The sequence below is a fragment of the Camelina sativa genome, chromosome 11 (assembly GCF_030686135.1).
Source record: "Camelina sativa cultivar CO46 ecotype springtype chromosome 11, ASM3068613v1".
Classification (NCBI taxonomy): domain Eukaryota; kingdom Viridiplantae; phylum Streptophyta; class Magnoliopsida; order Brassicales; family Brassicaceae; genus Camelina; species Camelina sativa.
The window spans coordinates 43,650,945-43,772,840 of NC_141890.1; the positions used below are offsets into that span (position 1 = coordinate 43,650,945).

The window sequence follows — 121,896 nt, forward strand, 5'->3', positions numbered from 1 at the left end:
CCACTAGATTCAACTTTTGTATCCGCAGTACACCCCATAGACCGCAGCCTTGTAAACCATCCCTTCTTGAAACTCGTGACTAACCCTGCGATACTCCCCTGCTTCTCTGTTTCCTTCACCTGGCAATACCTGGAGTTAGAACATGATGCCATTGAAGAGCTTTGTCTCCTCGTTACATCACATCCACCCACATTTTTGTCTACTCTCAAAGACAATTCCTCGGAAACTTCAACACTTGAACCAGACGAAGAAACTTCACTAGAAGAACTGCTAAAAACTCCAGATCTCCTCTCCTCAGCTTCAACAGAATTCTCTTGAGCTCCATGAAAGCAAGACTCCTCATTAGCTACAGAGACAGACTCCTTGGATTGAACACGATCTTGTTCAACTCCCATCCACTCCAAGAACTTCCTCCGCCTCTCCACCACACTTCCAGGTGAATCATTCCATACATCAAAACCAAAACCAGTTGGATTTGATGCCATCATCATCATCTCATCGTTGGCATCGAAGAATTGCAAATCTTCCTCTTGAGACAAGTAATCCATTATTATTATTATTCCTTGAGGGTAATTCAATCCATAAACACACACAGCTTAAAGAAGAATGCTTTCTTTCTTTTCTCTCAAAAGAGGAACTTCCCCAACTGCCAGTTTTGCTTCCAAACAAGCAACCTACAAGGCAAACTATATATAAAAGTTTAGAAAATAATATTAAAAATTAAAAAAAATCGTAAGAAGTTTACAAATGAAGCAATCACAGAGTTCGAGACAAAACGAGTTCACAAAATAAACAAAAAGAGTTGAACATCAATCTCAACCCAAAAACGCATTGAATCTAGTCTTTTATCTTCTCAGAGGCATTTCAACAAACAACTTATGTGGTCGATCAATGTGTAAGCAAACGAAACCAAAAAAAAAAAGGGTTTCATCTAAGCAGCACACAGAGAAGCTGAATTAAGCATAGCAAAGTGAGAGATCTCATTTTTAGATCCTAAGCAAACAAAAATGCGTGAGCACGAGCATCATCAAATTCATTAAAGTAATGAAATTTATAATAAAAGATTAAAAAATTGCATACTTGGGTTTGTTCGTCTTCACAAGGTTTCTTCGAAATTGGAACAAACACATCCCAAAGAAGTAGCAGCAGCAAGCAGTGGTAACAGAGAGTGTCTCAATTAACCAAAACCAGATTAAAGAAAAAAAGTAAAAGAGACAACTTTAATTATTAAAAAAAAAGAAGGATCAAAGGTTTTTTTTTTTTTAAAAAAATTGAAACCCGTGAAGAAGAAAGAGACAATAGAAGAGAAGAAGAAGAAGAAGAAGAATGGATTTGTGTTGTCCGGAGAGGGAAGAGATGATGAATTGTGAGAGTTTTCGTTTTAGGAGACGAATCTTTTCTTTTTTGTGTATAGCCGTTTGATATGCCTTATTTAACCTCTCTGTCTTTATTACTAGTTCTATACTTGAGTTCTTACATAATAACTATTCTATTTTGAAAAAATAATATAAAGTAACATGTTTTTATTATTTTATTTTTTAGTGTACATTAAAATTTAAATACTATATAGTATGAATTTTAAATAAAGTAAATTAATTAAATTTTTTTTTGATAATTGTATATTTATTGCAATTAAGTCATATTTATTTTACATGTCATATGTCATATATTTTTGTAGTTTTAATCATATTTCAAAATTATTGTGATATATATTTTCATAAAATTTATTTTGTGGTGTTAGTTATGTATATTTTCGTTGAGGTATTGTGGAAGAGAACGAGCGAAATGGAAGAGAATAAGAGAATGTGAAAATGAGAAAGTAAAAAAATGCCAATGTGAGAGAATGAAAGAATGCTTATTTATATGATAAGAATTGATGAAAATTAATGTGAAAATGAGAAAGTAAAAGAATGTCAATATAAGATAATGAGTTAATGCTTATTTATATAATAAGAATTGATAGAAGTTATATTTAGAGTTACTAGGTTACAATAATAATTTTTTGTGTTTGAATAAAATTGAATGGTGAAATATGATTAATGATTAATTTATTTTATTTTCAGTTATAATTTTATTTTAATGTGTGAGTTAAATGTATTGTGTTAAATGAGTTTTAAATATTGTTTAAAGCAATTAAACAATTAAAAAGTAAATAAAAAAAATAAAAAAGTTAGAAAATATTAATTGAAACTCAACCAATAAAGAGATACCAAAATCTTACTTTTACTATTATGTATATGATTACAACTTTTTTTTCTATGTTCTTTTTCCTCTTAATCCATAAATTTATTCGGGTAATTCATCTATTAATTAACTGGCACGACCCTATATATATTCCTTGTAATAATAATAAATCGTTGTAAGTAGTAATCTCTCCCCGTGCTCTGTCTTTTAGTAATAATCAATTCCTAATTAGCATTTGTTCCATTGAGGAGGAGATTTAGTTACCGGTGGGTACTAAACTAACTTAGCAAAAGGACCTGTCGAGGGGGATATATTACTCATCATCATTGAACTAGATTCTTAATTACACATCAATCAAATCTCTTTTCATCTGATTAGTTTACTACTACTACTTTCAATAATTATATTCGTTATGCGTAGACATCTCTCTTTTTTTTTTTTTTTTTTACAATAATAATATTTTGTGGTACATGCTTTGTTGGAGCCCACATATCTGCATGATGACTACGCGGCATGTTCCCCATTCGCTTTGCCTCTCTCTCTCTTTTGATCGTATTGATTCTAAAAAAACTCCTTATTATGATCTCTCAATTATATCTGTCATATTAACAACTTAATATCCAGTTGTTTGATACCTTAATTATTCGTCTTATTAGTAGTATTAAATTATGTAGTTCTTATTACTACTCTGTGATTGTTTTGGCAGCACACAGGGAATATTTGTTACTACTATACTCTTTAAGTTGATCATCATGTATAGAGATTTAGATTAAAATAATTGAATTTTCAAGTTTGGATAAATCGGTAATGGTAACGATTTGGAGAAATGACTTACAATAGAATTATATACTAAATTAAAAGAGTGATGAGACTTAATGATGTAATCATCTAACTAGACCATCTAATATAAATAACTAAACCGGCAAGATTAAATCGAGTTGTACTATATATATGACCTTTTAATAATATATTAATTACTAGTACTAATTACAGGCCCGTCATGGCTGAGCTAAGTCTGTCTTCCTGTTGAAGCAAATTCAACAAGTAGAAATTAACAAATCAATAATTAATTTAAATAATGGAATGATGAAAAATACTGCCTTTAGAGTTTGCAAAGGCAGATTACCTGGATTCATGCAGGCTTGTATTGTAAAGAGAATATCTGTTGTCCCATTTACATCCCAATTTTTTTTTGTAATTTTTTATTTGAACTTTCTTAATATTTGTTTACTTATATCGGTTAAACAAAAGATCTTCAAGTATATTTCTTGATAGTAATGATATTATTATACATGCATCACTATATCATACTATAATACATACTATGGGCAAGTTGGTTTTCTCCTCCTACTATTTTTTTCATCTTCATCCGAGAGGACCGAGAGCCGAGACCCATTTAAGGAATTATATTAGACATATCTAAAACCTTTTTTTTATATATATACAAGCACATTATTTTTTTTAATATAGGTAGGAATATGCACTTTGAATATATATCATAAATAATTCTATCTCCATCAATACCATGAGATTGACTTGGTTATATGTAAGCTTTGAATAAGAACAACGGATATAGCAGTCAACACTGTTGTTCATGTACCATTTTTTTTCATTCACAAGTTTGTCTCTAGTAACACAAATAACACAATTCAAATATTTGGATCGTTTAAGAGGTGTTATTAAACGAAGAAACATGTTGGCTTATTGACAGCCATCAAAATTTTGTTCTAGAGTATCTAGAACAAGTCTAAATCAGTAAATCTTATCTCCTTGTGAGAGATATTAACAAATAGTTTTATGTCCAAGTAAAAAAGAATTGTTTGTGTCGAAGTAAAAAGGAACTGTTATTAATTCATCAGCATGTGTAGTATCTATAATGTGCTGATGTGGCTTGCCAACTAGGGAAGCTATCAAATACAACAGTTTAAAGCGCACGACCACCCATCTTATATTATATATTATTGTTTTAGGATTACTATAGTATATACAATACGTATGAATATATGTTATTATATTTGCATATTGGTATATCGAGTTAAAGAATAATCTTTCAAAAAATGATACGGTTCATGGAATGGCCACTTCATTGCTTTGGTTGTTGAAACGTTGATATTCTTCCTTCATGTTCGTCAAACTCAACCAGATTCTCCTAACCTTACCAGCTTCATTATTATCTCATTATACAGTCCTGTCACTTTTCTTATTCATTTTAAATTTTGTTTGTTTCTTTAGAACAACAAAATTAAGTTTAAGATCGCTCTTGGCTTATGATTTATCAACGTGAATAAATCACAAAGATATCATAGAGTTGTTTCATTGAAGTTTCCATTTGTATTCATACTAATTGTTACGTTTTGTGTTGGTAATAACTTTAGAGGTTGAAAATGACTAAACACATGCATGTTAGTCTAGCACCAACTTTATATAGCTAAATCATTAGTACCACATGATAAGAAACAACTTATTAATGCTTTATGATCTTCTTATTATTCTTATGGTGCAATGAGTAAAAATGTAAACATTAAAACATCTCAAGTAGTAAAAGGGTGATTAACCTTAATTCTTTAGATGAACGTTAACCTCGATCTGTCACATGCATGTGTCTACTTTCATACCAATAAAACAAAAAACATACTCAAATTTATTTTATTTAAACAGATATTTCCATCTGTGTATTCATCAATTCGTAATATAGATTGAAGGAATAGTAATGGACCTAAAATATAGAAGGAAGAATTAATAATGCTGCGATTTAATATTAATCAAGATAATGAAATTATATATATACATGCTTTGGAGTGGCCTTTAAAAAACGAAATGACTAGTAAAGGGGTGATTCACCTTAATTCACTCTGCCGACAATATAAACAAAACTGATAAAACAGTAATGTATGTAATGCTTAATAATCCCGCCACCGTATATCAGAATAATGATAGTTAGTTCATTAAGTATATGGAATATTCTTGTACGTAGACTGAAAAAAAAAAGAATATATAAAACATTGTCTTGGGATAAAGTAAACTAACGGATTATCTTACTAGGTTATAGTATAGTATTTAACATTAATAAAGACATTTAAATTATCAAAAATTTGCATGTCATGTTAAAATGCGACCCTTATCCGGAAGATTGGTTAATCTGTTAATACAGCTATACATATCCATTGTATAATCAAAGCTTCAATGTATATGAATCAGCTGTATATTTGAATAACGTGTACATGAGTACATCTGCATAATTAGTGTATACTTTTACAAACTAAAAGAGCAAATTACGTAGGCGCATTCTTTGTGTTGTCTTTTCCCGACGTGGTTATAAAACTACCGACGTGTTCACTTGCGATATTGGACTCATAAAACTAGCACCTTAGCTTCTATTGTACGGACTCTGACAATATATTTTGGACCCACTGTATCATATAATGGACCGTAGTATCTAGTAGCCATTCGTGAATAAAGATTGAAGATCTTATGATATGAATTTTATACATACGCGTATATGGGTGTCGGTGTACGTGAAAATAGTCAAAGTTGACTTCGGAGTTTGGGAGAATAAACATGGAGCTTCACTAGTCTCTACGTTGATGATAGTTATTTGCGACGCATCAGATTATGATATATGTAATATTAGTAGTAGTTGGTAAACTTTAAACTTTGGAAGTCAAAGAGGGTAAACCATAGATACGCCGGTTTCTTAATAAGGTATGATCTTGTATAGATGATAGTTATACCAAACAAACACATCATTTTCGTTCTGTAATATATATATATATATATATATATATATCGTTTTGGATTCTTGTTTTCATTATTAAATGTCGCTTTACATAGATTTTCTAAAACCTATTTTATATATATTAGTTTACTGTAGTAATTAAAATTAATGAAAGTCTTAGTATTTGATAAATATAGAGTTATTATACTATTAATATAATGATAGTTATAATGAAACGCTTAATTGAATGAAGGATATTAATAACAGTAGCTTTTTAAAAAGGATTCAATAAAACTTAACATTACAATGACTAAAGTAAAATAACAATAATAACAGAAAATAAAAATACCAGATCAAAAAAATAAGTTGAATGAATACGTTAACAATTTTGTAAAGGATTAATGTAAAATCGGCGAGTGGGTCAGAAGATAAGGCTATTCCCTTTCTGATGGAACGTCCCAAAGTTCAAGACGCATCATGTGATTGTGCTGTGTGTACCTTATACGCGCATGTATGATTAGGTGCGGTCGTTATACTATAACTAGATTACTAACTAGTAATTGTGCTGTGTGGCTATTATGGGCGTGTAAATTACAGGTTAACTCATGTAGCTAGCACGTGATTTGTGATTTGTGATTTGGGATGCGGACTCTAGAGATATATCTAACTCATGTAGCTATCACGTACATGTGACATAAATTTAACCGTGTAAACCTAAAACTGGAGATGATTTTTAGAATGGATCAAACCAAAACTTAAAATAAGTCAAGTAACATCAATAAAACTAAAAATAAATCACATAACAGCAATAAAAATATATAATAAATCAAAACGGTTTACAAGACCAAAATAAACTAAATTAAAATCCGAGTATAATATTGCATAATCACAAATAAATATAAGTTGCAAAATAAAAATTCACATAATGAAAATTCGCATAGTAAAATAAGTATATATATTCACTTATTCACACAATAAACCTTTTTATTATATTTTTTAGACAGAAACATAAATCATGCATTTTGGTAACATTATGCAAGTTCTTTTAATTGGTCAAATTCTTTCACAATCGCACTAAAACAGCCATTTCTTTTTTTTTTTGAATAAAATATAAAATTTATTCGAAAAAAGCGTTTTTACATCAAGTGCAGCGGTTTGTAATATGCGTTTAGCAAATCAATTGTTTAAAGTAAAGTAAAGGAGTAAAAATAGTGAAATCCTCTCAGTGAGTAGCAAACCAAATCTCCAAACACTCTGCATAGCTCCTATCACCTTGATTCCCAATAGATAAAATCATGTTGTGTACATCCTTGTCTAGCCGTCGAAATAGGTGAGATGGAGAAGTAGCAAGGTCCCCATGACGCCTTCCATTACGTTCTTTCCACAACGAGTACACAAGTAGCTGAAACGTATATCGGAGGAGGAAAAGAAGATGCTTACCGAGAGATGTATCAGTGAGTAGGTTATGCACAATAGCCCAATCAGAGGAGAACTGACCAGCGAGGAGCTTAGAAGTAAGACCAGACCAAACTTTATTAGAGTAGGGACACGAGAAAAATAAGTGATCTCTAGTTTCTAGAGGCGCTAGACAAAAGACACAAGAGGAGGAAGTTGTAATAGTCCAGCTCTGCATTCTATCCCCTGTTGTTAGCCGATTTTTTGTTGCAAGCCAGGATATAAACGAAAACTTGGGCGTGGCATAGGTGAACCAGATACCTCTATACCAGTCCTGTTTTGGTTTGTAATCCCGTAAAGTGTTCCAAACATCCTTTGTGGAGAAATCTGGCTTGTATTTATTTCCCTGTCGTTTCCAAAGAACCACATCCTCTGTTTCTGCAAGCCCCCTACGTCGAATACCCTCAAGGCAGTCTTCGATTTGGATGAGATAAGTAGCGCGGTGTCGTCGTCGACGATGAGACGAAAGCACCTGAGCCAGAGTGTCATGAAGACCAACACCCATATCAATGCAGCCTATGTGTTCCGTGATAGCAATAAGTGTACCTAGGGGAGACCAATTATCATGCCAAAAAGAAATACTTTGGCCATTGCAGACTTCGTACTTAACGAAACTTGAGGCTAGTTGTCGATACTTTAACAGTTTCCTCCACATCCAAGAGCCTAAAGCCGATGACTCACTGATCGACCAAAAAGAGTTCTTGCAAAGCAAGTATGTACGTAGCCATGACACCCACAAAGATTTGGAGGACAAGAGTCGCCAAATAAGTTTTAAGCAACTGACCTTGTTTGCCACTTTTAAAGATCGGAGCCCCAATCCACCTTCCTCCTTTGGGAGACAAACAATAGACCAAGAGACCTTGGCCTTTTTTGCATTTAGAACCGGACCAGACCAGAGAAACGCACAACACAAGTTGTCTATTTCCTTGATAGAGGCGCTAGGGAGGCGGTAAGCGGACATCCAAAAGTTAGTAAGACCTTGAATGACTGAACTAATCAATTGTAACCTTCCTGCAAATGAAAGGTGACGAGTGGTCCAGCTAGCAAATTTGCTTCGTATACGTTCGATGAGAGGCGTATAGTCAATAGCCGTCATTCTCTTAGTTAACAGAGGTAAACCAAGATAACGCACTGGTAAAGATCCAGCTTCAAATGGAAACGAGTTAAAGGATGGCCTCCTGCTCAGTATCACTTACCCCTGCCATGTATAAGGTCGACTTTTCCATGCTAATTTTGAGACCGGATATCTCTGCAAACTGATCAAAAATTTGTAGAATACCCTCGATAGAGCTTTTAGTACCATCAGTAAAGACGAGTAAATCCTCTGCAAAACATAGATGAGTCAACCAAATATTTTTGCAATGGGGATGATAGCCTATTTGTCTCTCTATTGCCGCCTTGTCAAGCATCTGAGACAGTACCTGCAAACAAATGACAAAGAGGTAGGGAGAGAGGGAGCAGCCTTGTCGTAGCCCTCACTCACTTCGAAATAGACCCGAGAGTTCTCCATTAATTTGGACAGAAAAGGATTTCGTTGTAACACACAATTCAATCCAGCGAATAAAGCGAGCTGGGAAGTTCAATGCCGATAGGGTTTTAAGCAAAAAAGGCCACTGGAAAAAATCGAATGCCTTCGATATGTCAATCTTTATTGCACTCCGGGAAGACAGCTTGGCATTGTGATAATCCTTCACAATTTCAGAGGCGAGGAGAACATTTTCCATCAAAAGACGCCCCTTAACAAAAGCGGACTGGTTCGGTGATATGAAATCCGGGAGGAGCCTTTTTAACCTATTAGCAATGAGTTTTGAAATAACCTTGTATAAGACGTTGCAACATGAGATAGGGCGATATTCCTTCATTTCTTTAACCCCAGTCTTTTTTGGGATCAGAGCAAGAATTGTTGTATTGATACCCTTGGGGATGAAACCATACTGAAAAAAGGATTGAACTAAGACAATGAAATCCTTACTAATTATCGACCAAGCTTCTTTTAGAAACTCAACTGTGTAGCCATCTGGTCCGGGACTTTTGTCACTAGGCATTGAGAACAAAATCGCTTTTATCTCATCTATAGAGACATCCCGTTGTAACTCCGCACTCACTGCATCAGAGCACCGATAATGCAGTAGTTGTTGAAGTGCCTCTACAGATATTCCCTGATACCGAGCCGTCTTATAAGTTAAAAACTCCTGGAAAAATCGAACGGACTCGAGTTTAATATCATCATGAGAAGTAGCAACAGAACCGTCAGGGCGTGTTACCTCTCTGATAGTGTTGCGTATTTCTCTAGCCTTAGCGGCTCTGTGAAAAACTTTATTGTTGCCATCTCCGACACAAACAACCATCGATTGTAGGCAGCAAATTCTGCTTTGATGGCTTGACCTGTTGGATTGGTAACAGTCTCCAATTGACATTGACAAAGGGTTGCATAAGCTTCCTTTGTTTTCCTTATCAAGTCACCAAGTTTGCGTTTGCTCAGTGATTTGATACACGGCTTTAGGGCTTTTAGCTTCTTAGAAAATCGATACATAGCCAAGGTAGAATGATGTAGAGCCTCTGTACCATCCCAAAACTCTTTTATCTGAGGCAAAAAATCCGGATCCTGAGTCAGAGCATTAGTAAACTTAAATGGTTTCTGCACACGCGGTTTATCAGCTCCAATTGTTATTCGACAGTGCAAGTGATCAGAGCATCCGTCAGCCTCAAACACACCATATGATTGTTGGTACTCCGGTATCCAGGAATCATTAACAAGAACTCTGTCCAACTTTTTACAAATCAGTGCATCATCCTCCCGTTTATTGCACCAAGTGAACAACGGCCCATGAGCCTGCATATCACTTAAACTACAATATTGCACTGCTGCCTGAAAATCTTTCATTCCCACAGGTATCGTCGATTTCACCGCATATGAGGAGTGCTCAGTTCCCTGCAGAATCTCATTAAAATCTCCGTATATCAACCATGGATTAGTCCTGATCAGAGGCAAATCCTAATTGCTACATAGATCCTCCCACAAGTGTTTCCTTTCCTCCACTAAATTAGAAGCATAGACAAAAGAGACAAAAAAACTTTTGTTCATTCCCTCCATTAGAAAAGAACATGTAATCATTTTTGCACTCGTATAACATGGTGTAAGCCGCACCTGTGGACTCCACACTACCCAAATCCGACCAAATCGATGAGAATCATAGTTAGCAAGATAAGACCACCCTGGGAAGGTAGATACTACTATGCGTTCTGCTTTCTTCTCCTTCACCCTCGTTTCAAGGATACGCCCAAACTTCATATTTTCATGTAAAATCCAATCACGAACTACGGAATGTTTTGACATTTTGTTGAATCCTCGAACATTCCGAAAGAAGCTCGACATAAAATTAGAGTTGGGGGGATGTGTACCCTGATCCCGAGAGACCTGAGCAGCGGGTGTTGAAAAAAACTTATGAGTAACCTTTGATTTCCGAGGCAGGTACTTGTCCGTTTTCTTGTCATCCTTCTCCAAGGCATCAACCAGAGTCTCCGTAGCAGGCGCTGCAGCTACTTCAGACCCGTCCTCAATCTCATCTGGATCACTCTCACCAGTTCCACTCAAAATAGAGTAGGAGTTTGAGAGCATATAAACCTCACTAAATTTCAAAGAATCCCTCGTTTGCTTTGGACTAGTGCCTGATTTATGCACCGTTTTTTGAGGAGTGATCCAAACACCCTCGTCACCCTCCTCTGATGCATTCTCAGTAGTTTTCTCCACAGGGAGTGGCTCTTTAACGTTACTCTGTTCGGCAACTGCAGTAATAGCCACCCCTGGAGCTATGGGAGTAGAGACAGTGTCAGCAACACCCGTAGTCTCTGGAAGTTGCTCCACTGGTAGTTGCTGTGGAGTCAAATCCTCTTGAGCAGGAGCACTAGCAGCAAGACAAGCCTTAGTTAGATGTCCCCACTTTTTACAATTACCACACTGCGGAGGCAACCATGGGTAAGAGTATTTAACTACCACATCCAACTTCCCTTCTTCTTCACCTAAAAGATGATACTCTGTCGGTAAAGGTTTGGTTAAATCAGTCTCGACCATGATCTGCGCTTAATCAAAACGAAAACAAGCCTCAGTTTTTGGGTGTAGCCGTATTGATTTCCCCACAGCACTGGATAAAAACTCCAAACCCTTGTCCGTAAATAGAGTTGGTGAAACATGTTTAAGAACTACCCATAGTGGAATAGACTTCATCGCCGATTGGGTGTCCTCTGCAAAAGGCGTCCATTTAGAAACGATCATTGGGATACCCACAATGTTCCACATACCTCTATTAAGAACCCGAGATGTAGTGCCTTCGTGTCGAACACGAAACTTAACCGTAGATTCGTTGACAGAGAAAACATCGATAAGGGATGACTTATCTCCTAGCCTCCAAATCTTATTCACTATCATGTGGATTTTACCAACATGTGGTGCTGGTGAGTGGAGAAAATTTCCAATGAGAAAATCCTCCCACAAAGACTTAGCACTTTCGAAAACTCCTCGAGGTACCACGACCCGCTGTTGACCTTCTACCTCCGAGATAACAAACGGTTGTTTCGTAAACATGTGCTGTTGGGCAACCTTCACCCACAGTTTGTTTCCAACACCAAGTTGTATTCGAAGGGGAAACCCTAGCCTCTGACCGTGATTGACCTAACATAGCAGAACTTTTGTCTAAACCCTCCATAACATCATCCTTTCGCAAAGATCCAACAGGAGAAGAGATCAGCTCTTCTTCCTGCACAATTCCGGTACCAAAACCTGGCGGAGAGGCCACCAACATCCGCTGCCGTGGGAAGGAAACAAAAACCCTAATCATCTTCAAAATCGCCCTATACTAACGTGGCAGAAATAATAATCTTATCTTTTACTATTTTTCTAAAACAGCCATTTCGCTATTATGCCTCTTACAAGATATTTTTATTTTATGGTTCTAAATTTGGATATCTGTCTAACTTGAAAACTAGTGCCTTAAACGGATACAAAAATACAAAAAAACCTATCATATATAAGTTAGTGACCTCATAAAGTCACATCAACAGTGTTTCTGGGTCTGCGACCACCAATTATATATGTGTAGTATATCAGCTCTTATATATTACTTTATATACGTATATGTCTAATATATACAATATTATATAGGTATCGTTATTTGTTAAATTGTAGGTTATAGGATTGAAAGAACGATAATATTGATTCTGTATTCCGTTAAAAACCCCGGACAAATTCTTTTTAACAATTCAATTTATAATAAGTAAAATATGATTGTCTTTCTTGTTTTGTTTATCTATTTTAAGATGTTTATAATGAGATGTTTGGTCGAATGGCCAACTAGCTTTAGAACAAATAGAAACCCAAATATGAACCAATCAGAAATGAATAAAAGGATAGTTGCTTCCCAATTCTTGTAACGTTGAACAGAGAATGAGCCACGTAGTTAATTATAAAATTTGGTCGACGACATCGGAGAGTCTCCTTCGACCTTTATTTATTTTTTGTTATTTAGTGAGATTATTGTAATGGACGATTTAGTGGCATACTGAATGATGTCATCATAGTAATTTAGGTTATACTTGAGGGGTTTACTAGGTGGGATACTGATGATTCCGAGGGTACTGTTGCTTTGAGTAGATGTATGACAATCTCGTACTACTATATAATCTTATCATTCACCAAAATCAAGGTCACTTTTTCTTTATAATATAATTCATTATTCAAAGTCAATATGAATACTAGCAATGAACAATGAGTTATTGACCGTGTTATAAGTTATAACTCTCAAATTCCACAACAACCTGGTGTTATAGTTTGACCCGTCTACCTCGAGTTGATTAGCGTTTTTAAACAGATGAGTCGCAATTTATTTCGAGCTTAGTTAACGTTTCCATAAATCCTGACTGTTGATCTAACTTAGAGACTGATCAGTGTGACAAATTAATTCCGACGACATGCATATCCGATCCTAACTGTTAGTAGGGTTGGATATTTTTTTTTTTGGTAATGAGTAGGGTTGGATGATACATGGTTTTGGATCTGAGTAAGTAAAGTTCGTCAGAATACAAATCTTGCGTTAATTATTTCGGTCTGGGGTTAAACTGTGTATCATTTAAAATAGTAACTTTGTATAAACTATATTAAGTCATTGGTACTGATTGAAACTCAAACTCAAACAATATATGAGTATTTCTTTTGCCTGTTGGAATGGATGGAGCAATCCAACCCGAATTAACCGCATTCGTTAGTGCATGTCAGTGAGCAACAGTATATTGTAGAATCCATTGTATACGATGGAAGTTAGGTTCAAACTGAAAATGTTTAGACATGCATCAATCAAAATACTAAGAGAGTGGGACAAGAAGTTGATGGAAGTTAGGTTTAAATTCAAAACGACTCAAAATCCAAGACAACTGGACAAATAAACTCAAGACAGCTGTTAAAATTAATGAAATTAAATGTAGAAAAGAAGCCAACCTGCTACGGTTTGGTCCATGCATGCATATGAGCAGTGAAAAAGGGTACGCGGAAGGACCACGTACGGGATGTTACGGACTTGCGATGGAAGTAGGTTTCTAATTAGAACATATACCTCGACTTAAGAACTCAAGACAGATCTATTTTGTACTTTGGTCTTTGGAATTTGTGCCTTCCCTTTTTTGTGATTCTTCTCGAACCAACCAGCATGCCTACTTTAAGACTTATTCTAATTAGTTTGCACGAACATAAACGATTATTTTGCATTGAGCTTTTTATGTAATAAGAACAAAGAATTGGTACAGATAAAATTTTCGTTCGAACTTACACGACCACTCAATATATCTAGTGTAGAAGGATTCATAATATTGAATAAACTATCCAAGCTAGAGATGGATGATATACAAGAATCGTCGTCAATGACAAATAGCCATCAAATGATTAATTTCACCTGTAAAGCGACAAAAACATTACTCTACAAAATACTTCTAAAAATTGAATTAAAAGATTGGATATAATTTGGTCGACAGATAGATATGAGACGAACAAAAGAAGATTTCATCTGGAGAGGATTTGACAATTATGATGAAAGAAACATTCTGTACTAGATATACTCTTAAACCATCTAATCTCTTGATTTTTTTTTAAATTGAGACATTGGCAAAAACAAAACAAAAAAGAAGTAAATGTTAACAAACATTCTTTATGATCTTGCTTTTTTTTTTATATATATATATATAAGAATTTTCTCAGAAGAAAAAATGACAAAAAAAAAAGAAAAGTAAAAGGAAAGAGAGAAGTGGTCACATCTCTTATGGGCTGTAACATTGGTCCTTATAATTAAAACGCATTTGGGGTATTAGTGAATTAATGAGAGGAAAAGAGTTATTGCAGCCTGCGGAAAGGACCACCCCACTGGTCACCGTGTGGGCACGATTAAGTTGTGGCCTTTCATCTCAACATCATCACACTACTCTATTATGTATTATCGCAACAACTGTCTTGTCTTTGATCATCTCTGTACGTCCCACTAAATAATATGTGGGACTACATCAGTTTTTACCGTACGAAAATATCATAACAAAGCTACAACAACAAAATAAAGTAAAAAAAAAAAAAAAGAGTCAATGTGTGTACTTTGGTTGGTTAACTTTGTGTATGTGGGTTTTGGGGATAACATATTTTAGAATCTATTTGATATTTAAAAAAAAATACAAAAGAAATGAGAACTTCGTTTGATTATAGATTGTTGTGCATGTGCTTATCAATCATTAAATTTACGAATAAGAATAATAGAGTTTTGATTTTAGTATTTGGTTCAAATTTGATGATAATCACAAATATCTTAGGAAATTTATAGACGGGCCAAATTGATAAACTACATGCAAGGCCTATATTTGGATATAAGGTCCAATTAAAATCCAAAAACAAACGATTTATTCTTGTATTATCCACTAGGAATTTTTGTCTTTTATTGCTATCAAGTGTTTATGCACTTAACTTTTGTGAAATTTATGCACTAAAGCTACATACACAACTCGTCCACGACATCTTGACTGATTGGTTTTGACCAAAAAATCTGACTGATTGGTAGATTGGGGTTTATAGTACTGTAGAGATTTTAAAAATTTATCTAAAAGTTTTAACAAATCAAAGCTTTAGGCAAAATAAAGTTTGATTGGTTCAACTTAAGGACTCTAGATAAAGCATATTTTTCGTTAATTTGTTCCAAAATGATATTTTTCTACTTCATTTTTTAATATCGTCTAGATAATAGGAGATTGTTAGCAAATTCATCACGGCTTTTACGCATACAAATGAGATTAATGGATAGATTCAATAACGAGAATCTTTACTGAATCTTAATCTTTACCATTAACCCTATAAAATAAAAGATTCCACAAAACTCCTAATCACATTTTCCACAAAACTCCTAATCACATACGCAAAGCAAAAACAAACACCTCTCGGATCTTTTCTATGACCGAGATTGTACAAGACACGACCAGAGTCATGGAGATAGAAGGAGATGTGGTGGAGGAGGATGACCTTGACCGTTGCGTGGTGGAGGAGGTTGAGCTAACCGTTCCCAAAACCGATGATCCAACGTTACCGGTTCTCACTTTTAGAATGTGGACTCTAGGTCTTGGTGCGTGTATCATACTCTCGTTCGTAAACCAGTTCTTCTGGTACAGGCAGATGCCATTGACCATTACAGGAATCTCGGCTCAGATCGCGGTGGTGCCTCTTGGTCACCTGATGGCTAAAGTGCTTCCAACAAGGATGTTCTTGGAAGGATCAAAGTGGGAGTTTAGCATGAATCCAGGTCCTTTTAATGTGAAGGAACACGTTTTGATCACAATCTTCGCTAATTCGGGAGCTGGAACGGTTTATGCGACACATATACTTAGTGCAATCAAGCTTTATTATAAGAGATCTCTTCCGTTTCTACCGGCTTTTCTCCTTATGATCACTACGCAGGTGGATTAACTTTTCTGTGCCCTAATTGATATATAAGCATAAAATGATCTGTTTGAAATTGGTATGTTTGTTTTTTTTTTAATTTTTTTTAATTTAATTCGCTTTAGCTTATATAGAACCTAGACGATAGAGTGATTGATAAATTATAAATAGATAGATAGAGATTTGCATTAACCATAAGTCCATAACTCTTAAATTACTAAACTCAACTTTTGTCTTATGTAAAGGATAGTTATTGGCTTTGGTTTTAAGTTTTGGGTTGATTGGTTAGACTAAAACGTGATTACTTGTATTGTTTTGAGACTATTTTTTGGACATTTCTTACAAAAATAAAATGTTTACTTTTGGTGTACTTTTTTCTTTTTTAACCCACTGAATCTCCTTGTAGTTTCTCCGATTTGGGTGGGCTGGTCTATTCCGTAAACACCTTGTTGAGCCTGGTGAAATGTGGTGGCCAAGCAATCTAGTTCAAGTGTCTCTCTTCAAGTAATACTCTTTATATTACATTCATATAAAATCTATATAATTAGTCTTCAGCTACTTAATTGGCTCACTAATCATTGCAGTGCCTTGTATGAGAAGGAAAAGAAGAGAAAGGGATGCATGACTCGAATCCAGTTCTTCCTCATTGTCCTTGTGACCAGTTTTGCATACTACATTCTCCCCGGTTATTTATTCACAATGATAACTTCCATCTCATGGGTCTGTTGGCTTAGTCCCAAATCGGTTTTAGTCCACCAACTCGGTTCAGGTGAACAAGGTCTGGGTGTTGGCGCAATTGGTATTGATTGGGCTACAATTAGTTCTTACTTGGGTAGCCCACTCGCGAGTCCCTTATTCGCTACCATCAATGTAGCCATCGGTTTTGCGGGGATCATGTATGTCGCCACCCCGATTTGCTATTGGCTAAATATATACAAGGCCAAAACATATCCCATCTTCTCAAGTGGGCTTTTCATGGGAAATGGCTCTTCCTATGATGTTTTAAGCATCATTGATAATAAGTTTCATCTCGACCGCGAAATCTATGCAAAGACTGGTTCTATTCATATGAGCACTTTCTTTGCAGTCACATATGGGCTAGGGTTTGCTACTTTGTCCGCAACTATTGTCCATGTTTTAATTTTCAACGGAAGGTAACGTGTAACTCAATCAGTTCCTTATAACTACATTTTACTTCTTCTTTCTTTATCTAAACTAAATGTCTGAGACTAGTCTTGATCGAAGTTATCTAACTAATTTCCTTCTATTTTTACAGGGATTTATGGAAACAAACAAGAGGTGCTTTTCAAAGGAACAAGAAAATGGATTTACACACGAGAATCATGAAGAAAAACTATAGGGAAGTTCCCATGTGGTGGTTTTATGTGATCCTCGTACTTAACATTGCGCTCATTATGTTCATCTCTTTCTACTACAATGCAACCGTGCAGCTACCTTGGTGGGGAGTGTTGCTAGCTTGTGCCATTGCCGTCTTCTTCACTCCTCTTATTGGTGTTATCGTAGCCACCACTAATCAGGTACTTACTTAAAACTACATGAAAGTAAAGAAGCAAATTAGAGTTTAAAAATTATTCTTTTCAATTGTGTAAGAAGCATAACTATATAAAACAAAATCATGAAAATAATTTACACATGCCTCTAAAAAAACTGAAAAAAAAAAATGTAAACAAACTTAAAAAAAGGAGTTTTATTATTATTTATTTTTTGTCATAAGAGTTTTATTATTTTTTAGTACTTTCTTTTACAAATCATATTCCATTCATATATGCCTTGTTCATTATCATTGACTAGTTAGAGGCACAGCTCTTTATTTTATTTTTTTAGGTAAGTGACAAGTTTATTTTAACAAGGCTTCTAACGCTTTAGGCACCGGGTTTGAACGTCATTACGGAATATGTAATCGGGTATATTTATCCAGAACGTCCGGTTGCGAACATGTGCTTCAAAGTGTATGGATACATCAGCATGACTCAGGCTCTAACATTCATCCAAGATTTCAAACTCGGTCTCTACATGAAGATCCCTCCTAGAAGCATGTTCATGGCACAGGTTATTGCATCTTTGACCATCGTTAATTATTTGTTAAATCACAACCTAAATCATATACTAACACAATATTTTTCAGGTGGTTGGGACGCTTGTGGCAGTGATAGTGTACACAGGAACTGCTTGGTGGTTAATGGTAGACATTCCTCATCTATGTGACAAATCTTTGCTTCCTCCAGATAGCGAATGGACCTGTCCGATGGACCGTGTCTTCTTCGATGCTTATGTGATTTGGGGACTTGTGGGACCACGTAGAATGTTCGGTGACTTAGGGGAATACTCAGCCATAAATTGGTTCTTCCTCGTAGGTGCAATTTGTCCTTTCTTTGTCTGGCTAGCGACCAAAGCGTTTCCAGCTCACAAATGGATCTCGAAGATCCATTTTCCAGTCATTTTAGGAGCAACCTCCATGATGCCACCCGCGATGGCGGTTAACTTCACGAGTTGGTGTATTGTGGCATTTGTGTTTGGGCACTTTTTGTTTAAGTACAAGAGAGAGTGGTGGAAAAAGTATAACTACGTTCTTTCAGGCGGTTTAGACGCGGGAACTGCTTTTATGACAATACTGATATTCCTATCGCTTGGACGCAAAGGAATTGGATTGTTATGGTGGGGAAACGCTGATGATAGCACAAACTGTAGCCTCGCCTCTTGTCCTACCGCTAAAGGCGTAATGATGCATGGATGTCCTGTTTTCTGACCTTGTCACTTCAAATACAAACCCCTTTGATTAGATTTTCTTTCGGAACTAGCTTTTTTTTTTTTTTTTTTTTTTAATAATTGTTTTGTACATAACTCTACAACAGCTCGAGTATTGGATATCCTTAGAATCTTTATATGTAAATAAAAAAAAATTATATGATGGCAATTCATTGTTATATATAGCCTCTATTGATGATATTTTTAATTCTGCATGAAAATGTATCAACCTTTAGAAACCTTTATCAAGATTTATATCATTAGTAGAAAACATTATCGTGAGAAAAATGATTTTAAGTGAAATATATTGAACGAAGAGTTAGGACGAGTAAGTGTAACTTTCTATTTTTTTTTTAAATGTAATTAGAAAAATTTCTTAAGAAATATTTTGAGTATATGTCAATGTCGGATATTAAAAATGAAATTATTCAGATTTATCATAAGACGAAATATGTGTAAAAGAACAAAAGTTTAATAGTGAATTAAGAGGATATATAGAAAAATTTATTGAGTTGAAAAACATGAACATTCAGTAGACTCAACTATTTATAAAACATATAACTATTAGAAAGAAAAGTTTGTGACAAAAAAGTGAACGAAATGTTGTGAATACACACACACTAGAGATATGTGCAACTCTGAGATTTTTCTTTATTATTTAATATATGCATTTGTGCACTACTAGAGATCCTTAGTAAGTTTGTTTCCATTAGTCTCACAAAATTTGCATTCTTTGGATATATTATATATATAGACTCTCGCATATGGTGTCAAAATAATAAATATACCCTCAGTGATGTATAATACTCCATCCGTTTCATAATATTAGAGAAGTATTTTTGTTTCACAATATAGGATGTTTCCAACTTTCTATGCAACTTTTAGATTAAATTTATATTTTATATTATGCATAATTGTTTATGATTGATTAAACTTTTTAAAAGTAACTATTTCTTAATATGCATGTTTTCACTAAAACATCCTATATTTTGAAACGGAAGGAGTAAATGAAAAGGAGGAAGTTATTCATATCGTTCGAAAAATATGATTGTTGCTTATGTACCTTAAAAAGAGTTATTTTGGTGTATGTTGCATGGAATTTTTTTTTAAGATAAGTTTCCTCTTTTTTCAAAACGTTTTAGAAATGGAAACACGATGGAAACTCTTTTTTGAAAACACGACAAAAACTTTTTTTTAGCATAGAAACTTGATATATATATATATACATAATACATATAAATATATAACATTATTAGTGTTTTAATTTAACTATTTAATATTTATGTTTTGAATTTGTGTTGTTTCAAATATTCCTTTTGATATAGGTTGCATGTTTGGTGTTTTATTATGTACATACATATAACCATATATATATATATATATACATACGTTTCCAAAACGTTTCTATTTCATAATTTTAGGAAAAAATCATTTCTTGTTTTCGAAACGTTTCGCTTCCACATATCAATTTTGTTTCATGCAACCTAGGTTTTGCTTCTCTGAACTTTCACTTCCGACCATTATTATTAAATTTAAATATATTGATGATACGATAGTTAGAATTTAAATTTTAGTTAGAAGTTAACCTTAAGAAATCGTTCTCAAATTCGTCTCATGGACGAAGACTCAATCCAATAGAAAGTTCAAACTCATGGACGAAGACTTTCTCTCTCTAATAATTTTCTCTCTCTAAAATCTCTCCCTAAATTTTTTCTTTTCCCCCCGACATCGGCCTCAGCTAGTGGTCGAAAATTTCTCATGGCCCCCCAAGAAAAGGAGGAAGGCTCTCTGAGGGGTCATTCTTGGCTCCTCCAAGTTCGCCAGGATCAATGCTCTTGCCCTAGTTGGCAAAGTCAAGCCAGCCCCTCCGCCGGTCTCCGGTGACTGCACTGTTGCTGCAGATCCGCTCCCTGCACTCTAGGAGCCCCTTTTGGACTGCTCAACTTATACCTCAGCAAATCCTGAAGTAGATCTGATGCTCGATGTCGTCTCGGGTTCTGTGCCTTGCGCAGATCTGGTTTCCAATTTTGAGTATCCTCCTCTCATCGTCGCAGGTTCATCCTCCAGTGAAGTTTCTACAGGAGATCCTGTGACTGCCGACCCTTACCACACCACCGACGTAGGTCCATCCTCCGTTAATGACAAGATTACCTCTTCCACACCGCTCAAGTACTCCACGGTTGCACGTGACCCTTCCTGCTTGGAGGAAATTGGTACTCCAACACAATATGTATCTGGAGTTCCATTTGTGATCATCCCAGATGAGAATATCCAGGCTGCGAAGATTGAGTTCAAAGACTTTATCTTTGCTCAGTTTCATGGACCTCCCCAGCAATGGGCAGAGTAATTGGAGTTGTCAATGCGATTTGGGCCAAGTCAGGTCCGCGTATCTTTGTTCACCGAATTGGTGATGAAATTTTTCTTCTGAAGGTAACCAATAGCCGGGTCAAGGACACGATTCTTAGCAGGAACATGTGGAGCATTGCTGGTCATCCAATCTTTGTAGCACCATGGTCACCTGACTTTAATCCCGATGCGCCTCCTATTTCGTCTGCTATTGTGATGGTTGAACTCAGAGGGGTGCCATATCTGCTCTTCAACAGGGAAAGCCTTGGAAGGCTTGCAACTACTGTAGGTAAACTTGTTGCTTTAGCTCCTAAGACAGCTCGAAAGGAGAATTTTGAAGTGGCAAAAATTCTGGTCCGAGTTAACCTGCTCAAGGACTTACCCACCCGTATTGTCTCTGGTTTTAGTGATGGGAGAGAGATTGATATTTCCGTATCCTATCCCTGGCTGCCAGCGAAGTGTGATGTTTGTAATTAGTTTGGTCATAACTCGAAAGAGTGTAGACGTAGCCTGAATTCTCTGACGGGAAGAAAGATTCCCAGACGATCCACCATACGTAGAGGACGACCCTCTCGCCGTGATAGATTATCAAGGAAGGAATCTCGCTCGCGAGTTGATAGGTCTAGGACAGTTGCGCATTCTGTAGACACTACCTCACCTACCACAAATATTCGAGTACCTACCTGCATGCTGACTTGGATCTGACTTCCTCTCCAACTACCCTAGTAGCATGTTCACAACGGCCACTGGTTAACGGGGAGATGGCAGGAGTGGCGGTAAAGGAAGTGGAAGAGGTTTTACAGCAGTCCCAACCTGTTGGAATGACTGAAACAAAGCAGGCTCTGCATCAGGCTGATTCGGTTTCAGTCCTTAAGGACCTGGAGTCGACTACGCAGCAGCTCTCATGAGACATAGTGGTTTCATTGGCATCTAGTAGTACCACTACTGGAAACCAGTTGGAGGAGGATCCGTTTATTCTGGTGTCACGCCGAAAGAGTGGCCGCAAGGCCACATTATCACACTAACTACCCATTATCATGTATTTTGTATGAAACATTAGAGGGCTGAATAGCAGTTCTAAACAGAATTCGACCAAGGATTTGATTAATATCCGCAAGCCTTTTTTTGGAGCTATTTTGGAGAATTGCAAGTGTCATTCCCGCAGGATGGAAGTTCTTTGGAAACTTTGATCAAGACAACTACGCAAGGATTATGGTGGTTTAGGATCCATGTATCTCAATGGTGATCTAGAAATCGTCGGCTCAAATGATAACCTGTGGAGTCTTCCTGCCTGCAAATAATGTGAGTCTCACAGTTTCTTTTGTCTATGGGTTTAACCAAATAGAATAGAGACGATCGCTCTAGGAGGAGTTGACTCTTATCAATAGTACTACACCTGTGGCATCCCACCCGTGGGCTGTGCTAGGAGATTTTAATCAGATCATGCGCGAGTCACACCATCCAGACTACATGATACGTGAAGTTGACTCTAGTGGTGTGGAGGAGATGAATTTGGTTCTCCAAGATACGAAGTTATTCGAAGCTCAGGTAAAGGGGCTGCTCTTTTCTTGGTGGAACAGCAGTGATAGTGCTACTATCTCGAAAAGGATTGATCACGCTCTTATCAATCAACATTGGGCCACTGCCTACCCATATTCTTATGCTGAGTTTATGGATCCCAAGCAATCTGATCACACGCCAATTTGATTTCATGTTCCTGTTTTCAACCGGCACACTGTCAGGCCTTTTCAGTTTTTTCACCATGTGGTGGATCACCCTGATTATGCTATGATGGTAAGTCAGTCTTGGGTTTGCTCATCTGTGAAAGCGCTAAAACCAGTTCTCCGAAAGCTAAATAAAGCGCATTTCAGTGGGATCTCACAACGCGTCAAAGCGGAGGAACAAAAACTTGATATCCTTCAGAGAGCCATCCTCACCAATCCTTCTGAAAAGTTGGCTAGAGAGGAGCGACTTGTGCGAGAGAAATGGAAGTTTCTGAGCAATGCGGAGGAGAAGTTCATCCGACAAAAATCACAGATAAAATGGGCTCACCTTGGGGACAGAAACACAACATTCTTACACAAAATGGTCATAGCGAGAACCAACAAGAACCATATCCATTTTCTTCAGGACCAAAGTGGAAGAAGAATCAACGAAAGTGCAGAGCTCAAAGAACATGCCGCAGGTTTTTTTGAGGAAATCCTTGGCTCAACAGATTTGCCACACTCTCCTTGTTCTATCGAAGCCCTTGAGGACCTTCTTTCCTTTCGATGCTCAGAGGTGCACAAACTTAACCTAGTAAGAGATGTAACAGAGGAGGAGATCCGAGCCACTGTGTTTGCTCTACCGTCAGAAAAGTGTCCAAGACCGGATGGGTACTCCGTGGAGTTCTTTAGAGCTTCTTGGAGTGTCGTGGGAGCTAATGTGGTCGTTACTGTGCAAGAATTTTTCTGAAATGGCCGACTGCTTAAAGACTTTAACACCACGACGATTGCCCTTATTTCTAAGTTCCCTGAAGCTTGCAAGCTAGGAGACTACAGACTTATCAGTTGCTGTAATTTGGTTTACAAAGTCATCTCTAAGATCACTGCCAATCGCCTGAAGCCTATCCTCAAGGAATGTATTTCACCCAATCAAGCAACATTCCTCAAGGGCAGGTTACTAGGTGAAAATGTTCTACTTGCGTCAGAGCTCATCAAGAATTATCAGAAATCGTCTTGCCAAGAGAGCTTCATGCTGAAGGTGGATATCAAGAAAGCATTTGTACGATCTGTTGGGACTTTGTGTAAAGCTGTTGGCGGCTCAAGGGTTTCCTCCATTATTCTGTATATGGATCAAGGAATGCATCACATCACCTAGGTTCTCGGTTGCTATCAATTGAGAATTGGCAGGCTTTTTCAAAGGAAAGAAGGGTTTGAGGCAGGGCGACCGTCTTTCATCGTATTTATTCATCATGGTGATAGAGGTTTTGTCTAAACTGTTGGATTAAGCTGTTGTGGAGGGCAGACTAGAGGTGCATCCGAAATGTCACACACCAAGCATCACCCACTTGTTTTTTGCTGATGACCTCCTAGTCTTCTCAAACGGCTTAGGGGTTTCGCTGATTGGGATTGCAGAAGTCATTAATAGATTTAAAGAGATGACTGGACTGGATATGAACCCCGCCAAGTCAGAACTCTTTTTGGGTGGTTATTCAGACTCTGATGCAAACGATTTGAGTGTTCTGGCTGGTATTAAACTTAGAGCTTTTCCAACTAGGTACCTTTGTTTGTCCCTCAACCCCACAAGAATCTCAAATGCCACTCTAGAGCCATTAATTGAGAATTACAAGTAAGCTTCACTCATGGACTGCTAAGTTCCTATCCTTTGCTGGTAACGTCAGGTTGATCTTTGCGGTGATCTATGGAATGGTTAATTTCTGGAGCAGTGTATTTGTGTTACCAAAGTAATTTTATGCACGAGTGGATTCCCTATGCTCTGCTTTTTTTATGGAAAAATAAAACGAGTGCTTCTTCAGGAGCAAGAGTGGCATGGAAAGACATATGTGGGCCAAAAACCGAAGGAGGACTGGGCATCCGCTTACTAGAGGACTTCGAAATCGTTTTCAAACTCAAGCAAGTTTAGAATTTTTTCTCTAAGTCTGGTTCCTTGGTTCCCTGTGGGTGGCTTGGCTGCGAGAGAACGTTTTCAAGCAGAAGAACTTCTGGGAAACAAACATGTCAGGTCGTTTTACCAAGGCGATAAACAATATGCTGCAACTCAAACCAAATCTTCTAAATTTCATTAAGTGTGAAGTTGGGGATGGAACTACTGCTTCTTTCTGGTATGATAATTGGACTGACTTTGGACAGCTAATCACCTTCCTCGGGGTAGCGGGTCCTAGTCAACTTCGAGTCAGAAGAAGCGCAAAGGTTATTGAAGCTTCGAGGAATGGTGCCTGGAACCTCCAAGCAGCCCGATCAGTCAGTGGTCAGTCTCTTATGGTAGCGCTCACTGAATATCCTGTCTCTGAGGCAACTTGCGGCCCATACATTTTTCTATGGCGTAAAGCCTCAGGTAATTACTCTCATACCTTTTCCTCCAAGGAAACATGGGAGCAAGTTCGACATAGATCCCTTCTAGTCCCGTGGGCGGATATTGTTTGGTTCAAACAACATGTTCCTCGCTATTCTTTCATCGCCTGGTTGGCAATGCTTAACCGTCTACCTACTCGAGATAGGCTTCACAGGTGGGGAATGAATGTTCCTATTTCTTGCGTCTTATGCTCATCTGGGGTTGAGAGCCATGCCCAAATTTTCTTTGAGTGCCCCTTCGCCACCGACTTGTGGGGTTTTCTCGCTGCAAAGTTTATCCCAAACCCACCCTACAACCTTTCTGCAGCTGCATCGTGGATCGCCTCTCTAAACTCGCCTCTTCAAGCCAACACAACCGCCATTCTCAAGCTTCTCCTAACGTCTGTTCTCTATCACGTCTGGAAGAAGCGTAACTCCAGAATTTTCATTGACACCGCCTTCACCATCCACCAACTCCGGATTGCTATTGATCGCGTAATGCGGGATAGGCTTTTGTCCTTCATGGGCCCTTCCTTGCACTCTTCTCTCCTCCTTATCTACTTTTCTCATGTTTCTCATATGTCCTTTTGATGTAAATAGTCTTTCTGTCTAATGTTCCTGTAATAATGGGTAGCTTTTGTAATAGTAGGACCTTCTTGTACTTTTTATTGGAATGAAATCTTCACATTAAAAAAAAAAAAAATCGCGTAATGCAGGATAGGCTTTTGTCCTTCATGGGCCCTTCCTTGCACTCTTCTCTCCTCCTTATCTACTTCTCTCATGTTTCTCATGTGTCCTTTTGATGTAAATAATCTTTCTGTCTAATGTTCCTGTAATAATGGGTAGCTTTTGTAATAGTACGATATTCTTGTACTTTTTACTGGAATGAAATCTTCACATTAAAAAAAAAAAAAAAAAAAAACATACACCAAGGCTTTGAATGGAGACGGTGCGTCGGTGCTGTACGGTTACAATTATAAATTGACATAAGTCTTGAAAAGATAATACTACTTTTAATGATAATTCTTAATTAATTATAGTTAAAAATTATAACTATCAAATACAATAGTAGAAGTTGATATTGTCAGTATAAAATTTATAGAGAGCAGAGCATGACTTGATTCCTTGTGTAATGGGACATGTTCTTTTATTATTTACCACTCAACTACTATCACTTCACACTTTTCAGCCATGTTTTAAAAATCGTTAGGCGTTAATTGGGCGGTCTAGGTGGACCTAGCGATTAATCAATTAATCGGATATTACACAGAGATTAATCAAAAACTAGTTTTTTAAAAGTATTTTTAATACTTTTATAATTGATATTAATATTATATATTTTAGTGGTTATCTATTTTATTTACGTGAGGATTAACAGAGATTGGCACAGCAAAAATGGTCAATAATCACAGGTTCGACGCCTTTAAGTATGGTTTTTTTTACCTTTTTCGTCATTTTATTCGTGAAGGCAAAATAGTCATTTACTTATCATCTTCTCCACCACAAACTGCAACCCTAACTTATGCCCGTCGGTCATCGAATAACTTGTTTTTCATAGATTTCATCTCTAATTTAACTGTTTTTGATAACCAAATGTTAGATCTAATATCTATTATCCTATTTTGAGCAAAAACAATCGATTATTTTTCGTTTACCCGATTTTAACTCTGATTTGGGTAAAATCATGGCGGAACACCGTCACTGAACGATTAACCAGCGCTTAGGCGGTGTCTGTGGCCGCGATTTAAAACAGAGGTCTTCACTAATATTCCTTTTTCATTTATTTTAATTCAAAAAGTGTAAGCCCCTTAGTCCTATCATTGAAATTTTGTGTATTCTTATTGCAAACTGATTAAATCACACAATCTAAAGCATAGTTTTCTTCGCATATATTTATACCACCGCCTAAGCGCTGGTTAATGTGTTCATCTACTGATACTAGGTTTTTAGTGTCTATCCTAGCAGGTCTCAATTAGCCTTATATAAGGCTAATTGAGACATGCTAGGGATTTTGTGTACTCAATTAGTATCATTTGAATTGTAGTATTTAAAGTGTCAATCCAAATAGGATGATGCTAATCACTCAAGATGCAATCAAGCAGTCACAAGTCAAGCCAGATTAAAAATGAGTTTTTTACATATATATATAACAACCTAGAGTGGATAAGATACAATAACAATACGAGCAGCAGATGCAAGAAGCAAAAAATGCAATAACTGAAAAGAGCAGTAATAAGCAAGAACGTAAACTAGATAGCAAGAACAAGACAATCTCAAATATCAAATAACAATCAGAAAGTAGAGGTCCTAAGGATGTGGTAATTGATGTAGGCGGAGTCTCCAAGTCTACAAGGTGTTCAACATACCATAATCAAGCTATCTCTAGACAATGAACATAACAACTTAACTAATCTAATCTCTTGACAGAAGCTACTTAGATTCAACCACTTCCAAACCTAAATCTCTCTAGAGAAACATGATCAAGCAGACATTACAAACAAGTTCACTCACGTCAAAAAGCATCCTAATTAAACAACTAATCTCTTAGGCTAGGAACACAATTCTCTGGTGTTAGCTTAATCAAGCATCTCGTAGAACATCTTTTGGATGCTGAAATGCTTATGATCTAACCCCAACTTCCCAAAAAGAGGCAAGAGTAAAGAACATCTAAACCAGAAGGGAAACACTCAGATCTAAACTTAAACACCCTATATAGTAACATTCTGCACATAATCTATCTCATACTCAAGAACCCTAATTCACTACTCAGGAACAATCATCATCAAAAACCCAGAAAACCCAGAAAAAATAAAATCAAGCATTACTAGATAGATAAAGATGAGATAAATAACTTTATAGAAGAAATCAAACGTAAAAACTTAATAGATTAAAATATATGTTGATTACAAACTCAGAAACGTTTTTGGTGGCTACAGATAAATGCATGATTTTATACACTTTCTTCACAAAATAAAGTATTGGAAAGTATCACAAAAATAGAGAGATTGTTTGGATCATTTTACAAGATTTTAGAAAACTAATTAACAAAACTATACTTGCAATCCTTAAAAATCTTTCACTTATTCACTTTTCATGATTTTGTTAAAATTTTCAAAATTCTTTCTAAATTAGGGGTGTTATTGGATTCTAATTTATTTATAAAGAATTTTGAAAAATTTAACAAAATCATCATAAGAACATGTCCTTATAACCGTATTTGCAAACTCAGGCTCAGGGTTTGTTTACGCTAGTCATGTTATTAGTGCTCTTAAGCTTTATTACAAGAGAAGGCTTGATTTCTTAACTGCTTTGCTCGTTAGACCACCACTCAGGTAAAAAGTGATAGATTTTGATTGGTATTAAGTTTCTAGGTCTAGAGATTTGTGAACTGAGAGTTTTATTTATTTCCTGTTTCTTGTGCTGCAAGGTATTGGGATTTGGTTGGGCTGGTTTGTATAGGAAACATTTAGTTGAGCCTGGTGAGATGTGGTGGCCAAGCAATCTCGTTCAAGTGTCTCTCTTCAGGTAATGGTTCTTTTTAATGGTGCCCTACTGTTTTTGATTAAGCATTCTTAAAATATATATCTGATTTTCAACATACACAGGGCATTACACGAAAAAGAGAAGAAATCGAAATGGGGAATCAGTCGAAATCAGTTCTTCGTTATCACGCTCATCACTAGTTTCTCCTTTCATCTCCTACCTGGTTATCTCTTCACAGTCTTAATCGCTGTCTCTTGGTTATGTTGGATCAGCCCTAAATCGATTCTATTTTACAGTCGCTAGCCCTTTTTTTGCCTCTGCAAATATTCCCGTTGGGTTCTTTCTTGTGATGTATGTTATTACACCTCTCTGTTACTACCTAGATATCTACAACGCCAAAACCTTTCCAATCTACTCCGGTAAACTTTTTGTAACCAGTGGGAAGGAATACGATGTAAAAAGCATCATTGATGCCAATTTCCGCCTCGATCATAAGGCTTACGCTGAGACCGGACCAGTCCATATTAGCACTTTCTTTGCCGTGACCTATGGACTAGGTTTTACAACCTTGACTGCTAGTATTGTCCATGTCCTGCTTTTCAACGGCAAAGATCTCTGGACTCAAACCAGAGGAGCCTTAGGGAAAAATAAGAAAATGGATATACATACAAAGATCTTGGTTGTTTCTTTCAATAAATCTTGCAGTTATTGTCTTTATATGTATCTACTATGAAGCATAGATTTGTAGGAGGTGTTCTGTTGCTAAATGTCCCACTGCTAAAGGTGTTATAGTTCATGGTTGTCCTGTTTTCTAAACTAGGTGTTATCGTTCATGGTAAAATAGTTTTACCTAAATCTTCCCTCGGCCACTTTTCGCAAATGTTTGGAAGAAAATTTTCAATCAAGCATCTTTTTGTATCTTCTCTCTTGAAGGAGAGACCATCGGTTTAATTTCTATAGTTCATGCTTCTCTGTTTCTACTTCGTCTTCGAGCTTCTTGCACGGTGGTAAATGAAAACACTTCAATTTTTCTAGAAAATTAAATACCTCATTGATTTCCTCTTGTGTGACACATCAACGGTCTCACCATTGGAAGTAGTTTTTGCTACTCCCTACATGGCTTGTACCGTTTGTAAAGGTATTGAAAGTAGATCAGAAACTTCTTTCGTAGTTGTTTTCTTTAATTCTCCATTGAAACTCCTCTTCAACAACGGATTGTAAACCACCCATCTTTCGTCATTTGTCATTTCTTTTCTCTTAGTGATGATTTTGTGGGGTCTCCAATTTTTCTGTTTTTATAATAAAAACCACAAATTAATTCAAGACTTACCACCTAAAATCAATGTTTTAGAAATAGCTAGGCGCTAATCGGACAGTCGGAGTGGGCCTAGCGCCTAGCAAGAAAGTTGAAGATTAAACGGAGATTAATCGAAGACTAGTTTTAGGGTTATTTTTTTAAATTAATAATATAATAAAAATATATTGTAATATATATATATATATATATGTATAATTCTATTTATGTTAAAAGAAGATATCAGATAAAATAGAAAACTATAGTATTGTCTTTCAAATTATGGTGAACACATAAAAACGTAATTTTAAAAGAAAATTTTATGATTTTCATTAAAAGTTATACATTTAGTTATTGTAAAACATCATAAACTTTTAATATAAATATCTAAATAACAAAACTATATGTGTGTTTTATATTTAGTTCTAAAAATAATCGGTATGCACAAAATTAGGCGGAAAATAAGCGGATTAGACGGATTATAATCAAATTAGACAGACATAATCAGATAATCAATGCTAGGTGAAGATTAGTCATTAATCAAGGCGGAGAGGATGGGTGTAGCGATTTTGCGGGACGTAATCGGTGCTAGGCGGAGATTTTTAAAACAGGGGCTAAAATAGTTTATACATACAGTAACACAACTAATTAAGAATTAATCAGATAATACCGTAAAATGATAGTGATGAAACATATGCATGTTAGAATGAATGTGGAAAATGGATACATTATAAATGTAGAGATGACCCATGCATGTCCTTCTCTCTTCCTTACTACGTGTGTGTGTTTATCACAATTATCTTATTTTCTAACAAAGAATATTAATTATCACAATTAAAATTGATAATTGCAATTAACTAATAAGACAAGAATCGAACAATCTCGGAAAACAGCATCACGGGCTTTGCCAACAGTCGCCGGAAAACAGCATCACGGGCTACGAAAGCTAATGCTTACTCGTGCTTTATTGATGGATCATGGATATCTCCCTCTGAATGTACAGGAATAGGTTGGACTCTTTACAATACTAATCATCAGATTATTCTTCAAGGGAAGGCATCCACTAATCCAATAAACACACCTCTTGAAGTAGAGGCTGAGGCATTAAGATCAGCAATATACCATGTTCAGAGGCTTGGATACACTGATGTGGTGTTCTGCGGAGATACATCTATCTATCTTATATGAAAAGTTCCTACGTTTCTTCCATTCTGAGCAGAAGGATCAATGTGAACATTCTACTCTTGCGACTCACCTGCAGGACATTAGGAATATTGGTAGATCCGTAGATCTTATGATAATATTTCTTTTGCAAAGATACCCCGCACTGTAAACTCTACTGCTGACAAATTAGCTAAGGATACTAGAATAAGAAAATTAAATTATGTAATACGTTAAAGTTTTATGTAATAAAAATTAAAAACTTTTTTCCAAAAAAAAAGAAACACACAATAAAAGTTTGAATACAACACTTTTTAGCTTTAGGAATTTTGATGGCGATTGAAAAGGCGATTTCTCCTTTTCGCTCGAGACGGTTACCGGTGAAGTGGCTGGCTTTCACACCACTTTCCCGACGGTTATCTCCACGTTGAAGATCCCACTTTGATGTGATGTTCTTTGTGCGGTTATAGGATTCCCCCCCCCCCCCCCCCCCCCCCTTATTTAAACCCAGTTTTGAAGATGGTTTCTCCATATCCACGATTTCAGCAATTGCTCTCGTATTACTATTTCCTTTCCGATTCTACAACAGCCTGTTTAAAATGGCTGATAACCTCCGACGGGCAGTTCATGATCTCAACCTTGGTGCTGATGAAGCCCCAATTGCTCTCCCAGAAGATGAGGTGGCCCAAGCCGAGGCGGAGGATCGCTTCATGATCATTGGGCGTCCGGTAATGCCTCGTCGCCAGAACCTTCGATCCATTGTTGCCTCTATGCCCCGAATTTGGGGACAATCTGGGATGGTTCATGGAAGACTCATCCCCGAAAATCAATTCCAATTCCTCTTCCCCTCTGAAGAGTCATTGGAGACAGTGATGCGGCGTGGTCCATGGGCCTTCAATGACCGTATGCTGATACTTCAGCGCTGGAATCCGCTTCAAAATCCGTCTCTTATCAATTTCATCCCGTTTTGGATCCAAATCAGAGGCATTCCCTCAACCGCAATGTTATTGTGGGACGTGCTCTTGGTAATCTACTTGAATTTGACTATGATGCGGAGGTTGCGGCTCGTGTGGAATTTGTCCGTGTTCAAGTCAACTGGAACATTACTGATCCTCTTCGCTTCCAACGTAATGTCCAATTCCAAGAGGGAATTAACACACTCTTACGCTTTCGTTTTGAGCGGCTCCGTGGATTTTGTGAAGTCTGTGGACTCCTCACACATGACATTGGCGCTTGTCTAATCCAAAATGGCGGAGAAGAACAACCCTCAGATGAACCTGTTCTACCGCCTCCAGATAATCCAAATCCAGGCGTGGTGATAAGAGAAATTGATATTGAATAAGATGTGGCAAATGGCGAGGAAGATGGACAAGCAGATGCAAACGATGATGAAGCGGATGAACTATATGACATTGATCCTAATCATGATGCTTTGGTTGAAGAAGATCCAGAGGAAGCTGATCTCCATGAAGCTAATCTGCACTATGGCCTCTTCAGTGGTGATTACTTGACCATGTTCCTATTTATGAGAATGCAACAGGAGACATTCCAGGGAGAGCAGAGTATCGGAGATACTCTTTAAACATTCATCCACGCCCTGAAATAATGGACCAAGCGATGCAAGCACAAGAACAGATAGCTATGGAGAAAGGGAAAAGAAAGAGGGAAGACAATTTGGAGCACTCAAAGATAGGAACGAGTCCAAAGCTCTTGATCCGTGAAGTCGGTACAGCCAGAAAATCTGCTCAGAGCACCCAGTGTAGAGGCGCGGTGGGCCCTAAACCACCACAGCCTCCATGATTACAGCCTGCTGGAACTGTCAAGGTCTGTGCATAGACCTTACAGTTCGACGCCTTGAGGAAATACAAAGACAATATTTCCCGGACATGTTATACCTACTAGAAACAAAACAGCGTGATGACAAGATCAGTGAGGTTGCTAGTGATTTAGGCTTCCCTAACTTTGTTACAGTCCCACCACAAGGTATAAGTGGTGGAATTGCTATTTTCTGGAAAAAATCAGTCTCTGCTTCAGTTGTATTTGCTTCAGCTAATCTTGTAGATATGCAAGTTGTTTTTAATGGAAGTTCTTTCTACTTGTCGTTTGTTTACGGTCATCCGGAACCAAGCCTCAGAAATAATTTATGGGAAAGGTTTGAGCGAATATCCACTTCTCGTCTTGAACCATGGTTGGCAATGGGTGATTTTAATGAGATTAAGGACAATGATGAGAAGAGAGGGGGTCCACGAAGACCAGAAAGAACTTTCATCGACTTTCGACGTATGTTGACTACCTGTGACTTTCATGATTTGAGACATATTGGCAACAAATTCTGATGGACTGGAAAACGGTATACACACACGGTTTGGTGCTGTTTAGACCGAGTAATGGCAAATTCGGAATGGTTAGCTCTTTTCCCTTCTGCACAGACTGAATTTCTACCGTTTGAAGGATCAGATCATTGACCTGCTGTGACTAACTTCTGCGATGAGGTTGAGCAACACATAAATGTTTTCAGATATGATAGCTGATTACTTCAAAAAGAGGGTTTTAAAGAAACTATTGTTGCTAGTTGGAATTCTGAAGACACAACAATGTCACTGTCAGATAGGATTCAGAGAAGCAGGAAGAAGATATCGGATTGGAAGAAAAGGAATTTTTTGAATGCTACGGTTCGCATTGGTATATTGAAGCGGGATTTGGATCATGCGTTAACCTATGGTAACTCTACTACTACTGAGGTAGATCATATCAGAGTTCAGTTGAACCAAGCATATAAAGATGAAGAACATTTTTGGAAGATGAAAAGCAGGAATACATGGATGATGTTAGGTGATCGAAACACAAGATACTTCTATGCTCAAGCCAAACAAAGGCTTGCACGTAATCGGATCATTGTGATAGAAGATAACCAAGGAATAGTCTACCGAGGAGATAAGGAAATTGGCACTGTTGCTGAAAGTTACTTCAAAGATTTGTTTACGACAACAAGAGATTCAACTTTGGACTACACTTCTGTTTTTCGTGGTTTCCAGAGGAAAGTAACCAGTCAGATGAATGTTGAACTACAATGTCCAGTGACAGAAGACGAAATCAAGAATGCAGTCTTTGATATTGGTCCATAGAGAGCACTGGTCCAGATGGCTTAACAGGAGCCTTTTACCAACAGTTCTGGGAAGACATTAAAGCTCCAATCATCAAGGAAATTGAAAATTTCTTCATCACAGGTAATATGCCATCGAGAATGAATCACACCAATTTGTGTTTCATCCCGAAAGTTGAAGTTCCAACTACAATGTAAGCTACAAGATCATCTCCAAAATCCTAGTTGCAAGACTCAAGAAACATTTGTCTTCTATTGTTTCTGAATACCAAGCAGCCTTCATTCCTGGAAGGAATATAATGGACAACGTCATCATCGCACATGAAATGGTACATTCATTAAAGTAAAGGAAGCGATGGGATAATTCATATATGGCAGTGAAGACAGACATTTCAAAAGCTTATGACAGATTAGAATGGAGCTTCCTTGGAGACACAATGCAGTATTTAGGATTTGATTCAACTTGGATAAATTGGGTGATGCAGTGTGTCGAGTCAGTGAGCTACTCGGTTTTGATCAACAGTTCTCCAAAAGGTCAGATCTTACCAGAGAGGGGAATAAGACAGTGTGACCCTCTATCTCCATATCTCTTTATCTTATGTGCTGAGGTCCTAAGTCATCAACTATCATAAGCATATGAGGAAAACAAGCTCAAAGGGATGAAGATAAGCAATACTGGCCCATCTATTAACCATCTATTATTTGCTGATGATGCTCTGTTCTTTTGTCATGCACATCCAAAATCCTGCTCCACAATCATGAAGATTATAAAGGATTATGAAAGAGTATCAGGTCAGGCTGTCAATCTCTCAAAATCAGCTATCATTTTTGGCGCTCGAGTTTAACCTCATATCAAAACGAGACTACGAAGAATCCTAAATATTCATAATGACGGAGGTTGTGGTAAATATTTGGGTTTACCAGAACATATTGGGAGGAAAAATAAGGAGATCTTCCAATAGGTAATAGACAAGGTCAAACAACGAACTCAAGGATGGTCACATCGGTATCTATCAGAAGCAGGTAAAGAAATTCTCCTCAAAACAGTGGTAATGGCTCTGGCTCTCCCAGTCTATACAATGAATTGCTTTAAACTCCCTAAAGGCATTTGTGAAGAAATAAATCGTATTTTGGCAAACTATTGGTGGAGCAAAACACCAGGAAAATGGTCGATGCACTGGGTTTCTTGGGAAAGATTGGGTTTACCAAAGAAAGAAGGAGGATTGGGTTTTCGAGATTTAGAGAAGTTTAATGTGGCACTTCTTGGAAAACAGATATGGCGAATACTACAGGCTCCAACAAGTCTTCTTACACGTTTCCTCAAAGCAAGATATTATCCGACTGGTAACTGTTTTACAGCTGGATCTGGTAACCATTCTTCGTTTATATGGAAATCTTTGCTCGAGGGTCGAGATATGATACAACAGGGTATGCATTTTTTGATTGGAGATGGCGCCAAGACTAATGTCTGGGTTGATCCCTGGCTACCAACCAATCCACCAAGACCTCCACGAAGTATAGAAGGGATATAAATGAACTATTTACAAGTTAAAGATCTTATCATGGCAGAACAGCGAACTGGAACATGGAACTCATACGAAGCATTATCGTTGCTGAAGATGTGTCACTAATCCAAAGAATTCACTTAAGCCCATTACCTACTCCAGATCTTCTTGGCTGGCACTACAACGATTCAGGTCTATATACAGTAAAATCTGGTTACTGGTTGGCAACACATATGCATGAAGCTGAGGCAGTACGTCCACCTCCAGGACTCCAAAGTTTCAAGACGGCTGTATGGAAAATGGATATAGCTCCCAAACTACGACAGTTTTTATGGCGAATGCTTTCAAGGGCACTACCAACAGGTACGAAGTTAAGGCACAAAAGAATAATTACAGATCCTCAATGTAAACGCTGTTGTCAAGAAGAAGAGTCAACATAGCACTTATTTTTTAACTGCCACTACGTCCAATCGATTTGGAGAGGAAGTCAAAATCTTAACAGCAACATTACTAGTTTGTCAACTAGCTTTGAGGACAAGTTCCAAGGTATAGTGGATTGCTACAACAACCAGAATCTTACTACGCTTGAACGAAAACTACCTATATGGACTTTATGGAGAATATGGAAGAGTAGGAATCTGTTGGTTTACCAACAAAAAGGAAGTACTTGGCACCAAGATCTTTCTAAAGCGGTCAATGAAGCAAAAGAATGGGTTAACTGCTGGTCTGAAGATACAAGAACTGATCAGAACCATCGACAACAACGATCACAACATTCCCAATGGACAAGACCACAAGGGAACTTTGTTAAGTGTAATTATGATAGCCAGTTCCGACAGCATACTACACCACAAGCAGGATGGATAATTAGAGACTCTGACGGTTTTTATACAACAGCTGGACATAGCAAAGGCATGATATGTGATAATGTTTTGGAGGCAGAACTTCAAGCCCTGCTCATTGTAATGCAACAAGCTTGGATACGCGGCTTTGAGAGAGTAACCTTCGAAGGAGATAATGCAACAATTACAAAACTAGTCACTGGAGAACAACACAACTTTCGTGTACACAATTGGGTTTGTGAGATCAATTATTGGAAACAAAATTTCAAGGAAGTTACATTTGCTTGGACACGAAGACACAACAACAAAGTCGCAGATCGTTTGACTAAAGAACCTTTACCGAACAATATCTCTTTTAACAGCTATTTTTACATTCCTAGTTTTCAAGTAAATGTCCTCAATGAGGACCACTCCTTCAGACAATAAAAGCTTATCAGATGTTTAAAAATATATATATATAATAAAAACTTTATTGTCGACAAAAAAAAAACTAATAAGACAAGTTCAAAGTATGACTTTAAAATTCTTCTTAATATGTGTGAAAATTCTAGAAATTGAATTAATAAGAAACCAAGGGAGTATCAATTAGATTTATACCTAAACCCCAAAAATAATCTAAATATCCAAAAATTATTTGATACAAATGTCAAAATTTAGCTAAATTTAAACTAAGAGGGGGGTATTAAACTCATATTTTAGAAGATTTTAAAGTATTTTTAAAATTACTTGTTATTCAATTGATGATTTTTAAAACTCTTTTAAAATCCTATGTTATTCAACTTGAAATTTATATAAAATCATTTAGAATGATTCACAATCTATTGTTATTCAATTCAAATTTGTAAAACTCACTTAAAATCTACTGTTATTCAAAATATTACAACTTTTAAAAAAATAGCTACTTTGAATGATTTTAAAAGACTTTGTTAGCTTTTTTAGTTGAAAAATATGACTCATACAATCACACCCTTGGAGATGGGATTTTGAATGATTTCCAGAAAAAAAAGGTCAAACCCTGTAAAACTCACACCCTACGTACATGACACCACCGCCGGAAAAGAGCCTTGTCCTCAAGGTTCACATGAAGTAAACAGGTTCATATCTTTCATTGCCTTCATACGTTGCATCAGTCACAAACTTGTTTCCTTCACGTTTCAGCCATCGTAAAGAAGATAGAAGTAGCTTACCAAGGTTTCTCACGTTGACGTGATTAAATTTTTTAGTTACTGTAGTGACGGCCTCTTCTTTTGGCGGGTTGATGTCGAGAGCTTTTGTTGAACTGAAACCACCTTGCCCACTAACCTCCACACATCGACCATCGTTCACTCCCTCAATGAAGCCGTCTTCATCGTAAACGCCATAGATCGATCGGATCATCACTGTTGTAATATCGAAATCTGAAAGAAACTGACTTTGATCCAAATAAAGCATCCACTTAACATGACACTGAGGATCCAAATTTGATTAAGAAATCAAATTCGGGCTCTGGTACCAAATGTTAGCTATAAAAGCTAATTTCAGTCACTCTTCAAAGCCAAAGAGAATTGCTCATAAGAACAACACAAGAACAAAAGTTTCTTAACAATATTTTCTTCATGTTCGATTCTACAATAGCCAAGATGCTTAAATACACATAGGAAATTTGGCCCTTGAATAGCCAATATTTTCTTCATGTTCGACACCATCTCCATAACTCTCTCTGTGTTTATTGAACTCTTAACTTAGAAAAATTTGGCTCTTGAATCAGTAGGGCTCTGATACCATGTTAGAAGCAAAAGCTTCTCTCTCACAAATAAACAAAACAAACGTACTTGTTGATGTGTTTTATAGAAGATAGAACAAAGTATTAGAGAAACTTGTGATTTTATTAATAAACTGGAAAAACTTGAGTTTTACAATGATGAGACTATGTTTTTAAATCAAACGTTGTAACTGCTACAAACGTCACAATGCTTATAAGCATCGTTTAATACAAATACAACCTCTAGCTTAATAATTAAGATAATTAAACTCAGTTAAATCCAACACACTCTTGGGGTATCACCACCAATGCGCTCTCCTGCACCTGCAATCTTCACAGAGAAACTCAGAATAAATCTACTCTATTGTATCTCGGCATCTTGGCATCTTGTACTTCCCTTTTTTCATTACCACTGCTACGCCAAGCTCTTGTAAAAAAAAAACTGTTCCTTTTGGTAAATAATATTCATATATCATTAAAAAAAAAAGTAGACAAATGGTGTGTTTTGAAACATACTAAAATCACTTACAAAATCTCACAGATTCTCATTTCATTTTCATTTTCTTTAAATTAAAATCTCTAACAAATCATCAAATCTCCTAAAATCTTACTCAAATCTCTCAAAATCCTAAAATATTAAAATCTAACCAAATCCTAGAAAAAACAAGTTGAATACCCTCCTCTAAACTAATTTTCAAGGGTATTTTGGATATCAATTGGGTTCTAAATTTTTCATCCAAACCGATCCGAATCCGATAGTATCCAAACCGAAATCTAAATTACCCGATAGATAATGTTTTATTAAATCTGTTTACCCGAACCGAATCATGTAATATACCGAACATTCCTCATATGCCCAGACCTATCCAAAACATAATAAACACTAACAATCCCATGGATTCAAGAAATATTATGTTACAGTCAATAGTAATATGCAGAAAGCTAAATATTCTTATTTGGTTATGTATCCATTGTATATATACTTCCTTATATGAAAAAATCAGTAAAGATATGGTACCAAAATTAATAAATTAAAATACATTGAAATACTCTATATTTCTTCATTCCAAAAAGAAAACAAATCTGATTCACTCAGAATATCACAGATCAAAAACACACAACCAAAGGAAGCAAAATCCTCTGTCTGTGAGTTTTTTTTTATTGTTTGTTTGTATTTCCTCTGTTTAATTGAGAACATTAAGAACGGTTATATAAACACAATCCCATTATTTTAATTGTATTGCAGAGACAAAAACAGAACATCAATTCTCTATTTCTGACGACCAATGCAAGAAATTACAGAGATAAGATCGGAGTCTGAGTCGGATTCTTATGCCGACGATGAGATAAGTGTAGTTCCAGAAGTGGAACTAACGGTGCCCAAAACGGACGATCCAAGTTCACCGACGGTTACATTTAGGATGTGGGTTCTTGGCATAACCGCTTGTGTTCTCTTGTCGTTTCTCAACCAGTTTTTTTGGTATAGAACCAATCCTTTGACCATCTCCTCTGTTTCGGCTCAGATTGCTGTTGTTCCCATTGGTCATCTCATGGCTAGAGTTCTTCCGACAAGGAGGTTCTTTGAAGGAACGAGGTGGTCCTTCACAATGAATCCTGGTCCGTTTAGTACCAAAGAACATGTCCTTATAACCGTATTTGCAAACTCAGGCTCAGGTGCTGTATACGCTAGTCATATTATTAGTGCTGTTAAGCTTTACTACAAGAGAAGGCTTGATTTCTTACCAGCTTTACTCGTTATGATCACCACTCAGGTAAAAACAGATAGATTTTTATTTGTATTCAGTTTCTAGGTTTAGAGGTTTGTGAACTGAGAGTTTTTTTTCTCCTGTTTCTTGTGCTACAAGGTATTAGGATTTGGTTGGGCTGGTATGTATAGAAAACATTTAGTTGAGCCTGGTGAGATGTGGTGGCCAATAAATCTCGTTCAAGTGTCTCTCTTCAGGTAATGCTCCCTTCAGGTTGAGCTTTGATTAAGCATTTTTTTAAAAATATATCTGATTTTGCATCATACACAGAGCATTGCACGAGAAAGAGAAGAGATCGAAATGGGGGATTAGTCGAAATCAGTTCTTCGTCATCACGCTCATCACTAGCTTCTCCTATTATCTCTTACCTGGTTATCTCTTCACGGTCTTAACCACAGTCTCTTGGCTATGTTGGATTAGCCCTAAATCGATTCTAGTCAACCAGCTCGGTTCAGGGTCAGCGGGACTAGGTATTGGTTCCTTTGGTCTGGACTGGTCAACCATCGCGTCATACCTTGGAAGCCCACTCGCTAGCCCTTTTTTTGCCTCTGCAAATATTGCCGCTGGGTTCTTTCTTGTGATGTACGTTATTACACCTCTCTGTTACTACCTAGATATCTACAACGCCAAAACCTTCCCAATCTACTCCGGTAAACTTTTTGTAGCCAGTGGGAAGGAATACGATGTAAGAAGCATCATCGATGCCAATTTCCGCCTCGATCATAAGGCTTACGCAGAGACCGGACCGATCCACATGAGCACTTTCTTTGCCGTGACCTATGGACTAGGTTTTGCAACCTTGACTGCTAGTGTTGTCCATGTCCTGCTTTTCAACGGCAAAGATCTTTGGAATCAAACCAAAGGAGCCTTAGGGAAAAACAAGAAAATGGATATACATACAAAGATCATGAAGAGGAATTATAAAGAAGTACCTCTTTGGTGGTTTCTTTGTATTTTCGCTGTGAATCTTGCAGTTATTGTCTTTATATGTATCTACTATGAGGCACAGATTCAGCTTCCATGGTGGGGAGCTTTCTTGGCTTGTTTGATAGCTATCTTCTTCACTCCTCTCGTTGGTGTCATCATGGCCACTACTAACCAGGTTAGAAGAAAGATACACACGTTTAATAACTTGGCTTCACGATCCGGTTGTGATCATTAAATCGTGTTTCTGTTTTTATTTTGTAGGCGCCGGGTCTGAACATTATCACCGAATACATAATTGGGTATGCATATCCAGAGAGACCAGTTGCTAACATATGCTTCAAGACTTACGGATACATCAGCATGTCTCAATCTTTGACTTTCCTCGCTGATTTGAAGCTTGGAACTTACATGAAGATCCCACCAAGAACCATGTTCATGGCACAGGCAAGTCTTCATAGGTTTATGTGTATGTGTCACATAAATCTCTCAAAAAGATAACACTTGACAAGTTTGTTGTTGTTTTCACAGGTTGTGGGGACTTTAGTAGCAGTATTCGTTTACGCATTTACAGCTTGGTGGCTAATGGCAGAAATCCCAAATATCTGTGACACTTCTCTGCTTCCACCAGGAAGTCAATGGACTTGCCCAACTGATCGAGTCTTCTTCGACGCATCAGTGATTTGGGGACTCGTGGGACCAAGAAGGGTGTTTGGTAATCTTGGAGAATACTCAAACATAAACTGGTTTTTTGTAGGAGGTGCAATAGCTCCAGCATTGGTCTACTTAGCCACAAAACTCTTCCCAAACAGGAAATGGATCTCAATGATTCACATCCCTGTTCTTATTGGAGCCACGGCTATAATGCCACCAGCTTCTTCTGTTAACTTCACGAGCTGGCTCGTTTTGGCGTTTGTGTTTGGACATTTCGTGTTTAAGTACAGAAGAGAGTGGTGGCAGAGGTATAACTATGTTCTGTCTGGAGGAATGGATGCAGGAACTGGATTTATGTCTGTGCTTTTGTTTCTTGCGTTGCAACGTAGTGAGATTTCGATTGACTGGTGGGGAAACTCTGGTGAAGGTTGCTCTGTTGCTAAATGTCCGACGGCTAAAGGTGTTATTGTTCATGGTTGTCCTGTTTTCTAAACTAAGATTCTCAGCTAAACTGTATTTGTATTCCTTAAAAACATTTTCGTTTACAACTTTGGTTTATTTGTTTTCTGTAAACAAAGCTGCTTCTTAAATAACATAAGACAACAAAAAAGTACATTTATAGAGGGAGAAGACAATAGAAGTCGCAAGAATCCAAAACAAAGCAAAACAACATTTGGGTCGTTGAACAAACTACAAAGATGATGTAACTTCATCACTACAAGTCCCAACCAATTTTGCATACAGGGAATGTTTTAAAAGAAAAGGCTTTACACAGTTCTGAAAAATCATTTCTCTCTTCTCTTTTGTAAACATCAAGATGTCTCTTCCTTGAGCCTGTATAATGTGATTTCTTGCTGCTTGAAGTAACGGCGATCCTCTTCATCCACCAGCACAAGATTCAGATAATACTTTACGCTGAATTTGTTGTTGATGTTCGTATGCGTTGGTGTTAGATCATATGGTGTCAAGAAAACTCTTACAGGTATTGATTCGCCTGCAACAATACAATGGTCTCAAATCAATACTTCGTTACAAAACTCACAAAAGGTCTGAATGAGTTTTGGAATGTATGATGGGTGTACCTCTAACTGGAGCACCATCCATTAACTCAAATTTGGCTAGTGTTTCTGTCTCGACGTGAGTATTAGCTCCTGCTCCTGTTGATTCTCGCCGTCTGATCTCAAGATCCATATTCTTTATCTTGATTCTCACCAGAAGAAAGTATATTTTCCCAAGGATAACATCTTTTAGGTGATATCTGCATCCAGACCATAGCGAATTAAATGTTGTTTTCAACTTTCCTAATCACTCGAGCCTAAAATTCTGAAAATCAAGTTGTCTTACTTGCTTTTATTGTATTCAAACTCGATATGGAGGCAGTCCTCGATTCCAACTTCCATCTACAGAACGGGTAAGGGTCCAATAATTAAGCATATCAAAAGGTCATTCACTATCAAAGCAAGAGCGGTAAAGAACCAGTGAACTGAGAGTGAACAATGGGCGAGGCGGCGGGACATAGTTCAACTAATCTTTTTCTAAAATGAAAAACTTGCATCGTATCAGAACTCACCTTAATGCTGTTATTGATTGGAGGAGGCGGGACATAGTTACGGACCTGTTTCAAACCAGTTAAAGAAAGCTAAGTTTATCTTAAATACTATGGTGTCACAAAGATACGCGTATAAGTAAAAAAAATACCACAAAGTCCTGGTATTCAACGATGCTTCCAGCGTAGCCCCGTGTAACTGTTACTTTGAGAACATACCTGAAGAAAACAGAGACAAAAATAATGTACTACAGTACGCAAAATTAGGAACTTATATATTGTTTCCATCTGATGTCAAAGAATAATATGATTTACCTTAGGCGCACATTCACCCCATTGTATGTCTCATAAGGCATCTCAACGCTCGAAAATTCAAAAGGGTATGTCTTTCTTTCATATATTTCTCCAGGTACATCAAGCTCACGCACTGGAAATTAGAATTAGAAGCCACATCAATCAATCAATTACTTATACTACTGAAGAAATTAACATTACCATGTCATAATGGAACCTTAAGTTTGGACTCACCCAAGGAAGTGAAGTCATAAAAGTTTCCTCTGTCAAAGTACATTTCTGTTTAAAAAAAAAAAGAAACAACGATAAGCATATAAAGACATGAGTTCAAAACCAGATAACGAAACCGACATAATTCACACATTATCTACACACCTATTTGACCAAGAAGCTCAACTTTTACACCATTATGCTCGACCTTTTTCCCTTGATATGGATCAATGTGAATCTGGGAGAGACAAGTTATGAAAAAACAAAAAAAAATCCGTTTAAGCAATTCCGTAAACCTCCTGATGACTAGGAAATCTCAACAAAAATAAAGTACCTTCCCAGCAATAGTTTCTTGACTCTGGAAAAGTGGATTCATAACTATTTGTCCATTATCTTTCTTAATGGGTACCTACCGCAACATAGATCGATTGAGTGACATTAAGAAAACCTGCAGCCTAAGTGCATATCTATAGGAGAAGGAAAATAGAGAAACGTATGTACCTGTTTACGATTTTTCCCATCAGTAAAGGTGATTGAAATATTACATGCCGGCTTGAAAGCTCCAAGAAGAAAATTCTGAGATAATAGTCCCACAACAAAAAAGGTATAAACTTTAGAACAAGTTCACGCTAAAGAGAACCACCATCAAGTACACAGAAACAACAACACCAAGCAAAGAGCACTTACCATGATCAGAAGATTCGACCCCCAATCACAATAACCTGTTCACAGAGCACACAAATGAAACAAAATCAGCGGCATTCCCAACTTGAAACACCTAAAAAGGTTTGGTTTTTAAGCTAGAGCTGGTTTCAAATTTAGGCTCACGAGTCGTCACCGAGAAATAGAAATAAACCCTAATCTCAAATCTCAATTCATGAAGAACTAATCAAATAAGACCAAATCACATAGTAATGATACAACGATAAGAAACAAGACTTGATCGAGATTAGCCGCGAGATCCCCACGAACTTAGACTCGGATTGAACAACTTAACAAAATTTGGTACCTTCTGAGGTGAGACGGGGAAGAATCGATCAAATCGACGAAAGATTCTGACAGTTTGGGTTGAAGACGATCGACAGATTCTGACAACAAACAAAACAAAAGAAAAATAAAAACTTTTTTCTCAAGTTGACTCAAAAGCCCAGTTATATTATAAACCGATCAAAGCCCAGGTGGTATCATTGTCATTGACATTGACACGACCATATAACATTCTAAAGCTGCCATTTTTATATAAAGAATAAAACCAAAGCTGATATTTTTATTCAAAATTTGAAGAAAAACGAACAAATTTGTAAAATGTAAAGAACGTTGCTTGAACTAGAAATGAAGTTCCAAGTGAATTTAATTTCCTAAAGACAGCTTTAAAGCATCCTTGGGAAAGGTACCAACTTATTCAGCATATGAGCCTGTAGAGGGTTTACTAAAAAGGTATAATTTCTTTGGGTATACTTTTTGTGGCTATACAAAACTTTAGTGAAGAGCCTCTCTATTCCCAATCTCATTCTGAATCACGTTGATTTCTCATTTTGAAAAGCTTTGAGATGCCGTTTATAGCTGCTTGGACCTCGTCAGCATCTGTTGGGCGTCTAAAACCAGTGTACTCGCTTGCAGCAACCTGAGTCTTCTTTGAGGTAGCAAACGCCTTTTCCAAGTCCAGTTGTGTCAATGGCCTAGGCTCCTACAAATTTCAGGAAACTCAAGATGTCAGTACTAAGAAATCAAGTGAGGAAGAAAAAATTAACATTCCTAAACCTGGTTTCTTACTTACCGAAATCTCTCTGCCCTTTCTCTCTTCCTCTAGGATTTCTCTAATTGGGAAGTAGGCTGCTTTTTTGCAGAGTTCAAAGATATCTGATCCGGTATAATCTTGACATAAGCGAGCTACATGATCATAGTTGATATTTGGTTCAATCCTCTCTCCTTTCAAAATCACTTTCAATATTTGTGCTCTCTCTCGGCAATCAGGCATCCCGATCTCAAAGGCCTGAGGAAAACGCCTCAATATTGCTTCATCGAGCTCTGAAGGTCTGTTAGTTGCAGCAAGAACCATCACCCTCGCATTCTCTACAAAACAAAACACATCAAACTTCAGCTAACACTCAAGTTACATAGTTAAATAAGACAACGAGGACAAGAAAGTTTCACTCACGATCTGTAGTAAATCCATCCCATAAAGCCATAAACTCAGTTTTCATATTCGACATTGCTTCATTATCAGTAGAACGACGCTGGCCAAGAAAGCTATCAACCTCGTCGATAAAAATAATAGCAGGTTGGAGTTTGTAGGCCAAGCTAAATACAGCAGCCACTGAAGCAAGAAACAATACAAAACAACTCATAAATCAGTAAACACAACCAAATAACATCAGTAACGTCAGCTTCTTTTACACACAAAACAAAATCTACACCTACCAAGCTTCTGTGCATCACCAAACCACTTGCTCATCAGATTCGAAACCTTCACATTAATAAAAACAGCTTCTGATTCTCTGGCAATGGCTTTAGCAAGCATAGTCTTCCCAGTTCCAGGAGGACCATACAACAAAACACCCTTTTGAGGACCAAGTAACTTCCCATAAGCAAAGAGCTCAGGTCTCTTCAATGGTAGAATCACAAGCTCATACAAAGCTTGCTTCATTGACTCCAAACCTCCAATAGAACCAAACTCCACATCTATGTGTAATGGGTTTATAACATCACAAGCTATTACATCCTGTTTTCACATATAACACAAGATTTGAACCTTAAATCCCTAATCTTTCGATTGAAATTTTACTATTCCGAACTCAAAAAAAAAAGAACGAACTTTGAATAAGAAATTGGATCATTGGGAGTCCCGAAACTACCTCGTATTGATTGGTTTGAATAAGAGGACGACCCAAACGTTTGGCGATTTCTCGCTTATGCTGGAGAGACTTTTTAGCAGCGTCACGGTTAGGGTCAATTGCTCTGAGACCCACATAGAGAACCAAGCTACTCAATGCTGCACTAGCAACGTACAGTATCAATTGCTCTACGAAATTTGAATCTTTTCTACCCGACGATCTCTTCATATCTTCGGATTTGGGAGTTTTAGAGAAGATACAAAAAAAGAAAAAGAAAAAAAACCTAATTCTTGAAGAGCGTGTGGGTTGAGAGGATAGGTGAAACGAAGAAGAAACTGAAATTACAGGAAAGGAACAGCTCTGGTGGCACTATCGTAATATTGTTAATAATTTTGTGTATTTTCGGATAGTAATTTTATCATCAAACTGGCCTGATAGGCCTTGTTGTGTGGGTATTCACTTCACCAATGGATCTTAAATTAAAAGCCTTCTAAAGCCCAATTTCTATATTAAGATTTTGTGAGTTTTCGTTAGAAACATTTTTATTTAATAATCCTTGATGTATTACTATCAATTTAAAAACATTTAATTAATATTAAAAAAATATGATGGTAGAAATATAGTTTTTCTTTTTGTAGAGAAATACTATTTCCTTCATTTTGTTATTAGTATTTATTAACTTCATCTTCATACAACTACTGAACTACAAGTGCATGAGTTTATCGAGTTATCCCTGACACGTTTCCTTGTTTCAACTCCGGTGCACTCTTTTTCGTATAATCGAAGTGGAAGAGAGAGTTGACCTTAGCATGTATATAACGTATCAACTTCAAATTTTATTATTATAATCCGACATCAAACCCAAAACGTAAATTAATGTATTACGGGAAATCATCCTCATCGTGACTATATGTGAGTTTGACACTTTGTATCACCTTTTGTAATTTAATTAATAGATATTTAAAATAAAGATACACATTTTCAAGATGAGATTAATTATATAAATCATTTGATTGATTTAAAATGTTACATTTGGAATTACTAAAAGACAAAAAAAAACACTTTAATGAAGTTGACTTCAACTTATACAATCAATGACATCCCCTTAGTATTTATGAAAAATTTTGTGACCACACACATAGTAAAACAAAATTAATTGAACGAAACGAAAATTGGAAGATTTTTTTTTTTCTTTTTGTCAAGCTACACTAGCTCGATGACTTTGATTGTAATTCAATAACAATAAATTTTTCTTTTTTTCAGACAAAAAAAACATAAGCCAAGAAGTTTTGATCTTTTTCTTTACACAGCGAATGCTATATTTGTAAAACTTACTAAACACAAATAAATGATCGATTTCAAAAGCGCAATCAATGATATCAGAAAATGGTTTTGGTTTGGAATCAAACTGCACATGGCTTTCCGAAGGCGCGTTAGACAAACGCAGATCTAACTAAAAGACGAGTGAGTTTCTTTTCAACGGCATCAACCACGCTTCATCTTTTATCCACCAAAAAAACAATCAAAGACATATAGAGATCTTGGGCCGTTGGCCGTGCATGCTTCACAACAACAATAAAAGAAAATGTCTGTTTTTTGCATTGGTCATACTTTGTTTCGTCTGTTCTATAGTTTATTTTCTGTTGTTATTACCTTTCGAACGCTAACACTTTTGAAAGAAACGAAGAAAAAAAAACACCGTACCAAATTCGCAGCCTTTCCACTTGTCGTTTTGTCACTTTATGTTTGGGTTCTCATATTCCATTTTTATGCTCTATCCCAAACCAAACACATAGTTGGGGATGCATTACTATCCACTAGAATATTATGAATGTTGATTAGGGAGAACTTTGTAATGACGTTTGAGGACGGTGATGTAATGCCAATGGAGAACAACGAAGTGGATTGATCGATAAACTTAGGTGAAGTGTCAAGATCTAACTATGTATAGTATCTTTACAACTTTTTTTTAGTTTGGCAGTGGAGAATCTCTCTTGAGCTACACCAAACATGGGCGGAATATGTGAACATGGGATGGTTTAAATCATGCCGATAAAAATAGAATTCGTTCATGATCGACTTTAAATACCTTTAAGGGTTGAAGAAATACGCCAAAAACATCTTTAATAATATGTTGATTGTTGAGAGACTTGACATATCAACTAAATAATTTGGCAGACTGACCGAAATATTGAACATTATAATATCAACGCAAAAAATTGTTACTTAGTTACTTAAATAAAAATCGATAAGTTAGGTAAATGATGGCTAAAATACGAATAAATCCATAGAGGACATGGACAGAGCTGGGACATGCATATGGATAATAACAAAAGTACTTTATGATATATCTTTTGTCAAATTCGGTGAAGCTAAATAATCATTATACTGCAAAAAAATAAGTGGCATAGTGGTCCATACATTCTTATAATATACTTAGATTATGTTATATTACAACCTCTTAGAATGATAATATCAATGTATTTACACAATAGAATATAAATGGAAGGTTTGCTTCTTCAATAATTGTTGTGAAAAGAGACCGTATAAAAATAACTGAAAGTGCCATTTTATACCAAATCCTCTTTGCTTGGTGCTTATCATTTGGCATAAAGTGAACTATCATTTAAATGTCTAGGTCCAATATCCTTAAAAGGCGAAGACAAAAATGGGGTAGACTTAAAAGAGTCAATTGATCAGACATGAACTAAAGTTTGTGTAAGATCATATTTTCAATCATTGGAAACTATGAAAGATAGCATGGTCAAGCTGAGAAGCTTAGGACATAAAGAAAACTTAAATAGATAAGTCATATGGTTGATCTTGCTTTCTTCCACCTAGCTAATATTAAAAATGAAAATAGATAATTATCGGATTCAGTACCCATGTTGTGGAAAAAAGTCAAAATAATGCATGGAAAAAGCATTGGAACCTTCGTTGGTTTCATCAAGCAATCAAATACTATTAACTTTTGCATTCAAATATTGTACGTAAGAAAAACTATCAAGAAGATTTCACTCATACTTCCTTTGATACTGCGCAGCCACATCACTACTATGCTCTCTCAGAGTCAGAAGTACAATGTAAAAAAATATGGCAAAGTGCCTAACACTTTCAATATCAATACCAAATACCAATAGAACGACCTTTTAAATAACTCCACCTACGGCTTTAATAATACTATTTCTTTAATTTTCTTAATCATCACGTGTTGTATTCACCAAATTACACTTTCATCTTTAAAAGCTTTTTTTATATTGAGTACTGTATAAATTTAACGTTTATTAATTCCCAAAAAAAAGAAGTACGTCAAAAAAGTCAGAAAAACAAAAGTATAATTCGTACAAAAATGAGTTGTGTTGTTCTGTTTTTCTTCTCCGTAGTGCCTCGTAGTATCTGCGTACCACAACAAGATTCGATCATATACTTGCATGCATACTAGACATCCGAAAGTTATATTGTCTAATATGGTTTGTACTCACACAATCTATGTGTTACAATTCGGTTCAAATTTTATAATGTTTAACTTGTATGTAGACGACAAATGAAGATTAATATAGGGTTTTTTTGCAAACCAATAAGTTTTGTAAAAACTTAATTGAGAAATTAATTAAATTATTGAATTAACAACAAGCGTTACCCGATGAGTGCTAAGAGTTGTTTAGACTTAATTACTGAACACAATTGATTGCTCGCGACTATTTTTGCTTGCCCCTGCTCAAGTTTTTAACCTTGAGACTTGAAGAGAAATGTGAATCTCTTTTCTTTTTTTTTTTTTGTTAAAGAGAGAAATATGAATCTCGCATATGTAATTCGAGTTTAGTTAAGACTTTATATGTATTAAATTTATTTTGAAGAACAGACAAAGGATTATGAATAGTGATATTTATCATCGTTTGGCTGGAATTTTTAGAGGACCGTCGGAATGGTAAATTTGTTCTACTGCAGTACGTACGTCTAGTGACTCTTTGTCAAAATATTACATGTAATCGAGTATATATTTAGACTAGTAACATGTGACGTAAACGTGCATATGGCATCATCTGAATGACTTGAAGATGTTACATAGACCATGCATATGATATTTAATTAGGGTCAAAGTCAGACTACTCTTTGATGAACATTTGAAAGCAGAAAACAACCCTTTTCAAACCAAAATAGGTAAATTTGAAAACAATATTTTTCTATATGCATGTTGTCTAATTGACATGCATGATATAATATTAGAAGCATCTTAAAACTATTTAATGTGGTTATTTTCCTTAAACTCAAAACATATCTGACTCATAAATGGTATCTATACCTCTAGGAATATTTCCTCGGTTTTTTATTAGTTGTTGTACCTCTACTAATACTTCTTCCATTTTTTTTAATTAGTTGTTGTTTTAGATTGTTTCACACAAATTATATATATATATAGTATATTACTTTTTTGTTTAATTATTAGAATTTCAAGATTTTTAATATTTTATTTATTTGATCAAAGACAAATAAAATAATTTTATACTAAAATAAATACTATTGGAAAACGAAAATGACAATGAAATTAAAAAAAAAAAAAAAAAAAAAAAAAAAAAAAAAAAAAAAAAATCTCGCATGATAACTACTATGAAACGAAGGGATTATTTTGTAACTAAATGAAGTAATTTTCCAAAGATTAGTTGGTTGCTGGACCATCTTCTATACCCTACTTTTAAGTTTTAAGTTAGCACCCTTTCCTTTAGTCTTTACATAGAGATCTAATGCTAATAGTATATAGTATTATTTACTGGTACTAATGCAATAACTATTACAGTTATCACTTGTGTGATCTGTCTAATCATATTACTGCATTTTTTATACCACTATTTAAAATAAAATAGTTTAAAAATAAATAACTAACAGTTGAGCATTAACTAGCCAACTAGAGTCAACACAACATAAATACAATAATGTGAACATAAATTTAATTACCCACGGCTGTTAAACAATCGTACATTAAATTGTTTATGACGAATTAAATCAGTTTAATTGGGAACGGTCTTATAGATTTCAATCTAAAACAATTCTTGCGCAGATTCAATCAATCATACGTTCTTGCAGAAGAATGGTATAATTGGATTGAACTTTTATCTGATCTTATCCGAATGACGCAGGATTAGTCTTTACATCGACGTACCAATTCAGCCAAGAAACGTTCGAATATATAATAGGAAAAAAGATGGCTAGCTGACTCCGGCGAAGATCGACGTTGACTCCAACGTTGACCAACACTAAAAAAAATATTCTAAATTAAAATAATAAAAAATAATAAATTATTATACTAAATTATTTATGGGTTTTCATGATCAAAAGACATATTCTATTCAATATCGAAATATTTTTTATATATCTCTAATATATTCATTCTTATAATTAGTTATTTTTTATTTTTCAAGCTAAAGTAAATAGTTTAATAAAAATCATTTATAATTATTTTCAAGATAGAAAAATTCATTTATAATTACCTTCAAGATATAAAATCATTTATAATTATTTTCAAAATATAAAAATCATTTATAATTATTTTCAAAATATAAAAATCATTTATAATTATTTTCAAGACTTGACGTGTAGTCCATTTATAAAAACCATTTATAAAAACCAAGATATAAAAACCATTTATAAAAACCATTTATAATTATTTTCAAGACAAGACTTTACGTCTACACTTCATTTTCTCTTGTGTTTTGGTTTGTTTGTGACCACATGGTATGGAGTTGACATTTACCAATTTCTTGCTTGACTACCTTATAAATAAATATATTGTTCACATTGTCGAGAGTTATGTTTCCATATTTTGTGTTTTTTTAGTATTAATCATGTGGTCAAGAAAATAAAAAAGGTAGTTATGGCATAAAATTGCTAATAATGTCATCATCGTGTTTGGATTAAAAGACAGTCACATGAACCGGAATCTTGGTTTTTACCAAATAAATCCAGCTTTATCAGTCAATTAAAGAATAGATGTCATCACATCTTTTCAGTTTCACATGAATGCCACCAGATTCATCGAGTTAAAACATGTATTCTATAATTTTTAAAAAGGTCAATTAAGATTTTTAAAAGACTTCAGATTTTGTAGTCTGTGACTGGTTAACGTTAATATGTTAAAAAATCTCTTATAACTAAAAAATAAATTGGTGAAGGGATTAATCATGAAATAAAAATATTTGATATAACTTCCACAAAATGAAATAAGTCTTTAAAAAATAGAAATGCAGTCATAATTTATATCTCTGTCTCACAAAAAAATAACAAATCTTAGTTACTACTTACTAGTAAAATATATGGGATTAGAATCATTAATAATTAAATTAATACCCTTCATCTTTTTGTTTGTCCCTTTAGAAGGTCGGTTAAAGTTTATGAAATTTCTTTAATGAATAATGACATATATGAAGGTTACATATGGGATTAGATTAATTAATTATAAATTAATTATTACTCCTCCTTTTGATGGATTAGCCCCTTAATAATGATTATTTGTACTACATAACCCCAAAAGAAACTTTCTTTTTTCTTTTTGCCTTTCTTCTTTAGTGTAGTACTACTGATGTCAACGTGCGGTACACAAGAACCCAAGATCCCTTTTCTTCTTCGTTTTTAAGCTTCCTTTTTCATCTCTGCTTCCTCTATCACCAAACTCCATTTTTCTTTTAATCTACTACCACTTCTGGCTATTCCCTTGAGTCTTCGTTTCGTGTAAGCATTTAATGTTTTGGTCTGCTTTTAAACTTGTTTTTTTTTATCTCTTTGGGAAGTGTGGAGTGTGGTCTTCGTGTGTGTGTGTGTCAGTTTCATTTTATCAGTTACGTTTCATTCTCTTGTTCTCTTGATTTCAGAAAAAAAAAAAAAAAAACTCATCCTGTTACTGTTCTTGATTAGTAGATTCTTGAGTATAATCCAATGTTATTTTATTATTTAGATCTCTCTGAGCAAAAGAGATCATTTGCGTCATTTGATTTGATTCTATAGCTTAAAGATTATGCAATAGATTAAAATAATCTCTAGCTTTGCTTTTTTTTTTTCTTTTTCTTTTTCTTTTTGCTAAGTAACTGTTTCTTCCTATTCTTCAGATAATCAAGCATGGTCCAAAAGTTCTAAACTTTATATAAAATTCCCAGAATCGGATTGATCCAAAAAGAGGTACCTTTTTTTCCTCTCGTCACTATCTCTAAAAAAATAAGTTTTTTTTTTTAATTTGATAGTAATTATTAAAAGAATCTGTCTTTTGGGTTCTTGTTTTTCCAGTATTAGCAAAAAAAAAAAAAATCAAGAAGAGGAAGAAAAAACAGAGTAAAAAATGAGGAGCTTGATGTTGGAGAGAGAGGGAAGGAATGAGATAGAGAGAGAAGAACTAGATGACTTGGAAGAGACGCAAAACGAAGCAGATGATTTCAAGTCAATACCTCCATGGAGGAGTCAGATCACTATTAGAGGAATTGTTGCAAGTTTGATCATTGGTGTTATCTATAGTGTGATTGTGATGAAACTAAACTTAACCACAGGTTTGGTACCAAACCTAAATGTCTCTGCAGCACTTTTAGCCTTTGTCTTCCTTAGAAGCTGGACCAAGCTACTGACAAAAGCCGGGTTTGTGACTAAACCTTTCACTAAACAAGAAAACACTGTGGTCCAAACATGTGCTGTGGCTTGTTACAGCATTGCAGTTGGAGGTTTGGTTGAATTCTGACCAATTCTTTTTTTGATTTTTTTGGGGTTGGATATATTTTTTTTGAGCTTTGTGTTTTTGTGATTTGCAGGTGGGTTTGGTTCATACCTTCTTGGTTTGAACAACAATACTTATAAGCAGTCAGGAGGAACTCACACCGATGGGAATTATCCGGGAAGCACCAAAGAGCCTGGAATTGGTTGGATGACCGCTTTCTTGTTCTTTACTTGCTTTGTTGGTCTTTTAGCATTGGTTCCTCTCAGAAAGGTAGACTTTAACTTCATGTTTCATTATATTGTAACTAGAGATGTTGTGGTAGGCCAAAGTTTGCGGGTCATATTGGCCGGACCAAACCCACTAGAGCCAACTTAGTACCGGGATTAATATATGCCAAGTTTGGACTATTTGGCTGGTTTGGTCTGTGGCAACATCTCAAGATGTGACTGGCTTGGGTCTTGATTGCTAAGCTTTCATTATGTTTTGTTTTGTCAATTAGATCATGATCATAGACTACAAGTTGACATATCCGAGTGGAACAGCTACCGCGGTTTTAATCAACGGATTCCACACTCCTAAAGGCAATAAAATGGCCAAGTATTAACTCGATTTTTTTTCCCCCGCAGTCTCTTTAGCTCTCTTTCACCACTACTTCTTGAGTTTCTGATTAAAATTTCAAAACTTTTTGTATGCAGGAAACAAGTGTCTGGCTTTGTGAAGTACTTCTCGTTTAGCTTTATTTGGGCTTTCTTTCAATGGTTCTTCTCTGGTGGCGTAGCGTGCGGATTCATTCAGTTTCCTACTTTTGGATTAGAAGCTTGGGAAAACTCGTGAGTAGTATTCTTCCGAATCGAATTATCATATACATATATCAACTGATAAAAAACAGAATCTTGATGAATCTTGAAAAAACTTGACAGATTCTACTTCGACTTTAGCATGACATACATTGGAGCAGGAATGATCTGTTCTCACATTGTCAATATATCTTTACTTTTCGGTGCGGTTCTGTCTTGGGGAATCATGTGGCCACTCATTAAAGGTCTTAAAGGAGATTGGTTCTCATCAACTCTTCCTGAAAGCAGCATGAAGAGTCTCAATGGTTACAAGGTTCCATACAAAACAAAAAGACTAATACTCTACATGAATAAACTTGCTCACTCTTTCGCGCAATTTTGTTCTTAATTTGTTCATAACTCTGCAGGTGTTTATATCAATCTCATTGATCCTCGGTGACGGGCTTTACCATTTCATCAAGATACTTCTTATCACAGCAAGAAACATGTATGCCAAACTAAAGGATCACCACTCTGGGAAATCTAGTAAGTATATATACACCAAAAAAATATCGAAATCGTCATTTTTATAATGTATCTGATATTGAAAACGTAAACCGCAGATGCGGAGAAAGATAAACAATCTATTGCGGATCTTAAAAGAGATGAGATCTTTGTAAGAGACAGCATTCCTTTATGGGTTGCAGCAGTTGGATACGCAGCGTTCTCTGTTGTCTCTATAATCGCGATACCTCTAATGTTCCCCGAGCTCAAATGGTACTTCATAGTCGTAGCTTACATGTTAGCTCCATCACTAGGGTTCAGCAACGCTTATGGAGCAGGGCTTACTGACATGAACATGGCTTATAACTATGGTAAAGTCGCTCTGTTCATCTTAGCTGCTATGGCTGGGAAACAAAACGGTGTAGTAGCAGGACTCGTCGGATGCGGACTGATAAAATCGATCGTATCGATATCTTCTGACCTAATGCACGATTTCAAGACAGGGCATTTGACTCTGACTTCGCCGAGGTCTATGCTTGTGAGTCAAGCTATCGGCACGGCTATCGGATGCGTCGTGGCTCCTCTCACTTTTTTTCTGTTTTACAAAGCTTTCGATGTCGGGAACCCTGATGGAGAGTATAAAGCTCCTTACGCTTTGGTTTACAGAAACATGGCGATTCTTGGAGTAGAAGGTTTCTCTGCTTTGCCTCAACATTGTCTCCAGCTTTGTTGCGGGTTCTTCTCATTCGCGGTGGCAGCGAATCTCGTTAGGGATTTGTTGCCGGAGAAGATTGGGAAGTGGGTTCCGTTACCTATGGCAATGGCGGTTCCGTTTCTTGTTGGAGGGTACTTTGCCATTGATATGTGTGTTGGTAGTTTGATTGTGTTTGCTTGGAATATGAGAGATCGGGTTAAAGCCGGTTTAATGATACCAGCAGTTGCTTCCGGTTTGATATGTGGAGATGGTCTTTGGATTTTACCGTCGTCGGTTCTTGCTTTGGCCGGAGTGAGGCCTCCGATCTGTATGAGCTTCATGCCGAGTAAAACTTAGCTTTTGTGACTTTTACTTGTTTTTTTTGTGTGTGTGTATCGTCAAATTAGCTAAAGCAATGTCTAGAGATTTTCGAAAAAAAAAAAAAGAGGTTGAATAGTTATTTAGAATTGTATAGTATATACAATAAAAAGATTTAAAAGTTCTAATCAAAATGTTATAACAGGGTTATTTATTAGATTTCTCAAAGATTGTTATAAGTAAACTAAACCACAAGTCAATTTTTTTTTTTTTTTTTTATAATAGTATGTCCACTTTAAAAATCAATAAACTCTTTTTGAATCCATGTCCCAGTAACCTTCTTAAATCCCATGAATAAATCAAATATTTTAGAATTAAGGTAAAACTGAATTCAAGTTTTCTAAAAGATATTTACCTTTTTGCAAAAATAGTGATATACAGTTACATTTTTTTTTTTTGATATACAGTTAAATTACTACTATAAAATATGCTGATAAAAATAATTAAGGATCGAATGGTTGTGGCAATTGGAAATTTGGAATGGAGAAATTAGTTTGAAGATTTGAGCGTTTTGTATTTAGCATCTGTAATCCATAGTTGTATTTTTTTTTTTTTTTTTTTTGAACAAACATAATCCATAGTTGTATAAACCAATTAAAAAGCACTTTTACATGATCCAAAATAAAAATGGACTAAATCGCTCCAAGATTAGTCCGTTTTGTCCATTCAAAGCCTAAGATTATTTTCCTTTCTTTGACAGCATTTGAGATCATACGTTGTGTTTTTTTTTCTGTCTTGGGGTCAAAAACAGCACACTGAGACCACACGTCATATTTGCATTTTGTAGATACACGTGGACCAGAAATGTAGAAAACTTTTCACAATGTGTGATTTTGCAGAAAGCCCAATTAGATTGGTTGAAAGTCAAAGCTCAATTGACCAAAACTACCCCTGGTCATCTCTTGACAAACCAAACCCTAGGCAATATTAAGGGTAATGTCGTCTTTTAATCAGAAGTTGAGCACAACAAATTATGAGTAGGTGAGGAACTCCATTTACTTAACACGTCTTTTTGCCTGCTGCTGATTTGAGCTTTGGAGCTATCGAACTTCTGAATCTGGAAGTCGATAAATTTGTAATTCATCACCCTTTTGATTATTTCGATTTGAATCATCTGTTTTTTTTTTGTTCTTCTTTTATTAATCTTGATTATATTATATATCAAAAAGATTTGATTTTGATCTTATGTGTTCTTGATTTTTGGCAGTTTGAATAGAGATGGCTTCAGATCGCAAGGTTTTAACTTTCGAAGAAGTTTCACAGCACAACAAAACTAAGGATTGTTGGCTTATTATTTCCGGCAAGGTTAGATCTTGTCTCTATCTAGATGAATTTTCACGAACATAGTTCTCTTCCTTCATTGATTTGTGTCAAAGCTTCGATTTTTAAAGTTGAAAGAGTTGGATTTTTACTGCTAGAAGCTGTTATCGAGCTGCTTGTTGTTTAAATTCACAATCTTTGTTGGCCCTTAATGTTGTTTTAGTGAATACTTTACATTATAGGAGATTGATTTTGGTGTTTTGATTCAAACATAGTTTGTGTCTACTGGTATATAGTTAGTTAGTGGTTTCTACTTGAGTATGATCCGTGATTGTTGCTTTCTTGAGGTTGAACTATTGGTTCTTGAACTTTGATTCAGGTATATGATGTGACCCCATTCATGGAAGATCATCCTGGAGGCGATGAAGTCTTGTTGTCCTCAACAGGTGGGGCAAATTTTTTTTAATGATATATAACGATGGTTGCGCTCGCTGATCCAATGCGGGTTAGGGGCTGTTTGATGACTAAGTTCTGTTGTGGTGTGTTTCAGGGAAAGATGCTACAAATGATTTTGAAGACGTTGGTCACAGCGACACTGCTAGGGACATGATGGACAAATATCACATTGGTGAGATCGATTCGTCTAGTGTTCCTGCAACAAGGACGTATGTTGCACCACAGCAACCAGCTTACAACCAAGACAAGACACCTGAATTCATTATCAAGATTCTTCAGTTCCTTGTTCCGATCTTGATCTTGGGACTGGCTCTTGTCGTCCGTCACTATACCAAGAAAGACTAGAAGAGAAGCCAAAGGCTTTGCTTTTGCTTTTCATGGAATTATCTCTGTATTTCTCTCTTGCTATAAGATACTGTTACTGTTGTTTGGTCTTGGTATTAGACTGCATCTGTGTCCTTACTGATTCTTGTTGAAATTTATAAACCAATAATCAATGTGTTGCTAGTGTTGCTGTTTTGAGTTTTATTATGACATGTTTTCGATTTTGATGATATAATAAAAGAGTGCTTCTTTTGCCACTGGTTAACAAAAGTTTCAGTTTGATTGTCAGATACTGTAAATGAAGAAGTGGGAATCTGGAATTCTACAATTGAGCAAATAAGATTCATACAACTGTGGAAACGACAGTACTAGTTTCTCACAGGATTCGAAGACAACCAAGTAAGATGAAGCAGAGAAAGTTTAAAATGAAGGCAAAGTCGAGAAAATTGGTAAAAAAAACGTTAGGGGAAGTTAACATGGCTCTAGTAGATTCTATACTAGTGCAAAGATTGGATGCGGTTTCCTGCTTTATCAGACGAGTAGGGAGAAAACAAAAGAAGAGTGATATGCAGGATGAGAAACGGACATTGGATTTTGATGCTAGAATGGCGACTAATAGTCCTCATACAAATGGGAAGCTGACGCCAATGCAGATCTTTGAGTCTAAGTTCGATGCTGGATCAGAATCGAATGATGAGTTGGCAACATTCCTGCGTAGTTTTCACAATAGAGGTTTGATGTTGTCACATCATGAAACATGTATTACGCAGGAGCATAGACTTGTTTTTCTCCATCACATGTTCTCAGGGATACGAGCTTCCAGTATGATTGTCTGATGTTTAAACATGTATTGTCACATTTTCTCAGGGATACGAACTTCCAGTCTGATTGTGTGATGTTTAAACATATATTGATTGTCACATTTTGTTTTTTTGACATCGACATGTATTGTCACGTTTGCCTACTTTAAGAGTGCAAAAAAGAAGCAGACACTTAAGAGAGACATTGCAGGCTGAATCAGCAAAACTCATATCCTTATACGCAAAACTACTCAAACAAACTATATATCTTATAATACGTTGCGTTATATACAATACAACCTCTATAAGAAACTACTCAACAATAGACCCAACTCAACTCAAACAACTGCTACTTGCCTCCAAATCAATCTGCCATCTCCTTGCAAGTTCCTGCTGATATATCTTGTTTATATCTTTGTCCTTTTCGACTTTGAGCTCAATGTTGGGTTCCCATTGCTCAACAAGCGACACAAGGACAGAGACAACATGAGTAATTTCTGGCCTCTGCTCTGGTTCCTTGGTGCAGCAGTGACATGCGAGTTCAGCTACTTCCTGGATGCTTCTTTGAGTCTCTTCGTCGAACTCAATGAAGTCGTCAATTACCTTTGCTAATGACTCTTTCTCAAACACCATCTTCCTGAAACAAATCGCTATGTGAGTATCATCTTTGGATCGAGCCTCATCTATGCATTTTTGGCCGGTTAAAAGCTCCATTAGAATAACTTCATAGCTGTACACATCAACCTTTCTAGTGACCCTTCCCGTCACTGAAATCACAGAGTTTTCAGATGTTAGTTACCAATCAAACACATATATATTAGAAAAAGAGTAAATGAGATTATGAGAAAACCGTACTTGTGTATTCCGGTGCGATATAACCGAATGTTCCAACAAACTTGGTTCGGATTGATTCTCTGCCTTCTTCTGTAGACCGGAGTAAACCGAAATCAGAAACTTTGGCGCGCGAATCTTCTCCCAGAAGGATGTTCGAGGGTTTCAGGTCCCTGTGAATGTAGCTCTGACTCTGACGCGCCAGGGTATGGAGATACACAACTCCTCTAGCCACATCCAACGCAATAGAGAGGCGTCTACTCCAGTCGAGTTGTCTCAATCCTTGGTCCTTCCAGTCAAAAAGATGTCTGCTTAGCGTCCCCTGCGGCATGTACTCGTAAACCAACATGCCGTAGTTTCCGTCGAGGCAGTAACCATGAAGAGTCACAAGGTTACGGTGATGTACCTTGGTTAGAACTCTAACCTCGGATCTGAAATCATCAGCGCCTTTCCCACCTATGACAGGCTGTTCCATCCTCTTTATAGCAACCTCTATCCCATCCTGGAGTTTGCCTTTATACACTACTCCGAAAGCGCCTCTCCCAACAATGTTGATATGGCTGAAGTCGTTCGTAGCATCCTTGAGAATCTGCTACGGGAATGCTCTGTTCTCGAGTTCGAAGACCTCGCTCGGGCTCTGCTGCTCAAAACACTGTTGAGTGTGTGCCAAGGCTTCTTCATTCGGCTCTGATTGCCTATCAGCCCGCTTCAATCTCATATGAAGAAAGAGGGCGACAAACCCTCCTCCAATACTTAGCAGACCAACAACCAAAACGCTGATCAGAAGTCCCAGTATGACTGATTTTTTCTTGTTACTTGTATGTGAAGGAACAAAAATGTTGGTCGTGTTAATCCCCGGATTCCCTTCAGTTTTTGGAGCTATCGTCTTGAATTGCGGAACTTTCCCGTGAAGCTGATTGTAGGAAAGATCCAGAACTGACAACATGTTCAGCTTGGTGAGCTCCCAGGGAATAGTTCCGGTAAGACTGTTGTGCGAAAGATCAATCAGAGAGAGTGATGTGATATCCGCAAACTTGGGAGAGATTGTACCCGTCAGGTTCATGTATGTGAAGCAAATTCCCTTGATCCGTCCGTCTAAGCAGTGTATACCATACCAATTACAAGTATCATTTGCTTTCCAACTCTCTGCATAATCCCGCGGCAAGCCACCTAATTCTCTGACTATAGAGAGAAGAGTATCTCTGTTGCTTTCTAAACTCAACTCCCCTTTCACCAGTACCAACAAACAGAGGCAGAATAGAATCCTGAACAAAAACCAGGATTAGGATATCTAGTACTAAGTACTAACACAACTATCACTAATTACTAATTACCAATCAGAACAAAAATATTCTGTCAAACCGGTTCAATTAGATTTGTCAAGAAAACATAATATGGAAAAAGGTTTTCCTGTTGCATTATCAATGGCCATAAGGCTCTTCTAAAAACACAAAGATATATCCTTAAAACGATAGATACAAATAATACCTGACTATATGGCACTTCACTGAGAGTGAAGAGAGATTGTCAATTAGTGTAGATCAACTGCGAGAGGAGATTGAGTGGGAATTGGCACTACAAGAAGATTTCGGCAAGGATTTGGTAGCTTAAGGCTAAACTCTTTGCATTTTTTGACTGACGGATATGGCTCTGTTAGGTCGGATTGAAAAAATTCCAGAGAAAAAAAGCAGTATTCGATCATAAACCAATGAAACAAGTAGTTTCTAATCCAGTCCATTTTCATTCTCTTTGGTCAAAAAGGGTTAAAGCATTGTTTAGTTCTTGAAATGGTAATTGCGCATTTCTTTTTTAAATCTCTCTGTTCAAATTTCAATCTACCGCACATTTTGATGAAATACATTAAAAATTCAAGAATCTTATTGAAATAGAGAGAGTTTTGCAGGCTTGACAAAAAATAAAAAATAAATAAAGAGAGAGTGTTGCAGAGGATGCCGTTAGAGTAGAAGATGAAGAAAAGATATATATAGTTCAAATTATACCAGTGATATAAACTCAAATCGTTAATTTATGATTGTTATTTTTTTAAAGTTATATGTATGTAGGAATTAATGTGTAGGATAATATATATCGTAATTAATATTTTGATTGTTATATTAAAAATTAAGAGTTTGTATGTTTCTAACTTTGATATTTTTGTTAACATAAAATAAAAATAATGGATAACAACATAAAAAATCTTGATTTGTAGAAGAATATTCTAATATGTTGGAAAACTATAAGCATGAAAGAATTAATATGTGTAAGATAATATTTTCAAATACAGTTAAAAGTAAAAACATGATAAAACCAAACAAAATGATTTTTTTTTGGTATTATTTGACACCCACTTGGTTTTTATGTTTACAATCGTCTAACCCTGTGACTCGAGCAGATAACTCTTCAAACGGATGCACGTACTCACACAAACTGTACTGTACCCTTGTGTTTGATGCAAATATAAACGCAGATTCGTGGAGTCCCAAATCTCTTGAACAATCTGGATTTAAACTGACTCAATTCACAAATCTAGAGCTGTTAATCTCCCAATTATACTAAGCTAATGCCTAACCAGCAAAAAAAAAAAAAATGTACATAGACTAATAGAGAACCTCGACCATTTCGTCTTCCATTCCCAAGCAAACCATTTCTTAACTCCAAGGCAACCAAATCAAACCATTTCTAGTTTCTCTTCATATCTACCAATTGAGAAGAATCTTTCCACATCGGTGGATCCAACCAAAAAAAAACACATACGGAGAAATATACGGAAACGTTTTAAATTGATTTTTTTAAAAGAATAATGTTACACGAAATCAGTTATACTTGATTAGTTTTTTTATAATATTATTTCAGCTAGGTGTCGTTACAAAGGCCCTTGTAAAATCGATCCTGATTGCAAGAATATATGCACTGCCGCAGATGAAGATCACAAGACTTTTTTCTGCTTTGGAAATGACCCACCGCATGGAGTATGTTGTGTATACTACACCACTGATCATGATATATTTATATCAGTATTTGAAAATATGGTATGTATATGATTGATGAGAGTTTTGTTGAGTTCCATATGTGAACACCACACTGCATTTCTGAGCTAACAACACTCTTATCCTCACTTGAGTTGTAGACTTGCCTTCACATAAACTTGTGTAGAACTCGATTCATATTTATGAAATTTTGATGACTTCATAACCTGAATCCTTCTCACCAAATAAATTAACAGACTTAAGAAGCAAATCCAACCACTAGAAAACCTGAGATTTCCCTTTTCATAACCCTGTTTAAACATATCCTCTTGAACATCAGCTTGTACCGTTGTTATCACTTAACAAGACACACTGCCGAACACTCAATATTAGGAAGGCTTTCGACACAACCCCCTGTTCAGTTTTCCTGATAAACAGCCTTTCTCCAGTAGTATTGACCTACTACTCGCAATCTTTGATACTTGTCTCTAATCACTAAAACTTGTGACAATCTTGAGAAACTTCTTGTGCAGCCACTTCCACACAAAAATAGCCTGCAAAACTTGAACTTGCTCTGCAGAAAAATAACTATCAGTTTCAGACCTGACCGGAATCTCCCTTTAACCATCAACCCCACTTGTGACAGTGCCTTAGAGACCTTCATTGTAACTGTTCTTTAAACCATGAACCTGAACTTCTCCTTATTCATCAGTCTCATACTTCAAATCCTGATGAAAACTCACTTGACAAATTTCCTGCAAGTGATTCTTTGAGAAAACAAATCCAAATTGGTCTTCTTCGATGCAACCAGACGCAACAATCTGGAATTCTTTGTCTCCAAATGCAGTATGTTTTCCCCTGCATTTTCATCCATGTAGAATCAATCTTTTCTTGCATACACCAGCGTTTGAGACAACTTCTTCATTGTGCTTTAAGCACAACAAATTCATTCTTCTTGAAGTGATTAACTTTAAACAGTCCCTGCATCACTTGCAACTGTTTCTCTCATTTCCTATTCTCAGTCTCTTGTTAAAGAATCCACTGATACTTGTTAAAGATTTAACCTCCTCTCAAACCCATACTTGTGTATAATCTCTGAAACTCTAGAGATCCTGCAACTTGTACTTGAGTACTCTTATCAAAATCCCAAGCTTCTTCCCAATTCCGATAACACCTCTTCTTTTGTCATCAAATGAGACCATACCTTGCTTGACCCTTTTGATAATTCCTTGTTCTTGATCTCTTTGTCTTTCCTTCTCACTTAACTTTCACGATTCTTCTTCAACAGTGAGATCCACATGTTTAACTTCCTTTGTTTTAAGTTTGAACCATCATATGCTCAGATAGTCAGAGTTCTTAGAAAAATCTGACAACACATACTTGAAGAAACTGACTGCAGTAAATCATTGTTCCACGAGAAATCCAACAAAAAATATCTAAAGATGTGCTCTACACTCTACACTCTACACTCTTGAGCACTGAAAAAAATATTTTGGATTCAGTTATTATTCATCTTCTATTAATTTATCTAATGAAAATAGAACAATATACTATGTAATTAGAAAAATAAAAACAAAACAAATTAAAGAGTAAGTTAAATCTTTCCAACCACGTTTAAACGTAATTTAAATCGAGTTTTTTTTTGGTATTGATTTGGTTTAAATAAGCTAGCTCACTTTTTTTTGGGTTTTGCTTGATTTGTAGTATGGTTTAATGTAGAGAATCTCTGAAGGGTCTACAGAGGATGTTGAGGTGAATCTTAGGGTTTCTATTGTTGAGGAAGTTCCAACAAAATCTGAGAATCTGGAACTCTACAGTTGAGCAAATAAGATTCATACAAATAAGTTTCAGACTCATCCGTTACATTTTAACAGGAATTTTTGTCTTGTCTTTTTTCATTAGTACTACAATAAAAGTGATAAGGATAGTATTGTGTTCTCTGTGTGATGAGGAAACAAAAAAAAAGAAAGAAGAGAGAGGAGTAAAAACAGTAAGAACCGAACCAAACCGCGACAAACCCTAGACCTTGACAAAACACAGCCAGACGAGTGCAAGGGCCTTTGTGTAGTGGAAACACTTCATTCCTGGCTTTAAGAGAGACTTGATCAAATGCTCTGAGATTGAGAAGAAAGAGTTTCAATCTTGTCGTGGAGTGTCATAACAAGATGATGCGCATCATCTAAAAGCTTCCAGACATTAAGCTGACCAGCCATGCTGTTACACTCTTCCACAATCTCATCCATACTACTGTACTTCTGTATGATAAGCTTCCTACGTAGTACTAACGCCGCGATTGCATAGAGCAAAAGATCATCAGTTGGTGGTGCTAGTTGCCGGATTCTGCTCCACGGCGATTTCCCAACTCCAGCTCTAATGGCAGCTTGATCAGCCCACATCACTTCCCAGAGACATAGCGTCTGTTCAAAACTCAACTCCCTCCTAAACATCACAAGCACCATCCTGTAAACGAAACTACAATCCTCAGCTTGAAGATTCTCCAAGTGTTTGTAAAGCTGAGAGTCTTTGTTTTTTATAATCTTTGATACAATACTCAGCTGCCTTTGAATCCCTGCTTCATCAAGCCTGAAATTATGCCGAGCTTTCTTCATAAAACCCACAAAACACCAGAAAGCCTCATGATCCTCTGAGATCACGGCGAGGATGGGAGATAAGAGATCGCTCATTCCTTGACAGTAGCCTATCTCAGGATCATACATAGCGTATGCTTCAAGAATTGCAACTAGCCGTGCAGCGTGGTAAAGTCTACAGCTTTCTAAGTGATCATAGTCTTTCAACCCTACGGACTCAGCTAAACCACGAGCTTTGCTTTCAGTGACTGCAGTTGAATATGGAGAATAAGTTGCCCACTCAGAATCCGCACGTAAAGCATCAAGCCGGATGATACGTTGCCACGTAGAGAAGTCTTCATGTACAGCGACTTCTACTTGAATCTCATCAGCAGTAGCTACAAGAGGAGAACTACTCTCTTCAGAATTGTTGTTACTACTATCCTCCTCTGGTTTCTTCGCATCGCTGTATACAAAAGATGAGAGTAGTAGAACATCTTCATTGTCTTCACAAGAGTCTGTATCAGAAGAATCAGTGTTCAGAGCAGAGACCACATCTTGATTTGTCATTGGTCCCGTAATCTTATAATCATCCACGAATCGAACACACTGACCGTTTACATCCTCAGAAGGAAGCTCCTCAAGGTTATCAATACTTCCAGTGCCACACTTGAGAAGCATCTGGCACCGTCTCTGTAGCTTCTCATACTCCTTCCTACATTCACAGATCCCAACATTGAAATTACTTCTCTGCTTCTCTTTGACTATATTTATATGATACTAGATCAATCTTGTTCTAACCTTTTTTGAGTTTTCACTGCTTCTCTTTCTTCACTAGTACTATTCAAATCATAACTGCCATAAGAGAAAACAAGTAGAGAGAATCTCAACAGAGTGGATAAAAAATACCGAGAACACAAAAGACAAAACAACAAACAAAACAACTCACACTCCGAGTAAGAACAGCCACACTTCTGCACGAATACTTGGATCAACACCCTAGAGAACCATAAGAAATCAGGAACTAATAAAAAGAGACAAAGTAAGAAGAATCAAGACATACATATGGTCTATGTTCAAAAAGGAACTCACTCTGCTTCTAACTTTTTTCAGAAACCCAACACCACCATCACGGAGTTTACCCTCCGGTGTAAATAAACTCCTCCATTGATGCGGCGTCAATGCATATTTTCTTTTCCGGCGAGACCACGGTGATTTACGCCGGCTGCTACACACAAGTCAAAAAATTAGAACTTCCTACAAATCTAACAACAACACAATGAAACAATCTGAACAAAGATAGAAACTTTGTATTGATCAGAACATTCAATTTGAGCTCTATTATTGGATTGGATCAAAAAAAAAAAAAAAAAAAAAAAAAACAGAATCTTTTAAGATCTCATCTAAATATTCCAAATCTAAAACCTTGAACATACTCACCGATCGGAAGAAGTAACTGAAGATGGAGACGAAGGATTAGCCACAAACAGAACAGACCGTAGATGGATCCACGAAGAAGACGAAGAAGCAGAAGAAGAAGAAGAAGAAGAAGAAGAAGAAGAAGAAGAAGAACTCGAAGAAGATGAATTAGAATTAGAATTAGAAGGAGGTGAAGATGAAGAAGAAGATGGTAACGAAGACGAAGACGAAGAAGAGTTATTATTATTAGCGGAAGACGTAGAAGTATAACTTCTCCGTAACGCCTTCATCGGAGGATTCTTAAATCAAAACCCCCAAAAAACACCCAAAAAAAAGAGAGATCAAAATCACAAAGTCTCGTGCTTTCTCATCGAAGATCTAAGAAAAATCTTCACTTTTTAAACAAACAAACCCATTCTCTTACACGGCGAATCACCGCCGTAACTTGGCCGGTGATTGCAAACTAAAGCCTCCTCCTCCGTCTTAGGGTAACAACAGCAGGAGTCAAGCATGAGAGAGATTTGAGGGGTCAAATCAAATCTGTCACTGTGATTATTACTTCTCAAGCGTCTTCTTCAGCACGCCGAAACTGAAGACGAAGAAGGAGGGAGAGAGAGAGAGAGAGATAGAGATTGAAGAAGAAAGAAAAAAAAAAAGGGCAAAAGCATCCAACAACTGAAACCCCTCTTAACCACTTTGCTTATTTCTTTTTCAGCTCTTGTCTTTTTTTTTTTATATTTTCAGGCGCGTGTGATCGCGCGTTTTTAACTTTTTACCGACACGCGCTTTAACTCTTTTACGCGATTTGGTAGCTGATGAATGTTAAACTTTTTTTCACGACGGTGTCGTTTCGTTTTAGATTTTTTTACACGCGATATCGTTGATGATCCATAGAGGGAATGACACGTGTTCAGTAATCGGGTCTGATTACTCGGTTTACCATATACGTATTATCATTATGGTCCAAGGCCATGTTAAAAACTTAAAAGTTTAGAAAGTCATAAGGTAGTAAAAGATTTCAATTACGTTCCCACTTTACCGAGGCTTTTAAGGAACATAATCATGATTGGTTTTGTAGGTTTTCGAATAAATAAATGTGTTTAGTGTGCACTAAAGAACAAATCTAATCATAAGAATGTTGACCATAATGGACCTACTACACCTTATACTCTATATGTCTATGGTAATATTAAGATTGGATTAACATCATTCATTCATGGCTAATGGGTTGTTTACTATTCTAGAATAGTTTTTGTTTGGTAGAATCATCATGGAATTATTTTAATTTTTTCAATAGCATACTAGCATGTAGTCAAACGTTTATCTAAATTAGGATTATTTTCCTGATTTGGTTTATATGGATAACAAAAATAATTATTACAAACTTAGTTGAGATTGACCTAAACCAAATCGAAATCGATTATGAATTTGAAAATGATATAAAAAAGTATAGAGATTTTTTAATATTTTAATTTAGGATATTTACTTTTATTTTATTTTAGAGAATTAGGTTTAGTCTTTATTTTATTTTATATCAATGTATCATGTAACTTTATTTTTATAAAATTTTAATAATAATAATAATAACCATGATTATATAAGTTGAGTTAAAATTCGGTTTGATTCATGTAAATATTTTAGATAACTCCAATATTATGCTTAAGCAAAAACGAGTCTAAAATATTTGATGATATACAATTAACAAAAGAGAACAAAACCAATTGTTATTAATATCTAAACACCTAGTCAAATCAAACCAAAAACTGCAGAAGCTTTTTTTTTAGCACAATTTATAAACAAAGACTGAAAAAGAATTTGATTAAATGATATGTTTATTGTTTATTTTGTTGTGACTTGTTTTGTTACTAGTTACTAGTTAAAGTGTAACGGAATAAAGAGAAAAATAACAATACCTTTTTTATTTTTGACTAGCATAAAGCCAAAGATATGTTTATTAAATTGAATGTAGTAGCCGCGTATGTCACATTAACCAAATCTGGAATATAGTTGATATTAAACTAACAAAGCATATGGACAAGGATTATTCTAATAATAAGGTACAAATAAGTATTTTATTTTAATGGTTATGAAATATACTTTGCATGTTCTTGGAACTATAATTGTTTTAATTTTTAAATGATGTTCCGATTAACAAAGAAGAGAAGCAATGATAAGTTTATGTTGTCTATGTAAATTCAGAAATTGCAATGATAAGTTTGGTCACTTAGTATAGTATGGATAGAGAGCTTAAAAGAGCAAAGAACACAACTATCGATAACTTTGTTTATGTGTCCCTCACAACGATGCTAAGTTGCTCATATCATGTCTACCGGCATGAAATGTGAACATTATGTCCAAATCTAAGCTTTTAAATAACTTGATATCATTACTTTTTCCGTACGCAATGTTTCGAGTTCTATCCATCTATGTAGATTTGGTTTGAGTCGAATCATAACAATATTTTCATATATTATGTAATACACATTGCTCTCATTTGTGGTCTAGATGTATTAGCATCTTCTCTTATCCTATCATCTTGTCTGAAAAATGTTCTGAATCATAGACTTTGGTGATTCTTTAGCTGCATATTCTAACTGAAGCTGTTCATCATTTGTAAGTTTCCATCCCAGAGCACCCAAGTTATCTTCAACATTTCTAACCGACTTGATACCCGGTATCGGCACTGTCCCTTTGCATATACACCAGTTTATTGCAACCTGCAAAACCAGATAACAAAACTCATTCTTCACATTTCTTCTCCCCAAGAACCTTGTGAAAGTTGAAGTAATACCTGAGGCATAGTCTTTCCTCGTTTCTCTGCAATCTCTCTCTGTGCTAAAAGCAAAGGCTCTAATCCAGGAAGAATTTGTCGAAACAGCAACGATCTGTTTTAAAAAGTGTTAAAAGCATAGTTACAAATAAGAAACAACTTCTTTGTTTTTATCGATTGTTGGACAATCTGTAAGTACTTTTACCGTGGACCAGTTGGAAGTTTTGAAGAGGAGTATTTCCCAGTTAGCATTCCTAGACCAAGAGGACTATAAGAGATTAAGCGAACCCCGAGCTCATCACATATACTCTTGATCTCTAGTTGCTCTTTCCCCATGCTTAGCAATGAGAATTGTACTTGAGCAGAACATAAAGGAACCCCTCTGGTTTTGAGGTAATCATGAATCTTCACAAGCTGTTGAGGTCCATAGTTACTGACTCCAACAGCTCGAACTAGTCCCTGAGAAAGATGAACCTTTATCATCCAGTTCCCAAGTGCATAATGATCATTGTAAAAGGAGTTTTCATATGTCAGTAGATTTATACGCAACCTTCTCGTACATTGCCACTAGACCATCCCAGAGTACAAGCTCTTGTAGAGGCGCATAGTTTGCGGTTGACCAGTGAAGCTGTCCAATCCCGAGCTGGTCTATCTGAAGCCGGTCTAAAGAAGCTCTGACATAAGAACAAATACATTCAATCTATCATCAATCTCCAAAAAACCAAAAAGTACTAAAAACAAGAGAGACAGAGACAAAATCAAGCCAGGAGAGAGACCTGCAGGCATTCACAAACTGTCCAGAAGTTAAACGCCATGGATAAGCTGCAAACTTTGTAGCTACCACTACTTCATTTTGTTTCCCTTTTAAAACTGAAATTTGAAAACAACAGCAATCTCATCAGCTTAAGCATCCACACACAAACCCACCACAGTAACAACACATCAAGCAAGACAGCTCTAGGATGTACTTCAGAACCAAAACTAAAGCCAAATTTGTCCTGATGAATCCAGTATGACCTATGATATAGGGAGGGAACAGACCTTGAGAGTCTTTGATGAATTTCCCCAAAAGTCTCTCACTTTGACCATTAAGCCTACCAGTGCCATAAGAATCAGCAGTATCAAACAAATTGATTCCGTTTTGCAAAGCCAATTCGAAAGCTTGTTGAAGCTGATCATCCATTGAAGTCTGATAACCCCAAAGAAGCTGATTTCCCCAAGCCCATGTCCCAAAACCCATCGGTGAAACACTCAAAGGACCCATTTTTACCTAAACCATCAATTCATTCACCTAATTACATACGAAAAGAGAAGCCTTTTGCTACGTTTGCTTTATAAATGTATTGGCGTGTTGTTACCTTTTGCCATGGCCAGAAAAGAGGAAGCTTGAGGGGCTTAAAGGTGGTTATGTTTGAAGGAGTGTTTGAGCAGTTTATGTTAGTGAAGGTCTTTGTGGTTGACAATGTGAAAGCCATTGAAAAGGGTTCGAGTTCGAGAAGTAGAGTGTGGAGAAAGAAGAAGAAAGGCTTCAGAGCCTTCTCCTGCTGTTTCTCAGTGTGTGGCAGGAAAAAAAAATTGGATGTTTTTTAAAGATATAATTGTTTATGATTTTTGTTGAGTTTTTTTTTTTTTTAATTTAATATTGCAATTTAGTAATTATAAATTATCGAAGTTTCTATGTTCTTTCATTGCACAAAAAAACTTAAATTTACTGTCCACAAAGAAATTATTTTTTTTGGAAAAGAAACAAAAAATTGTTGTAAAACACTTGGAGTGGACTTCCATAACCGGCCCATTACTTATTCTATTGTGTAAGGTCCATCGGCCATAAACTATTCAGTTTTGGTTTAGGTTTTGCCTTCTACTATATAATGTACTTGTTCTATGAGTTAATGAGAATAAGAAGAAGATAAATAGCAAACCTCTTTTTTACTTTTACAACATGTTATCAGCACGAAGCTCTAAAACCAGCTGAGAAAAACCCTTACCCTAAAACCCTAAAAACCGCCGCCCACAAAGTTCTTGTTCGTCCAAATTCAGCGATCAGTTCCCATCGGTGTTCGCGGCCAGTTCCTGTTCGAAGCTCTGTCCGTGACCAGTTCGTGATCAATTCTAGTTCGTGGTCCAGTTTCTGTTCGTGATCAAGCTGTGTTCTTATCCTGATTCGAGGTTCGTGGTTCGTGGATCAACTCAAGGTACAACCGAGGTCTTTAGCTCCCGGTTCAAATCCAGTCAACCTCCAAACGGTGGAAGGTAAATAAAATCAAACCTCCTTAGAACCCATAAATCGAACTTGATCCCTTAATTTATTGGAACCCTAAAACTACAAGTAAACAATCAAACAAACAAGTTCATAAGTTTCGAAATCCTAAACCCTATAACTTTAAAACTTTAAAATCGGTTGTTATAGGTTGTTTAGATTGGTTGCAATTAAAATGTTTATGTTATGATTAAAATCTGATTATGATTGTTTGAGAATTGGTTGCATGAATCCTTAGATCTAAACCCTAAAATCTGAATTACTTAAGATTAAAAGTTTAGGGTTGTTTGATTTTTGTTTGTTGCATAAGAACCCTAGAACTAAACTATTAAATTCGAAAATCATAGAAGAAAATTTAAACTGATTATTCTAAGGATTAAAACCGATTAAGATTGTTTGTTTAATCAAACTCTAAAAACTAAAATTTTAAAATAGGAAATTATTATGTGTTTGCATGAAAATAAACTTGGATAACTTCTAAATTAATTATAATCATTATCTTAAAGGTTTAAAAAATATTTTCCTAAAACTTTGCTATAATCCTAATTTAAGAAAAAGGAAAATTTAAGGAAAAGTAAATTTTGGTAAAAGGAAAACTTTGCATACTAGAATATAATCTACCAAGGATTGTTGTCTTTGCATGCATACTAAACCACGAAATTTTGAGTGTAATATTGTGGCATGGATCGGTCTCATATACCGCATGACCCTAAGTGATTGGCATGGTTCGGTCTCATATACCGCATGGCCTAATATTGATTGCATGGTTCGGTCTCATATACCGCATGCTAATGATCGGTTGTATTTTCTGCATTATGCAGATGGCTAAGCTGAACAACCTCTCCTACGCTGCCCTTAATGCTTTTGGAGACAATTACTTGCAATGGGCTTTGGACACTAAGATCCATCTGAAATCAAAGGATTTATGCGAATGCATTGAGGATGAGGTTGAATGTGCAGAAAAGGATAAGTACAAGGCAATAATGCATATACGCCACCACCTTGCTGAGAGTCTCAAGAACCAGTACCTCACTGTTGAAGATCCTCTTGACCTTTGGACAGAGCTGAAAGGCAGATATGGACACCAAAAGACGGTGCTCCTACCAAAGGCTCAATTTGATTGGAAAAACCTAAGAATCCAGGACTACAAATCGGTGGATGAGTATAACTCAGAGCTATTTAAGATAGTATCAATCCTAAGGTTATGTGATACAGAGGTTACTGAGAAGGATCTACTAGAGAAGACATTCTCTACCTTTCACTCCAATAACATACTGCTTCAACAACAATATCGTGAAAAGGGGTTTAAGACATATGCAGACCTTATCTCTTGTTTGCTGCTAGCTGAGCAGAACAATGAGCTATTGATGATAAATAGTGCATTGAGACCTCCTGGTACTACTCCATTACCAGAAGCTCACAAGGTGGACATGGCAAAGAAAAACCCTCAAGAGCCTAAAGAGCCGAAAGAGACTAAGGAGTCTAACTATGTCCATAGGGACAAGTATGGCCGTGGCCGTAGAGGAGGTGGACGTGGTGGTACTCGTCGTGGGACCTATCAAGGACACAATTTTGGTGGTCAAGGCCGTGGAAACCAATTTCGGCTTTGGCCGTGGTCGGGGTAGAGGCCGCGGGCAATTTAAACCGCAACATAAGACCAAGTCCACTTGTCATAGATGTGGTATGGAAAACCATTGGGTAAAGACATGCATAACTCCTAAACACCTTGTTGATCTCTATCAAGAGAATTTGAAAAAGAATCCAGAAGCTAACCTGATTCATCTCGATGGTGAAGGTGATTTCGACCATGAGAAGGATGACCTATTGGATTATGAAACTTCTGGTTGCTTGAGAGAGGATAATTAAACTCAAATGTGGTCTTGATTTAATTTTATGTTTTATGCTTTGCATTTGATTGGATTATTGTTTGGATTATTATTTTGGTTTAAATTCAATGATATTATTACTTTTAAATATGCATTTGTTATGCTTTTATGGCTAAAACATAAATTCTTGTCCATATTGAGAAATGGCTGAGGAAAAGAATATAATTGTGGTGGACAGTGGATCAAGCCACACAATTTTGAATGATAAGAGATATTTTGCATAATCTCATTTTGAAAAATGCCAATATTAGCACAAAAGCGGGTATAGCAAGTTTAATTGAAGGCTACAGCCAGACACACATCTTGAACTAAATGATGCCTTATATTCACCCAGCTCAAAAGGAGCTTATTAAGTCTAAAAGACATTCATTTGAATGGTTTACATGTTGAAACTAAGGGTGAAGAAAACTAAGAGTTCATATACATTATTGAAATCACCCAAGGATCTAAGAAAATCCTAGAGACTATAACCGCATTATTTACCGGTTTTTACCATGCTAAGATTGATATGATAGAAGCTAACTTAGCAATGAATAAGATGTTCAATGAACAATTCACTTTATGGCATGACCGGCTTGGCCATCCGGGTTCGAACATGATATGTAAGCTTATAATGAATTCAAATGGGCACACTCTTAAAGAGAGGAAAGTTATCCCTAAATATCTCACGTGTGCAGCATGTGCACAAGGTAAACTTATTATACGGCCATCACCAGCCAAAGTAAATAAAGAGACTTTAAACTTTCTGGAAAGAATCCAAGCAGATATATGTGGACCAATACACCCACCTTGTGGGACGTTTAGATATTTTATGGTCATGATAGATGCATCGACCTGATGGTCACATGTTTGCTTATTGTCAACTAGAAACCTTGCGTTTGCTAGATTGCTGGCCCAGATTATACGTCTACGAGTCCACTTTCCAGATTTTCCACTTAAGACTATACGTCTAGACAATGCTGGTGAATTTACATCCCAAGCGTTTAATGATTATTGTATGTCCATGGGGGTAAGTGTGGAACATCCCGTGGTACATGTCCATACACAAAACGGATTAGCTAAATTTTTCATTAAAGGTATTCAATTGATTGTTCGGCCATTGCTTATGAGGTTGCAGCTTCCTGTGTCGGCTTGGGGACACGCAATATTACATGCAGCAGAACTGATACGCATCAGGCCATCTAGTGAACATAAGTATTCACCATCCCAATTATTAACGGGTCATGAGCCAGACATATCTCATCTAAAGACATTCGGGTGTGCCGTATATGTACCGATTGCATCATCACAGAGAATAAAGATGGGACCTCAAAAGAGGATGGGAATATATGTTGGATATGATTCTCCCACCATTATTAAGTATCTTGAGCCAACTACGGGTGATTTATTTAAGGCCAGATACGCGGATTGTCAGTTTACTGAATCCGAATTTCCTAAATTGGGTGGAGAGAATAACAAGCTGGTCAAAGAGATATCATGGAATCAAACATCCTTAAATTGGCAAGATCCTCGGACTCTAGCCTGTGATGCAGAGGTCCAGAAAATTATACATTTGCAAAAGTTAGCTAATCAATTGCCAAATTCCTTTGCTGACCCAAAGAGAGTAACAAAATCGTACATACCAGTTTGTAATGCACCAATACGTATTGATGTTCAGAAGGAACACAATAATCAAGGTGCTACAGAGTCTAAGGCCCGTTTGAAACGTGGTAGACCATTAAGTTCCAAAGATAAGAACCCTCGGAAATCTAAGAAAGGTGCAAAATCAAACCGAGGTTAAGGAAATTATAGATATGGCCGCGGCAAATCCTAAGATACCAAATGAGGTTTGGGACGCTGAACCTCAAGGACCTGAAGGTATTGATAATAATGAGATCTCAATCAATTATATCATGTGTGGAATAAAATGGAACCGTAAAGATGTCGACATTGATGAAGTATTTGCGTATAAGATAACACTTGAGATAAATGAGGATCATGAACCCACGTCTATATTAGAGTGCACTCAAAGTAAAGATTGGTTAAAATGGAAAGAAGCTATTGACGTGGAGTTAAACTCTTTAAAGAAGAGGAATGTGTTTGGTCCGATCTTAAGGGCACCATTCGATATAAAGCCAGTTGGACATAAGTGGGTCTTTGTAAGAAAGAGAAATGAGAGTAATGAAATCATGAGATATAAGGCATGGCTTGTAGCACAAGGATTCTCTCAAGACCAGAAATAGATTATGAGGAGACATACTCCCCTGTGATGGATGCAACAACTTTTAGATATTTGCTAAGTCTGGCTATAAGAGAAAAACTTGATTTGCGGCTAATAGATGTAGTGACCGCATATCTATATGGTCCATTGGATAATAAAATATATATGAGATTACCAGAGGGTGTTGAGCTCAAAGATAAGAGCGGTTCTCGAGAACAATACTGCATAAGGCTAGACAAATCCCTTTATGGACTGAAACAAAGTGGGAGAATGTGGTACAATAGACTAAATGAGTACCTAGCCAAAGAGGGCTATAAAAATGATCCCATCAGTCCATGTATATTTATAAAGAAGTTTGCAAACAAAGGATATGTGATAATAGCAGTATATGTGGATGATTTAAATATCCTAGGAACCTCTGGGGAAATCGCCCAAACAGTCGAATATTTAAAGAAAGAATTTGAGATGGAAGACCTAGGCAAGACAAAATTTTGTTTGGGATTGCAGCTTGAGTACATAGATAATGGGATCCTTGTGCATCAAATGACATATACTGAAGAGGTACTCAAGAGGTTTAATATGGACCAAGCTCACCCATTGACTAGCCCAATGGTTGTAAGGAGCCTTGATTTCGATAAAGATCCATTCAGTCCAAAGAAGGACGATGAAGAAGTTCTCGGTCCTGAAGTGCCATACCTCAGTGCAATAGGAGCGTTAATGTTCTTGGCTAGCCACACTAGACCAGACATTTGTTTTGCCGTGAACCTCCTAGCAAGATTTAGCTCTTGTCCGACCCAAAGGCACTGGAACGATATTAAACATGTATTGCGTTACCTACAATGGACGACCGATTTGGGTTTATTTTATACTAACCATAACAAAGAAGGTTTAGTTGGTTTTGCTGATGCAGGTTATCTGTCCGATCCACATAATGCTAGGTCTCAAACTGGCTATGTATTTACGCACGGTGGTACAACAATTTCTTGGCGTTCTATGAAGCAGACTATTGCAGCCACATCATCTAACCATGCAGAGATTTTAGCAATGCATGAAGCTAGTCGAGAGTGCGTATGGTTGAGGTCGATGACTCAACATATCAGGACGGACTGCGGTATGGTCGATGATAAGGAACCAACCGTGATTTATGAAGACAATACGGCTTGCATCGCACAGCTTAAGGAAGGCTACATTAAGGGAGATCGGACGAAGCATATATTACCCAAGTTCTTCTTCACACACGAATTACAGAAGGCCGGAGAAGTTCAAGTGGTACAAGTTCAGTCTTGCGACAACTCAGCCGATCTCTTCACCAAATTTTTATCGGCATCAACATTCAAGAAGCTCAAGCATCAGATTGGAATGCGGAGGCTTAAGGACTTTCAGTGATGCTTAGAACAGGGGGAGCAATGCGTGTTGTACTCTTTTTCCTTCACCATGGTTTTGTCCCACTGGGTTTTCCTGGTAAGGTTTTAATGAGGCAACACCCCCAAGCGTATTGTACTGATCCCTTAGCATCAACACGGTTATGTCATCCAAGGGGGAGTGTTGTAAAACACTTGGAATGGACTTCCATAACCGGCTCATTACTTATCCTATTGTGTAAGGCCCATCGGCCATAACCTATTCGGTTTAGGTTTAGGCTTTGCCTTCTACTATATAATGTACTTGTTCTATGAATTAATGAGAATAAGAAGAAGAGAAACACCAAACCTCTTTCTTACTTTTACAACAAAAATTATATTCATTTCTTTTTTTGGGTCTTCTGACCTTTTTTGCTTTATGTTCATGGCCAGGTCCAGTCTCATTCTCATAATGGAAGCCCATTCAAGAAAATATAACTTTTATGATATCCTCCAAATAAAATATAACAAAATTGATAGTCTTTTAATTTTTATTGGAAATATATTTTAAAAATATATTGTGGTGTAAAAATCATAAATAGTATGTTGTGGGATAATAGTAACTATAAATTATGTGTGTAAAATATACATGAAGTTTCATAACAAAAAAAATAATAGAAAGAAGGCAAAGTAATTTACTTCTGAGAAAAAGAAAAAGAATAATGTCCAGAAAAAAAGGCTTACAAGTCTACAACTGATCAGAGCTTGTAAAGATTTATTGACTTTGTGAAGATTGAGTATATTTCCGAAAGAGAATGCAAACACAATGGATGAAGAAAGAAAGAAGGAAACAATTTTGTGGCAACCAAGGCTTATTCCTATTACATCAATTGGCAAAAATTCGAATATCTGAATGCACATAAATTGAATTATGACATGATTCTATATCAAGACCAAAACGAATTCGAATAGATAAATATTTCTTTCGACGACGTAAATATATATTTTGGCATCAATTTCAGGACGTGTCATTTGCTTTTACTATACATAGTTTATAATAATTCGGCGGTAGACTTTAACGCAGAAGTCAAAACGATATGAACATTGAACACAATTTTAAATTACTTTGTAAGTTTTACATGACGAGCTAATTCGTGTCTTGATAAGTAGCTCTAATCACATCCACGTAAAAAACGACACCTCTCTTCTTAATTTTAAATTTAGGTTTCACTTTCACTTATAAAAAAAAGAGATTTTAATTTCTTTTGTTATTGTTGGCGAGTAGAGGATGTAAAGAAATAGAAAAATGTTTGTTCGTTTTTCTTCTTGTGGTAGTTGAAACATGAAAGCTTTAGATTGCGTGGGTGGAGAACCTCTATATTCAAACAGACACATGCAATTATAATAATAATTAATTTACATAGATTATTAAGTCAAATAGCTTTAGAAAAACATATTTCAAATGTTTGGCTGATAGTTTGAGGAGCCACTCGAAAGACAAATCTTTTTGACATGTGGGATGTGGCCCATAAACTTCGATGATGCGTGGGTCATATTCATGGAATATGATTCGACTTTTGTAATAAAAAAAGGTTCGTTTCTCCTATTCATATAAATTTGTTATGATAACCAAAAGCACTATGGGTCAGGTATTTGCTTATTAAGTTTGGGTTAGAACTTAGAAATAGTTTTAATAAGATTTGAAATAACATTTCTTTGGTTAATTTCATATGGTTTGCTTCTTTGTAATGTTTTTGGTTGAAACCATAACAATGTACTACTAATAAAACAAATGTTTGGTTCATATTGTATAAAATTACTTGGTTGTGTTGATCATTGATTAGATTCTGTCAAACGTCAGTTCGTAATTAAGAGTAAACTAATCATTATATAAATCTTGTACTTAACGACACTTGGTTTTTATAATGCGCTTAATCCTTCTGCCTTCTTTGGTGGCGTGTATGGACTCTTTGACAAAAAGTCGTCGTTCGCTTTTATATCAAGAAAAAAGAAAAAAAAAAAACTCAAGATCAAAGTTTATAACATAGAGCACATGATTCCAACTTTCTTGGTAATCCAACGGCTATTACTCCATCCGTAAGGTCTTTTGTCATATCGTGCCGACATGATGGTCCGCAAACTTTGGAACCTTCTTATTCTCAATTAACCTAATGAAATAAAACCAAACTAAACCGAGCTGGTCTCATTTTGGCCTAGTAAAACTTCATTCGGATTGAGATTGTGTTTACACTTTCCAAACCAAATTCGTAACTGAACCAAACCTTATCAAGCATTGTAACAAGATGAACCGGATAAGAAGCAAAACCAAAGTGAGAGCGCAAATAAACCAAGTAAGCAACACGCGTCATATAGTAATTGGACTCGTGATATTGATCGGCGGCGTTATAGGCACCTGAGGAGCCGCGACATGCGCTTTACTCGGCAAAGGACATTTTTGTCATCATGCGCTTGACGCGCTACTCTCATCCCAGGTAAGGGTTACGTTACGTTACGCTGTGACGTGTTTTGTATAACATTTTAATGTATAGATAGGTTCTTGGGCCTACGTTTGGATGATGTGGCGGAGTCCTTAACCATTCGCTTTAGAATTTTTTCCGATCGATATGGAAGTTGAAACTATTTTCACGAGCATGTTCCTAATGAATAATGCCTTCCATCCACATATAGCCATCTCAAACCTCAACCCACTATTTTTATGTGTTTGGTTAAAAGCAAGCCACAAATTTTCAAAATGTTGGAATCAGTTTTTTTTTTTTTCTTTCAAATGTCAAATGTCGTAATTGTTTCATTAAAGTTTTGCCAATTGAATGATTTCAGACCAATGTGATTATGTGAATAAGCATATTCCCGAATGGATCCGATATTAGTATCCAGCACGTTATATAAATATATCTATGTCGTATTTGATGTTTTATATTTTCTTAAATACCATATGACTTCTTATATTGGTATCAAGTCAAATATTATACAAAAACTTACCAAACCGATTACGTACTAATTGATAGAAATATAATAATATTTGAATACGGGGGATGTAATTTCGCATGCACCTCTTGGAATCACGGGAACGATTTTTAAATACATTGTAACTATCCAAAATGAATACATAGCTTGTTAGGTTTGACCTTTTAATCGTGTTTATCCATTCACCATGAGTCGTGTTTATCCATTTTACCTTAAGCCACGCCACGGTGATCACACAATGAACTAGTGAAACACACATTACCTCAATCTCTATATATTCCATTTTTTTCTTTTTTTCATTTCTCGATTTTTTGGAAACGTCCGGTTTGTTTATTATAATGTTTTCAAGAGATTCCCACAAATATATACTTTTTTGATAAGTTTTTTTTTTTTTTTTTTGTGTGCACCAAATATATAAGATTTTTTATTCATATAATTTACCGAGTCGTTGGCTTTTTGAAATGCTAAGGGGCCTTGTGCCAGCTGATCATCAAAGTAAAACACATATGTATCAACCAAATTTGATTAGCACGTTTTTATCTTAGCTTAGAAGGTAACAATGTAATCTTTACCCCCTACCGTAGATGTGAATGCCACAACGATCTTTTTTCTTTGAGGTCGTAACAATTGTCTGTCTATGTTTACCAAACCTTATTTATATAATAAGATATGCATGAGTTATTAATATTAAGCTATAGCATTATATATAAAACATATATATAATAATATTAACGAAGCAAACACAAAAGCAAAGATGATTAAATTTGTTTAATTTTTTTTTTGTTTAACTATTTTTTGTGACAATTTCTCAATTTGTGCATCCTTGTGCAAATGCTATAAAATTTAGCTGACAAGAGGTAGAAAAAAAAATTCATATATGAATGGTACTAGCTAGATCCAATATTTTCACATAATACTTTAAATCATATATATTATGTACTATTTTTTTTTTGGGTTTAATGTATTTTCTTAGTAAATAGTAATACTATGTTTTGTCTAAGAATTATCCTTCATTAATTTTTATTAAAATTAAACAGATTTGACTGTTCAAAACTACTGAAATCTTTTGTTGTTTTTGTTTTGTTTCTGTGGTATACAAATTATATAAAATATGGTGATGTAACAAACCTCCTAAAGTCGGTAAAACCCTACCCTAAGTACTCCTTTGGCCCAAACACGCTCCAAATTTTTACCACGTCAATTTCCACCTCATCAACTATTTGTTTTTGTTATAATAAAAAAAAAACTAAAATAAAATACAAATAGGAGAAAAAGCCTTTGGCCCTTTGGAAATGTTCGCGTTAAGCAAAGAACCTACACCCAAATCTGTATATATATACTTGCAACAATATATTTCCCTAATTCCAAATTCTTCTCAACTTCCTCATAAGAAAAAAAAACCAAAACCAAAAAATATATAATCTCTTCATGCTTAGCCTATCATGAGCAACATCCCCAGATCTCTCACCGACTCAGATCTTTCTCTATTTCTTCTTATAATCTCTTCTGCTGTTGATCCTTGGCCTTTTTCTATCACCGTCTTCTAGCATCAACACCTTCTTCTTTACCTCCTCGTCGATCTTTTTACTCATTCGTTGTGTTTTCTTGTTTGGTTTCGTGCAAAAGGTTCCTTCTTTTTGATGGGTTTTGAAGAATCTAATCAAAAACAGAGTCCAAAACAGAGTCCGAAGCAGATGGTGTTCAACTTTCACTTTCATGTCCCTCATCTCCACATACTCCACCATCACCACCATAACCATCATGATGTTCCTAAAGGCTGTGTTGCGATCTTGGTTGGACACGAAGACGATGAGGAAGGTCTACACAGATTCGTTGTTCCTTTGGTGTTCTTGAGTCATCCTCTGTTCTTGGACCTCTTGAAAGAAGCTGAAAAGGAGTATGGGTTCAAGCACGCTGGTCCTATTACGATCCCTTGCCGTGTTGATGAGTTTAAGCATGTTCAGGAAATCATCGACGAGGAGACTCATCGCCGTCGTCATAGTCATGGTGGTCACGGCCACAACAACAACCATACCCACCACAACAACCATCTCCGATGTTTCTGAAGTCTAATTCGATTTCGTTGGTTTGGTTTTGGGTTTGACATGTAATTGGTTTTGGGTATGATTGGTTTGGTTTGGTTTGACAGATCTCTTTTTTTGAGATTTTTTTCTTAGTTTGCTTAATCTCTTATTTTTTCTTTTAGTTTAGTTTGATGATGATGATGATGATGATGATAATGATGAAAAAACAAAGAGTAATTCAAATGTGAATGCTTTTTTTTCAATTAAAGAATGTAATCGTGAGGAATAAGGGAATAATCGTATTATTTGATTTTTATTTTATTAAAAAGGATGTGAATATTTCTTTCTTTGATCGATTTTAACGCGTTATATTTGGGCATGGACCATGTTATTATTTTGCTTTTCTCGTTAGGATTACTACCATTCACGCCAAGTGTCTCGAGAATATTATTCTTTTTTTTTTCTTTTGAAATTTTTTAAAATCGAGCATATCTTAGGATTACCATATAAGCAAATATATTTTGACTTTGATTGAGATTGTTACCAAATTAGATTGATATCTACCTCAATTACGGCAACCCTTTAGTCTTTGCCAACTAAATTACTTACTGCAATTAACACGGTCAATTAAATTAAATACACTATGTTGATTATTGACCATTAACATAAGCATAAAATTAATCAGTTTAGATACCAATTCTAATTATAAACTAGGTTTTGGGTTTATTTAATATATTTTGATGAATATTATATATGATTGATGATAGTTAGGAAAAAATTATCTTATAAAAAAATTTAAACTATTATTAAAACAATTTTTTTTATTTCAAACATATAATTTTTAAAAAAATATAAATTATATAACGTTATACTTAAACGTTGTACTCTTTTAAAAGTTCAAATCTGATAAAAAATCATAAATTTATATTTAAACGTTATACTATTTTTATTTCTCTTCTTTGTCAGCTTCCTCACATTCTTCCACTGAATAATCATTCAAAATCTCTTTTTTAGACTACCACACAACTTGTTAACCAATTAAACTCCACGACCAAAATCATTGTCTCTTTTCTCGTTAAATTTGTGCAATTCATGAAAACCAACATTATCACTACATGCACTCAATTATTAGTACTTTCACCGTATACTTACTCGGTTTTAGATTCACACGTATTGAAACTTCTCAAATCAAAATCCTTAATACTACAAAATCGTAAATTCTCAAACCAAAATTTTTATACTACAAAATTATAAATTACTTGGAAAGAAATTAGTATGAACAAATGTATAGCTAATAAAACATGTGTGCTTTTCGTTGATCCTTCTCTTTTAGACTCCAAAGCTTTACTCAAACAACATCAAATCTAGGTCTTGCGAAATCAATCATTCTTTCTTGTTCCCTTTTCTCAGGTAGGAGAAACTCACAACTCTAATCATGCAAGATGATGTTCAAAATCTTACTCTAATTCTATTTATACTCTAAATTTTTCTCTTTTAACTCTTATCACTTGCCTCTATTTTTCCCACATTACTCTCTTATTAAAGTCCTTGTTCTTTAGGTACGTAGAAAATCTACAAGCATATAGTTGATTTTAGGATACTATGTGCCAAAAGAAAATATTGTAGTTTAAGTCTTTCTTATGTTACTTGGTGGTTGCTGCTCATGTAATAATCATCAATTACCAGCTCTATTTCGAATCTGATGGATACTTGCATAATTTAATCAAGCAGGATGCTGTTTGAAGTATAGAGAAGCAAACCCAGAAGTTTTATATTAAAGAAGATGATATGATCATTCCAAAGCCAGAAGTTAGATATCAATGATCATACATCAAGCCGCTTTCAAGGTTTCTGTGTCAATGCTTCAATAACGAGAGTTATGTCGCCGAAATGAACTAGTAAGGTAAACTTAGGCAATTGTCGACAAACTCACTATAGGTTTGTGAATTTGTAACTCCAACATTTTTTTTTTTTGTCAGATGTAATTAACAAACATCATTTCTTTTTGAGAGTCTTGCAAAGATCTTATATTTATGAAAAGACATATATTTTTGAACTGTTATCATTGTAAGCAAATTACTGCAGTGACCTTGAATAATAAGAAGATTCTACAATAGTTTTTGGATTTTGTTTTTCAAAAACCCATTTTTTCTCCATTCAAGATTTAACACTAAATAGATTCTTTAAAAATTAGGAAAATTAGTTTTTTTTTTCTTTACAAATATTAAGAAAAGCTAGAATCCACATAAATATTTGGATTCTAGCTTCTCTTTTATTCTGTTTTCTTATGTAAATATATTTTTTAAAAACCAAAAATTAAAATCTATTTCAAAAACTAAAAACCTAAAACTAGAAACCGGAGATACCCTCCTCCATTCATGGTATGTCTTCAGTTTTTTTGTTTCGATGAACATGTAAATAAATAAAACCTTCGAAATGTTATCGTGGGCATTTTATACACAAGATATATATCATGACCATGAACTAGAGTCTTGAGCAGAAGTGCAGTGAGGTCAAGCAAGTGATCATTCCCAGTTTCCACCAACTGATTCTTCCTTTGATTGGTATAATATTTAGAGGTTTTATGATTTTTTTTTTTTTTTTTTTTTTTTTTTTTTCGTGTAGACAAAAAGCGAATATGAGAGTCGTTTCATAGTTTTTTTTGCTTTTTGAATATGTCAGTCGAATTGACCTATTGGCTTAGCGGACATCAAAATTTGAAACCAGGATTAATTATCTGCACAAAAGTGGATATTTCCGGTTTGGTCCAATCGGACTTTTGGTTGTTTCTTGGTTCAAAGATAAACAGCGAGGCGTTTCTAGTAAGAGAAAGAAAAAAACGGTAAGGCGTTTGTGTCAAAGTTACTCGATTTATACTTTTCCACGATTTCTAAGGTAGAGAAGTGAAAACCCTAAACCTACCAAGCCCTCGCGTGTAATGTTAGTTCGTCTCTCTTGGTTACTAGATTAGTTTAATATGCAAGCTAGTGTTCGTATCTCGTAATAACATTCGAAATTAATTAGTTACTTGTTTCTGTAAATTTCAATTTTAATATTTTGTGAAATTTGATGATGCAGATTATAATATAATAGAGTTGTGTGAAGAAAAACAAAATGGTGGGTAGAAAGAAGAAAACCAAAATACGTGAAAAAGAGTCACAGGAGGAAGATTTGATAAGCAACTTACCCGATCGTTGGATATGTGAAATACTTCTTCGTCTTTCTACTAAGGATGCTGTAAGAACAAGTGTTTTATCCACCAGATGGAGATATCTTTGGCAATCGGTTCCTGGATTGGACTTAAGCCTCTACGACTTCTTAAAAGATTTCTCAAATATCGATGCCTTTTTGAATTTTGTTGAAAGGTTTTTTGATATCCACAGGGAGTCATGGATACGCAAACTTCGGTTATATTTGGGTTATCGTCATCATATATGTGGTCTCAAGTCATGGATTGATGCTGTGACTAGGCGTAAGATTCAGCATCTTGATGTCAATTATTACTGCCGTGATGCGATACCCGTGAGCATATATACCTGTGAGACACTAGTACACTTACGACTCAAACGGGCTGGCTTGCCTAATGCCGAGTATGTTTCCTTACCTTGTCTGAAGAACATGCATTTAGAACGTATTAGTTTTACTAGTGATACCACACTTGAGAAACTTATCTCAGGCTCTCCAGTTCTGGAAGATTTAAAACTCTTCGGATGTTCGAATCATAATGCAATACAAGTTCGCTCTCATACGCTAAAGAGAATCAACCTGGATATGGATGAGTCTAGTGGATTTGTTATCGATGCACCTCTACTCCAGTGTCTGAGTACTAAGATAGCCTCAACAAAAGACTTTCAGATCATCAGTTCAGATTTCCCTGCCAAACTAGATATTGATTTGCAACCGATGCGCCACGGCCACTTTGTGAGGCCTCTTAAAAAAGTGGTTCGCGATATCCTCACCGATATTCGGAGGGTCAGGGATCTAGTTATTACTAGTGATATTTTGAAGGTTTACATCTCAAAGTTTGAGCATATTTATTTTTAAAAATTGCTTTAGTTCTCCGATAACTTCTCACCATAACTTGTTTTGCCAGGAATTCTTTCTATACTCTAAATCAAGAACAGTGCGCCAGTTTCGTAACCTATCCCGCTTGAATGCTAGATTTGCTAAATGTGATCTTGAAATGCTGCCAGCCCTTCTTGAGAGCTGCACAAAACTAGAATCTCTCATAATGGTAATATAATTAATAGCTTTAATTCTCATGTATCTCTCTACTCAGCTTTCTTTGCTTTTATTTATTTGTTTGTTCCCTTTTGTGCAGGATATATTCAAGTACTACTCATCCATACGTGATGAGGAGAAGAGAGAACCAAATGTGGTGTTTGGAGCAGTGCCTCGGTGTTTGGAATCATCGCTTAAGTTTGTCGAACTGAAACTTTCATTCATAAGAGATGAAGGAGAAATGGAGCTAGCAAGATACTTCCTGGAGAATTCAACAATCCTGGAGAAACTAAGGCTCAATGTTTGCCGTAGGGAAAAGTCAAAGTGTGACTACCTTAATGAACTCGTTGCAATGAAAAGATCATGCTCTAGCGCTTGTGAAGTCCTTGTTCTTTAGGTATGTACTAAAACTGCAAGCAAATACTGATTTAGGAGGAGGCTATGTGCCAAAAGATAATAATGATTTTAGGTGGTTGCTGCTATGTGCCAAAAGATAATAATGATTTTTTAATTAATTGTAAAGGAATATTCCACAATTATGTGTACATATCATAAAAATAAAAATAAGAACAATAAATTCATTAGTGTCTCGAGCTCTCTAACGATGACACATCAGCATTTTCTTGAGAATGCTTCTCTATTAATATATAGAGGATTACCATTTCTATTTTGAATGTGATGGATACTTGCATTATTTAATCAAGCAGGAACCTGTTTGAAGTACAGAGAAGCAAAGCCAAAAGTTTTATAATAAAGAAGATGGATTCTAATTTCAATCAGATATTAAAGATCATACATCAAGTTGCTTTCAAGGTTTCTATGTCAATGCAGTTTTCAATAACGAGAGTTATGTCGCTCATGAAATGAACTAGTAAGGTAAACTTGGGTAATCATAATGCAAGTTGAGAAACCGATGTTCAGTTATCTTAGACTTACTAGTGATACCACACTTGAGAAACTTATCTCAGGCTCTCCAGTTCTGGAAGATTTAAAACTCTTTGGATGTTTGAATCATAATGCAATACAAGTTCGCTCTCATACGCTAAAGAGAATCAACCTGGATATGGATGAGTCTAGTGGATTTGTTATCGATGCACCTCTACTCCAGTGTTTGAGTACTAAGATAGCCTCAACAAAAGACTTTCAGATCATTAGTTCAGTTTTCCCTGCCAAACTAGATATTGATTTGCAACCGATGCGCCACGACTACTTTGTGAGACCTCTTAAAAAAGTGGTTCACGATATCCTCACCGATATTCGGAGGGTCAGGGATCTAGTTATTACTAGTGATATTTTGAAGGTTTACATCTCAAAGTTTGAGAATATTTATTTTTTAAAATTGCTTTAATTCTCCGATAACTTCTCACCATAACTTGTTTTGCCAGGAATTCTTTCTATACTCAAAATCAAGAACCGTGCGCCAGTTTCGTAACCTATCCCGCTTGAATGCTAGATTTGCTAAATGTGATCTTGAAATGCTGCCAGCTGATGTGTCTGTATTTTCTAGGATTTTAAACATAGTTTTTGCACTTGTTTTAAGTCTTTTGTTAGGTCCAAATGTGCTTTTAGAGTCTTCTTAGTCTTTTGTGAGTCTCTACAGGTTCTAGGTTACTTTGGAAGGAAACTGAGTGTTTTGGGGATGAAGACAAGCATCTGAAGCCAAGTTGGTTGAAGACCGATCGGACTAGCAAGCATATAGAGCAAACGCAGAAAAGCATCCGAGATCGGCTGATCCGCATTTGAGATCGACCAGTCCTGTGCCCGAAGCAACTTTTCCTTTTATGTTTTAAACCGATTTTTAGGGTTTTATTTTACTATTTAAGAACGAGGCTCGACCTCTAGAAAAAAACCTTTGATTTTACGCAGCTTTTGAGTACTTGTAAGCCTTGGGAGAAGATCTCTAATCCTTTCTAACCCTTTGGAGAAGAATTCTAAACCTTTTTACTTCTATTTGCAATTCAATTATGTTCTCTTCATCTTTGATTTGCTGTTCTTTTACTTCTATGTCTGAGTAGTTTTAGTATTGGGTTTCGGGTTTCAAAAAAGGGTTTATGATTATCTAAACTTATGTTTCTAGATTTGGGATAGATCTATTTGTTCTTCATCTATTGTTGTTCTTAATGCTTAAGCTAGATTGATCACCTAGATTAAGATCTTAGGTTCAATTCATCGTGGCACCGAAAGTGTTGTTGAGTTACTTGAAACAAACATAGGTGAGCAAGGTGGACCTTAGCCATTGGAAGTTGAAGTTGAGGTACCTTGTGAACAAATCAAACTTGAACTTTAATGTTTGCTTGTTTACCTACATTCAAATGGAAGTTTAGGGTCTAGTTATTTCTTTGCATAGTTAGCTAATGCTGCGGAAGTAGGTTAGCTTTATTATTGTGATTTGAGTTCAAGAACGGTTTCTAATGCTTTCCCAATCTATCATCTAAATTTGTGGTTGTATCCCCTAACTGATTCCCTACGCCCAATATCCTTCTTTGATTGCAAAACTCTTATTTATTTTCTGCTTTTAATCGGTTACTTAAAACACAATCTTTCTTTTGCCTTAGCTATATTCGGTCTAAATAATTTCATAGTGCATTGTTTGGTCTCTGTGGATCTGACCCTAAAGTGTTACAACGACATCACTGGATCGTGGTTGAGTGCACAATAGGTTTAATTGACCTTTGATCACCAGTCCTTCTTGAGAGCTGCACAAAACTAGAATGGTAATATAATTAATAGCTTTAATTCTCATGTATCTCTCTACTCAGCTTTCTTTGCTTTTATTTATTTGTTTGTTCCCTTTTGTGCAGGATATATTCAAGTACTACTCATCCATACGTGATGAGGAGAAGAGAGAACCAAATGTGGTGTTTGGAGCAGTACCTCGGTGTTTGGTATCATCGCTTAAGTTTGTCGAACTGAAACTTTCATTCATAAGAGATGAAGGAGAAATGGAGCTAGCAAGATACTTCCTGGAGAATTCAACAATCCTGGAGAAACTAAGGCTCAATGTTTGCCGTAGGGAAAAGTCAAAGTGTGACTGCCTTACAGAACTCGTTGCAATGAAAAGATCATGCTCTAGCGCTTGTGAAGTCCTTGTGCTTTAGGTATGTACCAAAACTGCAAGCAAATACTGATTTAGGAGGAGGCTATGTGCCAAAAGAAAATAATGATTTTAGGTGGTTGCTGCTCATGTAATAATCACCAATTACCAGTTCTATTTCGAATGTGATGGATACTTGCATTATTTAATCTAGCAGGGATCTGTTTGAAGTACAGAGAAGCAAAGCCAGAAGTTTTATAATAAAGAAGATGGATTCTAATTTCAATTAGATATTAATTATCATACATCAAGTTGCTTTCAAGGTTTCTATGTCAATGCAGTTTTCAATAACGAGAGTTATGTCGCTGAAATGAACTAGTAAGGTAAACTTGGGTAATTCTCAAGAAACTTGGGCAATCAATTGTCGAGTGTAACAAACATCATTTTTTTTTTGTCCCCCAATCCATTGAAGATGTTTCAGAGTCTTGCAAATGTTATATTTATGAAAAGATATATATATATATATATATATATATATATATATTTGAACTGTTACATTTGTAAACAAATTACTGTATGGTCTTCATTTTATTGTTTCGACGAACAAACTATGGTCTTAATATGTGTCAAAATGTTTACGAATAAAGACTAAACATATGTATGTATCTTAATAAAACCATGGAATTTGCGTTTCTATAATTTTACATTGATCTTTATATCTGTTCAGGTGTTAGAAAACTCTTAGCAATGTCGAATCGAGTTACCAGCTCTTGCCATACAAAATGCAGGTTTAGGCCTCTTGATTTGATTTGGTTTGGTAAAATTGGAACCTCATTTTGTCCAAGCAAATTTTAGTTGTGTGTCAAGTCATTGTCATATGATTACTAAAAATTAGAGAGAACATGTGAAGCTTGTTATCTGATTTATAAGTTTTTGATGTACACAAGAAATCTGAGTTGTTTGTTATGCAATAAAATCGAGTTTGTTACTCTTAAGACCTGGCATAGTCAGGTTTTACCTTTATCTGCAACTTTGTTTTGCACCTTTATACTCTAATACTCTGTTTTTTGGTTTAATTATAAGATGAAGAAAAAAAATAGAAATAAATAAAAAGGGGAATTGGCAGAAATAACACACAAAAAAACTATAATTAATTGGGTAGCAATAGTAACCATAAGAAGGTTATATTTGCTGTATTTTCTGTATTAATGAGACTTTTTACCTTTTCATCCACCATTAACACCACCACCGGCAACTTACCTCCGGCCACCTTTTTCGGCGACCTCCAGTCATTTTTCGGTGACCTCCGCTGACCTTTTCCAGTGTCTTCCGGCCATCATTTCCGGTGATCTCCAGTCACCTATTCCGGCAACCTCCGACCACATTTTCCAGCGACTTTCGACCATGTTTTCCGGCCACTTCCGACCACCTCCGGTTTCTTTATCCGGCGAAGTCCGGCCAGCTCCTCTGGCGACTTCTTCCGGCCACCAGAAACCTCCTCCGGCCACCGGTGACTTCTTCCGGCAACCGGAAACCTCCTTCGGCCACCGGCCACCTCCTCCGGCCGTCGGCCTCTGGCCACCGGCCATCTCCTCCGGCCGTTGGCCTCTAGCCACCAGCCACCACCTCTGATCAGCAGCTTCCACTGCCCTCTACTACCACAAACACTAGTTTGGTAATTTTACCTAACCTTGATCCTGTTTCCTAATTTTTTAAATTATACTATTATATTCTTCTATCATTTTTTTTTGGTTACTCACCTAAATCACCCAAATAAAAATCTAACCTATATCATTGAACCAATATAATAAAACTCTAGAATCTAACAATGTTAAATAGTAAATAGAAAAGTATATAAATTATTATCACTTGATATATTAATTTATCATTGGACACTATTTTATCATCATAGCTACACAATTAAAAAGACACATTCACATAAAATCACACCACTATTAAAGCTCATAATTGACTTACTTAATTAGATTACTTCAACTTTAATAAAAAAAATTTAGAAAAATTGATTTTTTTTTTTTGCTAAAAGAAACTATTAGAAGATGAGTAGTAGGTTGTTCAAAAAAAAAAAGTTTTTGCTAAAAGAAACTATTAGAAGATGAGTAGTAGGTTGTTCAAAAAAAAAAAGATGAGTATAAAACTGGATGGCATATACATTACTCTTGCGCAAATGGCTTGTTCCAAAGGGTTGAGTGAGAGATTGAATGAAGATAGGATAAGCCAGTTACCTGATCCTTTGATCTGTCATATACTTAATCATCTTCGGACACAGGAAGTTGTTAGGACAAGCGTTTTGTCCTCCAGATGGAGAAGTCTATGGCTTTTGGTTCCTAGCTTAGAATGGGCACGTTGGAAATTCCCAGATTTCAGCTCCTTTAAGAGTTTTGGCGACAGGTTTTTCCATTCCGATAGGGTTACATGCCTACAAAATGTGGAGTTATCTCTTGATACAAATGATGCATCTTATCTCACATCATGGATCGACGCCTTAACTAAACGCAAGATCCAACGTCTATCTGTTGAGAGGGGTTTTTATCATAAGATGCCACTAAGCCTTTACGTCTGTGAGACACTGGTACACTTGCGACTCCAATGGGTCACCTTTGTCAGCGCTGAGTTTGTTTTCTTACCTTGTCTGAAGACTATGTACTTGAATTCTGTTCGGTATCATAAGGAGGCCACTCTTGAGAGACTTGTCTCATCCTGCCCTGTCTTGGAGGACCTAGAAATTTTCACTTTTGGGGGTGAAGCAAATATCTTACAGGTGCACTCTCAGTCACTGAAGAGACTCACTTTAGTACGTCGTTTTTCTTTCCATTCTACTACGGGAATTTTGATTGATGCTCCTCAACTAAGCTATTTGAGCATCGATGATGACTTATCAGACGCACATTAGTTTTCTTTTTGTTTCCAGCTCATCTGTGAATACTTGAAGACAGATCCATTGCCTCGGTTTGGTTACATGACCCGTCTGCATGTCACTCTATGCTGTTCCCCTTTGGAATGTTTACTAACCTTGCTTGAGAGTTTCCCAAACTTGAAATCCCTGAGCTTGGTAATAATATGCTTAAACCCAATTAGTTTTTTTTTTATCTCTAGACAAAGATTCATTGCGTGTTTTCATCAATTTTTTTTTTTTTTTTTGTGTAACTCAGGTATTCGATTATGACAAAAGAGCAGCTCCTGATGAGACGAATCAAATCAGTTTTTCACCTGTGCCTGAGTGTTTGCTATCTTCTCTGGAATTTGTTGATTTCAGAATCAAAACCTGAGAACGTCTTGTAGCTATGAGACTAGGAAGGTACTTCCTAGAGAATTCGGCAAAACTCAAGAATCTCACTCTATTGACTAGTCATTCAAGATTACAAAAGTCTGCTTTCAAGGAACTCCTTAAAATTCCAAGAGGCTCTACCGAATGTGAAGTCGTCCTTGACTGGTAAAAGACTAGAGGTTTTATGATTTTGTGATCTATACAAAGCGACTATGAGAGTCGTAGTTTCATGGTTGGTTTGATAATTAATGATATTTATTACTATTAGCGTTGTTATATTTACTCCTTGCTTTATGAATTCACATGGCAGCTAGATCTTATATGATCAGCTCAAATTATATTGAACTCATAGCAGAGGGAGATAATATTATTAATTACAGAATTCCATTGAACCATGTTTTACCAAAACAATCACAAATTTAATTTTAAAAACGAGTAAGGTAGAGTAATCATTATATGTAATCATTAAATTAACAATTACTGTATAAATATTTATTGAATTCATATGAAACTGAAACAAATTTTGGTCGTTTATTTAAGTATGTAAAACGTTGATCAAAACAAAGCCTTTTTCAGTAAGCTGGTTATAAATTATAATCGTATTGAATTTAATTCATTTTAGTACGGCGTCATTTCAGTAAGCTGGTTTATAAACAAAACTTTTATCAGTAAGCTGGTTATAAATTATAATCGTATTAAATTAAATTCGTTTTAGTTGAACTTGGACATGGACAAGTAATATAAATCTATATATAATAGCAATCCAAATAAATGTCACCAAAAGTAATGTTTTTTCAATTGTGTTGTAAAATACTTGGAGTGGATCTTCCATAACCGGTCCATACACGGTCCATACACGGCCCATGTACGTCCAAGACCATAAGGCCCATCGGCCACCTCCTTTAGTCTAAGTCGGTTTATGATTCCTAATGTAATTGGGCTTTGCCTTAAACTATATATATGTAACCTCTATTCGATTATATGAATAAGAATAAGAGAATTTCCACCTTCGAGTTCTCTAGTTTCATCACACGTTATCAGTAGAGATGGGCGTTCGGTTTGGTTTCGGTTCGTTTTTTTTGGTTTACGGTTTTTTTGGTTTTATAAAAATTGAACCATATAGAAACCATATGTAATTCAGTTTGGTTACGGTTCGGTCTTTTTGGTTTATGGTTTTTTCGGTTTTATCAAAAATGAAACCATATAAAAACCATACATATAACGGTTTGGTTTGGTTTCGGTTTGGTCCCGGTTTTTAACGGTTATTTCATACTTTAAAAAATAGATAGTTGATACATAACTAAAAAATAAGCATAAAAGTAAAACCTAAACATAATTCAAAAAAATAGAATCAAAATATAGTTTTGTAAACCCAAATACTTAATTGAAATTTAAACTTTTAAAAAATAAAGGCTATTCAAAAAAGAAAACCAGAAAAAAAAACCAAAAAAAAACTTGGAGATCAATAACTATAAGCCCAATAAAGAAAAAAATTACTGATATTGTTATACAATATAAATTTATAAGTTGAAAAAACTAATTATATCTAATTATCCTAAATTTTTATAAGAAACCAAATAAACCATTTGGTTTTACGGTTTTTAACCAGACCAAACCTAAACCAAATGGTTAATTAAAATAAAAACCATACGGATTTTTAGACTTAACCATAACCAAACCAAACGTTGGTTTGGTTCGGTTCGGTTTTCCGGATATCGGTTTTTTTGCCCACCCCTAGTTATCAGCACGACTTGTTCTAAAGTCCAACTGAGATAAAACCCTAAAACCCTAAACCGCCGCCGCCTTCTCCCTCTGTTCGTGGTTATACTTGGCGATCGGTTCCTGTTCGTGATCCATCCGAGTTCGTGGTCTGTTTCTGTCCGGTGTGAGTTCTGTTCGGAGATCCGTTCATGTTCAAGCCGCAGTTCGAGTTTGAGATTGGTTCTTCCTTCTTACCTAGTCCGAGGTTCGTGTTCAAGAGAAGTAAAACCGAGGTCTTTAGCTCCCGGTTCATATCCAGTCAACCTCCAAACGGCGAAAGGTACACAATAATCAAACCCCCTTAAAACCTATGAAATCGAATCTGACCTTAAACCTAATGGAACACTAAAAACCTACAAGCAAACAATCAACTAACAAAAGCTTAAGATCCCTAAACACTAAAACTTTAAAATCGGATTATGTGAAGTTCAGGATTGCTAGATTGCTTGCAAATTGAACCGTTCATATCATAATTAAAATTCGGTTGATTGTTGTTGCTTGATTGTTTCATATGTTGCATGCATCCTTGAGATTAAAATCGAACCTTGGATAGATAAAAACTTGAATCGTTTATTGCTTAAATTGTTTCTGTAAAATCGGCTACATGAATCCTAAAATCGATTGCATAGATTTGTTCTAGGTTGTTAAAATTATTAGGATAACTTCCAAATTAATGTTAGTAATTATGCTAAAACCTAGAAAATATTTCCTAAAATTCTCCTAATTGGAATAGGAAATTCAATCTAAGAAAAAGGAAACACTTAATAAAAGGAAATTGTTGCATGCTAGTATCTATCTAGGTTTGTTTGTTTTTCATGCATACCAAAGCCACAAAAAATATGAGTAAAGGCAAGGCATGGTTCGGTATCAAATACCGCATGACATGAGTTTAAATTGATGGCATGGTTCGGTCTCAAATACCTCATAGCCTTAAAATTGTTGCATGGTTTGGTCTCAAATACCACAAGCTAATGATCGGATGTTTGTTCTGTACTGTGCAGATGGCAGAGCTGAACAACCTCTCCTATGCTGCCCTCAATGCTTCTGGAGACAATTACTTGCAATGGGCTTTGGACACTAAGATCCATCTGAAATCAAAGGATTTATGCGAATGCATTGAGGATGAGGTTGAATGTGCAGAAAAGGATAAGTACAAGGCCATTATGCATATGCGCCATCACCTTGTTGAGAGTCTCAAGAACCAATACCTAACTATAGAGGATCCTCTTGACCTTTGGACAGAGCTGAAAAGCAGATATGGACACCAAAAGACGGTGCTCCTACCAAAGGCTCAATTCGATTGAAAAAACCTTAGGATCCAGGACTTCAAATCCGTGGATTAGTATAACTCATAGCTATTTAAGATAGTCTCAATCCTGAGGTTGTGTGGTACTGAGGTTACAGAGAAGGATCTGCTAGAGAAAACATTTTCTACTTTTCACACTAACGACATACTGCTTCAGCAACAGTATCGTGAAAAGGGGTTTAAGACCTATGCAGACCTAATCTCTTGTTTACTGCTAGCTGAGCAGAACAATGAACTCTTGATGATGAATAGTGCATTGAGACCTCCTGGTACAGCCCCATTACCAGAAGCACACAAGGTGGACATGGCAAAGAAAATTTCCATAGAGCCTAAAGAGCCCAAAGAACCCAAGGAGTCCAATTACGTCTATAGAGATAAGCACCATGGCCGTGGCCGTGGTGGAAGAGGACGTGGTGGTCGTGGACATTACCAAGGGAACCGATATGATGTTTATGGCCGTGGAACCCGATCCGACTTGGGTCGTGGTCGTGGTGGTAGAGGCCGCGGGTCCTTCAAACCGCAACACAAGGCTAAATCGGTTTGTCACCGATGTGGTATGTCTAATCACTGGGCCAAGATGTGCAGAACACCTAAGTTTCTCATTGACCTCTATCAAGAGAGTTTGAAGAAAAATCCAGAGGCTAACCTGGTTCATCTCGATGGTGAAGAGATTTCGACCATGAGAATGATGACCAACTTGACTATGAAACTTCTGATTGCCTAAAAGAAGATAACTAAGTTTAAATGTTGCTTTGGTTTAATTTCTATGTTTTATGTTTTACATTTGATTGGATAATTTTATTGGATAATTATTTGGTTTAAATTCAATAATTTTCCTTCAATACATATTTGCTTGTTCTATTAAAGTTTAAAACAAAATCATTGTCCATTATAGAAATGACTGAGGATAAAAGTGTACTTGTGGTGGATAGTGGATCCAACCACACAATTTTGAAGGACAAGAGATACTTTATTAATCTCATAATGATGCCAATGTTAGTACAATTGCGGGTATAGCAAGCCTAATAGAAAGCTACGGCCAAACTCATATATTATTACCTAATGGCACACATCTTGAACTAAGTGATGCCTCGTATTCACCCAGCTCTAAGAGAAGCTTATTGAGCTTTAAGGACATTCGATTGAATGGTTACCATGTTGAAACAAAGGGTGAAGGAAACAAAGAGTTTCTATATATTACTGAAATCGTACAAGGACATAAGAAAGTCCTAGAGACTATACCTGCACTAGCCACTGGTCTTTACCATGCTAAAATTAACATGATAGAATCTAACTTGGCAAAGAATAAAATGTTCAATGAACAATTCACTCTATGGCATGACCGACTTGGCCATCCGGGTTCTAACATGATGCGTAAGCTAATAATGAATTCTAATGGGCACACTCTTAGAGAGAGAAAATTTATCCCTAAACATCTCACGTGTGTAGCATGTGCACAAGGGAAACTTATTATAAGGCCATCACCATTCAAAGTAACTAAGGAGACTTTGAACTTTCTGGAAAGGTTACAAGGAGATATATGTGGACCAATACACCCACCTTGTGGTACATTTAGATATTTTATGGTCATGATAGATGCATCGACCAGATGGTCGCATGTTTGCTTATTGTTAACTAGAAACCTTGCGTTTGCTAGATTGTTGGCCCAGATTATACGTCTGCGAGCCCACTTTCCAGATTTTCCACTTAAGACTATACGTCTAGACAATGCTGGTGAATTTACATCCCAAGCGTTTAATGAATACTGTATGTCCATGGGGGTGAGTGTGGAACATCCTGTGGCACATGTCCATACACAGAACGGATTAGCTGAATCTTTTATTAAACGCATACAACTAATTGCTCGACCATTGCTAATGAGGTCGAGGCTTCCTGTGTCGGCTTGGGGACACGCAGTATTACATGCAGCAGAGCTTATACGCATCAGGCCATCTAGTGAACATAAATATTCACCATCCCAATTATTAACGGGTCATGAGCCAGACATATCCCATCTCAAAACATTCGGGTGTGCCGTTTATGTACCTATTGCTCCACCACAGAGAACCAAGATGGGACCTCAAAGGAGGATGGGAATATATGTTGGATATGAGTCTCCCACCATTATTAAGTATCTTGAGCCAACTACAGGTGATTTATTTAAGGCCAGATACGCGGACTGTCAATTTACAGAATCCGAATTTCCTATGTTGGTGGAGAGACAAGCAAGATGGTTAAAGAATTATCATGGAATCAAACATCCATAAATTGGCAAGATCCTCGAACTCTAGCATGTGATGCAGAGGTTCAAAAGATTATTCATTTGCAAAAGCTAGCTAATCAATTGGCAGATTTCTTTGCTGACCCGAAGAGAGTAACAAAATCGTACATACCAGCTTGTAATGCACCAATACGTATTGATGTTCAGAAGGAACACAATCAAGTTGCTACAGAGTCTAAGCCACGTTTAAAACGAGGTAGACCATTAGGTTCCAAAGATAAGAACCCTTGGAAATCTAAGAAATGTGCAAATCAAACCGAGGTTAAGGAAATTATAGACATGGGCGCAGCAAATCCTAAGGTACCGAATGAGGTTTGGGACGATGAACCTCAAGGTCCTGAAGGTATTGATAATAATGAGATCTCAATCAATTATATCATGTCTGGAATTCAGTTGAACCGTAAAGATGTCGACATCGATGATGTATTTGCTTATAAGGTAGCTCTTGAGATAAATGAGGATCATGAACCCATGTCTATATTAGAGTGCACTCAAAGTAAAGATTGGCTAAAGTGGAAAGAAGCCATTGACGTGGAGTTGAACTCTTTAAAGAAGAGGAATGTGTTTGGTCCGATCTTAAGGACACCATTCGATGTAAAGCCAGTTGGACATAAGTGGGTCTTTGTAAGAAAGAGAAATGAGAGTAATGAAATCGTGAGATATAAGGCACGGCTTGTAGCACAAGGATTCTCTCAAAGACCAGGAATAGATTATGAGGAGACATACTCCCTTGTGATGGATGCAACGACTTTTAGATTTCTAATAAGTCTGGCTATAAGAGAAAATTTGGATTTGCGGTTAATGGATGTTGTAACCGCATACTTATATGGTCCACTGGATAATGAAACCTATATGAGATTACCAGAGGGTATTGAGCTCAAAGATAAGAGTGGTTCTCGAGAACAATACTGCATAAGGCTAGACAAATCCCTTTATGGACTAAAACAAAGTGGGCGAATGTGGTACAATAGACTAAGTGAGTACCTAGCCAAAGAGGGCTATAAGAATGATCCCATCAGTCCATGTATTTTTATAAAGAAGTTTGCAAACAAAGGGTTTGTAATCATAGCAGTGTATGTGGATGATTTAAACATCCTTGGAACCTCTGGTGAAATTGCCCAAACAGTTGAATATCTCAAGAAAGAATTTGAAAAGAAAGACCTAGGTAAAACTAAGTTCTGTTTGGGATTACCGCTTGAGTACATTGATAATGGAATCCTTGTGCATCAAAAGGAATATACAGAAAAGGTACTCAAGAGATTCAATATGGACCAAGCTCACCCATTGACTAGCCCAATGGTTGTAAGGAGCCTTGATGTGGATAAAGATCCATTCGGTCCAAAGAAGGACGATGAAGAAGTTCTCGATCCTGAAGTGCCATACCTCAGTGCTATAGGAGCATTAATGTTCTTGGCTAGCCACACTAGACCAGACATAAGTTTTTCCGTGAACCTCCTAGCAAGATTTAGTTCTTGTCCGACTCAAATAAACATATACTGCATTACCTACAAGGAACGACAGATTTGGGTTTGTTTTACACTAACTATAACAAAGAAGGTTTAGTTGGTTTTGCTGATGCAGGTTACTTATCGGATCCACACAACTCAAGGTCTCAAACCGGCTATGTATTTACACACAGTGGTAAAGCGATCTCGTGGCGTTCTATGAAGCAAAGTATTGTGGCCACTTTGTTTAATCATGCGGAGATCCTAGCAATTCATGAAGCCAGCCGTGAGTGTGTTTGGTTGAGGTCAATGACTCAACATATCAGGACAGATTGTGGCATGATCGACAATAAGGAAGCAACAGTTATATATGAAGACAATACGGCCTGCATCGCACAGCTCAAGGAAGGCTACATCAAAGGAGATCTGACGAAGCACATATTACCCAAGTTCTTCTTCACACAGGAACTACAAAAGGCCGAAGAAGTTCAAGTGGTACAAGTTCAGTCATGCGACAACTCAGCCGATCTCTTCACTAAGTCATTGCCGACATCAACATTCAAGAAGCTCACGCACCAGATTGGGATGCAGAGACTTACGGACTTCTAGGGATGCTTGGAACAGGGGGAGTAATGCGTGCTGTACTCTTTTTTCCTTCACCATGGTTTTGTCCCAATGGGTTTTCATGGTAAGGTTTTAATGAGGCAGCACCCCCAAGCGCATTACAGAGATCCTTCCTAGCATCGGCACAGTTATGTCATCCAAAGGGGAGTGTTGTAAAAAACTTGGAGTGGATCTTCCATAACCGGTCCATACACGGTCCATACACGGCCCATGTACGTCCAAGACCATAAGGCCCATCGGCCACCTCCTTTAGTCTAAGTCGGTTTATGATTCCTAATGTAATTGGGCTTTGCCTTAGACTATATATATGTAACATCTATTCGATTATATGAATAAGAATAAGAGAATTTCCACCTTTGAGTTCTCTAGTTTCATAACAAATCGTACAGTTTAGATAATTTTCCAAAAAAATCTGTAGAAAATTTAAATTATGTGTTTTACAAAAAGTTGAGATTGTTCATTGTAACGGTTTTTTGTAAAGTTGCAACTGTTCATTGTAAAGTTGTGTTTATTCGAATATTTGTATCTTTTAAAATCTATATATATTTGTCTGTTTAAACTGTTTTCATTTTTTGCCATGAAACAAATTAATATAAAATTTTAATCTTAACGTTTACAACTTTTCTAAATTATTCTCTACCATTCATTCTTTTAAAAGTAAAAAAAAAATCTTCTAATTCTTGATTTACCAAATGATTTTTGGAATGATGAATCTAATTTATAACTTTTAGTTAATTTAAATATAAAAAATTTAATGAAAAGACCTAGAGTTTTTCCAAGAGTTAGATGAATTATATATTGAGTGTTTGGATTTGACTTTTCAATGTGGTAATAAGGATATCTTTTATTTACAAGTAGTTTTATATGAATTATAAGGTATAATCAAGTGCAAACACAACAATTGCGATTTTTTGTAGTACATTTTCGTAAAAATTTTGTTTTGTTTTGTTTTTTTCTTAAATTCAAACAGTTGTATCTGTTCATTGTAGAGTTGTGTATTTTAACTGTATTTATTTATATTTTTTCTATCACAACTTTCCGTTCTAATAGGTGTATCTATTTAAATAGTTATATCTTTTGAACTCTTTTTATACTTGTCTCTTCATCAATAAGTAAGAAGTTTGTTGAAACAAATTTTCCATTTTATGTTGAATCTAAATAATTGAATATTAATATCTAATATTCAGCGTTATTCTGTAATCTAACTAAATTTTAGAAATGATTATAGCAATAAAGAAATTTAATATAACTTAATATAGAATTTACATTTATGTCTATTTATCTTAACTTTTCGTTAATACACATATTTTAATATTTAAAAATAATAATAACAATCTAAATAAATGTGGACAACAATTGCCATTTTTCGTAGTACTTTTTTGTAAAAAAAATTGTTTTTTTAAAACTCAAATAATTTTATTTGTTCATTGCAGAGTTTTGTCTTTTCACTATATTTTATTCATATTTTTTCATCACAACTTTTCGTTCAAATAAGTGTGTTTATTTAAATAGTCATGTCTTTTAAAGTTTCTATATATTTTTTCCTTCATCAATAACTAAAAAATTATTATTCGTTGAAACAAATTTTCCGTTTTATGTTAAAGCTGGATAATTTGAATATGAATATATAATATTCAACGTCTATAATTTAACTAGAAATGATTATAACTAAACTTAATCGCATATTATAATTATTTAATAGAAAATTACATTTACTTATTACAACCATTAGTTCAATATTCTCAGTTAGGATCAATTTGTCATAATTATTTTTTTAATTAGGGTCTTTACCATAATTTTCATAAAATATTTATATTTATAATATTTTAAACAATATTTTTTGTTGAAATTGCGTCTATTCTACGTAATATTTTTTGTTATAAATAGTTGTATTTTTAGTAGCAGTTTGTATTTAATATTTATTTATTCAAACTATTCTATTAGATTCAAATTATAAATAATAATTTTATAATGTAACATCGCGGTATCTTGTTTAGTATCAAACCCAGCCCAATAGACCCAAAATGAGGGGAGGCACCATCTTCACTATCACGAGCGCGTGCAACAAACAAAGGTTACCAAAGGATTCGTATATCTTTCTCGCTCGCACTTACGTTCGTCTCTTGTTCTTCAAGTATTATCCTCCATACCGTACGGGTGTTTTTATTTTATTTTTTGGATATATGTCTAAGATTACTAATCTAGGGTTTTTTTTGGTTTGGGTGTTTGATCGTAAGCTATGTTTCCGTAATTCATACGCCTCCAAATCGTCTTTCTTAAACTTTTGTTTTCAATTTTGCTAGGTAAAGTTTTGTACACAAGAATTAAAAAAAAATGGTTGATAGATAGAAACCGGAACAGGCTTGTTCCAAAAAGGGTTGAGTCTGCGGTTTGAGGAAGATAGGTTAAGCCAATTACCTGATGTTGCCTCAATTTATACTAAAATCAGAATTGTTGCCTCAATTTGGTTACATGTCTCGCCTGTGTGTTACTCTCCGTGCGTCCAATTTTGAATGGTTGGCAAATTTTCTTGAGAGCTGCCCCAATCTGAAATCCCTGGACTTGGTGATTAATCTGCTAAACCTTGTGATATTTTTTTTCCCTCATCTCTATAATTAATCTGCTAGAGCTTCTGACATATCCTTTCACTGTGTGATTAACTATCCTCTCATTTTCCCTCAACTACCAGGAGCTATATCACATGGAGAGCAATGACATTAATTTTTCAAATGTGCCCATGAGTTTGCTATGGTCTCTTGAGTTTGTTGATTCCCAAATCACATTCTCGGGACTTGGTGCGAAATTGAAGCTAGCAAGAGACTTCTTAGAGAATTCTGCTGCCCTCAGGAAACTGACTCTACATTTAGAGTCGGATTATACAGAAGATATCTTGAAGAAACTCTTGGTAATCCCAAAAGCCTCTAACAAATGTGAGGTTGTCATTGTTAAAGCATAGAGGGAAACATTTGATAGGTAAATCGGTTGATGTAGTCTTAGTCTATTGAACATATGTTCCTTATCATATGGGTATACAAAGGAATGAAACTATTTTAGTACTTAGCTCGCCTTTTGTTTTCGGGTATCCAATGAAACATATGTTTTATTGAAGAGAAGTATGATCCATGGTTTCAGCATGAGGGGTCAAGGAAATGATCGTAACTTCGGACACCTTCAAAGTATTTTTATACGTTTATATAATTCGTGGTCAAGAAAGTTTACTACGCTAATATCCTAATTTACAACTCTAACTAGGTACTATCCCACAGAAAACCGCGGGCTGAACTTTTTTTGATGAAAATTTGTAATAATTTATTTTGTTATTATGTTATTTATAATGGTTTGTGATTAAAATTTATTGCTTATATTATAATTTTGTATTTTAAAAATGTTTATTGAAAACCTGTTAATAAAATATTTGCATGTAATGAATAAAATTATTTAAATCTTTTGTCAGTTAAACGAAATTTTATCTGTTAGTTTTTTTAAGTACAAATTAGTTTTGATTCTAATAGATTTTTATTTTATTTTTCTACAAATTATTTTATTTGATGTGTCCTCTATTTTCGTTTTTTAATTAGAAATATTTATTTAATTAATATTTAATTTTAATTAAATTTTTCAAATGACAATTGAATATAATTTTTTACACATTTTAAGATTATTTTTATATTTGTATATCTCAATTAATATAATAAGATAACAGAGGAAGGTTTATTAGTGCTACTTAAACAATACTGTACATATGTTGCTGAATGGAGAGTTTTGATAACATATATAAGCTTTTAACAAAAGTAAATTATACTATTAAAACTTTTCAATCCGAGTTAACCGTATCTGACCAAAAATAAAACTATAAACGAGCTATGCTGAAAACAAAGAAGATCATGAAGTAAAACTTGTTATATTTTTGCTAAAATATATTAGTACCGAAGATGGTATTAAAAGGTTCAACGCAACTATGTTGCCTATTGCCTTAAGGTTTAGTGTAAAAACGGACCTAATCCCAAACAAACCATAGAATAGGATCCACTACAAATGTTGACATGTAGAATTATGTTAGAAACAAAAAGTTGAGAGAATTGTTGTCTTGTATTATTATGTATCCTATAGAATCATAACATATATATAGTGATATAATATTAGGGTTTTAGGTTATACACTAAATCTATTGATAGGTTGATAACGGGCATCCACATAATACAATATATTCATAACATTCCTCTTTGGATGACCATTATAAAAATGTAGTATCAAATGCGCATATGAGATGCTATCTCATTAAAAACTTTACCAATTGTCTCATTAAAAACCTTACCAGGAAAATCCAGTGAGAAAAACCATGGTTAAGGGAAAAAGAGTGCAACACGCTTTTACTCTCCCTCTTGAGTACATCACTTGAAATCTTCGAGATGATCGAACCAATATGATGAAGTAGCTTCTTGAAAGTAGTTGTTGGAAACGCCTTGGTAAATGGTTCACCAAATCTTTACTTGAACAAATTTGTAGGACATGTATATCACCGTACATCACCATTCTTCTGCAGGATATTGGTCTCTTAAATGAATCATCTTGATCATTATTTTCGCCTCTCACAATCTCATCAGTGTATGTCAAATACGTTGAAGATGATAGTCTTTCACCATTGGAATCATAGTAAATCTCTATAGAGATTTATCTTTTGCGTGTTCTTTGTTTTCTCGTTAAAAACCTTTCATGGAAAAATCCAATAGGATAAAAACCATAATAAGGGAAAAAGATTACAACCACGCACATAAGCATATTTCTCCCCCTGAAAGCATCATCTTCAGGTTATGCATTATGATCATATATATTATCTTTTTCGAACTGTTATAAACAGAGCTTTAAGATACAAACTCATATGATTATCATATATTCTCCTAGGTCATTGAACTTCAAGTCATTTGAACACTTTTCATATAGAAGATTTATTTGAACTTCAAGCTCAAATTTTCTTTTATAACGATACAATCTTCCAAACAATCATCTTATACATGGGAGTTATTTGTATGCTCCTTGTAAAACTTTCTGTTTTAACTCTTTTTATGGTACTTCAAGACCATTTTATATATATGTATGATACTTTTATCAACATACTTAACACTTGTTCTTGTAGCTTTCTTTTAACAAGAATCAATTGTAAGTTTAGAAGAGACAAGAGACACATACAATTTTTTCTTTTAACGAGGTTCATCAAATGCCTACATCCTCAAATTTCTTGAAAATATTTCATGAACACAATTACAATTAGTGTTCAATCTCGGATTTACACCACCCTAAGATCTTCTCTTAGCTTGTTCCCGATTTATTTTCAACCTATTATGAGATTCCTAAGATCAGCATCAATGATCTACACTCAGGTTACTCTCTTAGAGATAAACTCTTACCCTTTTCTCTCCAAAGATGTCAAAAGGCATCAAGACTTTTTCTCGGTTTTATAACGTTCTCAAGGGCTATAAATATTGCTTTTAACAATATAATCCCTTAAAAGGATACGTTTGACAGTTTAAAAACTTTCTAGATAGATTGAATCAAGTCTTGCCTTATTGTCAAATTCATAAGGGATCTAAATAGTTGCTTCCACCAAAGAGATACATCTCTCATAAGTATTTTCTGAGAATCATTGTACTACTATACGTACTTTTTTTTCATACGGATCCACTTATGTTTCACTAGTTTTACACTTTCTAGTGTAGGGATTACTAGTCCACATACTTTCTCTTTAAGAGAATATTTAACTACTTTTTTAGTTAAATCTTTCCATGATTAGCCAATTATTCTTTGTGTACACTTTTCAATAAAACTTTTATATTAACATCATCAACTGCAACACTACATGCATACATATTACAACGTGGATTTGCTCATTAGTTCCTTTTCATTCTAGACATGACTCAACTTGTTGAGATTTTCTTTCATTATGATTCTCAGGTACATGAATCACTTTCTTACTCATGTCTAAGGCTCTTCTAGAGACTTTTCATAAATCCTTGCTTCCTCGGTGCCATATTAAATTATGCTCCTTTTTCTTTACCGATGATGCTTATATTTGGAACCATAAGTCTATCACACTTCATGCGATCTATAGACTTACTAGCAGTTGATCTTATCCTTCTAGGAAATTAATATTAATTGGAGCACAACTGGTATATGTGACTTTGTCACTCAATCATGGTTAGTAAATGCTTCTTGCATTTTTGCTAAACTTTGCAAAATAAATTATCTTTTCAACTTCTAGCGCACATTTCTTAGTACGAGGATCAAGATAATTTCTTCCAATATATTTCTTTACCAGCTGTTTATTTTTGCCCTCTCATGCTGGAAGGACTGACTCACTGAAACAACAGTCTCTGCATCTTGAGCCTCAAATTCTCGAGATATTCAATCTTTAAAAGAGATTCATATCCAACATATTAAAAATTCCATCTTAACATTGTGGTGGAGCAACCAACATGTATAATACATTTAGATAAAATATATCTGGTTTCTGACCCAAACCAATGGTAATGGGGAGTACTCATGATTATTAATTGCCATGATGCGAATTATTTAACATATAAAGTCATTTATGTCAATTACTTGACATTGTTTCACCACCATTGTCAATTAACAAAATACTCTCGCAAACTCCATGTTGCAAGTTAATAACAAACATATATAGTGGATGATTAGTCAATAATATCGCTTTGTATATGTACCAGAAAATTGACATTATCCAAATTCATGGGGTCGGTGAAAACCAAATAAATGGCTTGCTTTGTAAAGCAGCACACATAATAAATCACTAAGAAAACTCTTCGGGTTCTCTAGTGAATGTTTTCAGAAATTTCTGATTATTCTTTTGCATCATTACTAAACCGGAATAGCTAAACTGGTCATGCATTAGATTTTTACTAAACCTTCTGGTTTAATATAAGCATTTTATCTTTTAGATATCTCTAAAATACTTTTCTTGCCTTGGGTAATAATACTTATGATTTCAAAGTATTTTCTTTGCTTTTTGTCTTAACATGATTACTTTTCAAATCTTCAAGATTTGCTATATCATATGAGTGATTAAACTCATTTTGGGTGTGAACATAACTTACATTTGTTTCATCACCTCTGTATGTGGAATTCGTTAATTTCCCCCCTGGAGATGATGACATTTCATGTCTATCAATCTCGATTTGAATCCCACTTTGTAATCAATAACATTCTCAAATTGGGTAACGTATTATATCTTAGAACTTTTTGACTTTGAGATTAATTGGGAGATTATAACACATAAATATCAAATTGTGTTCCCATAGAAAATAGTATATATACACTTTTCTAGAGATTTCAATAATTTTTCTACTACTTCTTAATATTGTAGTAGAATAGTGAAAATTGTCTTCCACTAGCTTTTTCATCGTCATATATATAAAAGATAAATACATATTTTACTTATTATTCACTTTTAGTGGAGAAACTAGTCGATGTTGACGGCAACTTCATATATCATATCTCCATCATAACTACTTTTATAGCAACTTTCTCATTATTAGTGTGCCCCTTTTTCGTTTTTAATAGGATAAAGATATATAAAGTATAGATCTCGGCATCTCACCGGTGAAACAATAAACGTTGATTCTGGTTTTGCTAAACCAACGAATTAATTACCAAACTAATTAAAAGCAAGTTCTTGGTGAATTAACAAAGCTATTTCTATATATACGCACAACTGACAAACAATAAGCTTGTGTTTGCTTATACAGTAAATCATGTACACAGAAAATAAGAGTTTCGGTTTACCAAACCAACGATTCATCAAACCTGTAAGCGTTTTCAACTGATTAGTCTAATTTTATATGAGTGCGGAAACAAGAACTAATCAACACCAGAAAACTGATGAGTACGTCTCGTGCAAAGACCGACCCTTGCAAATATCCACTAAAGAAATCAAAGTATAAGTTTCAATATAATTTTCTCTTGTCTCTCAATCTAACACTTTCTGTTTCTCTCTTATAGGTACCCAAGAAAAAAACACGACCTTGAAGCTTATTCACCCATGCTTCTAGTGTAAGAACAACCCAGAGAACAAGAACAAGGAGAATAAGAAACCTATCTAACTCGAAGCCCTTACAGACAATAGATTACCAAAAGGCTCTCTAAACCCCAAAACTCTCTCTCTAACTTGTCTCTCCCTTGCTTCTATGTTGGTGATTCTTCCCTCTTTTCTTGAATTGTGAACCCTTGTCTCTCTTTATATATAATCTTGAAGCCACTTTATTCCAATTAGGTTTAGGATTTGCAACTCTTTCTTCTTTTTGAAAACTTGCATTTCTTCTTTGTAAAGAAACACAAACCAACCGACTTGGTTCTGATCCACATCCAAAACTCTTTCACGGCCCAACCTTGGTTCTGTAACTGCGACAGCCTAGTTCGTAACCTGAACCGATCTTTTCAACCCGATGACAATAATCTACAAAACCAATTACAAGCATAAGAAAGTTGAACTATTCATACTTTATTTATTTATTTTATCATGCATAGATAAATCGATGGAACCTCTTTCATGTATTTGAGGAAAAATTAAAGTATTATAATCATATCTGATCATCACATGATAAAGCTTTATCAGTTTATCTACTAAACGAATTAAATCAAATAATTAATATGGCAGTGACTTCGTGAAGCCATGATTAAACAAATACACCGAATAATAATGGATGATTCAACAATATGATAAACACATCAAACAAAGAGAGATAAAGCTGCATATATTAATTTATATGATAGATAGAGTAAACTTATGTCGATCTAAAGATTTAATATCTCCGTTGTTGGTAAACGAAGACGTCATGAAAATGGAGTTGAAGACTAATTAAGGTTTCTAGCTAATTTTTGTTTTGCTCTGTCTGCTAGGGTTTTGTGTTGATAAAGTGTTAGAAACGAGAGGTTTACGGAATTGTTCTCTTATATTATTACATATCCCATAGGATTATAACATATATACTAGATTAGGACTCGTGCTAGTTGAAATTCATTTTATTTATATTGTAATTTTTATATAAAATATAATTTATGTAATTGTTTTTAAAAGTTGTTGTGAATAAAACATTATGTAATAAAATCATATGCTAAATATGGGAACTTGAAATTTTTTTTGAGATTTTCTTATGATTGTTACGCGAATTAACCTAAATTTTTTGAAATTTGTCAAATCAATCATAATAAACATTATTTCTGTAATTTTGATCTATAGTTTCTAGTATAATCGAATCACCTTAATCCGCGGAAGAGTGATTAATTTTTGAGATTTTGTTGCCTATATGTAGTTAATTAAATATTTTGTGGAGATTTTATTTTATTTTTTTGGAATATCTTTTTTAGAAGATCTGAAATCGAGATTTAACTAATGGTTACAACCCATATAACCTATAATCTATCAAATAATCAAATAATTAATTTGATAACTCATATTATACAGTCTACTGTACTTCCGTTTGATTAAATATGGGATAGTGATACAATTTTATGAATTTATGCTATACACTAAATCTACTAATAGGCCGATAATGAATATCCACATAATACAATATATTCATAACAAGTTACCATATATTTTGTAGCTATAACGAATATTTTGTAGCAAAAAAAAGATTTGTTACAACTATAGCATCATTGCAAATTTTTCCGTCGTAACTCTTTCTGGCAAAGTTGCTACACAGTTGTGATAAATTAGTCCGGACTATCTGTCTTATGCGTTAATTTTTTATTTGTCTTGCTTGTGACACCTACTTATGGTGCATTTTTATTCACTTGTATTCATTTTTCGAAGTCTTATTGAAAAAAAAAATCAAAATACTAATCAATTAGAAGGAAAAAAATATAGAAATCCAATATTGTTCCTAAAAAAATTGATGTTTGGAGATTTTTACAAAAATTAAGAAACAATGATTACTAATTTTACATATATTATTTTCTTTCACTAAAAAATATTATGTAATTATAATATTATAATAATTCAGAAATTCAAATATTTATAATGATTATTGTTTTAAGTTTACAAAATATTAATATTAATTAACTAAAAATGGAAAAAAATCAATCTTTGTGGAAAATTAAAAAAACTGAAAACATCCACCTTTAAGGAACAAAGGGAATATAAGTAAAGATTTAATATAATATTTAATTATTTATATTATATATATCATATATACATACATATTTATACAAGTATATGTTCCATCAATGTGGTAGAATAGAAGATGAAGAACTCAACTTGTACGTACTAAATGTTTTTTGAACAATGTGTGAGAGATGTATACACTGTTTCAAATTTGTACCCAATGTAGAATCAATTTTCGAATCACTGATAACAACAATCATGTGAATGGATGATGAGTAGCTGCTTCCCTATAGAATTTTGGATATATATTAATAAATTTAGATATTTCTCATGTTTGACACTTGTGGGTTCACTATCTTTTGGTGCATTATATAATACTTGGGATACAACTTTCATATCTAAATTTGTGATCAACTCAAATGTACTTTGAGCCTCTTTACCATCTTTTTTGGCTGTGATCGGTAGCTATGTGCACTATTTTTCTTTCTGTACTTCAATTAGTATACTGACTTTGAATTTATTTTGGTGAAATCCGGTTACACAATTTTGTATTTGGTTCAAAAATTTCACTATACATAACTTTTTGCAATGTAAGGGTCAAATTAGAATTTGCTTCAAGTTTTTTTTTTTTTGTATGAAAAAATCGAATGCTTACCTCATGTCCTCCGGTGACTCTCAGCATATCTGGTCTTGAAGGAAGCCACTCTTAGTATCAGAATCATCGTCTCGGAACACCGCATTCCGGTATTATGCATATTTGCCAGTTAATTTCTTCTTTACTTTTTGCCATATTTGGAAAATTTGTTGGTGTATCCTGAATTATTGTTCAAAAAAGATAAATCAGATTAAAAAATTTGTTTAAACCACGTGTTTAAATTTTATTGGTGCTTGCAAAAAAGAGACGTATAATTAAGTAAAAATAAATATGCTGTAGAAAAGAAAGTAAAAAGAAAAAACTGTGTTTATAACTAACATTATATATATATATATATATATATATATATATGCTGATCTCGTATGAAGAAGTGGATGGTCTAAAGAAAGGCTGATCTCGTATCAAGATTATGAGTGGCTGTGCTGAGGATGATGACTCTTATGCGAATGGCTTCGATGAGGATGAGGATGGACGTTGTCATCAACTCATATTCCTATGAAAAAGAAGCATATATGTAATAAATTACTTATGTAATAGGTTAAATATATCATCTTGGAATTTAAATGCTTTACCTTTTAAATTGTTACGAGGCTTAAAAAAATTTGACTGAGATGAAAATTTTAAGCAATTTAATCCGCTAATTTCAAGTGAAAAAGCTATCAATGCTAGTACCGTTATATAATACAGTGAAATAGTACATCTTCGTTACCATGCAATGATTATATATATACTAGATAAATGCTCGCGCACGGGTAAAAATAAATCATAAATCTTAAAAAAGAAAATTAAAAATGTAAAAAGAAATTTTATTTTCTGAATTAAATATATAAATAATTTTAGTTAGAGAAAAAATCATATTTGTATTTACCTTCATACACTTATTCATATTTATATATTTTAAATATATTATAACAATTATTAAAATAATTTGAAGCTACATTATATCCTACCAAAACTTTTGCAACATACTCATCATTACGAATATTATTGTTGTCAAATTTTAAAAATGTTTCACAACTTATTTACAAAATATTTTATATGCAAATAATTCATCAAAGTAACATCTAATTAGTAAGAATGTACAATTTTATGTTTTACTATTAAAAATATGTTCTTACATCCACAATTATTTTATTGTTAAAGTATGCTCTTTATCACCATCTATAAAATATCTTCTGAACAATTTAAACAAATTTTATGTTGCTTTACTTTCATTTTGACATAATTATAGTTCTTATAATTACTAAAATCATTTTGTGACATAATTTCTTTAACCATGATTTTTTTTACTCCAAATATATTTTGGATGAACAAATGGTGAAAATTATCTACTCTATCACAATGATTTTATGACCAACCTAATAAAAGTTAAGAAAGTGAGAAAAAGTTAATATAACATAATAAAAATTAAAATTTGTAAATTATAATCACGACGGTATATATAAGTCTTAGGTAATTCAAATATACAAAATATAAACTTTATAAACAATCCAAAACATGACATATGTCATAATCACGTTAAGGATCGACGACCTATTTACTCCTCAGAAGTATCGCATTGTACCAAAACTACTTAAAACTATCATCTCGTCTCAGATATTCTCGAATCATAAATTATGAACTTATTTCTACCCGAATCAAAATTTCTCATATATTTCTCCATATACCTGGGTTTAAACGATTTGCGAACCAAATCCAATAGAAAACCACATAAATCCGGTTTGAAACCAATTTTAAAACGATTTACCATTCCAACTTACCAAATTTGAAAATCACATCTCAATTACTCGATCAAGCAGCTCTTGTTTCAGTACCGAAATCATCAACATTATTAAGAAGAGAACACTCTAGATTTTGACCAGAAACATCAATCACCGACTAATTTTCCAAACTTATAATGCTACTAACTGTAGAATCACTTTTGGAACCTCCATCAGTGTCTCCATCCTCAATTGAATTAGCGGGCTTTATATACTTTGATTCCATTTCATTGCATCTGATAGCTTCCATTGAAGAACTCGCATAAATCAAAGACCCACACAATATAGATCGGCAAAATTCTATCAGAAAAAAAAATCAAAGATCAAAGCTTTCGATATAAACATATAATATATATTTTTTTTATCAACATTTGGGCCACAACAGGCCGGTCCATAGGCAGATCCCTACATTTGTAGAGAGCGAGACTTGATCCCTAGAGTGATGGTGCCTTCTACAATTGGACTTACCAATGAACACTGTACTAAGGTCACTTCACAAACATATTTTTTATGTAGATATAATGTTATTTTCTTAATTAGCTGTCCTATTACGTTTCAAAAATAAGAATTCTTTTGACATAACTTATGTTATTCTTTTTAAATTTGTTATTCACTATTTATTGATTAATAATCATATACATGCTTAATGAATTTATACATGTCAAAATCTAATTGAGAAAATGTATAATATAGTTAGCATACAATAGAAAATCGATTAGTTTTATGAATTATTATTTTTGTTTATGCATGTCAAAATCTAATTGAGAAAAATGTATAATATAATTAGCTTACATTGGAAAATATATTAGTTTTGTTAATTTTCTTTTATGATTTTGGAATATTTTTAAGATATAAATATGTAAATTTAACGTTATTTTTTTAATTAGCTGTTTTGTAAAATAATAAAATTTTGACATATGTCAACATCTCATCAGTATACTTGACACATGTCATGATCTTGTTAATGACTAATTTTGAAAATCCAGCTTTATATAATAAGAGATTATTTTCTCTATTACGATTAGGTCAGTTATTCGATATAACATAGGATTGTTTTTGTATAAGTATAATTATTGTAGAAGGATTTCCTTTAGGAACTACATATTTCTTTATCGTAAGATTATCTTTATAATTTATTTTATGATTAATAATTTTTTAATTTCTTGATTTTCTTAATGATTTCTTTTTTTTTAGAATTAGGAATTTGTGTAAAATTGACACGTGTTACGATCTTATGACTTAATAACTTTTAAAATTGACATCTGTCACAATATGGTGAATTAGTAACTTTTGATATCTTACTTTATATAATAAGACTAGATTAAATCCTAGATATTTGTGGATTATGATATAAAAAAAATTCATTAAATATATAAAATAGAAAATTTGATAATTAAGTTAAATCATCCATGTAATTATATAGAATAATATTCAATACGCTATCAAATCATTCACCCATTGAAAATTACATTATTATTATTTTTTTATTCTCAAAATTTTCCTATATTATGTTAATTATTAATTTTTACACATCAAATTTTGTATATTTTAATCACTTTCTGTATAAACTTATTTTACTATATGTTTACAACAAATAATAATTGCAATTAAATTGCACATAGTTTTCTTATTAATTGCACATATTTTCTATTAAAATTAGTAATTTAATAGATAACTTAACTATTATAATTAGTCATATAATAGATTACTATTTGCTTTATACACTTTAAAAGGTATTAATTGCAATCCTTTTATTTTTAGAATTTTTTAATTTTTTTCTATAATTTTTACATAAAATTTATTTTCACATGTGTCAAAATATTATTGATATACATTGACACATGTCGTGATTGTATGAATTACTAACTTTGAAAATTAAGCTTTATATAGATACTAGATAAGGACCCGCCCGATATGCGGGTTTAAAATTTTGTAAATAAAATTTATTATACATTATTTATAAATCTTTTTTTTGCTATAATACACTGATTTATATCTGTAAACAATTTTTTTATGTATGTTAACATTAAAAGTATATTTTTTACACCTACATATATTGTATATTACAAATATATTATTTGTCACCACCTAGAAAATGTTTGTATGAACAAATTAAGCCAACTATTATATGTCTCTTTACTTTCACTTTTGCATAGTTTCTTTAATCACTAAAATAGTTGGCTCAAAAAACAATTTGAATAAAAAATAAATTACATCACAATAGTGTATGACTAACCATAGAGAGGGTCTGCCCTCCTCTCTTATGGAGAGAACCTTGCGTCCAGCCTCCTCTGCCATGGAGAGAACATTCGCTCCGCCTTCCTCCCTGGGGAGGTAACCTTGCGTCCAACCTCTCCCACCTTCCTCCCTTGGGAAGATAATCTTGCGTCCAACTTCCTCCACCACAGATAGAATATCGGCTCTGCCATTCTCCTGTATGGAGAGAACATGTTCACGTTATTTAGCTATCTCAAAGTGGCTTGCTCCAGCAACCAATGAAACTTAAAACCATTTTCCAACGTCACAAAATCTTTTGATAATAACTAATATTAAATTTCCCAATGTATTCATGGAAGTTTCTTTGACACACCATGATGTAGCCTCTGTCTTCAAGCTCCAATGGATCTATCAACAACGATTTATGTTTTTCCAATCTATCTATGTTTGTTGTAGGCTTGTGTTTGATTAGGCTATTTTATCCAACCATTATGTTGATGACCTTCTCCTCTTTATCTTCTTTTGAGATTGAACGAATAGTAACAATTATGTTTGCACAAAAAAAAAGTCTACGACCAACCATAAAGAAAATTAATTTGACATAATTAATGAAATAATAGAAAATTATAAGCACGGTAATATATGAATCTCAAATTACTCAAAGAAGAAAATATAAATTAAAGAAAACAATCTAAAACTACTACAATAAATTTTAAAATAAAGTATTAGAAAAAGAAGATGCATATATCAATCTTCCTTTTTTTTTGGGTCAACATATTAATTTTACCTATTCCAAACTGAAAAAGTAGAAAGTAGGAGTATATTTTTGAAATGACCCGACCCGTTTTTTTTTTAAATAAATAAATAGTAAATAATAATAATATTACACAAACTACAACTAGTGGTCTCATACCCACTAGTCACCTAACCACAATCACAACCAAACCGCGGAATAACAAATACCAATATCCAAAACAATATCCAGTAATAAACCAATATTATAACATAAACAATAACCAAATACCAAACATCAGGAAACATAAAACCGGCAACCTAGCAATGTTTCTAATGACCCAACTCTAGCAACCTAGCAATGCCATACAACAACCAATCGAGTCCCTAGAACATCTTCCTCTTTATTGCCTTGATTCCACGATCAGACTTTGCCTTTACCTGCACCACAAACACAAATTGCAATGCATGAGTATTTTATAAACACTCAGTAAGGCAATCCTCCAATCTACTGGGCTATACACACAAGCAATAGAGACATCTCTAACCATCAACTAATAATCAACAAACAACAAATAACAAACCAGGACTCTGTATCGACCGACACCACATGGGGATGCATCGACCGACACAAGGGATGCATCGACCGACACTCGCACTGCATCGACCGAAGCATGCTCGACATCACACGAAAACCCTAAGGTTTTATGCGCCGTCCTTGCACTTGCATCGGTCGACGCACAAAGTGCATCGACTGATGCAACATGTCGAGCATCGTGTTTTCCCCGAAGCTTCTCGTCGGATCTTTGTTCCTGCAACCACAAAACTCGATCCCAAGCCACAAGAAAGCTTCCTAACGTCCCAAATAACCATCTAACAAGCCTAACAACACATAAACAAGCAGATCAGAGAAGCTCTAGCTTAGATAAGCCATGGTCCTGCACTTACCTTTGCCATAGAAGAATCTGAACCTCAAAACCTCAAACAAGCGATAGAACACTCCTAGCAAGCTCCTACAACGTTCTAAGCCTCAGATCTCACCAGGAAACGCCACAAACCCACATAAATCACCAAGAACACCAAGAACACTCTTTCTCTCCTTTGTTTCTCTCAAAAATGGCCAAAGTCGACTAATGAGACAAAAGAATTGACTTAAGGGTTTTCCTCTTCCCTTTGCCCAAAACGCAGCGTTTCACTTAAGTCAAAACGCAAAAAACTGAACCTGCATCGACCGATGCACCTTCTGCATTGACCGATGCAATCCCCAAACCGGGATCTCGGTTCGCGGGTGTTACAGTTTTGGTTTTAAAAAATAAGGAAAATTTGTATTCTCATTAAAAAAGTTTGACCAATAGAACAACGTTGAAAACAATATTTTTGAATAAATTTTCTGTTAGATGATTAATATGAGACTATCTATGTTTATATAGAAGTGAGTATTTACATTTTTTAGAATTAATAATTTTCTGTTTATTTTCCTTAATCCCTTTTATATTTTATGAGAAAATTTATTCCAATGAGCTCATTATTTTTTTTAAAATTTATTGTTTCCCACTTTCTTGTAAGACGTACTATCGTTCGACGAGAAAAACGCTTTCTGTTTAGTTGATCTAGTGTTATATAATCTCTGTTGTTATCTTGCATTTGTGTATTCATCTTTTTTTATGCTACCTGCAAATTAATAGAAATAATAATAACACCGTGAGAAATTTGTTAATCCCCAAAACCTTAGTTATTATGCATAAAAAAACTTTGTTAACACTTCAAAGTCAAAGATTGCGTAGTATGCATTATAAAATTGAGAAACGAAACAAAATTCAAAGAAACGACGACAAAAACACGTGGTAATATCTAGGAATCTTTTTATGTAGGTTCTTCGATTAGACAATAAACAAATTGTCTTTGAGACTTGTTCAAGAACAATGATGTGTCAAACACAAGGTTAATAAAAAACAAAGAATAAAATTTTACCAAGAAAAACAAAGGTAGTCGAAATTATTTTGTTTGGTGAAAAACATGTCATCATCTCTTTGCTTGTATAAAATGGTGTATTTACAATCCTTCTCCTTTTAGGATTAACAAATTTTTTTTTATTATAATAAGATTACAATTATCTTATCCTTTTACCATGCTTGAAAACTGTGATTTATGATCGTTAAAATTGACATGTGTCATGATCTGATGAGTTACTAACTTTGATATGTGATTTATTATCATTAAAATTAACACGTGTCATGATCTGATGAGTTACTAACTTGGATAAATAATCATTAAAACTGACACATGTCACGACCTGGTGAATTTTTAACTTTGATCTCTGACCGCTAAACTAACACGTGTAACGATCTGGTGAGTTACTAACTTTGAGAACCAAGTTTTATATAATAAGATGGTATCTTTATAATATAGCAAGTTAGTATGACATATCAAAAGATCTTACAAAAATTTTAAAGCTACTAAATAAGATCATATATATTAGCTAATATAAAATGAGAAATATATCATATATAATTTATTTAATGGAATGATTTATTGATTGATGACTTATCTTATAATCTCCTCTTTTGATCTCTTTCCCAAAACAAATAAAATCACATAAATTATGAGAACTGGTCTCTCAGCCTTGCTTGGAGCAATCTTCTAGTATATTATTATATATAAATGTACTTTGACAAGAAAATACACACAAAAAAAAAAAAAAAACATATCTTGATTACTATCTAAGTGGAAATAATTTGTAATGTCTTCCCAACTTTTGACGCTCCTCTTCATCCTATCTGTGGCTGTGATCTACCACATCCCCGTTGTGACTTGTATTGAACCATGGTGTGTGGCGTTGCCTGCCACCACACCAGAGCAGTTAGAAGCCAACATTAAATTTGCTTGCGACATAATCGATTGTTCACCGATCCAATACGGTGGATTTTGTTATTACCCTAATACTTTACTAGACCATGCATCGTTTGTCATGGATAATTACTACCAGAGCCATGGTCGCACTTTTCATGCTTGTGACTTTAACCATTCCGGCTACCTTATTTATTCCGACCCAAGTCAGGGCACATGTATCTATTGAGTTTAATAATAAAGGAACTTTTCATAAAACTTATAAATTATGTTTGCATCCCTAAGATAAAACTAATGTAATGGTTGTATTAAATTAAATCTTCAGAAATTTTGATGTTCTTAGCGATTACATATATCTAATATAATAAAGTAAGCTTATACCCTTTAAGGAAGCTCTATCTATCTGCCACGTGACATCTCTGAATCTTTTGGGTTTTTTTTTTTGTTTTTATCATGTTTAAGCTAATTATTAATAAGCTGTAAATGGTTAATGGGCCACAGAAATATATCGACTTCCCAAAGCAAAACCGACAGAATCTCACAGTTCTATCTTTTCCTCTTTCTCGCCTCTCTCTTTTCTCCACCCCTCTCCTCTTATCTGTTCAATTACCATTAGAAACTCTAATTAATCTAACCTCCATTTTCATGGTGTTTCATTGACCAACAACGGAGATCTTAAATCAATATTTCGTTTGTATTTTAACGTCGTTAAAAATCGTAACAATGATATGTGGAAAATTGGAAAATCGTTATAGTTCATATCTATTTTCTATCACCTATTGTAACGTCCCGACCGCCACCTCTTAGTGAGCCCCATGTCCAATCTCAGTCCATGGCCCACCTTCTTTATTGGGCCTCACGTCCTCTCACTATGCCTGTGAGCCCATCCATATCCGACTGTCGGTTTGCTACGTCTGGGAGGCTTTAAAGACTTGTTACCGTCCCTACAAATCACCACATGATTTTTTTCTGTGTTTTGTCCTCACTCACACAGTTCCGACAATCACTTCCCGGAAGGTCACCCATCCTGAGACTACTCCAGCTCAGGCACGCTTAACTCTGGAGTTCTCTCAGGCCCCTTGACCGAAAAGATAAGTGCACTTTGGTGACATAGGTGGCCAAATCAATTCTTTTAAACCTCTCCGTAAGTTGCTGAAACCGGGTGTCACAATTCACCCCCACTAACAGATCGCAACGTCCTCGTTGCGCACCAAGACCATCACCCCTACAGTGTGAGCCCACTTGACTCCACACTTGTCTAGGTTCAGCTCTGATACCACTTGTAACGCCTCGACCGCCACCTCTTAGTGGGCCCCATGTCCAATCCCAGTCCATGGCCCCACCTTCCTTAATGGGTTTCACGTCCTCTCACTAGGCCCGTGAGCCCATCCATATCCGACGGTCGGTTTGCTACGTCTAGGAGGCTTTAAAGACTTGTTACCGTCCCTACAAATCACCACATGATTTTTCTCTGTGTTTTTTCCTCACTCACACAGTTCCGACAATCACTTCCCGGAAGGTCACCCATCCTGAGACTACTCCAGCTCAAGCACGCTTAACTCTGGAGTTCTCTCAGGCCCCTTGACCGAAAAGATAAGTGCACTTTGGTGACATAGGTGGCCAAATCAATTCTTTTAAACCTCTCCGCAAGTCTCTGAAACCGGGGTGTCACAATTCACCCCCACTAACAGATCGCAACGTCCTCGTTGCGCACCAAGACCGTCATCCCTACAGTGTGAGCCCACTCGACTCCACACTTGTCTAGGTTCGGGTCTAATACCAGTTGTAACGTCCCGACCGCCATCTTTTAGTGGGCCCCATGTCCAATCCCAGTCCATGAGCCCACCTTCTTTAATGGGCCTCACGTCCTCTCACTAGGCCCGTGAGCTCATCCATATCCGAAGGTCGGTTTGCTATGTCCGGGAGGCTTTACAGACTTGTTACAGTCCCTACAAATCACCACATGATCTCTCCCTGTGTTTTGTCCTCATATACATAGTTCCGACAATCACTTCCCGGAAGATCCTCAGGAATCTTAGCCAACAACTGATCATCCTCACGGTGACACTTCCGCAACATTGACACATGGAAAACCTTGTGGAACACACGCATAACCTCAGGCAACTCCAGCCTATATGCTACCGGCCCCACCCGCTCAATCACTCTGAACGGACCCATATACCTCAGATTCAACTTAGTCTCTGTCAATGATCTGTTCGGACCCCGCAATATGGCCATATTGAGGTACACTCTTTCTCCTACCTGAAACTCAAGATCTCTCCTCCTCTTGTCGGCATAACTCCTCTGCCGATCTTGAGCTTCCTTCATGTTCAGCTTGAGAACCCGAATCTTCTATAAGATCTCCTAAACAAAAGTAGCACCATACATGCTCCTCTCCCCCACCTGAGTCCAACATAACGGTGTACGACACGACCTCCCATAGAAAGCTTAATAGGGAGCCATCCCAATACTCGCCTGGTAACTGTTGTTGAAAGCAAAATCTACCAAGCTCAGGTGATCTGCCTAATGGCCACCCCAATCCAACACACACATCCTCAGCAAATCCTCCAACGTATGGATTGTCCTCTCTGATTGCCCATATGTCTGGGGATGATAAGTTGTACTCATATGCACCTTGGTGCCCATCTCTGCCTGAAA

At 35.3% G+C, this 121,896-nt stretch overlaps 15 protein-coding genes and 7 pseudogenes across 23 annotated transcripts in view; 15 read left to right on the forward strand and 7 right to left on the reverse strand.

Annotated features, from left to right (window-relative positions):
• The window catches only part of LOC104725870 (uncharacterized), a 3,931-nt gene extending 2,456 nt beyond the window's left edge, over window positions 1-1,475 (reverse strand). The window contains exons 1-2 of one of the 2 annotated variants that reach the window (XM_010444614.3): window positions 1,081-1,475; window positions 1-686 (exon numbers count right to left, since the gene is read on the reverse strand). The exon at window positions 1-686 is cut by the window's left edge and continues 478 nt beyond it. In XM_010444614.3, the coding sequence (XP_010442916.2) occupies window positions 1-548 (548 nt within the window). In that variant the 5' untranslated portion in view covers window positions 549-686; window positions 1,081-1,475. The remainder of the gene's footprint in view (window positions 687-1,080) is intronic. The other variant, XM_010444615.3, reaches the window with a different exon arrangement.
• A 7,042-nt stretch (window positions 1,476-8,517) lies between these two features.
• LOC147935394 (uncharacterized) lies at window positions 8,518-12,189 on the reverse strand. Its single transcript, XM_087472966.1, has 7 exons — window positions 12,001-12,189; window positions 11,559-11,951; window positions 10,773-11,429; window positions 10,503-10,640; window positions 9,740-10,286; window positions 8,986-9,683; window positions 8,518-8,775 (listed from the first exon to the last, which is right to left on the reverse strand). Exons 1-7 carry the CDS (start codon window positions 12,187-12,189, stop codon window positions 8,518-8,520), a joined length of 2,880 nt encoding a protein of 959 aa, XP_087329092.1.
• Window positions 12,190-15,746: 3,557 nt separating this feature from the next.
• LOC104728848 (oligopeptide transporter 9-like) lies at window positions 15,747-19,233 on the forward strand. Its single transcript, XM_010447778.3, has 6 exons — window positions 15,747-16,322; window positions 16,711-16,808; window positions 16,889-17,458; window positions 17,581-17,842; window positions 18,192-18,374; window positions 18,451-19,233. Exons 1-6 carry the CDS (start codon window positions 15,822-15,824, stop codon window positions 19,069-19,071), a joined length of 2,235 nt encoding a protein of 744 aa, XP_010446080.3. The 5' UTR covers window positions 15,747-15,821; the 3' UTR covers window positions 19,072-19,233.
• Window positions 19,234-25,165: 5,932 nt separating this feature from the next.
• LOC109127430 (uncharacterized) lies at window positions 25,166-26,059 on the forward strand. The gene has a single exon (XM_019232097.1). The coding sequence runs from the start codon at window positions 25,166-25,168 to the stop codon at window positions 26,057-26,059; it is 894 nt and encodes a 297-aa protein (XP_019087642.1).
• Window positions 26,060-31,892: 5,833 nt separating this feature from the next.
• On the forward strand, window positions 31,893-33,503 carry LOC147935395 (uncharacterized; annotated as a pseudogene).
• Window positions 33,293-34,531, forward strand: LOC147935396 (uncharacterized). The gene is made up of 2 exons (XM_087472967.1): window positions 33,293-33,686; window positions 33,951-34,531. Exons 1-2 carry the CDS (start codon window positions 33,293-33,295, stop codon window positions 34,529-34,531), a joined length of 975 nt encoding a protein of 324 aa, XP_087329093.1.
• Window positions 34,532-36,094: 1,563 nt separating this feature from the next.
• Window positions 36,095-37,282, forward strand: LOC147935397 (uncharacterized). Its single transcript, XM_087472968.1, has 2 exons — window positions 36,095-36,377; window positions 36,498-37,282. Exons 1-2 carry the CDS (start codon window positions 36,095-36,097, stop codon window positions 37,280-37,282), a joined length of 1,068 nt encoding a protein of 355 aa, XP_087329094.1.
• A 2,353-nt stretch (window positions 37,283-39,635) lies between these two features.
• Window positions 39,636-42,518, forward strand: LOC104725871 (oligopeptide transporter 8). Its single transcript, XM_087474275.1, has 6 exons — window positions 39,636-39,743; window positions 39,844-40,369; window positions 40,463-40,560; window positions 40,634-41,465; window positions 41,552-41,734; window positions 41,819-42,518. Exons 2-6 carry the CDS (start codon window positions 39,884-39,886, stop codon window positions 42,431-42,433), a joined length of 2,214 nt encoding a protein of 737 aa, XP_087330401.1. The 5' UTR covers window positions 39,636-39,743; window positions 39,844-39,883; the 3' UTR covers window positions 42,434-42,518.
• Window positions 42,519-42,531: 13 nt separating this feature from the next.
• Window positions 42,532-45,139, reverse strand: LOC104725872 (vacuolar protein sorting-associated protein 26A). Of its 2 annotated transcripts, none has more exons than XM_010444618.2 (12): window positions 45,001-45,139; window positions 44,679-44,713; window positions 44,493-44,567; window positions 44,326-44,400; window positions 44,157-44,229; window positions 44,016-44,060; window positions 43,803-43,914; window positions 43,640-43,706; window positions 43,512-43,556; window positions 43,286-43,341; window positions 43,024-43,199; window positions 42,532-42,935 (listed from the first exon to the last, which is right to left on the reverse strand). In XM_010444618.2, exons 2-12 carry the CDS (start codon window positions 44,679-44,681, stop codon window positions 42,754-42,756), a joined length of 909 nt encoding a protein of 302 aa, XP_010442920.1. In that variant the 5' UTR covers window positions 44,682-44,713; window positions 45,001-45,139; the 3' UTR covers window positions 42,532-42,753. The 2 variants fall into 2 exon arrangements, with proteins under 2 accessions (XP_010442920.1, XP_087330402.1); XM_087474276.1 differs by having other exon boundaries at window positions 44,820-45,015.
• A 99-nt stretch (window positions 45,140-45,238) lies between these two features.
• On the reverse strand, window positions 45,239-47,184 carry LOC104725873 (uncharacterized). The gene is made up of 5 exons (XM_010444619.3): window positions 46,847-47,184; window positions 46,413-46,713; window positions 46,150-46,308; window positions 45,769-46,064; window positions 45,239-45,678 (listed from the first exon to the last, which is right to left on the reverse strand). Exons 1-5 carry the CDS (start codon window positions 47,051-47,053, stop codon window positions 45,499-45,501), a joined length of 1,143 nt encoding a protein of 380 aa, XP_010442921.1. The 5' UTR covers window positions 47,054-47,184; the 3' UTR covers window positions 45,239-45,498.
• A 5,978-nt stretch (window positions 47,185-53,162) lies between these two features.
• On the forward strand, window positions 53,163-56,857 carry LOC104725874 (metal-nicotianamine transporter YSL3). 2 transcript variants are annotated; one of them, XM_010444620.3, is made up of 9 exons: window positions 53,163-53,548; window positions 53,923-53,992; window positions 54,098-54,522; window positions 54,610-54,785; window positions 55,015-55,112; window positions 55,211-55,345; window positions 55,436-55,625; window positions 55,720-55,837; window positions 55,915-56,857. In XM_010444620.3, the coding sequence occupies exons 3-9, from the start codon at window positions 54,150-54,152 to the stop codon at window positions 56,844-56,846; spliced, it is 2,022 nt and encodes a 673-aa protein (XP_010442922.1). In that variant the 5' UTR covers window positions 53,163-53,548; window positions 53,923-53,992; window positions 54,098-54,149; the 3' UTR covers window positions 56,847-56,857. The 2 variants fall into 2 exon arrangements, with proteins under 2 accessions (XP_010442922.1, XP_010442923.1); XM_010444621.3 differs by having other exon boundaries at window positions 53,372-53,654.
• A 939-nt stretch (window positions 56,858-57,796) lies between these two features.
• Window positions 57,797-59,177, forward strand: LOC104725876 (cytochrome b5). The gene is made up of 4 exons (XM_010444623.3): window positions 57,797-57,942; window positions 58,075-58,172; window positions 58,507-58,573; window positions 58,678-59,177. Exons 2-4 carry the CDS (start codon window positions 58,086-58,088, stop codon window positions 58,926-58,928), a joined length of 405 nt encoding a protein of 134 aa, XP_010442925.1. The 5' UTR covers window positions 57,797-57,942; window positions 58,075-58,085; the 3' UTR covers window positions 58,929-59,177.
• An 863-nt stretch (window positions 59,178-60,040) lies between these two features.
• On the reverse strand, window positions 60,041-64,168 carry LOC104728851 (receptor-like kinase TMK2 pseudogene; annotated as a pseudogene).
• Window positions 64,169-65,300: 1,132 nt separating this feature from the next.
• Window positions 65,301-68,248, reverse strand: LOC104725877 (rab GTPase-activating protein 22). Of its 4 annotated transcripts, none has more exons than XM_019233194.2 (6): window positions 67,512-68,248; window positions 67,164-67,296; window positions 67,021-67,070; window positions 66,873-66,926; window positions 66,686-66,786; window positions 65,301-66,589 (listed from the first exon to the last, which is right to left on the reverse strand). In XM_019233194.2, exons 1-6 carry the CDS (start codon window positions 67,778-67,780, stop codon window positions 65,610-65,612), a joined length of 1,587 nt encoding a protein of 528 aa, XP_019088739.2. In that variant the 5' UTR covers window positions 67,781-68,248; the 3' UTR covers window positions 65,301-65,609. The 4 variants fall into 4 exon arrangements, with proteins under 4 accessions (XP_019088739.2, XP_019088738.2, XP_010442929.2 ...); XM_019233193.2 differs by having other exon boundaries at window positions 67,164-67,299; window positions 67,512-68,192; XM_010444627.2 differs by having other exon boundaries at window positions 65,301-66,786; window positions 67,512-68,197.
• Window positions 68,249-69,856: 1,608 nt separating this feature from the next.
• Window positions 69,857-71,866, reverse strand: LOC104725879 (pyridoxal reductase, chloroplastic). Of its 2 annotated transcripts, XM_010444630.3 has the most exons (7): window positions 71,619-71,866; window positions 71,302-71,530; window positions 71,037-71,130; window positions 70,811-70,934; window positions 70,466-70,719; window positions 70,282-70,375; window positions 69,857-70,207 (listed from the first exon to the last, which is right to left on the reverse strand). In XM_010444630.3, the coding sequence occupies exons 1-7, from the start codon at window positions 71,733-71,735 to the stop codon at window positions 70,022-70,024; spliced, it is 1,098 nt and encodes a 365-aa protein (XP_010442932.1). In that variant the 5' UTR covers window positions 71,736-71,866; the 3' UTR covers window positions 69,857-70,021. The 2 variants fall into 2 exon arrangements, with proteins under 2 accessions (XP_010442932.1, XP_087330405.1); XM_087474279.1 differs by lacking the exon at window positions 71,302-71,530 and having other exon boundaries at window positions 71,619-71,823.
• A 1,475-nt stretch (window positions 71,867-73,341) lies between these two features.
• Window positions 73,342-74,386, forward strand: LOC147935398 (uncharacterized; annotated as a pseudogene).
• A 2,799-nt stretch (window positions 74,387-77,185) lies between these two features.
• LOC147935399 (secreted RxLR effector protein 161 pseudogene) lies at window positions 77,186-77,992 on the forward strand (annotated as a pseudogene).
• A 4,265-nt stretch (window positions 77,993-82,257) lies between these two features.
• Window positions 82,258-83,283, forward strand: LOC104725880 (auxin-responsive protein SAUR32 pseudogene; annotated as a pseudogene).
• Window positions 83,284-86,065: 2,782 nt separating this feature from the next.
• LOC104728852 (F-box/FBD/LRR-repeat protein At1g51370-like) lies at window positions 86,066-87,640 on the forward strand. The gene is made up of 3 exons (XM_010447781.2): window positions 86,066-86,963; window positions 87,049-87,189; window positions 87,277-87,640. The coding sequence occupies exons 1-3, from the start codon at window positions 86,070-86,072 to the stop codon at window positions 87,571-87,573; spliced, it is 1,332 nt and encodes a 443-aa protein (XP_010446083.1). The 5' UTR covers window positions 86,066-86,069; the 3' UTR covers window positions 87,574-87,640.
• Window positions 87,641-88,071: 431 nt separating this feature from the next.
• LOC104728853 (F-box/FBD/LRR-repeat protein At1g51370 pseudogene) lies at window positions 88,072-90,274 on the forward strand (annotated as a pseudogene).
• A 2,007-nt stretch (window positions 90,275-92,281) lies between these two features.
• Window positions 92,282-93,772, forward strand: LOC104728854 (putative F-box/FBD/LRR-repeat protein At2g05300). Of its 2 annotated transcripts, none has more exons than XM_087474282.1 (3): window positions 92,282-93,022; window positions 93,140-93,280; window positions 93,381-93,772. In XM_087474282.1, exons 1-3 carry the CDS (start codon window positions 92,324-92,326, stop codon window positions 93,495-93,497), a joined length of 957 nt encoding a protein of 318 aa, XP_087330408.1. In that variant the 5' UTR covers window positions 92,282-92,323; the 3' UTR covers window positions 93,498-93,772. The 2 variants fall into 2 exon arrangements, with proteins under 2 accessions (XP_087330408.1, XP_087330407.1); XM_087474281.1 differs by having other exon boundaries at window positions 92,324-93,022; window positions 93,122-93,280.
• Window positions 93,773-119,067: 25,295 nt separating this feature from the next.
• Window positions 119,068-119,626, forward strand: LOC104725881 (major pollen allergen Ole e 10 pseudogene; annotated as a pseudogene).
• Window positions 119,627-121,896: the final 2,270 nt, after the last annotated feature.

What these genes read in the sequence shown, in the direction of transcription:
- LOC147935394 (XM_087472966.1), bottom strand. Translation starts at nt 12,189, where the DNA reads ATGATTAGGGTTTTTGTTTCCTTCCCACGGCAGCGGATGTTGGTGGCC. An exon ending in AATCACGGTCAGAGGCTAGG is followed by an intron (nt 11,952 to 12,000) that starts GTTTCCCCTTCG and finishes CTGTGGGTGAAG; the next exon opens with GTTGCCCAACAGCACATGTT. An exon ending in GGGTAGTGTGGAGTCCACAG is followed by an intron (nt 10,287 to 10,502) that starts GTGCGGCTTACA and finishes GAGATTCTGCAG; the next exon opens with GGAACTGAGCACTCCTCATA.
- LOC104728848 (XM_010447778.3), top strand. Translation starts at nt 15,822, where the DNA reads ATGACCGAGATTGTACAAGACACGACCAGAGTCATGGAGATAGAAGGA. An exon ending in GTTCAAGTGTCTCTCTTCAA is followed by an intron (nt 16,809 to 16,888) that starts GTAATACTCTTT and finishes TAATCATTGCAG; the next exon opens with TGCCTTGTATGAGAAGGAAA. An exon ending in TCGTAGCCACCACTAATCAG is followed by an intron (nt 17,843 to 18,191) that starts GTACTTACTTAA and finishes CTAACGCTTTAG; the next exon opens with GCACCGGGTTTGAACGTCAT.
- LOC109127430 (XM_019232097.1), top strand. Translation starts at nt 25,166, where the DNA reads ATGCTGCAACTCAAACCAAATCTTCTAAATTTCATTAAGTGTGAAGTT.
- LOC147935396 (XM_087472967.1), top strand. Translation starts at nt 33,293, where the DNA reads ATGTTATACCTACTAGAAACAAAACAGCGTGATGACAAGATCAGTGAG. An exon ending in AACTTTCATCGACTTTCGAC is followed by an intron (nt 33,687 to 33,950) that starts GTATGTTGACTA and finishes TACTTCAAAAAG; the next exon opens with AGGGTTTTAAAGAAACTATT.
- LOC147935397 (XM_087472968.1), top strand. Translation starts at nt 36,095, where the DNA reads ATGGAACTCATACGAAGCATTATCGTTGCTGAAGATGTGTCACTAATC. An exon ending in TTCAAGGGCACTACCAACAG is followed by an intron (nt 36,378 to 36,497) that starts GTACGAAGTTAA and finishes CGATTTGGAGAG; the next exon opens with GAAGTCAAAATCTTAACAGC.
- LOC104725871 (XM_087474275.1), top strand. Translation starts at nt 39,884, where the DNA reads ATGCAAGAAATTACAGAGATAAGATCGGAGTCTGAGTCGGATTCTTAT. An exon ending in TCATGGCCACTACTAACCAG is followed by an intron (nt 41,466 to 41,551) that starts GTTAGAAGAAAG and finishes TTTATTTTGTAG; the next exon opens with GCGCCGGGTCTGAACATTAT. An exon ending in GAACCATGTTCATGGCACAG is followed by an intron (nt 41,735 to 41,818) that starts GCAAGTCTTCAT and finishes TTGTTTTCACAG; the next exon opens with GTTGTGGGGACTTTAGTAGC.
- LOC104725872 (XM_010444618.2), bottom strand. An exon ending in TGAGCTTCTTGGTCAAATAG is followed by an intron (nt 44,061 to 44,156) that starts GTGTGTAGATAA and finishes TTTTTTAAACAG; the next exon opens with AAATGTACTTTGACAGAGGA. An exon ending in GGGGTGAATGTGCGCCTAAG is followed by an intron (nt 43,707 to 43,802) that starts GTAAATCATATT and finishes TGTTTTCTTCAG; the next exon opens with GTATGTTCTCAAAGTAACAG.
- LOC104725873 (XM_010444619.3), bottom strand. Translation starts at nt 47,053, where the DNA reads ATGAAGAGATCGTCGGGTAGAAAAGATTCAAATTTCGTAGAGCAATTG. An exon ending in TTCAAACCAATCAATACGAG is followed by an intron (nt 46,714 to 46,846) that starts GTAGTTTCGGGA and finishes ATGTGAAAACAG; the next exon opens with GATGTAATAGCTTGTGATGT. An exon ending in GAAAGGGCAGAGAGATTTCG is followed by an intron (nt 45,679 to 45,768) that starts GTAAGTAAGAAA and finishes TGAAATTTGTAG; the next exon opens with GAGCCTAGGCCATTGACACA.
- LOC104725874 (XM_010444620.3), top strand. Translation starts at nt 54,150, where the DNA reads ATGAGGAGCTTGATGTTGGAGAGAGAGGGAAGGAATGAGATAGAGAGA. An exon ending in TTAGAAGCTTGGGAAAACTC is followed by an intron (nt 55,346 to 55,435) that starts GTGAGTAGTATT and finishes AAAACTTGACAG; the next exon opens with ATTCTACTTCGACTTTAGCA. An exon ending in AGAGTCTCAATGGTTACAAG is followed by an intron (nt 55,626 to 55,719) that starts GTTCCATACAAA and finishes ATAACTCTGCAG; the next exon opens with GTGTTTATATCAATCTCATT.
- LOC104725876 (XM_010444623.3), top strand. Translation starts at nt 58,086, where the DNA reads ATGGCTTCAGATCGCAAGGTTTTAACTTTCGAAGAAGTTTCACAGCAC. An exon ending in GGCTTATTATTTCCGGCAAG is followed by an intron (nt 58,173 to 58,506) that starts GTTAGATCTTGT and finishes ACTTTGATTCAG; the next exon opens with GTATATGATGTGACCCCATT. An exon ending in AGTCTTGTTGTCCTCAACAG is followed by an intron (nt 58,574 to 58,677) that starts GTGGGGCAAATT and finishes GGTGTGTTTCAG; the next exon opens with GGAAAGATGCTACAAATGAT.
- LOC104725877 (XM_087474278.1), bottom strand. Translation starts at nt 67,780, where the DNA reads ATGAAGGCGTTACGGAGAAGTTATACTTCTACGTCTTCCGCTAATAAT. An exon ending in TGAAAAAAGTTAGAAGCAGA is followed by an intron (nt 67,071 to 67,163) that starts GTGAGTTCCTTT and finishes ATGGTTCTCTAG; the next exon opens with GGTGTTGATCCAAGTATTCG. An exon ending in GCAGTGAAAACTCAAAAAAG is followed by an intron (nt 66,787 to 66,872) that starts GTTAGAACAAGA and finishes CTGTGAATGTAG; the next exon opens with GAAGGAGTATGAGAAGCTAC.
- LOC104725879 (XM_010444630.3), bottom strand. Translation starts at nt 71,735, where the DNA reads ATGGCTTTCACATTGTCAACCACAAAGACCTTCACTAACATAAACTGC. An exon ending in TTTTCTGGCCATGGCAAAAG is followed by an intron (nt 71,531 to 71,618) that starts GTAACAACACGC and finishes TTGATGGTTTAG; the next exon opens with GTAAAAATGGGTCCTTTGAG. An exon ending in AAACTTCCAACTGGTCCACG is followed by an intron (nt 70,376 to 70,465) that starts GTAAAAGTACTT and finishes TTTTTAAAACAG; the next exon opens with ATCGTTGCTGTTTCGACAAA.
- LOC104728852 (XM_010447781.2), top strand. Translation starts at nt 86,070, where the DNA reads ATGGTGGGTAGAAAGAAGAAAACCAAAATACGTGAAAAAGAGTCACAG. An exon ending in TTACTAGTGATATTTTGAAG is followed by an intron (nt 86,964 to 87,048) that starts GTTTACATCTCA and finishes TTGTTTTGCCAG; the next exon opens with GAATTCTTTCTATACTCTAA. An exon ending in AACTAGAATCTCTCATAATG is followed by an intron (nt 87,190 to 87,276) that starts GTAATATAATTA and finishes CCTTTTGTGCAG; the next exon opens with GATATATTCAAGTACTACTC.
- LOC104728854 (XM_087474281.1), top strand. Translation starts at nt 92,324, where the DNA reads ATGAGTAGTAGGTTGTTCAAAAAAAAAAAGATGAGTATAAAACTGGAT. An exon ending in CACTGAAGAGACTCACTTTA is followed by an intron (nt 93,023 to 93,121) that starts GTACGTCGTTTT and finishes GACGCACATTAG; the next exon opens with TTTTCTTTTTGTTTCCAGCT. An exon ending in ACTTGAAATCCCTGAGCTTG is followed by an intron (nt 93,281 to 93,380) that starts GTAATAATATGC and finishes TGTGTAACTCAG; the next exon opens with GTATTCGATTATGACAAAAG.